The 144,179-nt window shown below is 39.7% G+C and overlaps 3 protein-coding genes across 3 annotated transcripts; 2 read left to right on the top strand and 1 right to left on the bottom strand.

The window, feature by feature from the left end:
* The first annotated feature begins 51,743 nt into the window (after window positions 1-51,743).
* Window positions 51,744-71,851, top strand: agbl5 (AGBL carboxypeptidase 5). Its single transcript, XM_042503510.1, is given in 18 exon segments — window positions 51,744-51,984; window positions 53,553-53,848; window positions 53,953-54,124; window positions 54,716-54,882; window positions 55,003-55,180; window positions 55,313-55,491; window positions 58,326-58,863; window positions 59,603-59,772; window positions 60,072-60,207; window positions 61,226-61,443; window positions 61,526-61,731; window positions 63,193-63,219; window positions 63,222-63,368; window positions 68,104-68,252; window positions 68,384-68,433; window positions 69,346-69,539; window positions 70,326-70,459; window positions 70,952-71,851. Coding segments are annotated over 17 exon segments (2,898 nt in total). The 5' UTR covers window positions 51,744-51,984; window positions 53,553-53,633; the 3' UTR covers window positions 70,970-71,851.
* A 3,640-nt stretch (window positions 71,852-75,491) lies between these two features.
* On the top strand, window positions 75,492-95,559 carry selenoi (selenoprotein I). Its single transcript, XM_042504047.1, is given in 10 exon segments — window positions 75,492-75,661; window positions 81,324-81,392; window positions 81,838-81,946; window positions 83,384-83,458; window positions 86,659-86,921; window positions 87,802-87,910; window positions 87,991-88,060; window positions 92,284-92,461; window positions 92,592-92,771; window positions 94,683-95,559. Coding segments are annotated over 10 exon segments (1,218 nt in total). The 5' UTR covers window positions 75,492-75,604; the 3' UTR covers window positions 94,791-95,559.
* A 15,480-nt stretch (window positions 95,560-111,039) lies between these two features.
* On the bottom strand, window positions 111,040-127,808 carry LOC121955085 (hormonally up-regulated neu tumor-associated kinase homolog). Its single transcript, XM_042502874.1, has 11 exons — window positions 127,590-127,808; window positions 123,739-123,861; window positions 123,350-123,519; window positions 119,590-119,645; window positions 118,230-118,368; window positions 117,861-117,988; window positions 115,744-115,879; window positions 114,285-114,462; window positions 114,068-114,151; window positions 112,017-112,314; window positions 111,040-111,939 (listed from the first exon to the last, which is right to left on the bottom strand). Exons 1-11 carry the CDS (start codon window positions 127,806-127,808, stop codon window positions 111,161-111,163), a joined length of 2,310 nt encoding a protein of 769 aa, XP_042358808.1. The 3' UTR covers window positions 111,040-111,160.
* Window positions 127,809-144,179: the final 16,371 nt, after the last annotated feature.

Raw genomic sequence — 144,179 nt, 5'->3', positions numbered from 1 at the left:
ACTTCAACTTCAGAAGTTAGCGTCATTGCTGCTGTAAAAGTTGACTCAATTTAAAAAGACAAGTCGAAGTAATTTTGTAATCATTCCAGACAAATACACTTGTCTAGTTATATAAATTCAGTTGTACTATGCTGCTCATGACTTGAATTGATCCTAGTTGATTTTTTTTTTGTTTTGCCTGCCAGCTAAGTGCATGTACACTGAAAATATTTCCCAAACTTTAAAAAAGCAAAACTACGGATGTCGAAATTCAACAGAAACAAACCAAGTTTCCCCGCTAAAGAGTCAACACTGGCAAATACAACTTCATCTGAGAGTTTAATGAGTTGAATTACATTGTGCTGTAAATAGTCTTTCTCCGTAGGGCACTGCATTGGCCTGCGGACGGTTCCTGGCATGTCTGTGAAGTGTGGCGGTGCCCTGTGGGGACGGGAACGCACACACGTACACACACACACACACACCAGCCCCACCAGCATCCCCCCTCGCAACAGCTGCCGTGCTGCAGGAGGCAGCCGTACCCCTCGCTGATCAAATCTTGTCCGTCACATTTCCCCTAATTAACGGGCATCTGCTTCCCCCATTTTCCCTACATGGCTACGCACTTTCCCTCTGTAGTTCCAATCATCTGATCGTTATGACCTTTAACCCCTGCGAGCTCGCCTGCCTCAGAGCATGCCTGCGCTCGCCCGCCTGGCTGCTCACACCTCTCGCCCTCCTTCCTGCTTACCTGCCTGCCACATACCAGCTGGGGAGACGCGAGGGCACGCAAACAAACAAACCAATGAGGCGGCGTTCATCTGTTCACATTACCGTCTTTTACAGTGGTTGTTTTTCCTGCCAAACTTCTGGTAGAATTCACTCATTTTCAGAATAAAAATCCCACAAAGCCAAAAAAAAAAAAAAAAAAACCCTGAAACTTGTGACAACTTTGTTTTTATTTCTGGAATGGTCCAAACAAAACTTCACTCGTCCTAGAATCCAATTTTTTTCCCCCCAAGTGATTTGGCTCTAAAGAAAACTTATCTCATTTTGGTATGGAGAATTTGCCTTACAGTACTGCAATGATTTTTATTTCACTAATGACATAATTAAAGTGTGGTAAAAGCCTGGATTAACACCAGTCACTCAGACCCCACAGCCCGCCGCCACTGACAGGAAATCTCTCTTTGTCGGAGGGTTTATGTGTTATGGTAGGGACAGAGGGTGATGATGATGGTGTGTGTGTGTGTGTGTGTGTGTGTGTGTGTGTGTGCGCGCGCATTCCGTCATTCACAACACAGAGGCACCTGAGCAGGCACCAGCTGGCAATGTGAGAGGTGCGCTCTAATTTAAAATGCATCTCATTAGAAGCAACCCATAGCCTGTCACTATACTCTTTCTCTGTATAAAGACACACAGTGGAATTAATGATTTTCTCAAGAAATAGCTGTTGAAATGTTTCTCTCAATAAATATGTAACATAGGAGAGAATCACACTTAATAGCTACTTTTTTGGGAGGGAAGAAAATGTTTAAATATATATTTGTTTTAACCAATGGGAGGTTTATGTAGATTTTTCTGTTGAAGTTTGACCTTGAATTATGTGCATTTCCATTGAGCAGAGATTGAAGGCTTTTGTTTGTTTGTTGCTATTGTTTAAAACCCATTTCCCATTTGCAGGGAGAAATATACTTAAGAGAAGTGTTTATTCATTTGTAGAGATGGCTCCACTGCCAAGGAGAGGAGACTTGATGGAAGCTCAGATTCATTAAAACTTAATTAATATGCATCATTATGTAAATGAGGGTGCAGTTAATGAGTTTTTAAAAGAAGCATTCCTTAATTAGTTCACTTTTAATGGCATCATCATTTATCTTTTTCTTCTTTGAAGCAGAATGATGCACTAGATGCAGGCAGTTCTAAAATGCTAATCTACGTTTTATCATCTTATTTTTCTGATTTCCATGTGATAGCGACGACATCTCGAATCTTGTCGCTAATGAGGGACGTTTACACGTTTTAATGTCAGTTATTTCAATTCAAAACACTGTAAAAATTTTCTTGGGGGAAAAAAGGGGGAGGATTGCAAACAAACACAGAATGCTTATCACAAAAAAAAAAGATAATTAAAAATGTATCGACCAGGAGAAGTTAAATCCAGACCCTTAGGCTACTCACAAATGCAGTCTTTTTTTCCCCATCGTTTTGGGGGGAAAAGATTCTCAACAGTTCCATATCCCAGAGAACAACACTGGCAGGGTGTCAGAAGACTTGACAAAACCTGGAGACTTCTGACAGCGTCGCACTTCTGGATAATTGGTCCCCAGCACTTCCTGTAAAAAGCAGGCGAACTTCCTCCTTTACAGAGGTCCCGATAAAACTTTCTTCACAGTGTTGCACCTCAACCAACACCGCGTTTTCTCAATCATTGTTATGCATGCCACGCTGCAGTTCAAACCATAAACTGTGTACAGGAAGCGTTTTTTTTTTCTTTTTCTTTTTTTTCTTCATTTGTTGTTGTTTTCAGTTTTCACTCAGCATCAAATCCTGAGAACATGTGAGAGTAAGGTTGTCAGGTGAGAGTTTGAGACTCTTAAATGTCTCTTTTTCAAAGAGAATTCTGTGTGTGGAGTGATCTGTCCAAACATATACACATATATATATATACACAAATGTATATATACACCCAAAAAAAAGTATATATATCAACACACAAACACACACACACACACACACACACAAAATTGCAAGATGTTATCTAATGTTTTTAAACTTGTCATGAGCTTTTTTCACCCTCTACAAATCTTGGCAGTAATTATCATATATATTTGGGGAGACACATTCCACCCGAGATTCAAATTATATTGACAAAATATGTAAAAAATAAATAAATTATTTTTTGCTGTGACAGGCGTCGCCATCCGAAATGATCATTAGCAAATGTAGACTAATCATAAATAAACTAAACAAATCAGCATTATTATTACTACAAGTTATATTAATGCAGTGCAGCTCTGCATGTGGTTTATCTAAGTGCTGTACCCAGCAGCCCAATCAGTGTCAACCACTGTAGGTCAGTGATACTCAACTTACGGCCAGCGGGCCAAATCTGGCCCCTGATAGGGTGCCGGGTGGCCCCCCAACCCTTTCAAATAAAGTGAATTACACTGGGAACTGTTTTTGCAGTTTTAGTATACATAAGGTACCAGAGTGCATAAAACAGTGCCAAAATAGAGCTTGTATATTTAAAAAAAGAAGTGCCAGTTGAGGATCCTCTGCGCCCCCCGACAGGGCTCCTGGCTGAGCTTTTAATGTCCTAAAATGCTAGAAATGTTCTCAAATCTCAGGTATATCCTGAAATCTTAGGAATGTCCTTAAATCCTGTCCTAAAATCTTAGAATTTCCTTAAATCTCAGAAACATCCTAAAATCCTGGAAATATCCTTAAATCCTAAAAATGTCCTGAAAACCTTGGAAAGTCCTAAAATCCTCAGCATCCTCAGATTCTGGAAACATGTATGGGGCTGCTGCTGCAAAAGTGGCCCCCAATCAAAGCAAGTTGAGTAACTCTGCTGTCATGTCTCTCTATTTGATTATTTTTGATCACTGTTGATTGTCATAGTCTTAATTTTGTCAATTTATCAATACATATCGCCTCTTAATATTTGGTTTCAGTACTCACTTTCTTCAGTATCAATACAGTCCATTCCTCTTTCTCTCACCTCATCTTTTCTTGACCTCATCGCCCGTCTCCTCTCACAGTGCTCTCTCCTTGTCACTCGTCTTATTTTCTATAGTTGCATAACGATTTTGTGGCACAGTTTTGTTTAATCTTCTTCTTGTACTTTATTGCTTTGTGTATGTGTGCACTACTACAGATTATGTTTTCGTTTATGTATTCGTTTATCTTGTTTATTTATTAATTTATCTTAAATCCAACTTGTATGCCCTCAGTTTATATTGATATTTTTCAAGGTATGTTGAAGTAAGACATTCAAGCATATTGACAACATTACAATCATCAAAATGCTCTGAAACAGTCAGTTTAGCTGTTCAGTTTCTAAGAAATTGTGTGGCAGAAGGTGTATTAAGGTGCAGCGAGTGACGTCTAAGGCTCAACATGGTTTGTCAGTTCTATAGCTCAACCTTTGTCTCCCTTCAAGCCTTCGCTCGCTAGTCACTCCAAGGTCACTGCTGGAAAACAAAGGTGGCGCGCTTTTGTCATCAGGGCATCTACACTGTGTAGTTTTCTGTTTTTAATTTTTACAATGTATTTTTAATAGGAAAGCTTTTCCTTTTAAGTTATGATTTGTCAGCCTCTTTGCGCTCTATTTTTCCTAGCTCCTAAAATTATATTACCTCTAATTTTACTGTTTTATTTTAACGCACCTTGTGAAGCACTTTGTAACCTTGTTTAGATAAGTGCTATACAAAGTTATTATTATTATTACTTTATTTTTTATTATTTTATTTTTTTTAATATTTTTTATTGCTATTATTATATTGTTGTTTGAAAATGGTCCCCCCCCCCCGCCCAGTGTAAAATAGTTGGTTACGTCCCTGCTAAAAAACACATAATATGAACTGTTTGACCAGCATCTACTTTACACACACACACACACACACACACACACACACACACACACACACACACACACTCACACACCTCCAACCTTTCACATCTTCTCCTCTGATGAACATTTTGGTTGTTCCGCCTCAGAAGGAATCAGTTGCATCATTTCTCTGAGGGGCATCAGCACTGGGCGCTACAAGCCTTTTGCATTAACAATAAATTTATCATGCATGAGTGTGGTCCCCTCCTGCGGATTGATAAGTGGATGTGAATAGGAAAAATGCAGGATATTGGCTTGTGGGTAAAATGACACAGGCAGCCTCAACGTCCGAACGTGGACTCAGATTTTATGCCCAAATTCATGTTTGGGTGTTTGACTGTGGTGGCAACGTACATTTGTCTATCCATCTGCATCGAATTCCTAACAATAATATAAACGTCTGATTACAAGACGTTACTTTCTTTATGTAAGTTGCTCCAACAGCAGCTAAAATCCCCGTACTTAACATACTGTTATTATTATGATCATTATTATTATTATGATTATTATTATTTTCTCTGCTAGTGTTGTTGTTGAAGTGCCTTTGTTTTGCTATTATTATCCCTCTGCTTCCCCTTATAGATGAAATACAGCAGTTTCTCTCATTATTTAGATGTGCATTCCAGTGGAATCAATTCTCATAGACACATATAAATTATTGTTTAACGAGAAGCTGTATCCTATAAATTATTCAAAGCACCTGGGATTACAATACGAGATCAAATGATAGGAAAGAAAGAGCACTCTGCTGGAGGCAGCCCGCACACGAGCCATCACATTCCCAGTTTGATGTTCCACACAATCTGCTTATGCAGGAATAATTGGGGAGTAACAGACACCATGTGTACAGATGCACCGGCCCCGCTTTTGTGCGCCATATTTGGAGAGAGGTAATTGGGCCGCTGGACATGGTCAGCAATGTCACGGCGACTCGTGTACACGTTTGTCCTCTGCAAAGTTACAGAGTGCGCTCCTGAATAACAAGAAAAAAATAATAATCAGCTTGTTTATTCTCTCTGGCAGCAATTCTGAAAAAAAGGAAAGTTAGGGAGGAGCTACTTGTTTACAACTAGCACACCGAGCAAACTGTAATAATTTTTTTCATGGCCACTTTCCCCGTCTGGGTGAATTTAAACCGCAGGTTTCAGTAGGTAAGAATACGGAAACAGTAGAATTTATTGGTGTGTTACGGTGCCCTGATGTGTTGTAAAAAGGACACTCCAGTAGATAAGGAGAAAGCCATTGTGTGGCGTGTGACTGATGGAGAAAGGGGATTTAAATTGAGTCCTCAGTCATAAAATAAATAATGTGTATGTCACCAAAGTGGGGAGCAGATAGAAAGAGAAAAGAGAAAGATGACAATGATCTGCTCTCACAGGAACCCGGGGCGTTGTAGGCCGCGAGACGGAGGGCATTGTGGGACTGTTAGAAACATGAGGGATGCAGGTGCACTGAGGGATGAATGTGGTTTTGCTGAGTGTGTGTGGATGAGAGGGGGGCACATAATTGCCCCCACAGATGGGTGAAGTGTAAAGAGGCGGGTGCGGTGAAGAGGCGGAGGGGGTGGGGGGAGTGTGTGCCATGGGTGCATGAACTCCTGCATGTGCATCTATTTTGCTTTGCAGAAACCTCAAGCAAATGAGTTACATCCAGTGTGAAATGGGAAGAGAAAAAAATGAAATATTAAAACTTCAGCAGGAGGAAAAAGTTGAAGCGAGGATAAGACAGAGTGTGTCCAAAACAAGCATAAAAGCTGTGAATTACTCTTTCTACAAAGTGCAGTGAGTTTAACAGGTGCTGCAATACCCACAACAGGACTACTTTTTCTTTCCTCATGAATCTCACCTCTCAGAAAAAAAAGAAAACTCAAGGAGGAAGTGGGATTAAGATGAAGGAAGGACGGGCCATGGGGAAGGAGAGAGTGAGAAGATAGAGGGAGCGAGAGAGTGGGAGGGAAACAGGAAGAGGGAGATCATAGCGAGGGAAGAGAAAAAGACAGAAAGATCATAAGAGATGGGTATGCATTTGCACACGAGAGAGAGAGAGGGAAGGGGGGGGGGGGGAGGAGACCGTAGGGGACTGTCCCCATTCCTGCACCCCACGCTGAGAGCTCCTCTCCACGACCGTGCCACTTCCGATCAGCCACGCAGACGAGCCTCAGCCCCCATGACAGAGCTGCAGAGACTGGCGGTGCCAGCTAAAGGCTGGATCCCAGCTGAATATACTGACGGGAGAGCGAGAAGTTTGGAGGCTCTCAGTAGGCATGTTCCTCCCTCTCTTATTCATTTCAATTACAAGGGGCTTGTATTCCTGCAGGGCAAGGCCGTGTCGTGTGATCCACTGTAATGCAGCGAGGGCGACACGGAGAAGACACTCTGATGCACCGTTATCTGCATATTATATGGGGCTGGTTACATTAGTGGCTAGAGCACGGCGGGGCAGGAAGTCGCTCTGCGGGCTGAAAGATGTAAACAACATAAACACCAGATTACAAAAAAAAAGAGGATTGTTTAAAGCTTCATTTATGCTGAGCTGCAATCGATGCACCTTGTTCTGGATTCAAGTGCTGCCCGGTACAAGCACTTGAAGTATTTGGGATTCCAAAACATTTTGATTTAATCATGTCGTGGTTGCAAACACTTGAGATGTAAATGCTTGCCCCTTATGCGAATTTTGCTGCTTGAAAATGATAAATAATGAAATGTATTTATAAAGCACCTTTCATACATGAGATGCAGCTCAAAGGGCTTCACACACAGAGAGAGAAAGAGAGAGAGAGAGAGAGAGAAATGCTTACAGGCTTAAAGAGGTAAAAAGCAATAAAATATACAGAGTAATTATGAGAATCAAAAGGCGAGATAAAAGATACAAAAATACTACAATAGGGATGTCCGGATCGGACCAGAAGGATCAGTATCGGCCAATCAAGACATTTTTTAAATTGATGGGACGGGATATTCTGAGTGCCCGCCCCACCCCAACCTTTGTTTACGTCCGCCGTCACACCGGTGTCGTAAACAGAGAGCACAGTTTGCAGCAGATATTCTGGTTATTTTGTAATGCTGCAGATTTTTTTCATGTCTAACTTAAGCTTTTACAACACTTATAGTAGAATTTAAATTTTTGTTGCTCATTTTTAGTGAACTAGTTTTACTATAATGCTGTAATAACAAGAACTGTGACTGATGTTTTGGGTTTGTTTGTGACTTGGAATGTTAATGATACGCTATAACAGGACGTGGAGTGGAAATGTGATTATATTACTCACTTATAGTGTTTTGTACTTTTATAACAATGCCACACTGGGTGGCTATTTCTAAATACATTTTAGGTTGTTCACTTTATTTAAAAAAATATATACTGTGCTAAGTAGAATTGTGATATAAGCCATAAAAAAATATTTTTAGTTTGTTTACTTTGTAATTTAGTAAAAATAAAATAAAAAAACCCTTAAGGAACCGTTTGGATGCATACATGTTTTCTGGCGATGCATTGCAGAGCTATTAAACTTTTAAGCGTATACACTGGATTGATTTTAATAACTGAAGTAGTTAAAGTTGGCATTGTGCAGCCATATTATACAAGTAAATACAAGTATCGGATTGGGACTCGGTATTGTATGTAAAAATGGCGTAAGGGTGAAAAGCAGTCTATAAGGTTTTTGATCAAAGAGAAGGCCGGAGTAAAAAGGTGCATTTGAGTTGTTTCTTAAAAACAGTCACATAATCTGATTGTCATATGCAGCAGTAGTGTGTTCCATAGTTTTGGAGCACTAAAGGCTGCTTCAGACACTTTTTTGTGAGTCCTTGGGGCGGTTTATAGTGCACAGTCTGATGATCGTAGCGCACTATTTAGAGTGAAAGTCTGCTGTGAGGGTGACATATTATTTAGAGCTTTAAAAACCAAAAGAACTTAAAAATCAATCTTATATAATGCAGGAACTCTGTAGGCAATATGTTCTCTTCTCTTGATGATGCTATAGCTGCTGCATTTTGTACCAGCTGAAGTTTCCTAATTGATGTCTTTGGGGCGTTGCAGTAGCCTATTCGTGAGAAAATAAAAACATGGGTGAGTTTGTCTGCATCCTGAATTGACAGATAACTCTTGAGATAACACACTTTCACACATCAGAGCTGAGCATTGTTTCACCTCTATTGTTCAAGTGCAAAAAATAAGAAAGAAAGAAAGAAAGAATCTCTGTCTTTACGGCTGATTAATCTCCAGCTCGGAAAAAAATATATATATTTAGAATTTCTTCTACCTTTACTTCCTATAATCTTCAGTTCAATTGCAGAGGAATCTGGCTGTTTTGTAGTACGACTTCCTTTGCAGTGCAGTCTCTTTGTGCAGGCAGAGAATGTGTTTTATTTGTATTTATGCATATGAATAGCATACGCTGAATGCCAATGATTAGATGGCTTAAGTTCCCCTTCAGAGTTCATATCCTCCATAAAACTGTCCAATTATCTGTTCATGAGCTGAGAGGAGGATATGTATGTCTGAAAGCATGCCCAACAGTGCCACCTAGCCCTTGAGAGCAGCGAGGGGGGGAAACAGATTTTTAATATCTTCCTCTGTTTTCTGCATTTTATTTTTTATGATCCGTGAACACGGCCGCTGTGAAGTCAGCATTATTGTGTGTTTTTCATTCAAAGTTTTTCACATCTTACACCTGGCAGTTGTTTTGGAAAATATGCACAATTCGAGTCATTACATTTTTTTTTTTTTAATGATTGGCCTCATACTAATAATTTCCTTTCCGTACAAAACAGGAAAACCACAGCACTCTATTGTGAAAATTCAAGTGAAATTCCAACACGGCATATAATATGCATACCTTGTCAGTGGTGCAATATAATACCTCACTGTGAGCGAGTGAGTAATTTTTCGCTGTGTGAGTCGGAGTCTGAGCAGGGGAGTTATTCTCTGCCTGATAACTGCCAAAATAACAGCAGATAATTAGGCCCTTTAGAGCGCTGGGTGTCTCTTAACAAAGGCACCTGCGTTTCCTGTGGTGTTTGCCGTGCACCCCGAGTGATTGTCATTTTTAATCTAGCACTCCCGCTGAGACTTCTTCGGCAGCAGCCTAGTCTGTAGGGTGCCGGGGGTACCTGCATGGGAAAGCGTGCATGTGCATGCTCGTGTGTATCCGGTTAGCCAAGCATGTGTCGGCGCATGCACATGAAAGCAGACATGTGTAAAGAAAACACCCTAGTGTGTTTTTTTGCATGTGTGCAAAGGCGTTTGTGTATATGCAATGGGCGTTTTTTTAAATCTTGCATTCTCCTCACAGCTACGCCTGTAATTGCCACAAGTTAAAATGCTTGACATTAAAATTGACATCACACCAGAGGTTAATGTTATCAGTCTTTCTCCCCAAACAGTCAGGTTTGTGTATTCATAAATGTTGTTTATACTCGGGGACTTTGGCTGCAAATGTTTGCAAATGTACAGGAATGATTTTCAGTTCATCTGAATGAAATAATTTGTTCTGAGCAAGAAACAGACCCCCCCCCCCCCCCTCCTCCTCCTCCTCTCTCTCTTTTTTCTCTCTCTCTCTTCTCTCTGTCTCTCTCTCTCACATATTCATATATTCAGATAGCTTTGTTAGCGTGTACAAAAATATGTTATTGCCAAAGCAGTTCACAAAACAACAAAAAACATTTTAGACATATTACATACATTCATTTATTACATATATTTTATGTTTATTATGTTTACAGGTCCATCTATCGCTCTCTATGTATGTAGGTTTGTATGTACCCTATTTATCTATCTATCTATCTATCGGATCTATCTATCTATCCATCTGTCTATCTACCTATCTATCTATCTATCTATCTATCTATCTATGTCTGTCTGTCTGTCTAGCTGTCTGTCTTTATTTACACACACACACACACACACACACACACACACACACACACACACACACATAGATAGAGAGACAGACAGACTAACAACAATATATCAACATATTAATTAACAATTAACACAGTGTATTAATTCAGTATTAATTCAAAATCCGTACTAAAGTACATAAAGTAAAGTAAGAGTAATGAGTGAAAAAGCGGCGTGAGCTGTGAGGAGATGAAGTCCAGCTGTTTCGTGTTGTGTCGGTTGTCTCTCAGGCTGTGAAATGCACTGACATATCTTGCTTTCTTCTATTGCGTTGATACTATTTTCTCCCAGTAAATGTTGCGTTTTAATCCGGTCAGAGAGCATATAGAAAGTGTTGGAGTTTACGTGTAATTTTCGTGAAGAACTTTGTTTTAATATCTTCATGTGCTCGACATCGTAGCAGAAAATGTTGCTCTCGCTCTCTCGCCCTCTCTCTCCCAATAAAGAAACAAACAGAGAGCCAAATAAACCCATTGCAATTCCTCTCCAGTGCAGCCATCCACATCCTGGACTGTGCCAGGTTGGGGAAATCATTGGAATTGTTTACCCCCCATACACCCACCACCCCCCCCCCCAATACCACCCCACACACACACCTCCCATCTTCACCCCCCCCCTCCTCCTCCTTCTTCTTCTCCTCTACAAAATGAGATGCCCGTGTCTGATCGCCTGAGCCAATTTGCAGACCCATGTGGCACCCTTCCCTTCAGACCTGGGCATTGTGCCTCCCGCTCCCTGGCAAAGAGGCGAGGAATTATTTTTATCCCCCAAACACGCGGATATGCACCGATGATTTCAAATGCCTGCCTCGCACATTGTCAGGGATGATTTTGGCCAGGTGCCAAACCTATTATATTGATCTCTCTTTCTCTGTATTTCAATAGCCACAGACAATGCAGATTTACTGCAGAACATATTAGGGAAATAAAAATCAGTCTCAGGCACTAAACTCGCTCAAACTGATGGTATGCATGTGAGTGTGTGCGTGTATCTGCGAGGCGATTTTGTAACAATACTCTCAGGTTTGGGTCTATCTCCATGGCAGCCAGTGTTTTCGCTCCTAATACGCAGCTCCTTCTAAATAAATGTCTAATTACATTCTGACATATTCTCATCATGTCATTGAGTATCATAACATTTGAGCCATTATATTTTTTTCCCACCTCAGCTTATTGCTTTGGCATCTAGATCTTTCTCCTTGGAGTGCATTGCTGGCATGTCGGCTCTGGCTTTGGTTGGAAAAGACGAGACCTCCGATGTTTGCTGAGGTACACACGGGAATATTCAAATGTTGAAACTGGCAGGGAACGGGGCTGTCAGCTAATGAGCGTGTCTATGAGAAAATGATTTGGTTGTTTCCTGAGAGGGAAATCACAGAGAATGGCTAAATGGGAGCTCTCCGAAGAGACTCTGCCGAGGTTCGTTGTGCGGCGATGAGACCACGTCGGGAGGCCGGCGGGTTGGATGAACACTGTCTGTCTGCCTCGGTGCCAATGTCATTAGTGCCGAGGACTGAGAACGACCACCATGTCCCTTTTGATTGCCATTAGAGCCTGGAGCCAAACAAAGAACCACACAAAAAGGCCATGAATAGACTTGGAGTGGAGGTCATGCCAGCCGCAGAGAGGCTTCAATAACAGAGCTTTTGGTCGCCTTTAACCCAGCAATTTTCAGCCTGTTTGGCACCGTTGAACACTTTACCAGACAAAACATACTGTATCAATCACGCACAGTAAATGGATTGATCACAGAACAGTTCATATAAAACCCTCGTGGCTGATCCTATAAAAGAGAGAATATCAAATGTAAACAAAGCTCTGTGTGATCTCAACTTTAGTTCAGTCCTACAGGGATAATGGTTTTTTTTGATGCCGCCTTAACCTTTGAGCTGCATCTCAATTAACATGTTAAAGGTACCCTGCAGATTTGTGAACGCTGGTGGAGCTGCAGAGCGATGTTGTGACGCCATGTTGTTAATATCTCTTGCTCTACCCGCACACTTTTATTATATAATAACTAAGGATGTTTTCTACTGTCTTTGATTAGAGCTTCTTCAGTTGTGTTTATCATAAGCTTTCAGGGGCTTTAAAATTTACACACAGCTCGCACACATTTAAAGGGATGGTTCAGATTTTTTGAAGTGGGGTTTTATGAGGTACTTATCCATAGTCAGTGTATTATAAATAGATATCAGTCGGTACACCCCAGTTTGGAGAAGCAAGTGCCAACATGGAAGCTAAGAAATCTATTGCTGTGGATGGGGGCCGCAGCTAAAACCTTAAAAAACTAAATTGGTTTAAGTGTACGCCATATTTAGAGTATTTTTACTGCTTTACCTTGATGTCAGACAGCCCGTTCTGGCAGGGAGGCCGCGTCAGTTCCCTTTCTCAGCTCTCTGTCAAAGCCACCAGACTCCATTGACAAAAACAGTAATTTTAGCTCGCTGAAAATAGAAGCTGCTGGTGTGCTGCTGCTTCAGTCAGTTAGTTAGTTTGTGTTATTGTGTGCCGTTGGTTGAATCCAAACTAAACCTTTAAATGCTGAAGTTACTCAATAACATTAACAACGAGCTAATCAGGTCAGCAGTAGAACAGCAGCTCCTGTATTCAGCGATGTTAAATCCCTGCTTTTCTTAATGGAGTCTGGCTTTGAAGAGAGTGATATAACACGTTCATTTTCTTAATTTTCTTTTAAAAATTGCTGTTTACAGGCATGGTAAAACAGTAAAAATCAGTGTGCTGTATTTTATCTACGATATTGAAGGGTGTCAGCAACGAAACATATTTTAGCCACCTAAAAAAACCTGAAACTCCAAATCCAAATTTATTTTTAAAGCACATTTAAAAACAACTATTGATGAAAGTGCTGTATAATCCAAAAAAAGGAACAAACATTTCAAAACTAAATAACTAACAATAAAAACCCAGGGAAAAAAAACACAAGACAGTATAAACAATGCAGTAATAAAACAGACTCCATATAAGTTTAAATGTATACTATATTTAGAATATTTTCACTGCTTTAATTTAATGTCTGATGGTGATTTTTAACTGGAAATTGAAGATCAAGAAGATTGCTCTGATCAAAACCAGACTGCAGTCAGAAAAAACAGGGATTTAATGTGACTTTGGCATTTAAAAGAGTTAGTTTGGATTCACCAAAGTCACACAATAACACAAACTAAGTAACTGATTGAAGCAGCAGTAGAACAGCAGCTCCCGTGTTCAGCAAGCTAAAATTACTGTTTTTGTCAATGGAGTCTGGTAGCTTTGACAAGAGCATAGATGGGAAACTGAAGCCGTTAACAGCTTCCTGTTGGGAAAGGGCTGTCTGACGGAAAGCTTTAAAAATACTTGCTAATAAGCATCTAATATAGATTTTTTTTAAGGTGGCTAAAATATGTTTCGTTGCTGACCCCCGTCTATAGCAGTACTTTGTTAACCTTCCTGTTGGTACTCCTGTTTGCTGCTCCAAACTGGGCACGTGCTGACTGGCATCTGTATGTAAAACACTGACTATAAATATGAAACGCATACAAACACTCATGTCAAACGATCTGAAGTATCCCTTTGAAAGCATGCTGTGCACAAGAAAATATAACATTTTAAGCACCATATCAGCATCAGTTGCCAGCCACTCTGTTTGCATCCCACTGACCTGACTGACACACCAGCCACGCTCGGTCAGCCGCGACCTTAAACAGTTGTCTACATTATTGCCATTTGTTTCACTTAATTTGCTGTGTAAATTTACTGCTGCTGTGAAATAAATGGTAAAAAAAAAAGCCCTCAATGAGCTACAAGTTGAAAGCTTCAGCGAACTCTAACGGAGTGATAAAGTCCTTCCTGTAGGCAGAACTGTGCATTTTATTACAGGAATGGCAGCAGGCATGTTACATAAATGCAGCATTTTTAACTTTGATATTTCAGATATTCAGTTTTGTTTTCTTGCCACCATGCTTGCTTCCTTCCTCAACTTAAAGGGACAGTTCAAATCAAAATCACATACTTTTCCTCTTAACTATAGTGCTGTTCATCAATCTAGTATGTTTTTGTGGGAATTGTTGGGGATATCAGAGATGCCTGCCTTCTCTCCAATATAATGGAAGAAGATTGCACTCTACGTGTGCCAAAAAACGCCAAAAAAATCAAATAAAAATATAATTTCAAACCCACTATCGATAGAAATCATGACCGGTTACTTAAGATAATCCACAGACCTTGTTGTGAGCAGTTTAATGTAGGAACTATTTTCTTTCTTCTGAACTACACCTGCCAACCATCAGCCTATCACCATGCAAAAAGAAGCGTGCAGCTACTCATGGTCGAGAGGCTCGCGCTCGGGACAGCTTAAGATATGGACATTAATGGCGTCCTCCTCAGCTGAGCTAGCAGAGGACGCATGCTTCCCTCTGCGTGGTGATACAGTTGGCAGGTGTAGTTTGATAAAAAGAAAATAGTTCCTACAAGACACTGCTCACAACGAGGTCTGTGGATTATCTTGAGTAACCGGGTCATGAATTCTGGAGAGAAAAATTTCTTCTTTTTTTTTTGGGACTTTGAGCACAAGCCGAATGCCATCTAGATCCTTTAGAATAGACTAGAAATACTTTATTAATCCCCGAGGGGAATTGTTTTGTTACAGCAGCAAATAAGAGAGCAGCAGCAGAATAAAATATTTGTTAAAAAGGCAAAATAATGCAAATATATTTACAAAGGAAGGCACTTAACATAGAATAAAATGGAATAAAATAAAATAACAATAATAATAATAATAAAAAAGATATGTGCAGTATGTACAGAGAACAAACAGAATCAAACAAACAAAAAAGACAGATTAAAAAGAGCGATAAAAGAAAAATGTGCAAATAAGTGTGCAAAAAGTGAAGATGGATGTGCAAACATAGTAATGTGTTGTACATGTTATTTGGAGAGAAGGCAGACATCTCGACAGCCGACACTCGATAACACACCAAAACAATCTAGATTGATAAATAGCACTACAGGTAAGAGGACAAATATGTGATTTTGGTTTTGGGGTAAACTGTCTTTTTGAATCAACTCAGTGACCGTTTTATTAGATGCACCTGTACTGAGGTCATTATAAGTGATGGTGTTGTACTGGACTATATTATAGTGAGAGATGTTTCAAATATTTGACCCTCATTATGTGTGTAATCGGGAATAAAAAATAAAAAGATTAAATATAATGGAGTCTTGTGCACCGCAGCTAGCTATGACATCAGTATAAACTGAACTTACATATTTCTGATAATGTAAACATAAACCAAACACTATATTTGTGCTACAGTCAAAAAGTAAACCCAGCATAGATGTGGGGTTTTCTACATTTTATAGCTCAAGTAAAAACAGCTGTCTTTCGTTTCTTTTCTTCTTTCGTTGCTTTTTTAAATGTGATTTATCGTGCGCCCTCTCTGTAGTATTTCACCGTGTGAGTGACCCGAGATGCAGCTAGATTAGCGAGGTCGTCTCCATCTCGTCGCAACAATGTTTCAAATGTAAGACATTTGCAGACCCGGCATAAAGAAACGGTTAATGAGGGTTTTCACTGACCTCTGAGCATCTTTGACAAGAGTAACACCTCATTGTTTGGCCTTGAGTTTTCACTCGCTTGTTTGGATGAGACATCCTGTGGTAATTGAGGTCAAAATGTCTCTGAGTCCTACAATGCTCTGATTTCATGTTGATGTTTGTCTCTCATAAGAGATGACCAGGTGCAATAAAAGCCTTTTAAAGTGCAAATATAATCTGGAAAAGGTTGTTTTTGCTTGTGCCCTGGCACTGCCCAGGCATTTCCATTTTGATGATACTGTACATAACTAGTGTGTAAAGTGGACACAAGGATACATCTAACCAAAGCCAGAACTTTTCTGAGACACTTCAATGACAAGAAGAAGAAGGAGAAGGAGTTTTATTACTATATTAGAAATAACAGAAATAACTTAAAGGAGCAATGTGTAAGATTTCGAAACTGAATCACTTCTCTGACAGATTTCCTGTGTTCATTGTTCCGGAGGTTTTTACCGTGAGCCGAATCATCTGCAGAGATCTTTACTTCTACAAAACAAACAGACAAGCTGATTTTAACCACTAAAACAGTTAATAAAGCAGTTTCACCTTATACATGAGTGTTTCACCTACACTGTTTGGCATGTTGTAGATGGACTGCAGTCAGCACCTGCTAATGTGTGCTCTGATTTCTTAATAGCCCTTTTTACACAGAGAACGCACTATAGGACCACTACAGAGTCCCTAATTTATGCCGCCCTTGCATTTATACACAGAACCAAACAACAGCCACATCATGACGCTCTAGTGTGACTTTAGACAGCATGCTGGCTTTGCTGAAGCAAAAACACAACAGTGTTGGTGTCTAGTGTAACATGTTTCATAGGCGTCAGCAGCACTTTCTTAACAGTAACAATAATTTACCGTCCCTGTTATATGGCAGCTAATGTCAACCTGCCTGCGGGGTATGGAGCTTCCGGACCTAATTGTCTCCACAATTTGTGGATATTTTCGACTGCTGTTCTCCTTTTTTGAATGTGCTGTTAACTGCTACTAGCTACTTTTTAAATCACCTGCGGTGGGTTGCATGCATAACACAACGTCAAAACGTCGCACCCATCCTGTCCATAGCTCCCTCCTGCCAGCTGTCCCTTTACAAAGACATTGTTTTGGCACTGTCATTAACTCTATTGCCAGCGTTCAGGCCTTTAACAGGCAGTGTAAAAGGGGTAAATGTGTGCTTGCTTTTTCAAAATTATCGACAGAGGTCACTTCCTCTACAAAATAAATTTATCAGGTGACTTAAACCAATAAAACACTGAATAATGCAGTATCACGTTCAAAATTATTTTTTGCTTTTCATGGAGGGGCTTCTAACTAATGGTCAACGCAAATAGCAAAAACACAATCATTCTTATTGTATAGTATATTCCATTTCTGCCGATATAGCGCCCCAAATCCAACACTCTTGACCTTGAAAAAACTTGAAGTACCTACAACTATGTCAAGAGGCATCAAAGTAGTCGTGCCAGACCCATCACACTGCGCTATATAACATTTAGAGATAATTACATATCTGAGGATTGTCAAGCATGCAGCCCATTGCAGCTGGATACATTGATTTTTGCACAATATTTGTGTTTGTGTGTGATTCCTTGCATCTGTGCGGGATTTCTCCGCCGATCCCATAAGACTCCTCTGGCTGGCGTCCCATCAGAACTCGTCTCTTGAATGAGAGACGGCTCGATGGTGCTCAGATGGAGAGAGTTATTGTCAGAGGAGCTGCATGTGACTAATCAGGACTGGGCTCGGCTCCCTGCCTCCCCCAAACCATATTCTGCTGATTCAAAAGGCCACAGACGGAGGCTCCGTGGTAATGGAAAAGCATGATGGGGGCCATCAGAGAAAAGTCAAGAAATATTGTGGCTTGATATTGCTTTGGTTGATGTCCAACACGATATGCGGTAATATATCAGCCGGGGCTGTTGAAAGCCATTATGGGATTCATTATATGATGTAGATAAACAATTGATTGATCCACCCCGGTGTCAATAATCAGCCAAAAAAGCAAGTTACGGATCAAACACGGGGGTTATATCTCACCAGCGGACTGTGTGTGCCTTCTGCCATATGCCGCCCATCTCTATCTTTCTCTCGCTCCCTTTTTTATCGCTTCCTTTTCTCTCTCTGGTCATTCTCTGCCTTGCTCCGTGCCTCCACACACATAAAATGGAGGGCAGCGGTGAGGTTCCAATTCAGAACTCATTTGTGGTGCTGCCGGCCCCCTACCCGCTCAGCAGTTGCCGAGGGGACCCAGGGGAGCCCTATCACAGCTCTATATGCAAATGTCCTTGCACCTGGACAACAGCGTGGGCATGCTGGGACTGGGAGCTTATTTATGCAAATCTCAGGGAGACAGTCGCAGCACAACACAGAGCCGGCCACAGACACTGGTGGCCGTATCTCCCCGGCAGCACAACTAGTTGGAAAACGTGGAAAACATGAAAGATGTGGAGCAAGAGGCAAAAGAGGGGAGGAGACAGGGGTAGGGCTGTCGGTGAATAAAATGTATGGATGCTGCAGATGGGATTTGGTGGGCATTTTCGCCCCTGACATTCAGAATTAGAAGTCTGCATGAATGTCTAAGATGTGACTGTACAGGTATGTAACAATTAATCATGAAAAAGCTTGATTTTTCTTTTTTTCTTGTGCATAACACACAAGACCACACACACACGCTCTGCAAAGGTGTTTGTTTACCGCCACAACACCACTGACAAGAGGCAATAACGCTGAATGTGTTAAAGCGCTCCGCGGCGGAAAAGGAGAACAAAACCAATCTTTGTGTCTCAGCTGGCCCTGCCTCCCGACTGGGCCGCACCACTGTGTGAGACATCACACAGGAAAACGCTCCCTCTCCACACACGACGGGCTGCATTAATGTGCAAATGTATGCAAGGAAATTTTCAGAAAAGCCGAAATTACTGAGCCAAATGAGGTAGCTGCACTCAAATTGTTGGGATTATGAATAATTACGGCACGTTTGCTGGAACTTTCCTCGATTTCCTCTGAAACAATGACTTCAGTGCGGCTAATTGAGGAAAAATCCAAACGTGGTGTGAAGTTATTGTTAGCCGGTGGCTGGGGGTGGGAGCTACCTGTGCCCAGTTTCTTATGCTGTCACAACACCAGCTTGATTTATGTCATCATTTTTGATTTCAATACTTACTCTCCTGTCATTTTAAACTCTGCCCCTCCCTCCTGACCTATAGTAACCCCTGTCCTCATTCCCCATCACCTGACTGAGCCGCCTCACCTGTTCTCACTTCCCCCACCAACCCTGCAGCATATAAAAGCATTTCCACCTATTTCCTACCGTTTTCCCTCATATGTTCCTCACTATATGTTCATATGCCTGCATGAACTTTGGGCCACGTTCAGATTGCAAGCAAATGTGGTCCAAATGTGATATTATTGCTCTTATGTAACAGTAGGCGGGTCGTCATTACCGATTTTCGCAAAACGTAGGCAATATTTTCGAAATGCCGATAAAACACAGTTGCAAGATGACTGCGTTTCCATTAAATGATGTTATGGGACTTCGCCTCTCATGATAACATTCCAGTAACCATGGCGATGGATGATCAAAACAACAGCAGGTTTACTTCTATCGCAGTCACCGCACTAGCCGACATTTTTTCCAGGCAAAGGTGATGTTGGCGTGTTATGCGACCAATAATGGAAAGCGAAGCCTCTTCGGCCGGAGATATACTTGCTGTGACCTACGTGTACGCGTGATAGCCTCCGTGCATCCCCTGCAACGGTTTGGCGTGTCGGCTCTGCGCATCCTAAAAAAATAACACGACGTGGACACCAAATGTAGCGCATATATACACAGCGGGGGCAGTGCAGAGGCAGAGCGGATCTCAGCATTAACATAGTAGTATCCTCGAGTGTTGCCATGTCTGCTGTGTACATCTCACTTATCCGGTAGTTGTATACTGCCTGAGCTCTCTCATGTGCCTTCTAGAGGTATCCTCCAATAACATGCTAGTTTTTTTTTTTTTTTTGTTTGTTTTTTTTTTAAATTGACGTGTTTCTATTAGGCATATATTATATAACAGTTTCACTGGAAACGTGGAGAAAATTGTCGAGTCCACCCAGGTGTCATATTTACATTACTGCCAATTAGAGCTGGGGCTGATAAATCCCTGAGAGTACTGCAGTCTCTTTGTACACTGGCTTTTCCTTTTTGAGCCCCTTATTTTTGACTTGGTCCCCTTCAACATGCCAGTGTCAGGGTGTATCTTAGCTGGTCTTTTAATGTCTCGTTTTTATGCTTTACTTATAGTGTATAATGACCTAATTTTCAATGCCTACTTGTGGTAACTCTATCTTCTATCTGTTCTTTTTGTGTTTTATATGGTTTGCTTTGGATTTGCATATTTGGATTTTGTATTTTTGTTCCATGTTGTTTGTCTGTAACATTTGTTCCCGCCTGTCTTGGCCGGGACATTCTTGAAAAAGAGATTTTTAATCTCAAGAGGTTTTTCTGGTTAAATAAAGGTTAAATATAAATAAATTAATAAATAAAATAAATGTATTGGAAATACATAAAACTTGTATTTTCAGTGATATAAGTCAGTAAGTTCTTGTACTTGATCACACTGGCTCCCTGGGCCTTGGGTCGGGATTGTCTGTAGCCATTAGCGCCGAGCTAAAAGAGGGATTTTGAACCCTGCAGCTCCACTGTGAGGACTTGACTCCTGCAGTGCTGATGTGTAAAGTCACTGGGACTAAGCGAGCTGTTAATGGTTGGAAAATCTCCAAACTGTGTGGGTGGGCAGCCTGTTAAACCATACTGTCTCGTTTTCTTTTTATATCATGGATGTATATGGAGAGCTGGACACAGCGTTGGAGGCGGGGCCCCGTTGCGCTCAGTGGTGCATAACGCCAACAAAATCTCGATCCCTGTTAACTTGAATTGGGATAAAATGATTTAATCGTGTAGTTCTTCAGAAATGTTATCAGATAGAATGAACCAGATTTCAATCGTGACACAAGTCATTATAGGTCCACTGATTTACAGACATGTCTCTCAGAATAAAAGTCTATCGGCAGAGTCTTTGGGGCCCATTGGCATCACGTGACGGGCTGTAGGTGGCAATTCTGTGTATGGCCATTATGAAAAATTGACTTTAACTCTTTGAAACCTGAGCAAATTGGTTTAATTTCTTTCAAAAATGTGGGAGAAGTCAAGGCATGGCCCAAAAAAAATAGCAAGAAATAACTAAGAAATAAGGGGGAAAAAATCCCTCAAGAAAATGACCCAAAAAAAGTGCAGAAAAATAAAACAAAATGTATAATTGTTATCCTGTAGTATAGTTTTAAACATGTAATTATAATGATTAGAAATATTTTTTCTGGACATTTTTCCCTAGTTTTTGATAATTTTCTAATAATTCTCCCTCTGTTTTAAAACAAATTTTTAGATCATTTTCTTCGTCACCTTTTACTAATTTCTTGCAGTTTGTGGGACATCTTTCGCCAAGTTGGTCGGTGCGTTTTCCTCGTGTTTTTAGAAGAAACCAAATCAATTTGCTTGGGTCATAGCTTGTGAGAAGCATGTGAACGCAGCACAAGAAAAGATTTTATAGTGTGAAAGCCCATCGCTGTTTCTGGGGTCTGATTTAACGGTATGTGTAATACCGAACATGTGACCTGTGGGTGCTGAGATGCAGTTTTTTAATGTATTTGTGACAACTGAGCTAACTAAACAGAATCTGCACGCTGTATTTAAATCTCAGAGTAATTTGTAATTGTGTAATATTTTGATCTAACAGAGATCTTCAGGCGTCAGGCATTTTCAAATCATCAAGCAGAGCAAGCAAGACACTGAGCTGTGTAATGCAATACTAATGTAGCTGAATACTTTTTTTTGAGTAATTATTGAAGTAATACCTCTACAAAAAGTAACCTGAACGCACTCAATATTTAAAGTTACTCAGCCAGTATTGCAAAAAATAACCCCAGTGAACTAATTTCTATAATCTTCTGGTTCAAGGCCAACTAAAAAGTATGCAATGCTCCTTTAATCTGGGGGCTTGACAGGTTAGACCAGGTAAGAGCGGGATGTTTTGATTTTAATTAGGCCAGTGTCTGATGTGCTGAGCCTTAAACAGCAGTGGTCATGGAGGAGGAAGAGGGTCTCGTAGTGCTGTAATCCGTCCCGAGAATGATGCACCAGCCTGGGGGCTGACTGGCAGCTTTGATGCTCTGATCACCAGGATGCTGCCTCTCACCTTCTGGTTCAAAAACCAGGAGAGCGGAGTTAAAAAAAAAAGAAAGACGAGAGAGACAAGGTGGTTAAGAATGATGGCTTACGATTCTTTGTGGTTTGATTGAGAGCAGCAACAAACTCAGATATGGCGTAAGGTGCTTTAAAAAATGTAGATGAGTCCATCATGAAACGCAGATGAAAGGAGTCTTTGGTGATGTGGACCAAGTAAGAAAAATGTCAGAGAAGAAAATGACTTAAAGAAGGAGGTAGAAAAGGAAGGGGAGGGGATGAAGGAGGGCGAGGACGGCTGTTGTTATTGTGTTTGATGTAGTGCTTGACAAGAGAGAGAGTTTAGAAATCCTTGTGTAGAACGAGGCAGAGGAAGAGAGGGTTCATTTAAATGCATGCTCACTCAGGGCCCATACGGAGTGGGTGTCTGCTGAGAATTCATCATGGCCTTGCTGATAAAGCCTCAGCCCCTTAGCGAGGGGAGAGGAGAGACAGATCACTCTCTTGAGGTGAGATTGCCTCGTGGATGGACACTTGTTATGTAGAAATACACAACGCTGACGGATATTACCGCCGCACTTTCGGACTGGTTTGTCATCCCTGCATCCTCCATCCATCCGTCCATCCATCCCGGTTGAATATGAAGTGCTCTCCGGGGACTGAGAAGCTGCAGGCTGCATCAGTGATTAAAGCTTTACAACAATTAAGAAGGAAAGTTTTCAGAGGGAGAAATTCATCCATCTTTTTCTTAACACAGCACCCAGGTAGTGATTTGTTACAATTACAAAGGATGGGTTTAAACTTAATTAGACATTAGCAGATGGTTAAAACCTGTTTACCCAAGGATAAGTGCTGCAAGGAGCATTTTGAATATATGCCTACCAATTTAATGCTGCATGCCTTAAACCTACATTAATTGATTATTTGATTGACATATTATTCTCTTATAAAAATAATAAGTGGGCAAAGGTGTTAGCAGAAAGGTAACACATTCAACAGGCAGAGAAACATTATAATAGGAGGGTTTTCATCACAGATTTGCTCAAAAATTACAATAAAACTACAATTAAACACAATTTCGAGATGACTGCGTTTCCCTTGAGTGACGTCCTGCGATTTCTCCCCTGCGATAACATTCCAAGAAGCATGGCGATTGATTTTCAAATATTAGCAGGTTTATTTCTATTGCAGCCACCACACTAACCGTCATTATTGCCAAATGAAACACGTAGGCTTGTTTTGCGAGCGATAATGGAAAGGCGAGCCTGTTATACGTTGGAGCGGCCACATATGAGAGATTTCTCTCAGGTGACAGTCCACGATTTCACAGAGGAAGAGTGGATTCAAATCTTCTGAATGATCGCTCAACTTTTGGAGAGTTATGTGATGCAGCAACACCTCGTGTAGCGCCTGCTGCATCATGAGGGAGCCAGTCTTTACTGAAAAGCGCATGGCCATAGCTATTTATTAATTTTTATAAACTGCTGCAAACGTTTCCCAATGTTGTACATTATGTGATTCACAAATGCGAAAAAAGTGTTTTGATTGCAGTTTTGTGGAAGATGGCTTTTTCAAATCGCCTGAAATACCACCTCATTGGAGCATAAAAACGTTTTTGCAATGAATGGGAGTTTTTTTGGAAATTGACGTGTTTCCATCAGGTATATTTTATAATCGCAATTTAACAGCTTTAACAAGTGTGAAAAAACTGAATATTTTTGCAGGTAAAGGTAGTCACTGTGATCCTTTCACATCAGTAATTATTGTTATCTGTTGTTACAGGTAGCATATTGATTAGATCAGCTTTAAACAAATCAGACCATTTGCAACATCTGACTTGACAATATGTTTATTGGCATATTGTTGTGTGCTAACAGTTTGCTGAAAGCTGTTGCTTTATTGCCCAAAACAGATGTTTTCCAGCTCAGTAAGGGCTACTAATATACAATAAATAAAGATGACAAAAAAAGCTAAGCTGTCTCAATACAGTACTATTGTTGATTGTAATGATGCCAAGGTATTACAATTTATTTAATCTCATTCCGATTTTTACAGATGTACACAGACACATGGAGTTATCTGTTCTCACAGATGTTATTTTAACATTCACGTGGATCAACATAATTTAATGACACATCATTCAGCTTTGAGGAGCAATTAGCATAGATCTGCAAACACAGACAGGAGAACAATGGCCTGAGGTGGTAAGTGCTGTGTGTGTGTGTGTGTGTGTGTGTGTGTGTGTGTGTGTGTGTGTGTGTGTGTGTGTGTGTGTGTGTCTGCATGCGTGCATGTGCATGAGCAATAAGAATCCAGGACACCAGAGACAGGTGTGTTTCCATGACTTAGGAATCAGCCAGCAGCCTCTCTCTATCATTATTTGTATTTTTTCTCGTATTCCTGTCCTAAACTGTTTGGCGTTGACGTCTATGGCCAAGAACTTCATTTTAGGGTTTGTATGAGGGACACTCATCTGTGGTGGTTGCAGCCACACCCATCCATAACCTGTTGTGTTTGCTTTAGTTTGTGCCTGGGTTTTAATTATATTTACTAGGTGTATTAATGTGCACATAATTCATTGTCAATATATGTAATGTTTGACAGAAAACGCCTCGCGGTACACTTTAAAAAAGTCGATTTTACTTAAAACAATCCTGGACACCACTTGCCTCGAAAAAGGGAAGTAAATGTAATTATTAATTTTGTTTTGTTTACCTAAAAGTAAATGTTAAGTGTATTTTTAATGTATCTTTATGTAATAACTTAAAAATGACATGTAAGATTACTTTGTTCTTTCTAAGTGTTAGCAGCGTCAGAAAACCAAGTTAGTCTGACTTAATGATGAAGTTATGAGATCTGCGAGTTCTGTTTTGCTAACATATTTAAGATTATACAAATATGAGTTTTCTGCTAGCAGAATTCAGATATATGGCACAGTAAACTTACCGAAGTTAGTAAAATGTAGAAAGATTGATTTAATAAAACTTGTCAGATTTAAGGTGCAGCAACTTAACAAAATTAAGACCAGTAGTTAAATTTACTTCATTTTCAAGGCAGTCGGTTTCCTACATTTAACAAAAAATTAAAATCAACTTGACAGATTTTACAGCAGAATACAGATATATATATCGCAGTAAACTTACTAAAGTTGCTAAAACTTTAATTAAACTAAATTAATTGAATTTATCAGTTTGTTGCAAAAACTTAACAAAATTAAGTAAACATAACTAAATTTTTAGTGAACTTAAGCGTTGGATATAAAGTAAACATGAATTAAGACCAATAGTTATATTTGCTTACATTTCTTAAGGCAGTCGGTTTCCTAGATTATTTGAAATTAAAATCGACTTGTCAGATTTTGCGGTGTATAATATACCAATGACACAGTGGTTATATAATGCAGGTGCAGGTGAGGCTGTTTTTAAGCTGAATCAGCAGGCACGTTGTGTTTTTCCTTGTTTGCTTGTTCGGGCAATTAGCCTCTGAACCTCCATCATGTCCTTGGACAGAGCTGTCCTACCTACGTGCATCTGCAGAGGAGTCCTGCTGCTCATCAACCAAAACAATCCTCTCCATTTCTGTTTCTCTTTGTTACACTCACACTAAAATAAGTCCAAACTAATCCAAACACAATCTTCCATCTGCTTCCACTCCAATCTCCTGAAAAGTTACTGATTTTTATGCTTTTTTTAAATCTCTAATGTGATAGACGGGCAAACTTTTTTTGGAGTGCAGGGGGATTTGGGGGGCTGGCATGGCGGCGGCGTTGGTGGCGGCGGCGGTGGTGGTGAAGTAGGCAGCAATTAGCGTGGTGCTAATGAACTCCCTCTCATTATCAGTGAATCAACAGGCCTGTGCTAATTACGGTTAGCAGGACAGACTCCTCTCTCCCACTGCGACGGGCTTCAAGGTCCCTCCGGAGCTGCAACACACCGGATGGTCTGCCAGCAGCCACAGGTGCAAAGCACTCGCTGCCAATGTTAAAAACAGAACAGAACACATGCACAAACATGAGGTCTGACAAAACGCACAGATCCAGAGACCAGCGCGCTCTCTGTCATGTTGTGGTCATCTCTTGCAGCCTTTTTTTTAGCACATTTTTTAGAAATTAAAGTGCTGTTAGCCCTTTATCACCACATGGTAAGCACACGAGAGAGGTATGATTGAGACACTTGTGGGGCTGTTACAGGAACTCACCTGGACTTTGTTAGCTGCAAGTGTTTTTTAATGTCCATTGCTCTTTTGGTCCTAAAACATAATTTCAGTTTATTACAACTCTAGGCGTATTTTCATAGTTTTGGCAGTTATTCTAATTGCAATATTACCTTTTTCTTGTAATAAGAACTCACACAGAGGTCTTAAAGCTGCATGATTCAATATTTTTAAATTATTATTGGATTAAATGAGGCCAGTCGTGCGAAGAAAATGTTGGCATTGTATGTCTCTGCAACCACGAGCACCGATATGTTACAGTTGTACACTTCATACGTTTCAAAAGTGACACAGAGTATGAGCTGACGTTACAATAGTCCCGATATCATCCCGATGATAATCAAATTATGCTTACTTAAAATAATCTTGGAAACTGACTGCCTTGAAAAAGGAAAGTAAAAATTACTATTAATTTTGATTTATGTTTATTTTGTATGTAATTGGTAAGTTTGCTTAAAATTTAGCTTTATTTGCTTAAATTCATAAGTTGTTGCAACTTAAATATGACAAGTATAATTACCTTGTTCTCTTAAGTGTTAACAGCTTCAGTAAATCAAGTTAGTCTGACTTAATTTGATCATGACAAAGAGGATTTCACCGATGATGAAGTTATGAGATCTGCGAGTTCTGTTTTGTTAACATGTTTAGGAATATACAAATATGATTGTCTAGTTTGCAACCAGCACAATACAGATATATGGCACAGTAAACTTGGTTTACTGAAGTTGCTAAAATGTAGAAAGACTGATTTTGTTAAACTTGTCAATTTTAATTTGTATTAACTTCCAAAAAATTAAGTAATTTTAACAAGATTTTAACTTAACTTGAAAATTATGTTGAAAGTAGGGGTTGACAGATTAACCTGGCCGATATTTGGCATTTTGCCGATTATCTGTATCTGTGTTTTATTTTAATGATCACTGATAAAATTAATTTCTGATAAAGCATACGCATTACACTCAACCAACACCAGGGAAGGCAGTCCGCAATACACGCAAAGAAAGTGTCAGCATGTGAGGAACTTTCACTTTGTAAAACCTCAGGGAGCTACTCTTATTTATTCATTTTTAATTTAAATTATCACCCAACTTAATAAAAACAGTTGCAGGGAACTTGCTGTACGTATATGATGTTAAAAGTTTCAGTTTTGTAACTTGCTAAAATCATTAAACAAAGTTTTGTGTTGGAGTTTGTTATATTCCAAATCCTACATTTGTCCGAAATATTTTCATTATTATCATAAATGCATACTGATCCAAACATTGGATATCGCTCTTCCTAAGTACTAATAATCAGTATCTGTATTTGCCCTGAAAAACCAATATCGATGGACCGGTAATTTAAAGTAAACATGAATTAAGTAAAGTCAACCTGTCACATTTGACATTGTAGTTTTGGTTTTACAAGTGTAACTTTACTGCACCAACCAGCAGACAGGAAAAGCCAGAGACTAGCCTTTGAACATAGTGGAGTGTCAAACATCTGCAGAGCCAGAAACTTCCTTCACGGGAGACAAGTCTCCAAAATTAAGCTTTATGTCTGCTGGATGATCCATCGTTTGTTGCCCCATAACATCCATAACTGATACTGTCAGTTAATGTCAATACCCCAAAGCAAGCATAAGTATCAGTTAATACCGCTTTAAACAAATTCCACGTTAGCCCAAAGGTGAACAGAAAAAAATCTGGCATCCTCCTTGAAGGTCCTGCTCTGAGCTGTTTATGTTTTAACTGCCATATTACGGCAAAATGTGTCATCTGTCTTCCTACAACCTCCCAACATTCCCCTGCTCCGCAAACAAGTGTTTTACAATAGACACAGCCAGATCCATTAATCAAATGCCACTTGTGAGCCGGCAGTGGCCCTCGCCTATCAAACACTCTAAATACTTATTGAAACTCCATTGATAAAGGCACTAAAGGCTTTTTTCCGTGAGTCACTGAGGCGCGCAAACACCAAAAAGATTCTCGGTGTCAGCCCACAGCAGGAGCCATAAGAAGGGACCTGGGCATGTAAAACAGACCCCTCCTTCCCTTTCCATCCATAACTTAAGCAGAGATCAGTGGCTAACACTCTTAATCCCAAGGGGGTGCTTTCTGAGCTGTAATTTAAAAATAGCGTTTTAATAACACACCACTGCTACAGTACATTAATCTCAGAATTAATTATCTCCCCCACCCCCAGCCTATTTGCTTGAAAGAGGCTCTTTGCTGCATTTCTTGTGTTTTAGTTCTATTTATTCCAAGAGTGAGCGGATAAAGAGATGCATGTGGAGCGTCTTGTGTTGGTAATTATGCAGTTGCTAGTATATTACCAGGATGTATATGAAAACCAGCGAATAAATTAGAGCTGCAGGGTGTCATAAATGGTCAGTAAGGTGTGATGCTCTTAAGTGGCAAGTGAGCGTTGCAATGTAAACAAGAAACAATTCAATTAGGGGGCGCATTAAATAAAAATGAGAGCGTAATCTAAAGATATTGTAGCAAACAGCTGTGGCGTGGAGAATAAACTTGGAGTTACATTTTTATGCAAGAAAATGTTTTTAATCAAACGTCACTCGCAGCGATAGGAAATCAATTCCGAGGAGAAATTAAAGAGCATAACGTGACTGCGAGCCAGGCCTAAAGGCAGCGCAAATATTCAAAAACAATATTAAACTGCGATAAATAAAATATGAAGCCTTCTTTGGCAATATAGCATTCGGGCGTCGGGGGACGTGGGCACTTAATGCAAGTTAATGAAACACAAGAATCATGTTTAAAGGCGCGGCAATCACTGAGCATTTGTCGAAAGGTGATGATGGTGTTGCCGAGCCCCTCTGGCAGGAGTTGCGGGCTGACAAGAGATCAAGTTGAACACTGTCGGGGATTATAAGTATATTAGCTGGGGATGTTCATAAAAATGATGTTAAAAAAATCCTCCTTGTTCTCTCGCTCCCCCCTCGCTTCCTATTTCCCCTGATTGACTGACTGACCTCTATTGTCATAGCTCCACAGCTGACAGTGATCTCCACACATACATCACTTCGTATGTTCTCGGCTGAGTGGCGGCGACGTGCGTGAACTCGGCATGAGGCAGGTGCCCCCGGGTCTGTGTATCGCAGATAACCTTTACAAGGAGGTGCAGTTCACGCCTCCCGGCCCCCGCACCTCCCCGCTATCACATCAAAGGATCTGGATGTGGTTAAATTCAGACACAGGAGAGACGGTCGGGGCTCGGCATGCATGATTGATGTCGAGTTTGTAACATTAGGTATCATAAGGTGTAATATAGGAGATAGCGTGAAGTGTAAGATTGCATTTGAGCGTGTTGGAGGAAATGGGAGAGTGTTTGACAGCTCTGGGTGTTTTATGCTTTCCTGCTGGTCCTTTTTCTGTTCTGCATATCTGACCAAAGCTATAAAAACAAAGACCTGCTATTAGTTTGTGTTATGCAATGTGTTAACTCTGCTTTATCACTGTATGTCTTTGTTTTTTTTCTGCCTTTAAATAATACAGTGTGTAAGATTTAGGGAGATTTAGTGTCAGCTAGTGGTTGCAATTGCAGATTGTAACCAGCTGTAAACTTTTTCTGGTTAGAATTCCTCCGGGGATCATTGTTCAGAGGGTTTTTTTTTTTTACTGTGAGACGAAATATTCGTAGAGGTCTCCTCCACTCAAAAACAGACCAGGTTATTAAAAAAAACAAAAACCAGTAAAAACACAGAATAAAACAGTTTGTTTCTCATATGCTGTTTGGCATGTCTGAAACAGGCCACTTGCCAAGGACCTGCTAATGTATGCTCACTTGTTTTATGCCTGCACAGAACACCTTGAGGGAGTTTTTTTTAAATTTGGCACTAATGTCACTCGGACTTAATCATGAACTTCTAAATTTTTGGGGGTCAAAGTCACTGTGGCCTTGCATCTGTCTCATTTTTGTGAACACGATATCTCAAAAACACCTTGATGCAAAATTCTTCAAATTTGGCACAAACGTCCACTTGGACTAAACAATGAACGGATTAGAATAGGGTGGTGAAAGCGCAAAGGTCAAGGTTCCGTTGACCCTGTCTGTCTCATTTTGTGAATGCGTTGTGAGTGCCTTGACTCAATTTTTTGGGTCAAAGTTGGCAGAAACGTCCAATTTAACACAAAGGTCATTTGTGACCTTGTTGGTCCCATTCTCGTGAATGCATAACCCAAGAACACCCTTGGGGAATTTTGAGTTAGGCACAAACGTCCACTTGGACTCAGCAATGAAGTGATTAGATTTGGTGGTTACAGGTCAAAAGTCAAGATCCCTGTGACCTCACAAAACATTTGTTTGTCCATAAATCAAGAATTCATATGACAATTTTGACAAAATTTCACACAAATGTCTAATAGAATAATATGATGAAGTGATGACTGATTTTATATCCAAAGGTTAACGGCCAACTTTACTGAGACATCATAATGCTCTGATAACTGAACGTCATAACTCAGGAACTGAAGGGGAGACAAAAATTCCTTCAGTTTTCATTGTTCAGTAGGTTTTTCCCAGGAGACAAATTATCCACAGAGGTCTCTTTACAAATGGACCAGGTGATTTAAAGCGATAAAAACACTGGGGAAAAAAGTTTCATGTAAAAATAATTTGTTATTTTAACGCTGTTTGTTCAACTGTAGAAACATGCAGTGCAACATAGTGATATCTGTGGATGAGGACTTGGGTTTTATATATATCCATATATTTCATTACTCTATAAGACCTTAATTGAAACCATAACAAATTGACACAAAAACACAATTCTTATTGTCAGATGATTAGACACTAATGAAAGCATAAGCATTATAATATATTTCTTTTCTACAGGTCCTATATGCTGGACACACACACACACACTGACACACAGACAGAGTGAATCCCTTCCAGACTTTCATGTTTCAATTAAGGTTTGATTGAGTAATGAAATATACAAGTCTTGCAACCAAACCATGACAAAATGACATACATTTCTGTTGTTTGTGACATGACTCTCCTCAGATTTCTGTGCCTCCTACATGACATCCTATTAATTTTGTTTATATCGAGGCAGGTGGTTGTCAGTAAAAGTCATTTCGTCAATCAATTTTTTTTTCGGACTGACTATTTTTCAAATGAAAAAATAAGTTGCTAATTTTGTCAGTGCTCTTTCTAGACACTGCAGGTTTAATTGCTAATTGTTAACTGGGAATGAATGCATTTGCATATTAATTAGTTAGCCCATTTGCATTTTTAATTTGCTGCCTTCAAAGGGGGTGAGATAAAAGGTCGCACAATTCTGAATAATTTAAATAATTTATGCTCCATTGGTGAAAAGAAGCTGAACAGAAGTGTTCTGCGGATATTAACCCCTGAGAGCTTTTACCGAATAAAGCACTCCAAAAATTGTTTTAACAAATCTAATTAAACGGAAAAAGGTCTGAACACACAACCACCCAGAGCACTAGGAGCTAGAGTGTGTCCTCGGGAACAAAAAACGCTCAGGAGAGAGTGATGGAGGGTGCATGGATATGGAGGACGAGACTTCCAGCCCTCCATCCGGATATGAAGGCCTCTCGTAGTCTTTTCATCATTCAGATTGATCAAATACCCCTACAGGAATGCTGATGGAGTCAGGGCTTGGTAATAGTAATTCTCTCTGAAGTTAAGCTGCTCTTTGCAACGTGTCGTACTCCATAAGCAATCAAAGAGATGCATGTACTGTGGTGGATCCTTGAAAGTTAGCCGAGACTAATTTCGACTGCGCGTCCAAGTTGTCATTTTAATGAATGGACACCACTGGCACGAGTAGATTCATCAGATCATCACAAGGAAGTTGCAGCAAACACTATTTGTGCCTTGTGGTTTTGTGTAAAGGGATAGTTTGGATTTTTTTTTTTTTTTTGTGGGTTGTATGAGGTACTTAGGTATCCATAGTCATATTGTGGTAGATGTTTGTCGGCACGCCCCCAGTTTGGAGAAGCAGGCTCGAGTCCGACACGGTAGCTCAGCAATGTACTGCTGTGAATTGGGGTCGGAAAAAAAAGGTATTTTAGCCACCTAAAAAAGAAGTCCTACCTAAAAATGCCCCTACCAGTTTAAGTGTATACTGTCTTTTTTAATATTTTCACTTCTCTACATTAATGTAAGACTACAATTTCCAACAGGAAAATGAATTTGTTATATTTCTCTTCAACACCAGACTCCATTGAGAAAAACAGTGATTTAACATTGCTGAACACAAGTGCTGCTGGTCTACTGCTGCCTCTGTCAGTTAGTTTGTTCGTATAATTGTGTGACTTTGGTGTTTAAAAGGGTTCGTTTGAATTCACCAAAGTCACACAATAACACAAACAAGATAAATGATCGAAGCAGCAGAACACCAGCAGCTCCTGTGTTCAGTCAGCTAAAGTTACTGTTTTTGTCTGTGGAGTCTGGTGTCTACAGTTGTAGCTGCCTCGGTTATTCTTTTTGTGTTGTTTGATTTTGGCATATAAAGATAATAGTTTGGAGATGATCTCTAGTTTACCTGGTAGAACGTGCGCCCCATATAGGCTGTGGCTCTTGCAGTTGACCAGCATTGATTACAGCCTGCAGCCCTTTGTCCTGCTGTCGACCCCACTCTTCTTCCCAATTTTTCTGTCCGTTTTAAGTTGTACTATTATCATTTCATTTTTTTTATTTATAAGGACAACACACATTAATCAACATTTCAGTAAATGTGCTATTGTTAACCAGCTGGCTAATTTTCAACTGTAGTCCATTGGCAAGATGTTCTGAAACCTTTAAAATGATAAAATTCACAGCAGGACACCATACAAACAGCAACAGCTACAACAACAAACAGGAACTCCCCAGACAGATCACGAGCCACGCAAAGCAACAAGAAACAGCAGAACATCAGTACAAAACAACAGCCCAGCATCAACATATAGCACTACAGCACAAATAGCCACAGACGCAGCATGAAGCAGCGACACACAGTTAAGCATAACATGCAGACATGCAGAGCAGCAGCCGAAACAAGAAGCAGCAACAGACAGAAGCAGAGATAAACTACAAGAGTCAGAGCATAGACCTCAATAAAATGTTAAGAGATGCAGTTAGGGGTTAACAATATGTTCGTATGCACTTAAACACAGGCACCATGCGACACAAAGTTAGACAACTTTCAATGAAATAGATATTTCATACATATCCATGCAAAGCTGTCTGCCTGGCAACTGGTAGATATAAGACATACAGCAAGTACACTGTAATACAATCTGATATTGATTTTTTTAAGGTGGGACTTCCTTTAAGTGGCCAAAATGCATTTTCAGGGATCTCTTTGACAATGACATATACAACATGACGTTACTAATGTTAAATATCTCTATAATCTTGCATGTGAGAGAGAGATACTTTTATTCACGTGTTTTGCCCAGATGCTAATATTCGCCATCGTGCTGCTCCAACAAGAGCTCCTAATTGATCGTATCCTTTTCAGAAGTTTTGTAATCCAGCCATGAACTGCAATGTTTTTTGTAGACTTAGTAAAGCAAATCCATAGTGATTGTGATTATTTAGCTGTTTTTCAATTCAAAATGAGAGTCATGGTGCCCAGTAGCTCAGTTGGTAGAGACCAGCAGCTCCTAAGTTCAGTGATGTTAAATCTCTGTTTTTCTCAATGGAGTCTGACTTGGGAGAGAGCGATGCAACAGATTCATTTTTTAGCTGGAAATTATTGTCTGGCATTAAGGTTAAGCAATGAAAATACTCTCAACACAGCACACACTTAAACTGATATTGATTTTTTTTGGTGAGACTTTTCCTAAGTGGCTAAAATATGTTTTGCTGCGTCCCTCATCCACATTAGTATGTCGCTTAGCTCCAAACTGGAGGCGTGCCAACTGTCACCTACTGTATGTAATAAACTGTCTATGGACCCATACAACCTAACTTCCAAAAATCTGAACTATTCCTTTAACTTTCTTCACCTCTACTTAAGTGTCCATTTAGAAAAAAACCCCAAAAAAACGTCTTTCCATTTTTGGGAGCAAGGAGCTGATATTTCCTCTCCCTCTTCTTCAACCAGGTCCCAACTGCATTGTGAGACTGTCTCCTCGCCTTTGTCCCAGTGATCTTAATTACAGGCCCTGGGCCCTGAGCAGAGAAGCCCATTTAAATCAGAACACATCCAGCTTCCATTATGGGCTTGGCATTTGGTCTTTGTGCCCATGCTCTTAAATTATATGCTGCCAATCCTAGTGGGCACGGGCAAGATGAGGAGCGGAGGATGGGTGAGAGATGAGGTGAAAGGGGGATGAGAGAAAGGAGAGAGGGGGCTGAGAGGAACAGCGGAGGGGGGCCACAGGCTACACTTGTCGACAGAGAGCGCCCCCCCTTCTCTCTCTTCTTCTTCTGCCCTCTTTATCACTAGATAACTTATGTAAAGTAGCAGATGAAACCCATTCCCATTCACGTCGGCCTGATTGTCAGAATAAGCTTGCATTCCTTTGAAAAGTGATTGACCGCCTGAAAGGGTACAAATTAGGGGCCTGTTCGTCTTTTCTTCTCCGGTCGTGGGGTTTATTTGCGGCAGATTCACCCAGGCCCAAAATTAAGTGAACTCAGGCAGGGATGAATGGGAGAGCTCTGATTGAATAATTGATTTCTTTTGTGCGGCCTGTGTTTAAGAGGGATAACTAGACATCCTTTGGAGTGTAATGATTGTAATTACTGCGATGACTGGTCATGTCAAATATGACACAGGAAAGGACTGTTATTAACCTTTATTCTCCACATAGAAAAAAAAAAACTAACCCAATATCCTCTTGTCTCTCCCGTCTGCATATGGGTTTCACCTCTGGTGGAGGCATGGCTGGCGTAGGTTGAATGCATGGATGAACTCATTCCCTGTCTCCTACTCCTGGCCCATGAAAGGTAGACGGGTAATTGACTGTGCAGTCGGAGTCACTGGTGTGTCAATGACTCAGGCGGCTAGTGAGCCTTGGGGTAACTCGCGGAGTACAATGGCTGCAGAATTTAAGTGTAAAAGATAGGAGTTATAGCCGTGTTCATGATATCTGTCACATTCCCATATGCCTTGACCTCTCAAGCAGTGCGGCCCGAATTGGGCTTTAATGCACTTGAAGCATTTGAGGGTGTCAGTGAAACAGACATTCATCATGTAGTGATCGGACACAGTCTGCTGAAGTTACTGGACATGCTGTCCATATGAATCACAGATACAACCGCTGATCTGCTGAGCCCAAACCGAGGTCTGAAGGCCCGGCTTTAGAGGAGCAGCACGTGACATCCAGAGCTTCTCTGAAGCCCCGTTCAGAGCTGCACACAGTGGGTCCTCAATGCACCTTGAGATCCAATCGCTCAGACCACATTTGGTGGTGGACTGGTCCAGCCCATTTTCACTACGAACGTGTTAATAACGTCCGCTCTGTCATGTGCGTGATGCCAAAAGCCACCTTCTGCGTCCAACTAGAACGCAGCTTGATGGTGGCAGATGAGGACGCACTTTGAAAGAACCGGTGGTGTTGATATTATATGCTGGTGGACGGCCGGACAGCACCGGGCACGTCCACATGCAACAAGCCAGACGGAACTGAAACGCTGAAGGACAGCGTCAGGTAGTAACGCTGCCTGTAACGTAATGTAATACAAGGTGCGTGAGTGCACTTACAGGGGAGGCAGGTGGGTCCCACAAACAATTGTGGTTGTAGTGGTTTGCTGCTCATATTAGTTGTCTGAATGTCACATACTGCTCCTTTAAAAGCTGCATTTGCTGCTAACTATTCATACCTCCAAGAAAGGCTACCCAGGTAGCAGGGAACGTTCCCACAACATTGGCTAACGTTACCGTAACAAGGTGAATCCTTCAGTTGTTGACACATTTCACAAGACATTTCATTGTGAAATATTTGCAGGAACGTGTTGTTGACAATGCAGGAGCTTGTACGGCTTATGATTGTGGAAATACAGTACTCATAGCAGCAGGCAGCCCTGCAGAAACGTCTCAGCAACAGCACTGCCAGTGTGAACATCACAAGTGTGCAAAACGCAGCATTTCGGCGAGGTTGCCATCACACGCTGCTCACGCATGCAGTGTGTCCCAGGTGTATTGTAAAGGGTAAAGGAGCGCTGCAGCTTTGGGTGATAATTCTCTGTGGGCTTGTCATTACAGTCGACCCCTTTCACATTTCACCCATTACAGACGTAAAAAAAAATGGAATAGTGCAGCTTTAAATTGAGATTCTCCATTGGAAAAACTAAAGAGAAAAAACATCTGATTGTAAAGAAAGTCCAGCTCAGGTTGAAGTTGTACTTAAAAACAGGTCTGTCCTGGTACAGCAGAGAGTCAAGGCTACAGTTATAATGTCAAACCGAAACTGATCCTTGAGCTGCTCCATAGGCGCTGAATAATTGAACAACGGCCAACTGTGACGGCCCCCGTGGTGATTTTACTGGGACGTGTAGACATTTTATGATTCACAGCTGTGAGGCCTACAGTCAAATAAAACTCATTTGGATGTAAAATCTCAAACATTCTACGAGCCCACGGAGTCGCTAATTCAGTGTCGGCGGACCTCCTCCTCAAAGTGTCGTGAAATCATCAATTCAAGACTCGATGTGATTTCCATTTTAGGCAGGCAGCTGTGTGTAGATGTTGACTGTCCAGAATAATTTGGATAGCACAAATCAAAGTCTCATAAAGGGTCTCCCTTTAAGTGCACTTGACAATAGCTGTTGTATGCTTAACAAATGTTGTTTCCATATTTTGCCAGCTGTTACAGAGACGAGAACTGGCAACAGCCATCTCCAAATCTTATCTAACACCTTCAAGTTCCTTTTTGCCCTTTTCTTCCTCCATTTCCAGCGAAATGTCTACAGCTGTGTGTCCCAGTCACCTCTCCAGCTCCAGGCAAAACTTTTAGAGACATTAGAGTTCCTAACTTGTCGCCGTAAGCCCCGGGCCTCGTTGCCCTTCAGTTGAACCTCTCGAGTCAGTGCTGCCAGCCTTGCCAGCTGTGGAGACAACTGAAAAAACTTCATTTGCAACTTCATTTGAAGCCTTTAATTAGGTACCACAAGCACTTGTACAGGGATAGTGTGACCAGTGAGCATCAGACAGATGGCACCAGGGAAACAGTAATACGTTTTCCATATGACCCAACTGAAGCACTGATATCCAGCTCAAATTGGTCATTAAATTAAAGAATTGAATTATAGCGTAGTATTATTTTTTAGCGTGATACTCAACTTACGGACCGCAGGCCAAATCTGGCCCCTTATAGGGTGCCAGGTGGCCCCCAGCCATTTTCTAACTTTCTAAAAAATGAAGTGATTCACAGTGGGAATTGTTTTTGTACTTTTAGTATACATGAGATACCAGAGTGCATAAAACAGCATAAAAATAGAGCCTGTTTATCAAAAAAGGTGCCCATGGAGCATCCCCGCGCACTGTGACAGAGGTCCTGGCAAAGTCCTACAAACATACTAAAATCCTGGAAACATCCTGAAAATCTAGAAAAGTTCTGAGGTCCTAGAAATAGTCCAAATTGCTGACACATTTCAGACACCCTAATCTCAAAAATGTCCTAAAATTGAAGAAATTTATTAAAGTAAAAAAATATCTCTTGCCTGACCAGTCCATCGTCCTGTCCTAATGTCCTAATTTTCTGAAATTCTCATGAAATCCGAAAAAATGTCCTAAAATCCCGGAAATGTTCCAAAGTCGCAGAAATGTCCTAACATCTGGGAAATGTGCTATAATCCCATAAATCTTGTAAAATCCTTCAAATGTCCTAAAATCCTAGACATCTGACCCAAGATATGTCCTAAAATCCCTATAAACCTCAGAAAATCCGAGAAATACCCAAAATCCAAGACATGGCTCTTAACACAAAAAACATACAAATAGCATACATTCATAAAGTAAGGTTGTGTGTGTGTGTGTGTGTGTGTGTGTGTGTGTGTGTGTGTGTGTGTGTGTGTGTGTGTGTGTGTAATCACAACTGTCGAACTGATGGCCATAAAACACATTCAGTTTCACTTTGGTGATCATTTGGCATATTATCTAGCTTTTTCGTCGTGTCAGAATTTTAAATAAATACCTGCAAAACAAACAGCATCCACAGCATTTAGTGCTAATTAGCAAAGTTTGCTACGCTAACCAGATGGTGACCAGATTATACCTGCATGTTAGCATCGCCGCTGTAAGCATGTTGACACTCTGACATTAGCATTTAGCTCAAAGCGCCACAGATCTGCCTCACAGAGCAGCTAGCGTGGCTGTTTGCTCCTTTTTGACAACATTATTTGGATGCACCTCTGCACCGTTCACTGATTCCTCCCTCAGTCTGTGTCTCAATTAGTCGGAGGAGTATTTAGGACCCTCCTGCTGAGAAATCGTTGCATCTCTGTTGCTTTTACCGTGTCCTCAGGACCTGAGAGTCTTTCATGTGAGATCCTGGAGATAACATTGACTGTGCGTGTTACGCTTAAACTGTTTTCAAGCAGCTATGTGTACTGGTTTTTCTGCAAACCAGTGGCCACAAGATAATGCTACGTGCTTGTTTTAGGCATTTGCATCTATTACAACCAACATGAATGTAAGCCGACCTTTTTTATTTCATTATTTCTGTTTAATAAAAATAATCACAAAGGTGAGATTCAATGAAAGACAATTAACTTAAAGAAAGAATCTGAAATTTAAATGTAAATATCATAAATAACAAGCAAAAAAGTTGAGTTTTTTTCCCTTGCGAGTCCACAAATAAAGACACACATTTAGTCTGGAGTTGGTTGCGACTGTGCCATCCTGCTATTTGTGTTCCTTAATGACTTTCTAATTCCTCATCAGTGGGTAGCTAGCCTCCACAGCAGGCAGACAGAGAGCAGTGGCAGGGTGCCATCCAGGAACAGGTGGTCCTCCGTGTTGTGCTTATGGTGTCCGTAGGCCTCAGTTACATCCTTTTGGTGGCTTTTAAATCGGGAGCATTTCGGCAGGTTCAGTACTTCGCCCTGAGCTTAATGTTTCCTGCTTACACGCCTGACTTCAGCTGCAGATTGATTTGAGACTGCTGCTAACTTTGTTTTTTAAGCAGAGGTGGAGTAAAATTGGGGGGTTCTGGGGCTCCAACTCTGAATGTTTTTGGTTAATACCTTCAACTTTGTGTCATTCAGATAATAATATGTGCACATGCTGTTTATCCTTCCATCTACTCCCCTAAAAAATCTAATATAATCGTTGAATAAATGTTCTTCTGTTTGATTTTGATGCCCACATTTACAGGGGGGGTTTTGTAGCCACCCGTCGCTGTGTTTCCAGCATTTTTTAAGAAAGGAAAACTGTTGTTTTTTACAGAGACCTTGGATCGTTTCCTGCTGGGATAACAGTTTGAAAAGTGTTTTTTTTCCCACTGGGACTTTTGCTGCCTTTTGCCTTTGTTTAATTCTATTATTTTTACAATATTTTCCATGTTTATTCTATGAAATGTATTTACAAGAAACGCTTTTTGCTTCTGCTTTGCCTTGTTTGTAAAAGCACTTTGTAAGCTTTTTTTTTTTAAAGAGCTGGATAAATAAAGTATACCATATTATTATTATTGTTCTATATATCTGACGCAGTAGTACCACATAAAGCACTTATTTATTACTTATACATCACTGCTTTTACTGTAGGGATGTTTGCACTAAACCAGATATTTTAAGCCAAAACATGATCTTTTCCAAACCATAACAGTGTTTTTTGTGCCTAAACCTAACCACATGTTAACCATAGCACTGTTGAAACATAAGGTTTGCAAAATAACATGCAAATGTAATGTGTTGTTTGCAGAAATGTACCGACATTGTTTCTTGCGATTGTGTTGCAGCCCAGATATTTATTTATTACAAACCTGATAATAAGGTGTTTATTGTTTGAACCAGCTTCAAAAATGTTACCACTTCAGCAATTAAAAGTAATTTAAGCACCATACGCGCTCTGATAATCAGCAAAGTCATATGGACACAAAAAAAGTCCTGACAGCTGGAATCCGTCTCCAGCTGCAGTGTACCTTTCCTTCAAGGAAAAACTGACACCGACACACATCCCCGTGAGCCCGTCCGCCATGACACGTCTCCTCCACCATGCTGGTCAGATCACTCAGAGCAACATAACAGTACACATCTACCGGGCCTCGTCTGATCTCACCCGGGAAGGAGACAACACTTTCATATCAATACGCTGTCATCTCACAATGTGGCATCTTCTCCCTTTGAAGGCACAGTAGCATTGTTGCAGTTTCTCAGATGTGAAACTCCGGCTTTTATCATCCTGTTTTGGGAAAGGAGGAGAGGAGTGGGAGATGAAGGAAGCAATTTCTTTTTAACTTGGACCCACCAAAGTGGAAAGAAACGGCGTGTTGACAGGTGTGTGAAAGGAGTGCTGCTGGGTCAACTGGAGAACTTCAGAGACCAGTTTAGAAGGCTTCATGAAGTCGAAGAGGGGGAGGAACGGCGCTCACTGGCAGCGGAGCAAGTATCAACACGACAGCCCTTTTTACACAGAGATCACGAAATAGGGCCGCAACGAAGTCCCTTCTTTATGCCGCTTTTGTATTTTTACGCAGAACCAAACAACGGCAGCATAATTCTGCTACAGTGGGTGATTTTAGACATCATGCCGGCATCGTGGAAGCAAACGAGGCATTACAGCATGACGTTTAACGCAACAGCATCTGCCTGTGATATATAACATGCACGTTGGCTGCCCTTTATAAACAATAACAATGACATAACATGCCAATCATTTGTTATGGCGCCTGATCTCGTCCTCTGCTCAAAGGGTAAAGAGCTGCTGGACCTCATTATCTCATTATGTGGACATTTAAAGTCTTCTTTTTTCAGTTAGCCAAATTTTGCGCCTAATTAATTTCCCCCACTTTTTCACAGTAAATATAAAATGATTCAGGAATTGTTTTGTACTTTTAGGACAATAAGCTGACAGAGTGCATAAAACAGCATAAAAATAGTGCTTGTTTATTGAAAAGTATTAGTACTCCCCAATAGAGGTCCTATCTAAGCCCCTAATTTCCTAAAATGCTCAAAACGTCCTGAAAATCGAGAAACTTCTTAATCAGAAATGTCCCAAAACCCTAGAAATGTCCTAAAATCTTAGAAACGTCCTAAAGTCCTACAAACGTCTTAAAATGTTAGAAATGTCCTAAAATCCTAGAGATGTCTTAAAATCTTAGAAACGTCTTTAAATCTTATTAACATCCTAAAATCCTAGAAATGTTTAAAATCCTAGAAATGCCCTAGTACCCTGGAAACATGCCAAAATCCTAGAAAGGTGCTAAAATCTGTGAAATGTCCTCAAATCCCAGAAACTCCCTAAAAACCTCGAAATGTCCTTGAAATCCTTGAAACATGTATGGTGCTGCTGCGACTGGTCGCTGGCCTCTTGTCATTTTGCAGAGGTGACCTCCGAGCAAAGCAAGCTGAGTTGCCCTGACATAGACACAGTTTCGGCGGTGTTGCTACCTCCCTTACCGGCTCAAAGGCGACAACTCTGTCTCCCCATTAAGTATATTGGAGATATTGTCCACAGCTTGATATCCCTGCCTTTTGTACCAGCTGTGTGAAAGGGCCTTATGAGTCAGGAGCACTGAATTTCTATGGATGCCTGCACATGCTTTTACCGTAGATTATAGTTCCTTCAGATCTCGCCACATAATGAAAGGCCCTCTAACGTGCCACCAAAGACAGCTTAAGACAGAAGCCGGAGAGATTTGCTCCTTGTCCTGAATTACCAGCCAGCTGTAAACTACAAGTCCCATTCCACAGCAGGAGGATCACTCCTCCCATTAGCCTTGGCGTAGTGCCGACTGCAAATGTGAGATCCGTGGTCGTCAGGAGGCCCAGTTGGGACAGGACCCTCTGTCACTCACGGCGACACATGTCATAAACTCATTGTCTTGCCATCAATCCGGGGACCTAACCACCTCCACAGCAGATGGAGGCCCAGCAGGAAGACAAGGGGCCATGCCCTGAGCCTCTGCCCCACACAGAGTGCACGCGGCAGGAGTAAGAGGGGCCACAGCTATCGGGGAGCCCCGTACCCGAGACCGGACCTCCTGTGGATACACCTCTGGATGAAGTCCTAATGTTGTCCGTGATTAATTAGAGATACATGTAAATACGCCTTCTCTGCTGTGTAAGAAAATCAGTTGCTTTTGATGCAGCCTATTGGAAAACTATTTAAAAGTTTGTCCCTTTATTCAGCTTCTCCTTTGTGTCAGCAATTACTCTGCATCAATCAGTGAACACATGAAAGTCTAAAGCCACAGTGAGCAGCTTCCCCCCCGAATTTAGGAAATAATGGCGATAAACATGGTCTGCGAGGGATAAAGACGTCTTCCCTCCCCTGAATGGGGACATGTAATGATATTCATAAAGAGATCACCTACTGGGGACACAGGAAAAACTGTTCCTAAGCAACAACATACACGCTCCTACAAGCTACATCTTGGGAAATTTTGACCGGATTGGGATGCAAACAACAGAAAACCCTTAACTAGGCCATGTTATGAGTCTGCTCCCTATGGCTGAGTATCTGGGTGTCTCGTCTGGCACAATCCCCCCCACCCCCCAAACTAATGATACATCCTGCATTTCAACAAAAGACAATAAAGACAACAGAGGCAAGTTTGTTAACCGAACCTGAATTGTTGTCTCTGTTCAAAATGAAAGATTACAAGCCATATATTCAACCCATCAAGAGTAAAGGTCTTTTTTTTTTTTTTTTTTTACAGAAAAAGCCTCTTTTAAAGGGTAACGTCAGTATATTCAAACCTGGATTATATTTTCCCATGTTTTTGTGCATAAATGACTAATGAACAATCATTTTTGAAAGGGGTCCAGTATTGAGCGAGACGTAACTGGCTGCGTTGCCAGCAATCGTGCATCATCAATTTACGTCCACACTGACAGCCTCTGATTGTTATTAACTGATATAAGCTGCAGTGTAACCACTAGGGGCATGTTTACACCATCAAATTCTGTTCAATTTCTGTTAAAAGTTGTTAAAAGGGTTTTTTTTTTGCCACTGACAGACTCAGATTGTTACTCAAAGTTTCTGACAACTTACAGAAAGGATCCCTTCAAAGTTGGACCTTTTTGTTCAACCCAGTCTCATTCGAAGGTTGTCAAATACCACTGCTTGGTCAGTGATTTTTTGCATCAGATACAACTATTTTTAAAATGAATCCAATATTTAGAGATACAATCTGCAATATAACTACTCCGGGCACGCTCACACCATCAATTTACGTTCACCAAAAGGTGCTTTTTGCCACTGACAGGTTCAGATTATTATTATTATTATTAGTGTCTAACAGCTTAGAGAAATGATCCCTACAGAGACAGACCTTTTTCTTAAAGAGTGAGATCTTTTTGTTTAACCAGAAACATCCTCGTAATCATTATCGACATACTCACCAGACTCCATTCGAATAAACAGTCATTTTAGTGTATAGAGAGGCAGCATATTTTAACACCTAGCTGGATGAATTAAGGATTTATTTCAACCAAACCAGAGTTGATGATTGCTGGAACAGTAATAAGATGAACCAAGATGGCTTTTTTTGAGTTTTTATTTGTTTCTGTGGACTTTGAATGAAGTGTGATGTGTGATGATAATATTAGTTTATTTAAGTGGAGTTTGGTGGGTTTGATGATACTGATTTCAAGGCTGTTTGTGGTTGAAGAAACAGGATCTTACTCTTTTACAAAAAGCTATGTAGGAATCCCTTCTGTAAAGTTGTCAGAGTATTAGAACAACAATCTGAGCCTGTCAGTCGCAAAAACAAGAACTTTTAGGAGAATTAAGTAAAAGGTAGTTTAATTGACGGTGCTCAGTTGCCCGCAATACTGAATCAAGTTCAAAAATTGTCTTTCCCATTCGGCACTTATGGGGAAAAAAAGGATTCCAGGTTATAAAATACTGAAGTTACCCTTTAAGCTCTTTAAAAAATTGATCAAGACTCTCCGACAACTTCCTGTACAATGGATGCACACTTTAAAGGTCAAAACCTGGTCAACCAAACTAATTCCTGCTCTCCCTCCAGCACTCAAAACCCATTTCACATTATCAGTTGATGAGGAAACTCTGATGGCCCAGGTGCATTAAAGAAGTCTTATGTCCATTTAATTTAATTAATCGGGGACTCCTGTCCTCAAATTTGCATCGTGGGATTACTGAATGTCAGTCTGGGGAAGAGAAAAATTATAAAACCAAAGAAGAAAGTGGGAACGTAGTCAAAACCCTGTGAAAATATTAAAGTATTTATAAGGTAATGACGCATTCTGTTATATTTTCTTCAGAGGATATTAAAACATGTTATAGAGACGACTGAATGATGTAGATCACGGATACTCAACTTGCTTTTCTTGGGGGCCACTTTGGCAAAATGACCGGAGGCCAGTGGCCAGTCCCAGCAGCTACTTACATGTTTCTAGGATTTTAGGATATTTGTAGAATTTAAGAACGTTTCTAGGGTTTTTGGACATTTCTAGGATTTTAGGATGTTTTTAGGATTTCGGGAGGTTTCTAGGATTTAAGGACGTTTCTTGGAGTTAGGACATTTCTAGGATTTTAGGACTTTTCTGGGATTTTAGGAAATTTCTTGGATTTAAGAACTTTTTTAGGATTTGTGGATGTTTCTAGGATCTTAGGACATTTGTGGGGTTTAAGGATGTTTTTATGTTTTTTGGGCATTTCTAGGACTTTAGCACGATTCTAGGCTTTTAGGACATCTGTACAATTTAAGGATGTTTAGGGCATATCTAGGACTTTAGGACATTAAGGTCTTAGCTAGGACTTCAGTTAGAGGTGTGGGGGATCCTCCACTGGCACTTTTTTTGATAAACAAGCTCTATTTTGATGCTGTTTTATGCACTCAGTAACCTTATGTATACTAAAAGTACAAAAGCATTTCAGAGTTTGAATCACCTAATCTTTATTGTAAAATTAAACAATGGCTGGGGGGCCAGCCGTCATCCTATCGGGGGCCAGATTTGGCTTGCGAGCCGTAAGTTGAGTATCACTGATTTAGAGACATTTTAACGCACCATCTTGCTGTCTTCACCGCATCGTGTATTTAATGGCGTTAGATTGAGCGTTACTTTTGTGGTACTCAAATCTTAAGCGTACTTGCTGTTACCCTCTTCATCTGAAAAGGCCTCAAAACAATTACCGTTCAATAATGAGTGATGTTTGTTTCTCCCTGTCATTAATTACAGTTAATCAAAGACAGCAGATGACTTAAAAGCGCCACTCTGCAAAGAGCTCCCAGAGGTCAACTGACAAAACATTATCCCCTGGGTACAGCACTTCCAGGAAAATGATCAAACAACAGCACGAAATAGAAAAAAAAACATGTTTATAAGGGACAGCGTGATAGATCATCCTCACAAATGCATCCCAAAATTATTAATCAGCACCTCACTGCTATTATCTGCTCTGCAAATCAACACATTAAGGTGAAAAATGCAAGCGTTCAAAATCCTGATTTTCTTTCCGTGAAGACTCGACCATTTATAAAAAGATTAGGGAAGGTAAAGATGCTCCCTTAACTCTAATATGCATCAGCGTCTGCTGTCACCAAGTGACGAGGCTTTGAACGGTCTGTTTGTGTATCCAATCCTTTGCTACAGTGGAGGAGGAGGCCAGCAGAAAGGCTTCAATGCCCTCTTGTGGTGAAACAAATCACATCCATCCAGCTCTGTCAGACAGGAGGCCTTTAGTGAATCTAAGCATGAATACTCTGTGTTAACACGTCTGTCATATAGAGCCATGAAAAAAGAAGTGTGTGCAGCTGGAGGAGTTTCTGTTCTTAATTTTGAGCTTTACCTGGTGGGTTGAATTTTGATTTCAGAGCCGCGGGGGCCAGGCGGCAGGTCGGACAGCGGACAGACTCTGAGAGGGAACCGACAATAAGGTAGGTCACCACGTATCAATATCTTTACATCGAACAGTTTTGACATAAAGAGTGGGACAGAGCATGGGCGGATTATGAGACAATGGGCCCCTGGGCACAGATATGCAAAGGGCCCCACCACCTCTCTGGCAAAAGAGCAACACACAGACTTTACAGTTGTTTACTCTTATTACATTTTAAATGTTGGAATGAGTCTTGTGTCATTATTACTTGGTCCACGCTTGTTTTTAGGATAAACACAAATCTGTGCTTCTTAATTGACTTTCACTCCTCCTTTAACAAACTCACTCACATCCAAGTTTCGGCTTTTAGTTTCACATTTAGAGTCTTAGAACGATCTCTCTCCTTCTCTGCCTCGCTGTTTCCAATCGCTTCTTCTCGAATCCAAATCCAAGAATCCAAAGCGAGTCTTTAGACTTTTCTAGTGACCACGATATCCTTTTTTAAAGTCCTGTTGTGTAAGTCGTTCTTGACTTACGCAGACTGAGATTTCTGAGATGCTTGTGTTTGCTTGAAGAAAAAAGCAGAATGTCCAGATGTGATTCAAAAGTAAAAATACTTGTTTATTTGTTATTTGCTTCACACTTCTTGCAAAAAGAAAACTGAAGTGTAAACTAAGTTGTATTGGCTGATTTACTAAATTAAACAAAGATGCAAAAATAAAAGGCGAGCGAGATGAAACGTCAAGCTGCACAGAGTCTAAAGACGGCGCTTTCCAGTCAGCCACACCACCACGAAGCAGCACTTTTTATTTATCAAATCTGAGAGCTGCAGAGTTTACGCAGACTCAGAACCATGATTAAATACCACACATAGTAAAAAATATAAATGTAAATATATTTATGAATAAGAATAAACATACACTGAGGAAGTGGCTCCTACAGTTTGCACGTAATCAATGCCATCCACCATCATGGTACCACTGTGCACTTCTGTTTTGCACGCCCTTCACTGACTGACTGACTCTTCCTTGATCTCAATGGTTCGGCTTAAAACTAGCAAGCAGGTCCGGGAATCCTCAACGTAACCAGTTTAAGAACCAGTTCTTCTTAGGTGGAAACATGAGTCAGCACGTTTACATGATGTTAGAAAAAGTCAAATTGTGTTAGTCTGACCGAACCTGGACATTTAAAATACACGTAAACATGTTAATCTGACTGAAATTGGACTAAATCGAATTTCTCAAAGTCAGACTAACACACCCAGATAATGCAGATTTAGGACATTTCTAGGATTTTAGGATGTTGGTATAATTTTAGGAGGTTTTTAGGATTTTAGGACATTTCTCAGATGTAGGACAGTTGTAGGAGACTCAGATTTTAGGACATTTCTTGGATTTAGGACATTTCAAGGATTTTAGATGTATTTATTTGCAAACTGAGCGGGAGAAAGTGCACATTTCTCTCCAGAATTCCCACCAGGAGTCTGATTTTAGACTCCACCAGGCCAACTCTGACACAGGGAACAAAACATAACTTTCAGAAAGCAGTACAGTAGGTTGCAATAAAATATTAAAACTGTTTTCTCCTTCAGCAAGAAACACGGACGAGAAGCATCCGCACCCAAAGATATGAGGTTGTCTAGAAAAATGCCTACATTCGCTCCAGTTTTACTTTGTCATTTCCTTTGCTGTGTGTACTCAGCAGTGGAGATGCTGCTGCCGTGTGGCTGCAGCAACTTGCAACAGAATGTAATGACTTGAAACACAAGAGACAGAACAACTGCACAGTGTAACAGCAGCGTGCATTTGTACAAAGGCTGGCAGCTTACTTTTACCAACAGTCGTAGTCCAAGGACTTTGTGATCAATATTTAAAGCCGGTCAAGCTCCAAAACAGGGGTGTCCAAACTTTTTTTTTAAATGGGGGCCAGATTAGATAATGTGAAAAAACCTGGGGGCCAGCGGCTTTTTGCATCATGTGGGTTATTTTATTTAAAAAATCACATACAAATGAGACATCTTTTTCATCTCGCAGCGCTCCAGAAAGTTGTTGCCCTTACTGTTAACTTTATGCTTGTTTGTTTGTTTGTTTTCCGTCTGTTTATGAAACACAACAGTGCATGTCTTCAAACTGTGTGATAGTCCTGCCAACTTCAGGTGAACGTTAAAAAAATGATCATCCTTGAGTAACCAGTATTGTGCGTTGGGCCACATGTAGTATATTTTGAAAGACAAGTCATGGGCTGTTTTAAATCTGTCCAGGGGCCACAATTGGCCCCCGGGCCAGACTTTGGATATGCCTGCTCTAGAACAATATACGGCAAAATTTTCTCTTATTTTTGCTGGTAACATAATTTGTTCTGATATTGTTAATACCCATTGATTTTTGGGATTTACCAATGCTTTTATTCATTTTTGCTCTTCTTTTAATGAAGAGCATTTTTTATGATTTATGGTCCAAGATAAGAGAAACAAAACTCACGTTAGTTGCGCTGCACTGTTTTAATTTATTACTTAATTCGGGGAATGAACGCACATGAATTGAGTCCTGGCACTGTTTTTAAATTACTTACTTTTTTATGATGTTTAATAGCATCAGTTTGGTAACAAATTCACCATCAACTTACAGTAAACCATGATTCTGTATTGTTTACAGCTTGTTTCCACTGCCCTCATGTGGCCAGTCATTGAGCTGTAAGGTCATGCATTTATGGGCCACAGAGCGTGCAGATACTCATATTGCTCTGATCAATTTATTCATTTCAGAATTTAACACTTCCCACCATGTGTGATCGCATTAACAAACAAAATTATATGTCAGTCAAATGTGTGTAAATACTGCAAATGTCACATCTGCTTCAGTTTATTTTAAAAGCAACTGATGAGATATGTATATATGTCATAAAATACAGATTTAAGTCCATTTTTCAAACAGTTTGAGACAGATTTTAAGTAACTGCTTTAACATCGGGCCTGGAAAGATTATTTTTCTTGAGATAATTTAGCCCTACAGACAGTACGACAGCCAAGAGAGGCTTTTTTCCTACATGCTTAACATGTTCATTTTGAAGAACACAATCATGTTAAATGTTAAATTATTCAACATTTTAAATACTTCTTAAACACCACTTTAAGTGGACCACCTTAAAACCACAGCAATGCAAATAAATAAAGAAAAATATAGTACATAATAAAACAACAGCCCAATTGGCATCCCGCAAAACAAACTAATACAACATGATATTTTTAAAGTACAAACCGCCAAAAAATAAAAAGGTGCAATGTTTCACCCACCAGGAAATACAGGTGCCAAGTAGCCCACAGCATGTTTCTATTTACTGATTAGATGTGTGATGTTGCGACCAGATAATAACAGAAAGTGGATAATTCGGCAAGGACTACTGTTTTTATCATTGCACTGTGCTTTCTGTGGTGGTTTCAGAATAAAAAGAAGATAAAGCAGGCATCAGTTTGTCTGTTTTTGCAACTGTGCTCCAAAAAGTGTGCAAGATATCCATCCATCATAGATTTAGGTATTGCAGTGGCACAAAATCAGAGGGTAACACTCTGATTGATTAATATAACTGACTTTAGACATATGTGATATGTTATACTGTTGACTTTGAAAGTTCACATCAAATGTGTGTTATTATGTGAAATCAGATTTCTATTTCTGGAGCTGAAGCAGGAGATATAATGACAGTAGGTGCTGTGATAAAATCTCTGTTCAATCTCGAAACCTTTACAATATGAAGATGTACAACACATAGGCACTGTATTATACAGAGTTATAACATTTTGTTCAATTTTTCAGTAAATAGTGAATTTGGTTTCTTTGCAAAATTCCTTTGACTGAGTTCTGCTGGAGGCAAAGTGAGGAATGCTTTTCAGATTTGGCTTTTTAGGATTTAAGTCCACTCTCTTGAACTCTGTCTGTGACAGTGGTGGAAATTACATTTAGTCATTTGTGTACAAACTGAGGAAACTGTTTTTTGAGTATTTTTTCTTCCATGCCCCGTAATACTTTTACTCCACTTTATGTCAGAGGTATATGTACTTTTTACTTCATTACATATTTTTTTCTGACAGCTTTAGTTACAAATGAAGATTTTGCATTAAAAAACAAAAAAAAAAGTTTTGTTAAAAATAATCAACCTTTATGTTTACAACCTTACAGTTCATTTAATCTCAGCTGAAATTGTTAGTGAATTTATCAATAAGCCAATTGATGGAGAATTAATTGACAATTATTTCCAACTTCCACCACAAGCAATGGGCAGGATTTCTTTTCAAATTTGACTTTTTCTGGAGTTTAATTCGTTCTCCCAAACTCTGTCTCTGTGACAGTGGTGGATGAATGTACATTTACTCAAGGACTGTGTACAAATTTGTGGTACTTGTCCTTTACTTATTTTATTTTCATGCCCCTTTATACTTCTACTTCACTACTTGTAAGATGGATATATTGTACTTTTTACTTAACTACATACATTTATTTGCAAGCTGTAGTTATTAGTTGGGGCCTACTTTACAAATACAGATTTAGACGATGCATAAAAACATAAGAGTAACATACATAAGAGTTTTTAAACTATGTAAAATATGATGTTTTGTTATCAAAAGTTTATAAAAGTACAGCTAAAAATATTGGTAGCTATTCAGAAAAAATCATTTGCCTTTTTTTTAATACAGCCTATTTTTTATTTTTATTTTAGATTTATTTATTTTAGATTTTTCTGCATTGAATCCTTTTACTATCATTACCTTAACTACCTTTTCCTTTTATACTCACATTTATTTACTTACACTTACATTATTTTTTACAATTAATATTTAAAGTACCTTTTCCTGTTTATACTTGCATTTACCTACTTAGACTTACTTAGTATAATGTTTTTAGTGCATGCTTTTACTTGTAACAGTGTATTTTCTCAGTGTGGTAGCTTTTTATTACTTTTACTTGTAACAGAGTATTTTCTCAGTGTGGTAGCCTATTACTACTTTTACTTGTAACAGAGTATTTTCTCAGTGTGGTAGCATATTATTAGTTTTACTCGAGCAAAGGGACTGAGCATGTCTTCTATGTAAATGATGGAGTAAGAGAGTTGAGTTTTGTTTCATTATCGTTTGATTGTATTCATTTATTTTACAGTTGTGATGCGTTTTATCCCTTTTTAATTTCTTTTTAATAAGGTTAGTGTATTTTGCACTCCGGGGCCACCGTACACAGCACTAATAGCGTCATAATAATTGTTGTCACTTAGTGTAGCCTAAAATTAGCCTTATGCGTGAATGTAACTGTGGCTCCCACCGTCTTTTACTGCTACTACGTGTGAATTACTTGTACATATAGTTTCATTAATACAACGTTTGCCATGTATCAGATTTTAAATAACGTCAGCACTGACAGCATCTTTTCACTGTGACGATAAGCGAAATTTCCAGACAGCGTTGATTTCTCCGGAGGACCCTGAACGCAGCACGAGATCAGCGGACTGAAGGCTGAGAAGGACGATGAAAACAAAAATGGACATCAAACGAAAATAGCCAGTAAGACTCAAAATCCATCATCTCACACAAAGGCATCTTTGCAGCCGAAATGTATTAGCAAAGAGAAAACCGTGTGTTAGCTAAAAACAACGGTGTCGTTTGAAACAACGGCTGCTTGTTCGCTAGCTAAGTTAGCCTCGGTAGCTTAGAAGAAACGTACGCTAACGTTATTACCTTCATGTAACATTACCGGTTCGACACCGGCCGCTGAGACTCGCGTATTTGTTAGTATTGGCGAGCATCTTGCTCATTTAAACGGTGTTAAGAGAAAGCGTTTCGTTAATCGACTTGCAGCCGTTACTCCACACCCCCCTTTAACACTCCGGTCAGCTGCTGTTGCTCTGGTGCTGAAATCAAACAGCAGCCATTGTGTTACCGTACAGGACACAGCTGCACGCATGTTGTCGGTAAAAACAGCACTGCAGCCGTTAATCTGCGACATGAGTACAGTGAGTACAGTCATCCTGCTAACATCGGGCTGTAACTGACTGTAGAGAATATTGTTTATAGTTTGGCTCTGGTTGTATTTTCATTAGTGGCCTCAGGTTGTCGCTGTTATGCATATAAGCACGTTATTACCGTACATCTTCATCTAAATGTTGTCTCTCATCGCATCTTATTCTGCTTTTTTTTGGGACATATTTTTATTGAACTTTTTGCAAAGCAGGGAAGACGAGAAAAGCAAAATACATAACAATAATGCGAACAGTAAACAAAATACTGACAATTAAACCTGACAAGATAAGACAGAAACAAACACAGAAGAAGATGATAAAAAACAGACAAAAATGAATAGATTAAAATAGAATAAAAACAAAGAAATACATATATTTAGGGCGTCTAGAAGGTTCATGGAAGACAGCATTTTGATATCATGACAAGCTGTGGCCCCACATCCTATCGTTGGCACTTAAAAACTACATTAAGTCTTTTTCTGCTTTAATAATCTTTTTTAAAAAAAAAAAAAAAAAAAATAGGAAATTCACAGTATACTATGTCAAAAAATGTCATATTATAACATAACAAAAATGTTGAAAAAGTAATTTTTCATATGGCATGAAAAACCCATAGTATATTATGTCAAAATATGCCGTATAGCATGCCAGAAAAAGGAAAAAAATTAATCATTTCAGATGTCATATGTGTTTTAAAAATGTCATAATTTAGCATGAAGGAATTTAGCTGTTTCAGATGTCAAAAATGTCATACTTAATGGAAAATGTCATAACATAGCTTGTTGAAAAAAGTTGAAAAATTATTTGTTTCAAATGTCTAAAAAAGTCATCGTATAACATGTCACAAAAAAACATTGAAAAAGTCATCGTTTCAGATGTATGTCAAAGATGTTCTAGTATAGCATGTAGAAAAATATATTGAAAAAGTTATTGTTTTCAATGGGAAAAATGATAGTATTTAAAAAAGTAATACTATTTGAAAAAGTCTTATTGTATATATAGGTATAGTTGATTTTTTTTTCATTACATCTTGATTATTGGGACTGCAAAATGTGCAAAGTATCTGAAGGCTGTCTTTCTAAGATTAGTGAAATGTAATTTATTTTATTACAGGCTGTTAAAGTCAGACCTCTGACTGAGACTTCACGAAGAACCCGAGGGGAGCAAAGAAGCGAGAGTCCAGAGTCCAGAACCATGGAGGCTCGCTTTGGTAACATTGTGTTCAGCTCCAAGTTTGACTCGGGGAACCTGGCACGAGTGGAGAAGGTGGAGAAGGGCAGCTCCAGCCCTCCTACCGATGTCGCTCCCAGTGGGAGTGCCCTCTCGGGGTCAAACCTCTCACCTGACTACGAGTTCAACGTGTGGACGCAGCCAGACTGCAGCGGCACAGAGCATGAGAATGGAAACAGGTAAAAGGCGTTCAGTTCTTTGTAGGTAAATGTTTTTACAGCTCTTACAATGAGATACTTTCTGCATCTCAAATCATGCTTTTTTGTGTTTGTGTGTGTTTCAGATCATGGTTTTACTTCAGTGTACGAGGTGCCGCACCTGGGAAGATCCTGAAAATCAATGTGATGAACATGAACAACCAGAGGAAGCTCTACAGCCAGGGCATGGCTCCTCTCGTACGCACTTTACCTGGAAAGAACCGGTGGGAAAGGATCCGCGACAGACCCACATGTGAGGTACGTACACGTCAGGCAGAGGGTCGGGCATCAGGAGCCAGAAGACCTTTTTACACAGAGATCACGCTATAGAGACGCTATTAAGTGCCGTCTTTATTTCTGGTTTAGCTTTACAAGGTCTCACTCATCAGTGAGTCCCCGCCTCAGGTATGTACTGTGCTTCGTGGCTGTTCTGCGTCCCGTGTAAACCCAGCGTTAGAAGCTTCCAAATCGTATCGTTTTCCCATTGCGCAGAGATCTATGTTCACTGTTCTTCCTTGAGTAAGTCAAAAACTACAAGCAATTGTTTTCAAAATCTCCCGTGGTGGGTTGCACGCACAACACAACGTCAAAACGTCACACTATTTGTCCCATCCTGCCAGCTGTCCCTTTTATACAGATGTCTTCTGTTACTACCTCCGGATCAAAGGCGAGACCACTCTGTCCCCGTCATGCTATCATACCTTTCATACAAAACGGCAAGGTGAAATAACGGAGTGATGTTCCCGCCCTGAACAGGCAGTGTAAAACTTGATTGTGTTGCACAGCGATTTCAGTCTGACTTCCTGACAGCTAATTCGTCTCTTCCTCGTCTCTCCTGTCGCTCTCCAGATCGTAGATAACCAGTTCATCCTCTCATTCACTCACCGGCTGTTGGAGACGCGAGGGGCGACCACCTTCTTCTCCTTCTGCTTCCCGTTCTCTTACAGTGAATGTCAGGAGATGCTGCAGCAGTTTGACAAGAGCTACCCCAACGCTGCTCAGCTCAGTCCGAACAGGTAAAACACACACACAGACGCCTCAGACACACATAACACATGTCGTTTGAAACTTTTTGTTCGTGAAATTATTAATTGTTACGACTTCTGACTCACCAATCTGCTTCCTCTCTCTGCCAGCACACCAGGCAGTATTTATTATCACAGGGAGTTGCTGTGCCACTCTCTGGATGGCAATAGAGTGGACCTGCTCACTGTGACCAACTGTAACGGGATGCAGGAGGAGAGAGAACCTCGTCTGCCCAAGCTGTTTCCCGACACCAACACTCCGAGGCCGCACCGCTTCTCCAGCAAAAGGGTATCACTCAATCACACATAAATCAGTATCCTCTTTCGTAACATGACACCTTTAATGGCTTTTAAAGACAAAAGTCCGAGGCTGGATTCACTGAATAATGTCAATATGGTGTGTGTCTGCGTGTGTTTGCAGGTGTTTTTTCTCAGCAGTCGAGTGCACCCCGGGGAGACTCCCTCATCCTTCGTGTTCAACGGTTTCCTTAATTTCATCCTGAGAAGAGACGACCCTCGAGCTCACGCGCTTCGTAACATGTTTGTGTTTAAGCTCATTCCCATGCTCAACCCAGACGGAGTCGTTCGTGGACACTACAGGTAAGAACTGCACACACACACACATGCACCATCCTAAAGCACCAACAGTTTTTGACTCAGTGATCAGTATTGTTTACAGTGTTTGCATTGATTGATTCTTGTTGCTTGTAAATGTTTAGCATGTTATTGTATGTGAAAGAGTTTTCTCTTTCCTCAGTCAGGGTCCGTGTCCACCAAAGCGTTTCTTTTCTGAGACCTTTCTGAGGCTTTTTTTTTTTTAGTAGTCGCAATGGGAACACCACATATTTTACTACACTGCAAATGTCAGCAGCATGAGGAGGTGCTGAGTGTTTATTCTGCAGCAGGTGCTGCACATTTGTCATTTTTTTCTGGTTGGAGAGAGTTGAAAAATGTTTAATGTATAAAACGCTGCGTCGTGAAATCACATTAAAGGAGGGGTGGGACTAATAGCAAAAAGACCAACAGTCACATTAACATGTACAAACTCACTGAACAACAACAATGGAGGAGAAATATGTTACTATACTGTATACATACTACCTCTCATGAACTGACATAGACCGGTGGGTCTGTCCTCTCTCCCCATGTGCTTCACCTTCCCCTTCATCTACAGAAAGTACTCGACCTTGTATTGACATCTTTATTGTGCAGACATTACGTATCAAAGCCACCAGACGCAACCAAAGCGCCCCAGCAGAAAAAAATAACCTATAAACTGCTCTCAAGTGCTCCTAGCTGAACATTTCCTGAGGAGCATTTTCAGCTGAAAAAAACCTACAGTTCAGTTACAGTTTCAGCAGTTAGCAGGTGTGGAGTGTTTTTTTCTTGTAACAGAGGAAATTAGGGATTGGGTTTACGTGCACTTTAGTAACCTGGTTGCTGTTATAATCAGATTTCTTCCCTTTATGCAGCTTTATTGTGAAAGCATTACTTCTGAATGGTTTAAGCATGAAGTGATGATGTGGATTTTTTGTGTGTATGAGAGAGAACAGGTTGCACACTGTTTTTCTGTACAGTATTTCAGGATTTTAGTATTAAATCCTCAGCTGTGAAAAATAACTTATTCAGACATCATATAGACAATAGTTATTTTTAGTTTTATTCTGAAATTATTTTGAGTATAAGAATGTATAGCTATATATATATATATATATGTATATATATATATATATATATATATATATATATACATATATATATATACATACTATATCCTGCAATTCTGCAGCAATACGTCTGTGTCTGAAGTCTGTGTGTCTCTATGTCATCCACATTTACATGTAAAAAGCTGATAAGAAACCCTTTTATCTGTATACATGACCATAAAATCAGCTTTTTCAAGGAGAAATTGAGCTGAAGAAATCAGGTTTCTCTGGTTTTCTCATTCATGTAAATGTAACATGTAAGAAACCTGGTTACTCCAGAAAGACGACTGTAACCCGGTTACTTAAGTGCATGTAAACACAGGATCAGGTTATAGGAGCCAGGTCAGATGTCATGTGTTGACCCTTTTAGCCAAACAGGTTAAACCTCTAACTGTGTCTCAGACAGTGATATGTGAGGGATAATATTATATAGCATATTATAATGTGTATTTTTACCATCATGTCTTTATCTAAAAAAAAATCGTTGTTGAAAAAAAATGTGAAAATGGTGCTTAAAGGTATACTATTTGCTTGGTGTTTTGCTTAACTATATGTGCTCTCTGTCCTCCATTTCCTTAGCTTCCTTTAAGATGCATGCTGCTTATGGTCTACTTTTTTTTTTTCTAAAGTTCGAAACTCATGTGTGCTGTTATAGGCATGGGGGCTACACGTCCAGAAGCAAATTAATAAGAAAATACAGGCAGAGGACAGAGTCTCTGCAGATAAAAGCACCACCACACCCTTCTAGTGGGTCATTAGTGATGATTGAAAGGGATCACTTTGAGTATATTTACATTGTTTTTTAGGAAAATCCTTTGAAGGAGCAGTGTGTAGGATGTAGTGGCATCTAGTGGTGAGGATGCAGAGAGCAACCAGTGGAAATTTTGTTGTTATGTTCACCAGAAAATTAAAGAATGAAAAAGTGTGCATATTACCCTCAGTCAACACAAAGGAAGGCAATCATCAATTCATACAAAGCAAATGTCAGCATTATATTTAATTTATAAAACCTCAGGAAGCTATTATTATTCATTATTTTTTAATTTCATTAAATTAAAATTTTAACTAAAATTTATTTTTTAAAAAAGAAGGGAACTTGCTGTATATGATGCTAAAGGCATTTAAACAAAGTTGTGTCTTGGAGTTTGTTATTTTAAATTCAAAATTTTGACAAATATTTTTATTTTTTAATGTAAATGCATATCTGTTTCAAATATCAGTTATGGACTCACTAAGTACTAATGATCGCTATCGGACCTGAGAAATCAGTATCGGTTGACTGCTAGTCTTTTTCTCTCCAGAACAACCAGACCAGGCAATATAAATCTGAATAAAGCAGTTTAACGTTAAAAAAATGAGTTTTTCTCCTAAGTTGAGAAGCTGCTTACTATGGTGGCTGACGATGTTTGATTGGTATTCGATTTGTCCATTCTGGGCTTCTGTAGAAACATGGGGGGTGCAACATGGCAATCTCCATGTAGATATTAACAACTCATTCCAACGTAACAAAACACAGTAATTCTTATTTTCAGGTGATTAAACACTAAAGAACACATACTTATTATATTATATTCCATTTCTGCTCATATAAACCTCTCAATCCTACACACTGGATCTTTAAAACGTACCGAATGCAGCACAATGTGACCTGGATTTCAAACTGCTGTCACAGTGGATGAATGTTTATTCGGCTGTTTTTAGTAACAGTGACTCGTTTCTGTTTTTCAGGACTGACTCCAGGGGTGTAAACTTGAACAGACAGTACCTGAACCCCAGCCCTGAGCTGCACCCCTCCATCTATGCAGCCAAAACACTTTTACTTTACCACCACACACACAACCGCCTGCACAGCACACAGTCCAGCATTCACTGTAACAGCCCCACACACACACAGACCCCGCCCCTCAGCATCAAACCCGACAACCAGCATCCGTCTCCTCCCTTCACCGCCCTCGAAGTCAGCTTGAACCAACGAAACGCGGAGAAGGACGCAAATCCCGCGCTGCCAGAAGTTCCCATGGTGATGGAGGAAAACGCCTGGGTCACCACGGAGACGGAGACGGGGAAGGGAGACCGGAACAGCTCGTCGAGCTCTTCGGAGACTGTAGCTCCTGTTACTGTGGAGGTAACAGAACCGGAGGTGGAGGAACAAGAGTCAATTCCACCACAGGAGGGAGGTGTGGCTTATTATGTGGACTTACATGGCCACGCCTCTAAACGGGGATGCTTTATGTACGGAAATAGCCTTCCTGACGAGAGCCAGCAGGTGAGCGTCCTCTCTTTGGAGTGTTTTTGTAAAATCGGAAACTAATATTCAGATAGATTGTGTTTTCTAGTAATTAGTTTCATTTTATTAAAGGGTAAGTTTGGTAATTTTCAATCTGGACGCTATTTTCCTATGTTTTAGTGTCTAAGTCATTAATGGAGACAATTTGTCGTCCAATATTGAGTGAGAGCGCTGCAGCCAGCAGCAGCGATACAGGCCGCAATGTAACCACTCTGAGCATATACACCTTCAGTTTACATCCTTTGCCACTGACAGGCTCACATTGTTATTAAAAGTTTCTGATAACATCATAGAAAGGATCTCTTCACAGATAGACCTTTTTTATAGAGTAAGATTGTTTAATTTGACCAGAAGCAGCCCCCAAAATCACTATCGCCCAAAACACTAGACTTCATTTAAATACATAATATTTTTAGTGTGTATAGAGCCAATATATTTCCACATGTAACAGGATGAATTAAGGGTTTATTTCACCCACTCTGAGCCTGTCAGTGCCAAAAACAAGCACATGAAGTGATGGTGTCCTGAGTGGTTAATTTGCAGCCTTTTTTTCAATACTGACCAATAAGTGACAAAAATAAGGTTGAAAAACACAAAACTTACCCTTCGGGTTTTTTGTTTTTAAATGCTGTCTTTGACATGTTTATTCATCCCTGCACAGCAGCTGTAGCAGATAGATACTTTCTGTTACATAAATCTAAGTTTCTTCTCTCTGCAGGTGGAGAATATGTTGTATCCCAGACTGATCGCTGTCAACTCTGCCCACTTTGATTTCCTGGGCTGTAACTTCTCCGAGAAAAACATGTACGCTCGAGACAAGAGGGACGGTCAGTCTAAAGAAGGCAGCGGGCGGGTGGCCATTCACAAGGCAATAGGGCTGCTTCACAGGTCAGATTTCAACCAATTCACAACACTGATGTTCAGTGGAGTCTGCTCCGATAAAACTCAACATTTCAGTTCTTTTATTCAGTTTTGGAGGGTAAAAAGTAAGATTTCTCAAATGGAAAATAATTTTAAACACATGGTGCTTTTACTCATATTTAACATTTTAATAATTTACCATGTGCTGTCAGGTCTTTCTTAATCATGATCTTGTATATAAGTGACCAGATTTGACTCTTACATTCAAATTTTAAGCTGTAAAATGTATATTTTTTAACCTGTTTCTGTTGTTGGGTCCCCACCAGCTACACTCTGGAATGTAACTACAACACTGGAAAAACCATGAACACCATCCCGCCTGCTTGTCATGACAACGGACGGGCGACCCCACCTCCCCCTCCATCATTCCCTCCAAAATACACTCCAGAAATATTTGAACAGGTTGGAAAACAAGAGTGGTTTCTGCACAAGCATTCCTCCCCTTTCAGAGAGGAATGTGGTTCTGTGTTACACAGTTGCAGGTTTTGGAGTTAATAAACAACTTTTCAACACAGTGCACACCGATCTCTGGCTCCATCCTGAAACGCCCTGTGCCCCTACTACGTAGCTCTCACCCCGTAGTTTTTCGTGTCCACATCGAGGTGTAGGGTGTCCGGCTTCTTGTTGGAATAGTGGGGTAGGATGAAGTGTTAGGGCTACCTGGCTCCCCAAACTGAACACTTAAAACTGAGTGTTATCAGAAATCACTGGCACGATGGCTGTATGAGCACAAAATATACCCACCAATATATTTTCTCCATTAATACATTTTAACGATTAAAACATGTTAAGATTTTTGAGATTTTAAAATTACAATAACCATTCTTTTATGATGATTGCATGACAGTCCCACATTGTGACGTTTCCATGTTACATTCCCCCACTATGATGGCATAGGATGCCCGAAACTTAACTAAAATCCAGCAGCAAAGTAGTGCAATAATAATAATAATAATGATAATTATAATAATAATAGCTTGGATTTATATAGCGCCTTTCACAAGACCCAAGGACGCTATTTTATGACTGTCTATTTCTGTTAATTGATAGCATGAAACTGAAGTTGCGAACAAATCGTGAGTGTTGTTGCTTTCGTTTCGTCTCCATAGTTACGTCTGTTTACGTAAACACCATCGATGACAACAATACTGGTTCTATATCAGGGTCTTTATTAGGGATTTTCCCATTTCATAACCACTAATCTTTGTTACTCTCTTCTGAGGGACACTTGGTAATGAGGGGAAGGGGCAGAGATAACAAATCTGATTGGGCAGTTGACTCTGTGTCATCAGTGGATATTTCCACGCTACGTGCACGTTAATGTTCTTGATATTATTTCACTGCAAAACTTATCTATGAACCAAATTGAACTGGAAAGATGAGGCACTTGTGAAGTAAACTCTTGGATGTTGTGCATCAGGTGGGGCGCGCCGTGGCGATCTCGGCCCTGGACATGGCGGAGTGTAACCCCTGGCCACGCCTGGTGCTGTCTGAGCACAGCTGCCTGATGAACCTTCGAGCCTGGATCCTCAAGCACGTCCGCAACACCAAAGGCCTCAACGCACACGTCAACGCTCACCCTCCACCTAGAATACACCACAATGGCAGCAAGGCGTCACCGCCAAAGAACTTCAACAAGTGAGTATAACTCACCTTTTTATTAAACCCGTTGTTTCTTTGTCACGTGTAACATTTCGGTTTCTGTGTTTGCATCGATCAGCAGCTGTCTGTCTGGCTCGTCGTCGGAGAACACCCTCAGCCGAATTCGCTGCAACAGCCACAGTAGCAGCAGCCAGACGCCCTCCCCGAAGATGCACAACTCCCCGAGCTTTACTTTCGGCTGCCCCCCACCCCGAACTCACACGCAGCACAACGGCACGCACAGCAACGGACGTGGAGGCAACAAGACACTCGGGCCAGTCAGGGGTAAGATGATCTCTCCACCATCTGCTTGTGTTGCTGGCTGACATTTTCCGTCGCCTCTCCCTGGGTGAACCCAGGTCAACGCTTTTCTCTGTTTCTCTCACATATTCTGTCGTCTAGATTCTCTCTATCTTGCTTTCATCCTCGTTTTTTCTGCTGTTGGAGTTCAGAGAGGCTAACATGTGGTTGATGTGTCAGTGTCTGTGTGATGAAGAGCTTCAGGTTTATTGTGATGGTGACGTACATTTGGTTTCAGGTTCGGGGTTTGCTGGATTTTAGAGTCACTAGCACATGGATTAATGTCCTGGATGTCTGTGGCCTGGAACATCAGCATGGCCCCTGCATGACCTTAGCATGACCTTAGCATGACCCCACCTGCTGCTGCTGTCTGTGCATACATTTTCTCACCATTGAAGTTTAGTCCCACCACAGTGAAATCACATGAGCCCCGTTCAAATGCACTAAAACCACATTCATTTTGGTGAAAGACTTGTTGAAACATCCTGGCACAACTTGGCCCTGACACACCAGTCTGAAAGTAAGCGTCCATCACCCTCTTTTTTTTTGCGATGCGTACAACACTAATTGGAACTAGATGTCGCTTGTTGACTGTTTTCAGCCAATTCAGTGTGTTGAATCTGCATCAGAAATGGCAAATATTTAGAATTTAAAATATAACAAAGTCCAACAAAAAACGTAGTTTAAATGCCTTTAGCAAATGTTTAATCAAAACTGAAATGTTCAACATTATATACAGCAAGTACCCTGCAACTTTTTTTTCAATAGTCTAGAGTAGTTTATAGTACAGTATACTATAGAAAATTAAAAAATAAATCAATCAAAATGGCTCCCTGAGGTTTTACAAAGTCAGAGTTCCTCCCATGCTGACACTTTTTTACACTTTTTAATTAATCAATTTTATCTGCGTTTATTAAAATAAAATATTGATACAGATAATTGGCAAAATGCGAAATATCGGTCCCGGTAATCAGCCAGGCCGATAATCTGTCGACCCCTACCATTTACCCCCAGTGTACAAAAGTGAAGCCAAAATATTCCAGATATGGCCGCTGCCACCTTATCCTGATGACGTACAGTAATTCGGAGCCAGTCTGCACAGTAGCAATCTCCGCTTTGTCATGTTTCTGCCGTCCAACCAAATGCGAGCAGACAGCCCCCTGCAGCGCATGGACATGTCCAAGAGCTCACTCTAGTGCGCAGACATGTCCCACAGCCGGCTGCAGCGCTTGTACTTTGTTTTAATTGTAGTAATTATTGCGGACGTGTCCCACAGCCCATCATTCAGATTCTGATTTACATTTTGTCAATTGACTCACGAAGAGCATTTGAACATCCTCTATTTTGTGTCCGTGCGCGGCTCATGTGAGGACACTTTTGCGTGTGCACCCACTCCCCGCATGTCTCTGAGTTGGTGCGTGTGTGTATGTGTCTCCCTCTCTGTAGACCCTAAGCCTCAGGAGAAGAGACGCCCCCCCACCACCGCTCCATCCTACGGTCTCCCAGCAACAGCCACGCACCCTCCCGCCCCCCACTCTCACCCCCTTCCTCCTCCTCCTCCTCGTCTTCCTCTGTGTGCGCGGCGGGCTCCTGTCCCCTCCCGGCCTCCGTCAGTATGACAGGTCTGTACTCCCTGCAGTCCCCCAGCCTCTCCACCTTGCTCCCCTCCCTGCAGGCTCTGCCCCGCCCCGTGCTGCTCTCCAAACTGAGCCCCCCTGCTCCTTCAGGGTCTCCCGCCGCCTGCCAACACTCCAGCGGGGCCCACCCAGGACTCAATCTGACCCAACCTGTGAGAGCCGTTCGTGTGTGTGTGTGTGTGTGTGTGTGTGTGTGTGTGTGTGTGTGTGTGTGTGTGTGTGTGTGTGTGTGTGTGGACTACGTGAGTGTGTGCTCTTTAAATGGCTTGGAGTACCAGATAAGCGGTGTTTTAAGATTTCCTCACAGAAACTTTCACCTACCTCGTACTCCACGTACTCTCTGTGTGTGTGTGTGTGTGTGTGTGTGTGTGTGTGTCTGTGTCTGTTTGTGTGTGTGTGTGTGTGTGTGTGTGTTTGAAACATCACTGGTGCTAGCTAAATTTTTGTCAGATATTATTTTTCCTTGCATACTTATCTGTGTAACAACGTGTATCTACAGTATTAGCACCTTAGGAAGCACTTGAGAGTGCAAAACGTTCCTTCAAAAATCAATTGTGACTGAAATGTGTCAAAAAATGTTTTTCGTTATATTACCAACCATCAGTCAACCATCGCCTATTACACTGTTGGTATTACCTGGCTTAGTTCTTGTGGCTGTCCTGCAGAGCGGTTAGTGTGTGTGTGTGTGTGTGTTTAGTAAAGAGAGAAAGCTGCTTGGCTACGTAATGTATATTCTCCCTCCAGGACTCGCAGGATATACTTTTATATTTATGGAAGCTCAAAACATCAGAGTCACACATTTCTTGTGTTACTCTGGAATATAATTGCAGTTAATAACGGAAATATACTAATGCATAGCATTACATTGAAGACGTTTGTAAAGAAATAATAAGCTATGAAGAATACCATGGTACTGTGCTGACATTTAAGAAATAGCCAGGCCTGTTGATGAAATGATTTTTTCTTTTCTTGCAGTTACTGTTTTAATCGGACCTATTCGTGATCAGCAGCAGTGAGAATTATAGACTTTCACTTTTGCCATGCTGCACTTACATTTTTGAATTATTTATTGATTTTTATTTAATTTTTCAAATGTATCTAATGTTATTATTTTCTTTTTTTTTTAAGAAATAGTGTTTGCAGAATAGGACTGAACACAGTGTCTTCTGTTTCTGTCAAATCCTTTAAAGCACCTTTATCTTTTTTTTTCAATGTTTTTCCCTCTTTACTGTTTATATGTGAAACAGTGTAAGCAGGGCTGATCAGACTGTCCACTCAGAGTCATATTCGGACTTATTTCAGCCTCTAGTGACACAAAATAGCATTTGAAAGGATTGTAGTTTTTCTTTTTAAATATAAGTCAGTGATACATTCTTAGTTGTGAACCTGTATCATTCCAGTGTCAGTCGGGTGTCGGTCTTGACATTATGATATTCACAGTGTAGCATACTGCCAGAAACCTCATGTGGAGGGTTTTTTTTAGGATACACAAAATTTAATTATTGAGCTATTCAAAAGCAATATCATATCTTTGTTTAGTCTGTGTTCAAGCAGTTTGAGTCAAAGTTGCGTTTAGAATTTTCTAATACGATTCCATTATTGATTTTGGTGTAAATAAGGTTTTTTAATTTATTACGTTCCATCAAAATGGTGAAGAAAACAACAGTTATCATTTATTCGGGCACATTTGTGTGTTTTAGTGTAAAGTGAACCTGGCAGGTGTTTAGTCAACGGTTAAAGTTAATATTATTTGTGGTTAGCAGAGGTGAGAATGATTTTGTTGTCCTGGTCTGTACACACGCTTCATAGAACAATTGTGGGATTCTTGTATTTTATGTGTTACTTAGTTTTTTTTTATGTACTGTCATCCGAGTACTTGATGATGGTCTGTGTTTTAGGACCGTCCATTTTAGATGCACTGAAGACGCAGAGGCAGCGTGTGAGACATGGAGACATTTTATGAGCAGATGAACCAGATCGTGAATGGATTGCATTGAAGTAGCTTTGACTCGCTGCAGCTATCGTCTGTTCCAGTGCTGTGTGGTGTAGTAGTTCTGGTGTGCCTTGCTTTGGTGTCTGTGGTAGGCAGTAGGTTTTGGAGGCTCTGCTCCTTCGTTTCAATGCTCCTGGATTATATCGTGGTCTGGTAAGTCACCGATACTGCCTCCTCATCTGCTTTTTCTTCGAAATGGAGAAAATTGCTCCTGGAAGTTGCAATTAAGAGGGAGAAAGAGTAGTAATTTATTTATAAGTTAGTGGCTTTTTTAGTATCTAGGCCTAAAACACTGTACGGTTTTACAATTTACAGTATATATAACTGCAAATAATGTTGGACATTAGCATATGTAGGACTTTTGTTGACCTTTGGAAAAATATCAAACTAAAACTGATGCCAGAGATTCTCTTCAGCACTGTCTTCTCTTACGTGTCGATGACACCACGTCTGCGATGCTGTCTCGCCATGTTCTCCAGGCGACTCTTTATCCCACCGGGAGCGTTTCAGAAGCGAAGCGTCCTGCTGGCCGATACTGTAGACTTGCTGAGATTGTGCTTCTTTTTCATTCATTTTTGTGATTCTACCGTGGCTGACTAAGCTACGTATATAAATGCTTTCCTTTTCTTTCTCTTTAAATTATGTTTATTGATGTTTTTACCCACTTTGTATTGCTGTAGCCTACAGTCCAGCCATGACAGAAGTAGGTCAAAGAATTTTGGTCATGTTACAGTCAAAAAAACATTATCATCTTGATAATTATACAGATCAATATTTAAAAAATCCAGTTAAGCGTGAAATAGATTGAAGATTTGTGGCTGTTTTAGTGAAAAGCATATTCATCTTAATAATTATACAGATGAATAATTAATAATTCAATTATGAATGAAATATATAGGAGATTTTAACTGTGTTTTTATTAAAAATGCAGTGCTGTTAATATCTACTTTCTATTTCATGTACAGTGGCTGTTATCAGGAGCATTTATTCTCCTGCTGGACAGAAAGCGAGCTGCTGAAGGGAGAAGGAGCAGAAACTGTTGATGTAACGTTAGTTAAGAGAAACATGATCCCGAGTCCGTTCAAGGCGATTTCTTTTGAAAATTGACCGGATGCACCGCCGCTTGACTTCCTGCCTGATACGATCTGCTCTGTGCAGCTTGACGCGGCCGCTGTCTGCCTTCATCAAAAATAGACTGGGTGTGTATTTTCCACGCAGCAGAGTGGCGAGTCGCTGCTTAGACGCTGCGAGGCGTGCCCAGTGGAATCACAAGCATTATGTAAAACGTCCGTGATCGGCTCCGGAGGCCGTGTTGTGGCCATAATGCGACGCTGACGGACCCGGTGGAATTTAGGGGTTACATAGATAGAATATGTGCCTGCTCAAAGGGGGCTTTCACATCAGGGACCTGGGCCCGGATCTGAGTACACCCCAAGGTCCACTTCATTGATTAATGTGAACAGTGTATCATACACACTTATCTGTGCCTGAGTCCACTTGAAAAGGTGGTCTCCAGTACAGATCATGTGTCCTCCAGTATGATACACATTAAGGGTGAATACTGACTGTACCAAAACCTTGACTAAAACACAAAACAAAGTTTTTTTAAGGTTATGCAACCGTCTCAATTTAATACTCAATGAAAATGCAGCCACCCGCGGACAAACCGATTCAGCTTAGCAGCTGCCTTCAAGCTGTAATCGGAGAGCTTCACGTCAAATAGCAGTGGCTCCTCCACCAGGTGGGGGACTGGCGAGGAGCAGCGAGGTAAATGTCTGCTCCTGGCAGGTCCCTGGGACAGGAGTGTCTGTCAAAATGTCACGTAGAGATGGCGTAAGTGTACTCAGATACAATACAACATTACCAGTGTGAAAGCTGAACCACGGTGGCTGAGAGGGCGGGCAGTCGTACTCGAGGACTTTACAAATCCTTCAAATATATTAAGAAAACGCCCTTAGAGAGCAAATAAATTACAAGGAGTGTAATTCAAATCTCTGCAAATTTGATGGTCATAATTCACTCTGGGGACATAAAAAAGTCTCACTAAATGCTCCTTTATTATCACTAAGATGCTTTTTATGTGTTATCAACACAACAGGAGGACTGTCCCTTTACATCAGCGCCCTGGAAACTGTAGAAAACTGTAGTTTCATTCTGCTTTCTCACTGTGAACTCCCTGTTTCCCAGTTGCTTTAGTCCTAAAGCTCATATCCAGAACGACAAAAAAAGAAAAAGCTTTTGGTGGGAACTCACTGTATGCATAGTCACATTCTCACTAGGTCTCTCCGCTTTAAACTCCTTAATGAGAATTGTGCCGTTTCCTTCACTGTGGTGCTAACCTTCTATACCAGACGACGGGATGGTCGTTCAGTGTTTGTCCGTGTATCAGAGTATCACCTTCTTGAATGTGCTGCTGTCTTTTACCGCCTCTCTGTTTAACCTCTGGAATAAAAACTATCCCTTCGTGAAGCAACTTCTGTGTGTGGGTCCTCTACTGTCTGTTGACTCTTTGTGTGTGTGTTATCTTTATTTTTCTACTTCAGTACTCTCCTATAAGATAATCAGTCAAACACTGGTGTTCTGTGTGTGAGACAGAAAAGGATCTGTTGTTAGGTACATGAAGAACACGTTTGTGTTATTTGTTTTTATGTATAAATCAGTTTCCGTTGTTAGTTTTCTCCTGTCTTCTCTGCTTCTTGTATTTATGTCCCTCCGTCTGGTCAACAGGCCTCAGCTGCCCAGACTTTCAGGCTGGACCCAGTGGACCTAGTTCAGCCGGGTGGTCCAGAACGTCTTTCCCCACGCGTGCTGGGCGTGTGGGGAGAGGGTGTCGAACTCTCACAATCACTCATCACCCCCCAGAGGCCCGCACAGAGGTTAGCTGGCTCACTCACAGACACCAAATTCTCCTCATTTCTCGTATCATCATTGCTTTTTCTAAAATATGTCCTATAAAAAACATCCGCTTTGTTATAACGTCTCACTGTAATGTCTTCATTTGTCACAGACTAAAGACTTGGGGCCTGAACACATCCTGTCCTCCATCAAATTTAGCAAGTGAGTCTTTTGGAGTATTTAAATCACACCGGGGGCATTTTAAATCAAAGAAGAACTCAAAGGGACTGAAATCCAAATGGAAAAAAGGCACAAAAGAGAAATAAATATGATTAATCGTAAATCGCTTTAATATTACACACACTCGTATCGCTCTCTGTGCACAAAATGCGATTTTTAAAATCAAATGTTGAAAAATATTATACATTAATGTTATTTTCTACTTTCATTGAGTTATTTTTTAACCAACATCAGTCCTAATAATAAATATAAAATAACAAGTAATTTTCTGAATTTTAACCCTTCAAATGCCAGGTTTTTATCATGATTTTAAATGAAAAAAATATATATACATGTCCATAGAAGTTTTTTTTTTGATGATGATCAAAGCCTGGGTCAGTGTTTGCAGCAACATCGATTGTGACAGTGCACTTAGTTAAATAGCATGTATTTACTCCATATGCCAAATAAAATAATGTCATCAGGTACAAAATTGTAAAAATGACACATTTCAAGGCAAAAGCCCCAGATGACACCCAAAAATAACACAATGCATGTTTTTATGCTTTGATGGCTGTGGGATCAAAAAGTTTGAATGGGTTTCAATGGCAAACCTTTTGCACTTAGTATTAATGTAACAAAGTTGTTCACAAAGTGTATTATAGAGTTATTTTAGGAGCTGAGCTGGAAATCCCAAGATTAAAACAAAAGCACACTATCTTGTCAAAATTTCTGTCATATGCATGAACACAGCTGAAATGGAATCAAAAATGAATGAAAAGTGCGTAAAATGCGCCAAACAGTCCCGAATGTGTAAAAAGATTTAACAGCTGCGTTGTCACCTTAAACATTGTGTATAATCTCTGATTTACTGATGATCTGTGAGGACTGTTAACCTCTCTGTTGTCCGCTCAGGTGTGAGCTGCAGCCTCACATGAGCCGCATCCCCATCAGGAGGGCGGGGTCGACTGAAGCCCCTCCTACACACGACAGTAAGACGTCACCTACCAGCATTAACCCCGTGTCTTCTGGAGATAAAGAGGAATCAGCCACCATGAAGGTCTGGAAGCTGCTTAGACCTGGACTGCATCGCCACCTGTCACTGTCAGGCATGTATACCAGCACGTACACACGTACGTGTGGCTGAAATGCTGTCGCTCTGACAGCATTTTAAAAGTCTCGAGAAGCCACAGTTTCAATGATTTGATCTCCGTTCAGATCAGTGGAGGATAAATGAGAAGTTAGCTGCCTGTTTACTGTACATCTCTGGTGCGCCTGCACTGTGGGCCCCATAAAGCAGAAAATCCAGATTTCATGTCATCAAGCTTTTTGGCTCCATGCAATGCTGAGCCATTTTTGTAGGAATGAGCATGGCTCCACCTCCAACACTGTATCAGTTCTCTCCATACATCCACGCTTCCTGCCCGCTTATGTTCTGGCTGGTTTGTGTAAAATGCAGCTCTTTCGGTGCACTGGTTGCCGTAGACGCACAACACCGAAACTCCAGTGAACTTAAAACTGAGAGCTTTCCCTCACTACAGTAAGCTTTATCAGCGTTCTTTAAACTCATCTGTCGATGGCTTGGCAGTCGTTTATATGAAATTTCAAAATTTGGCAGGCACTTTTTTTTTAACATACTTTATGAATCCCGGAGGCTACAAATCCACGTTCCATACTTTGTCCAGATGGGGACTTGAACCAGGATCCATGAGGTCCTAAGCCAAGTCCCTGTGGACTGAGCTACCGCTGTCATTCACATCCCCCTCAGAATGACTCGTTATCACTGTGGTGCACTTTTTGTTATCTTCAGGACCAAATTTGTCCAAATACCAAAACAAGATTTATGTCATTCTGCACAAATCCACAGTTAACATCTCTTTTATTTCACGCTGCAGGTGTACCAGGGAAAGAGGGTGCCATGCAGCTGGCCTCTAAAGCGTTAATGAAGAAGAGCCCAGACAGGAGTCTCCACTTCAAAGGAAATACCATCATAGAGGCTGCACAGGAGAAGGATGAAACAACTGAACAGGTGAAAACTGCCTGTCAAATAACATTTAAGGGATAGTTCAGATTTTTTGAAGTGGAGTTATAATAATAATAATAGGAGTTATATTGCACTTGTTTAGGTACTCAAAGATGCTTTACGTGAAATGCAAAAAGAAAACAAATACAAACACAAAAAAGAGACAAAACTCTGAAGACGCTTCCATGAACAGAACAGACAAAAACACAAAAACAGAATAAAGATAAAAGGGTAGAGGTTACGGCGGTTCAGTTTTGGGGAGGCGGTGGGAGACGGGCTTTTTTGAAAAGATGGGTTTTGGGTTTATTTTGAAATGTGTGGAGTGAGTGTGAGTTGCGGATGTTCAGAGGGAGAGAAACGAGGCGCTGAACATAAATGACTGAAATTCCTCAAACGTGACCGGTGTGTGTGTGTGTGTGTGTGTGTGTGTGTGTGTGTGTGTGTGTGTGTGTGTGTGTGTGTGTGTGTGTGTGTGTGTGTGTGTGTGTGTCTTCGCAGGTGGACAGGCTCCGGTGATGCCGCTGCCTGAGACAGTGAACATGTGTGAGACAGTGACGCTGTGTGGAGAAGCTTAGCAACTGCACAGACGAGGAGACTCGCGTCTGTTTTCTCTAAATGTGAGCCCAACTTACTGAATCGTGTTTAAAACCTTTAGACTCGGGAAACGGGACGGGGCATCGTCATCACGGGAGGTTTGTTTGGGGCATCTTAACGTGCAATACAACAATTTTAACATTAAACAGAGCGCGCGTGGTGTTTTCATCCATGCACGCTCAGCATAGTCAGACCGTGGAGCTGCCCAGTGCGACCAGTGAGCAGCTTTACTGGAGCAGCTGGAGGTTTAGTGCCTTGCTCGGTGAAACCGCAGCTGTAGCTGAGGTCGGGGAGAGGTACAAACTTTCCCTAAACGTTTTCCGACTTATCAAGAATCCGCAGACTTGAAATATTTAACTTTTCATCTACCGTCGTCGTACTTCACATATCCGTTTCTTTAGTCGTTGCCTTCTGCTGTCCCCTCCCACAATGCACTCTGACCAACACTGTAATGCACTGGTGAGTATTGTTCCGGTCAGCCTCTGGCGCTGAAAGGGTTGATTTTTATTCCGACTGACAAGCACAGCAGCACCTTTATTATCTTTCCATTGTGACTTTAGAAACAAACGTGTGAGTGACGTGTGTATTTAATGCAGTTATTCCAACAGTTGTTTGTGTTTTGCGTGTAAAAGGTATTCACCCCCCGTGGACATTTTGTCACGGTTTGTTTTTTTTAAAAAGATGTAAGCATGATTTCTGACAAAAGCAAAGAAACTGAAGTGTAAAATACTAATGAGCTAAGTTACACCAGTTAGATTAAGGGACTGTTCATTATTTATCAGAGGGGGGTGGCTGGGGTGTGACTTTTTTTTTTTTTTTTTTTTACTGTTCCCAAATTTAGATAATTTTCCTTGAGCCTCCCTGAGTGATTTGGTGAAAATGCATGACCATATTTTAGTTGATAAATTTAATTGTTTTTTTTTTTTTTTTACCCTTTTTTTGTTTATAAAGTTAAAAGTTGAAGACGAAATCCTGGAATTGAAAAAAAGACCAAAAACAAGACTCATGGGAGAGCACAGGCAGCCTCCTTCGCAACTACTGTCCCCGGTGTCGTTGACATCCAGAATTTCTGTATTCTGTGTATTTCTTTAATGTAAAATCCCCTTTCTCGTAAAATTACGAGTTCGTTCTCCTAAAATTGAGACTTTATTTTTTACATAAAAATTCTGACTTAATTCTTGTAATATTACAAGTTTATTCTCATGAAACTGTTTTTTCTTGTAAAAGTACAACTTCATTCTCATAAACTGTAACTTTTTTTCATAATATTACGACTTTATTCTCGTAATATCATGACTTTATTCTGGTAATTTACCTTTTTTTTCTTTAACATGGCCCTAATCCTCCGCCGTAGAGAAGGGCCCTCATGAAATGAAGTCCGGCGGCGTCTGCATCTGCTGCAGCCCAGAACTGTGACTTTAGACATTTATTTTCCACATGCACTTAAAGCTAATTATAAAAGGTAATGTATGCAAAGTCATAGAACGTGTTCAAGTCCAAAGGGTGGGTTAATACTTTTACACACACTCTGTACATTAAGTGTTTTGAATATATTTTCCCCGTCACATTCCTTTGGAGCTTCTGGCTCCACAGCACACCAGTATAAGAGCCTGTACTTTATAACTATATATATTCATATCATATAAATATTTTGTGTAAGCAAACAGTTACAGGAGTTGTCTTTTTAAATGTAATAAGCATATCTTAAACCCAGTGACATATGGACTGATTTTTACCAAATTACTTATACTGTGACTCATATTATACTGTGTTGGAACTTGAATCAAACTTGAAGTAAAAATAAATGAACTTAAAAAAAATACCATGTTTTTACTTACATTTTGCAGTATAATTACTGAGAATATATCTAGTGTGCATGCAAAATAACACAAGGAATCAAATAATGCAAATGCCATTCACACATTTTTATTACAAAAAACACGACTGTGCAATGTTACAAAGAAATTCATTTTTTGGGGACTGGACGTGGGGAATGTTTTTTCCTTGGTGGCGGCATTGAGTCCCATCTCACCTGTGGGGAGAAAAAGATTTTAAGCAGGTTTATAGGTGTTTAACTTTGAAAGAATAGGTGTATATATATCGTAGCAAACACATTTCAGTCACCTCTCCAATCATATTGGGGGACTCTACTCCTGCTTCTTGGGGTTATTAACAGCAACGTAGTGATACAACACAACCAGCAGGAACAAGGACACGCCAAGCATGTTGGCAAATATGGCCAGCTGCACGTCCGTCACCATTCTGCAAAGATAAAGACAAATATTAGTGCATGTGTAGGAAAGCTGCTTAGTCTTGCAAAAAATAAAAAATAAATAAAATGATGTTAGAAGGTTTCAGTCAAAAGCATCTCAGGATCATATCAGTGTTTTGCACCCTTTAGTCAATTTACTATGAGGTCATATTTAATTTGCATTATCTCTGTCCATTTCCCAAAGTAACACACACGTTTTTTTATATCTAAATGCATTTTTTAAGATCTTCCAGGTACTTTTTTTTTTACATCCATTTAAGTGAAATCAAGTTTTACACCTTAAATATTCACAATAACAGTAAGAACGATGTTCCTGGTTACACAATTAATGTATTCGTTTTTATTGTGTTATGCAACAAAAAGCTTCCTGGAAATAGGAAAACATGCATTCAAAATTACATGAAAACTACAAAAAAAAAAAAATCTTTATAAGATACTTAGGGGTGAGATTATATATGATTTAATGTAAAGTTAGGGTAAAGCATGCAACAACTGGTTTAGACCTATACACTCCAAAACAGTTTGTATTAACTATTCTCTCTGGCACCCTTAAATTTAATTACCTCAGTTCTGACACGAAAAATATATTCATAAACAACCCTACTGATTTATCATTAATGTTGGCAACCTGTCTGTGTCATAATATATATTGTATACATAGTTTGCACCTTACTGTTTGCATTTTTTGTTATATTTCCGCACGTTATTGTGACCTAAATAGTGTATTTTGAACCTTTCTGTGAGTTAGTTCTTATATTTAAAGCTGTTATCTAGTTTAAATTTAGCTTTAAATTTGCTATATGTGGCATTTTATATTTGCAATGCAGCGCTTTTCTGCTTTGCTATGTTATACCTTATTGCATGTTTTGTATCTGTAATCTAACTTTTTAATTCAGCTGTTGCACAGCAGTATCCGTCTGGATATATGAAGCTTCATCTATGATAGCTAATGCTGTAGGCTAATAGCTGCGCAGACGCTTGGTAGTCACTGGATTATATTTATCAATAATCCGATAATTATCGTCATATTTGGAATAATCGTCACATTATCAGGGGTGACATGGTTGTAAATTAATTTGTCAAATAAAGCTAAGATTCAATTTAGACCATCAGTCTGCGTAACGTTGACCACAGCTAACGTTAGCTAGCTAATAGGAGCATCACCGGCTGGATTAACACCGGTAACGCTACAAATAAAGCTTAAAAAAAAACAAAAAAATACTTTAACATACTGAGATGTAAATAAACTACTGTTATACTTACATTGCACCTTAAATTTGGCTTTTAGTCTGAGTTTGAGCGATAGTTCAGCTGCTCTGCATCAAACCAGCAGGTCTCTCTGCTTCCGGTTGTACAGGAAAGACACGTCACTGCTAAGAGCGTCGAAATACGTCACTGACGTCACTGCCACCAATAAAAAAAATATAAAAAATAATTTAAAAATATAAAATAAAATTTGTTAATTTATTCTTAACATCTGCTTTATTTTTATATTAAAAAAACAATAAACAGATTATATTATTAATATATTAATAATATTAATATATTTACTATACTTATTATTACTAACTACATGTATATGTATATATATATTAGTTTTTTTTTAAATGTATACTTTGTTGATACCCCTATGTATATATGCAAATAGTGTAAATAATTTGCCCTGCTTTTTTGTTTTGTTTTGTTTTGTTTTTCTTTCGTTTGTATTTCTTTTTTGTTTTACATTACTGAATTAGTTAATATGCTTAAGCCATGTATGAAATAAATGGGGGGGGGGGGGGGGGGAAAACAAAAAATCTGACGTCAGTGATCAGTGAATTAGTGAAAATAAACGAAATTAAAAATTAAAATAAATTGAAAAATAAATTAGAAATTAGTTTTTAAAAAAATAAATTAAAAATTAACGAAAATAAAACATAAATACGAAATTCATACAACTATTATTTGTATTTATATTCTCTGGTGACACTTCTCTGGGTGTCCAGAGGCAGCGCTGCCACCTCAAAGTTCTCCACATCCTCCGCTGAAACAACAAACAACACTATATATATTTTTAATTTTTTTCCTTTTTTCGTTACCCTCCAGGCCAGAGGGGGCGGCAGCGAGCTCCGGTCAGCGGGGTGTTTGTAGGAGTGGCCTCCCTCTTCGGCATCACCTCACCCGGCGTGAACGACAGCGTCCAGGCTGGATGGTACTCGGACTCGGCAGCTAACGTTGGGGATTTGCTTTCCAAAACAAAAAAAAAACAAGAGGTTAATCTCGCCGTGGAGCCGGACTGCAGCACCATGGCTCTCTACGAATACGTCACTCAGGACCAGCTCGCGGGCTTCGACAAGTACAAGGTACGTTTGGTGTTAGCGTGCTAGCTGCTAACGTTAGCCACGAGCCGACTGTGTGTTTAGCTGTCACGATCCGCAGGAGCTCCAAGTTAGCCGGAGTACAGTTAGCTGCTGCTCAGATGCTGCTTAGAAAATAAAAGCGAGGTTCAGTGTGGCCGTGTTTCTGCGTGTAGTCAGGGACTGTTCTTTATTTATCAGAGAAGCAGAGGCGAGGCCAGTTTTTGTTTACTTTCCCCGAAACTACAAATGTTGTTCTTTAAGTGTCCGTTAGCAGCATGGGAAAAATGCATGACACTCCCTCCACCCCCAAAATAAAATAATAAAGCCTGTGGTGTTTTATTTTAACTGTCTTAAACTCAGAGCAGCGTCACTTTTCTGATGCTGAATTCAGACACTGTTTACAGGTAATTAAACCTTTATACACTCATAAGTTGGTGCTATTTCTATTAAAAACATTAGAAAAAATGCCAATAATTAACATGACAAGTAATGTTTTACAAACTATCAGATGTTATGAGATCTAGAAAATTAGGGACAAAAGGCTAATTGTTATAATAACATATATAAAATGATATTTCAAAGTTATTATAATTTTTCTAGAACTTTTCCAGGTCGTGTCCTTATTAATTTGATAATAATAATGATATTTCTACTAATAAGAATATTAATATGAATTACATTACATTTATTTCGTTCTAATTTCCCTGTGCTTTTTTACAATTTTTTGCAATGTTTTGAGTCATTTCTTACTTTGTTGCCTTATACCATGTTTACAATAGATATCAATCCAATTTACCCAGCCTTTAAAGGGTTAATAGTTTAACATTAAGTTAAAGATTATTCACTCGTGTTGAGCATGCATGTTAGTTTTTGCAAATTGTTTATTTTTGGCCAAATTTGAGATGAGATGTAGTATAAAGTGCTTTAGGTGATTAAGCTTAGATGTGTTTTTTGTTTCTTTGGGTTTTCTTCGACAAAAGTGTTATTAGATAAAGTTTCTGGCTGTGATATTGGTGACTTTTATAGAAAATATGCCTTCTGCAGGTTTGGAAGGTAATCAAAGGTAATCTGCCTAATGCCAAATTTAAACCCAAAAGTCCTTCTCCAGGGCCTACAAAATATTTGACAAATAAAGATATAGAATAAATGATTTGATGAAATATGACTGTGTTTGTTTTTGTTGACAGAAGTATTTCTGACACCTAATGCGTCCGAGGACTGTTGGAAATTAGAAAATCTAACGCTAATTTTCCAGCTTTGATATTTGTTAATTTTGGCAATCAGCAGTAAAATAAATACAAAATACAGACATTTAAAGCAGTATGTCCCTCCATTAAGCCAAACATAAGTCCCTCGCTTCAAAAATATATATATACCCTCCCTCCTCTCATGAATAACAGACAGTCCCTTGAGTAACAACAGTATGATGTGTTCGGGTTTATTTTGATGGTATTTGTTTGCTGCTTTGACCATGATGTTGTTTTTTATGGCGCTGTCCTCACTAACCTCTGATTTCCTCAGTGTTTTTACGCGGTGCATGGACACTCATCTCTAAATACAATGTTGACAATCAGAAATCTGGTAAATAATAACATTTTCACGTCACTTTGCAGTGAGTGTTGGGACAAAATGATCAAGAATAGTAGTTTTGTTTTGAAAGCGACACCCGGAAGTGTCGTTTTTTTGTCGTGTTGAGCTTGACGTTGGTGCAAGTGTGCTAATAGTTAGCTGCTGTGCATTCAGCTGTGTTTGGCTTTGAAATCAGGGTTTACTTTGTGTTTTTTATACATGTTAGAGATCTTCTGTCTTTCTTCTTTTGTGCATAAAAGGTCTTTTCTTTTGACAATATTGAGACCACGAAACAGAAAGTAAAGCAAGTAGCTGCTGTGATGGATAAGTCAGGGGAATCACTCTGATTGAAGATGGGAAACTGCAGCAATAATCGATGAGTGAAAAGTGAAATCATTTCTCTAAGCCACCACAGAACGGTGCTGTGAAGGTTCAGAGCAGTAGCCTGTTTGCTGCGTGACGCTCAAACATGTTGGTGTATGTTAATGTCCGTGAAGTTGAGTGTGGCAGCAGATACAAAGAGCCTGTTGTCCTTCCTGTCACTGCTTTTGGAGGAATGTAGAAAACAGGAGCGGCAGTCGTTAAAGGCGAATCTTTGTTTAAATTTTGTTATGAGGGCGATGTAATTTGACACGGGCATATTTGCTGTTTGTAATGGTGATTTTTATTTTTTTTTTAACCATTAATTAATTAATTTTAACCTTTTATATCTAATCTCTTTAGTCTTTTATTATAAATCTGTATCCTTAATTATGTTTTATATTTTATTGCTCTGTTGTATGAAGTGTGCTATACAAATAAAGGCGCTGCGTGTTTTAGTTTATGTTCACACTGAAGTTTACAGAAAAGCTGTTTGAGTGATTCTGGTCTAAAGCTTTGTGCCAGGTGTTAAAGGGAAACTTAGGGTTTTTTTCAGTGTATACCCTATTTTCCCATGTTTTTATGACTAATGTAGACAGTAATTTTTTAAATCTGTCCAGTATTAAGTGAAAGGGCTGCAGCCAGCAGCAGCAAAACCGACTGCAATATAACCCCTGTGCACCGTCAATGTACATCAACAAAAAGTGTTTGTTTTTGCCACTGACAGGCTCAGATTGTTAATCTGTGTCTGACAATTTTTGGAAAGGATCTCTGCAAACATAGACCTTTTTTTAAGATTAAGATCATTTTTGTTAAATCAGAAACAGAACCCACCAGACCCCATTAAAATTAAGAGTAATTTAAGTGTGTATATGGAGCCAGCATATATTAACATCTAAGTGGGTGAATTAAGGGTTAACCTAAACCAGACCAGAGATGGTGATTGTGGAAATAGTTAAGAGAAGAACCAGGACAGTTTTTACGAGTATTATTTGTCAACTTTGAATGAAGTTTGGTGGGTGTGGCAGTAAGGATTTTGGGGATATTTAAAATAACAATCTGGGCCTGTCTGTGGCAAAAACAAGCACTTTTGAGTTAACGGTGTGCAGTTGCCCCGAGTGTTCACATTGCAGTCTTTTTTTGCTGCTGCCGTCTTCAGTATTATCCTCGATACTGGACTATTTTCAAAAATGGTTGTCACCATGATTCACTAAAGGCCTTTTAACACAGAGATTACGGAGATACAGCCTCCACAAAGTCTCCTCTTCATGCCTACTTTGCAATTTTCCACAGAAACAAACAACAGCGGCATCATGCCCGAGGATGAAAATTAAGTTTTTTGTCCAAACTCCAAAATCTACCTGCCACTTCATAGATGACACTTGCTTTTTTTGGCTGCTGAATTTAGCAAATCTAACCGCATATTTTAGCAGCATCTGGCTGGTGGCTGCGGCTTATTTCCAGCCCTGATCATGCTGCTCCAGGGTGTAATTATTAAATTGGTTTCTGCAGAGTTGTGACGGGCGTGACTTTTAAACAACAGTGTCGGCCTCTCGTGTGACATAAAACATACGCTTTCTAAACAACAACAACAGCATAACATGGTAACAACAATCATCACTGTTGCTATTATATGGGGGCTGATCCCATCATCTGTTTGGAGGTTAAGAAGCTCCCGAATTTCATTGTTTTTCCAATTTGTGGAATTTACGGACGCTGTTCTTCCTCTTTGAGTTAACTGCTGACTGCTGCTAGCTGATTTAGAAATCTCCCGTGGTGGGTTGCATTCATAACATGCTGCCAAAACTCTGTCCCCCAATTTCACATTCGTACTTTATATACAGAAAAACGAGGCGACATAATGATGCAATATTCCCTCCCTGAACAGGCTTGATAGTTTAAAAGTGACCTTACACACCAAAACAGAAAAAGAGGGTCAGTGGTTTCGGTAAAAAATACAGAAGTTACCTTTTAAGACTGTGCAGATTAGTTGTTTATGATACAGTATCCGTTATGCACAACTGCCAAGAACAGCAATTTTCATACACTGAGAATATCATTTCATCGTTTTCCTCCAGTTTTCCCCTTTTTTCCCTGAATGACACAAGCGCAGCTCCTTCAGGCTCTCGGTAATTCTGTCTCCTTTGATTACCGTGTGTGAAACTGCTCCCCCGAGCTGTTTATCAGACAAGAGCTTTTTCCAATAATTGCTTTTTAAGTGTCTCTCTCTCTCTCTGTGTTGGCCGCTGTGCCTCGAGCATCGGCGGCTGGAGGAGAGCTGAAGATGACAAATTTCAGCGGATGAATTCTTTGGCGCAGTGTTTGTGTTATAAAGGTGCACGCTGACAAAATGCTTTCATGCTGTCAACCTTCTTCCTGCCTCTCACATCTTTTGTCGCAGTAAACGGAAAGCGTCGTGTTTGCACAAGATGACAGCGTGGATCGTGGTTAGAGTGTGTGTGGTGATGATTAATCACATTCGTTATCTTTTCGATTTGAGGAACATCGTTTTGACATGACACTTTAGCCACAGTGGGCTTTTCAGTGAAGTGTTTAAGTGTTGTCAGTAGGCCTGTAGTCTGTAGTTACTAATTTGGAAAAATCTCGATAATAAATGAGATGATTTAGATTGTGTGTGGGAGTGTGAGTCTGCGTCCTCGGCTCGCTGTTGTAACTGCTTCAGTAAATCTGCAGCAGCAAACGTGTGTGTGTGTGTGTGTGTGGTGGTTCGTTTGAACTTCGGAAAGTCTGCTGCACTTGTGACAACACTGCAGTTCAAAATCAATTATTAAACCACTTGTAGTCACCTGAAAAAGCAGATCCTGGTCCCCTTCCAAGTGAACTAAGAGTGATAGTGAGATTCAATAATTCAGAACTTTGTGCCACCCCGTCCTCAAGGTCTGCGTCTATGGGGGACTCCTGTGTTGTGAGGGGTTCAGGAAGTGACCAACGCCTTGTGAGGGCCTTTTTGCAGGCAGAGATTAGGATACCAAACATATATTTATCAGAGCCCTTCGCCTGAAACATGTCTTAAGAAAAATGTGGAAGTTCGGGCGAGTTAATATTGAGTATGTTTTTAACGCTTCGGGAAATCCTGTCCAGAAAGGTCTAATCTGGACACTCCCAGAAAACATGCCAGTGACTGGCTTCCTGAAACCCACACTGTCTCCAACATTTAGCATCCCCTCCAGTAAAATGTGACCTCTGCTTCAGCATGATAAAAAAAACAGATAGAGCATTTCCACCCAAACTCACGCTACATATGTGAGTTACTGCATTTCCATTTGAATTTACACACGTCCAGCCAGTCCTCATTTGATATTAAAAGTTACCCTCTCTTTCCCATTTTTCTTTTGTGTGTTCTGTGGAGGGAGGTTTCATTATCTTAGGGCCTTTATAAAGTTAACTGTAAAACTGAACATAATACAAAATACTTAAAAAGCAGCTTTACAGGCATCTTACACTGTATCCGCAGCAGCGAGGTTACATTACACGGTCACATGCACACATTTCCATCATGTCTGGATAAAGTATCAGAGACCGGGATCAAGTTTGTGTTGACCTGCATGATGACAGGCCACCAAAATGACCCAGTAAACAAGGTGACGTGAGGCCACGTTGCCTTTTTAAATAGCTCGTAGAGAGATTAGTGAGATAACTCGACTGTGATAAAATGTCACTAAAGAGCTGTTTGTGTTTGTTCATCCTGACCGGTTTGGTTTGTGTGTCTCTGCAGTACAGCGCAGTGGACTCCAATCCCCTGTCTGTCTACGTCATGCACCCCTTCTGGAACTTTGTGGTGAAGGTAAGAAAGACCAGTTGAGCCGCGTACGTGTGTGTGTGTATGTTTGCGTGTGTGTGTGTGTGTGTGTGCATCATTAATGAGGTTTCCAGCCGTCTGCTGTGATACAGAAACAGACAGCCTAATCCACCACCTCCTCCTGCTCTGTCTGTCACAACACATCAGTCTCTGTGAGGACTTGTCCTGCTCTGAAAAACTTAATTGTCCACAGATGTGGAAATTTACCTTCAGTTTCACCATAAAATACATAAATGCGACCTGATATGTTTTACAAAATTCACATCCCTGTGCTCAAAGCATCTCTGGCCCAGTTATGTAACTGTCCGTAAAATGTGACAACAGTAATTACTGTTATTTAATCAGTGCTCTGATGAGGAGACTTTGTTTATATGACGAGTTAATGAACTGTTTCTGTCTTTATTGTCTCTGTTCATCTTTGTCTCAACAGTTTCTACCGACGTGGTTGGCTCCAAACCTCATTACATTTACAGGCTTTATGTTCCTTGTGTTGAATTTCCTCATGTTGGCCTTCTACGACTTTGACTTCACTGCCTCTGGTACGTCCTCTACACTATTTTTATTGCCTAATTTCTGTTTGAGTAGTGCATGAGGGAGTGTTGTTGAGTTTATTTCGCCCTGAATGAGACTCACCCCACCTCCTGAAGGTAGAAATAACTAGAGGCATACACGATGGCAAGTTTGTTTATTAAAGTCAAAGTCCATCACTTACTGACACGAGTGCTCATGGAGGCTCAAGGTAATTACTAACCCTTTACACCCCTACTCACACACACACACACACACACACAGATACTGCTGTAAACATGTACAACAAGATCTGTAAAGAATCTCGCTCTGTCGCTCTGTATCTCATTTAAAGACTTGATGTTTTCATAAACAAGCACAGACCACCAGAGACCGCTGCATGTCCCACTAACGTCTCTATTGTTGTTTATTATTTGTCTCCATCGTTTCTTTCCCACCCGTACAATATGAAATGCCCAAAGATGCCGTAAAAAAATGCTTTTATTTGGTTGGGAACCAACGTTTCAGGTTCCGAACAGTTAATTTTTACTCCACATGATCCCAGTTATGTGTGCGAACCAGAACAGAAGTGGCTCCATGTTGCTGGAGAGAAAATAATTGATTTGTTGGTGTTTTCCTTTCGATTTTAGATGAGATTGTTTTTAACCAGCCTCTCAGGAAATTTGTGCAAAGTGAAAGTTAATCTGTTTAAGGGCGATTCAAACCAAGAACGACAACAACAACCATGATGACAACGCTGTCAGCATCCGCACAGATGAACGATGACTTCATGCAAACTGTCGTAAAGCCCTCTCTGTGTGCTCCAGCTGTCTGCAGCTTAAGAAAATCAATATATTGATCACTGCTGTACGTCACGTGTCCTGATCTCTTTAAATATTAATAATATTAATAATAAACACTAACCGCTGATTATGAGGATGAGCCCAGTTGTCTCAGATGTCTTACGTCTTAGCGTCTTTATAAATTAAGATCACGCGGGGGTGCGTCGTTCTTTTGAACCCTGATGACGAATCTGATTCGATTTCTATTGTTTCTGTCTTTCATCAAATTGAAAGTGATCTAAACGATATAATTCACCACTGTTGTTGTTATAGTCGTGATACAGCCATCCATTACAGTATTTATTTTAACAATATAACTCCACTAACATCTGTACTATTCCTCCATTCTACCTTTTATACATACATTTTGTGTTCTTTATGTTCTATTTTTCTATATTTATATTTTTAAATTGCTTTTATATTTTTATCTTATGTCTTACACTATTTAAGTTCAACGTTTTATTCTTCCTTTATGTTAACTGTTTTGCACCAAAACTCAGAGTCAAATTCCTTGTATATGTAAATGTACTTAAAACTGGATTCTGGTTCTGATTGTTGCAGTTCTCGGTTTTCTTGTTTTGTTTTGTTTTTTTTAGATTATAATTTTGCTTCATATTTGTGTCTCAGCTGCAGGACATGAACACGTGCCTAGTTGGGTCTGGGTTGCTGCAGGGATCTTCAACTTCTTGGCCTACACGCTCGGTGAGTCCTGACCCCTGCAGCCTGCGTGTGTTGTTCTTCTTTGACTCTTCGGAGGTGCAGGGGCAAATTTTTCCTAAATGTATTCTGTACGGTGACTCTAAAAAACCCGTCACACTCCATACATAACCAGTGCGAGGGCGTGTGCAGGATAAAATCACACGCGTTCTGCTAAAATCTACTGCGTGTGATATCCTGGAGGTTTAAATATGTTTAATTCTGTTTCGCCACATTTCCTTTGATAAATAACTGACTGTGTTATGAGCGATATACAACCCGCATTTTGCATCAGGAAGCAACTATTGCCAAAATAAACAAATGCCCACAGATTCTTAAAGGCTTAAAATGCATTGAATTCATTCATCTAAAAATAAGGCCTTAATTGGTATTAAATTAACTTGAATTAATCTTTCAAAAGTGTTAAAAATGCTTAGTCATGTAAAGCAGGATTTTTTTATTCGTTTTATTCTGACATTGCAATAGTTGATAACTGTTGATATCTGTTTTTTGTTAAATAAATAATTTTCTTACACTTTTCATGATGAGAATCCAAGCAGTGGAATCTCACGTGTGATTTCAAAACATAAAATCACTTAAAAATTGTCCAGAAATAACAAATATTTCCCATTTCTGTTAGTAAACCAAATAGATGTCTATGATAATATATGCTCATTATCTTCCATGTGTGCCGCTCTAAAAAAGGAGTTTTTTCAACATCTGATGTAAATTATCTTACTTTTTTAAGTTTTATGTTATAATAAACATTGGGCAAAATAAATTATAAATGAATTTTGGTTATGAGAAAACTGGTCTTAATTCAGAATGGCATTAAAAAAGTCTTAAATCTACCTTACCTTAAGCAGCAGGAACCCTGATATCGGTTTGACAAGAAAATAAAATCAGCCATGTTTTTAGCATGCAGCCTGAAGTCACGTTAGACAAAATATCGAGAACAAAGAATACTTTTCAAGACATTTGAGCTTTTACTAAAAGTTTTAAGATAGTTTGCCAGACGTGTCTTATATCTTTGATATGCCAGTTTTCTTTGTCTCTTGTCTGTCTGTCTACTTTTTGAGGATCATCTTTGTACATTTTGAAACTATTCCAGACGCCTGGTTTTTTCGCCATCGTGCTCAAACTTTCCTAATGACAAACCTCGCTGAGTTTAAATGTCTGAGAATAATTAGTGTTGATGCTTCATGAATTCTACTTCAGCTGTTAAACTGCTCATTCAGTGACCACATGCTTTTTTTCTTGTTTGTTTTATTCATTTTTGTGTTGTTTTTTTTTAAATTAAGTGATCTGATAACAGTGTGGTTGCTAAACAACAACTTATGTTTGAGTGCCTTTGAGCAAAAAATGACAAACCGGTAATGTGGAATATGAAAGCATAACATTCGCAGCATCCTGAAACGCCCCGGGTGACTCATAACTGTAACAAATACGCGACCGAATCAGGCTGAAAGAAAACGCCGCAGCTTAGGACAAAAAGAAAGATACTGGAGTGACTGTTGATTAAAAAGAAACAGTCCGGACTCTATTTAAATAAAGATTGATTTTAGAACTGTTAAACAAATTTAATTCAAAATAAACTCACAAGAGCCGAACGGTTCACGTGTCCACTTTTCCAGCAGCCTGGTTGATAAGCTGATGATGAAGCTGAAATGATCGTTGATTTAAATGGAGTTAACTGTGTGTGGCAATCATGATTTCAGGGCTGATTCTGGTTAAACATAAAGAGGCTCACTTTTTAACCCTTTGAAACCTGGAGTGACATCACTTTTCTTGTGCTGCTTTCAGACGCCTTTCACAAGAATATAACCCTTAAAACCTGAGAAAATTGTTGCAATTTCTTTTAAAAACATGGGAAAGTAAAGCAACGAGAAACCGGTGATCGCAGGAAATCAGTAGAATTAGATTTTTTTTTATAGAGAAATTTTATAGAGAGAGAAAAATGTCTAGGGAAAAAAGCTAGGGAAAACTTTATTTATAATGACCATAATTACATATTTAAAATTATGTTGCCAACTTGTAATTTTAAGCACTTTTTGCAGATCATTTTCTCGTTTTCTCACTTTTTATTTATCTGTTTGTCTATCTTTCTATTTATTTATTAATCTCATTTTCAGGTATTTTTCATGTACTTTTCACTATTTTTTTATTTGGTTAATTCTTGGGTGGTTTTGAAAGACATCATACCAATTTGATCAGGTTTCAAGGGGTTAACAAAAAGGTCTGTCTTTTTAGGGATCTTTTTTAATGTTGTCAGACACTTATAAAGAGATTCAGAGAAAAACAAGAACTTTCAGTCCATGGAAATGCACCATGTGAACATGCCATTAGTGGTTACATTGCAGCCTGTGTTGCCGGCTGCATAAATACTGGATCAGTTTTTTAAAATAATATTGTTTTCATTAGTCTCTTAGTCATAAAAACATGGAAAAATAGAGTCCAGGTTAAAATATACAATAGATTTCTATTAAAGAGATAGTAATTTGCAAGATACCATTAAGAGTGTGCCACACCCCGCTTACTCTCATCCCAGTCCTCGAGGCAAGATTAGTCGTTATAACAAGTAATATTAATTAATTAATTAATACCAGGGAGGTGAAACAGTGCACGCGATAAATGCTCGGACATGTGTTGTAAATTCTCAAAAATTAGGAGCTCCTGAATAATACCTCTCGCTAGAAAACACACTTTGAGTTTCGTTTCCGTGTGACATTTCCATTTGTAGCGCTGCTTCGCAAATAATTTATCAAATCTTCAGTGCTCAAAATAAATATAATAGAAGCACCAGAGGGGTGAAACGAATTTGATCTTTCATACTCGCTGAAAGTGCCAGAGACACACAGATACCATCAGATTTTCCCCGGGCCGTTTGGTCGCCAAATAAATAGATTTATTTTACTGTCAGATTCCTCTTCTGTTTGTGTGGAACATGAACTCTGTGAACCAGACTCACCAAAGTCACTTTAAAATCCTGCAGACCATTTTGTGAACCATTAAAATACAAATATGTTCCTTGTGGCGTCTCTCATGAGCGCGTGTTCGCAGATGACTTCAATGTGTGGATGCAAGTAGATGAGATGCTGTGACAGTGAATTCAGAAAATGTGAGACGTGAAAAAGTTTGTATATTTATGTTCTCATAAGTTTGTTCTGTGTATGATGAGTCGTCTTTTTTGTTTTTGTCTTGTTTAGATGGTGTTGACGGTAAACAGGCTCGTCGCACCAACTCCTCCACGCCACTAGGGGAGCTCTTTGACCACGGCCTGGACAGTTGGGCCTGCATCTTCTTCGTGGCCACCGTCTACTCCATATTTGGGCGTGGGGAAAGCGGTGTGGGCGTGGCCACACTGTACTACATCCTGTGGGTGGTGCTGTTCTCATTCATTCTGTCCCACTGGGAGAAATACAACACCGGCATCTTGTTCCTGCCATGGGGGTACGACATCAGCCAAGTGGTAAGCACACACACACACACACACACACACACACACACACACACACACACACACACACACACAGAGGTTAGCGAGGGGTTACTTACTTAACATACCAATCTTGTAATGACTGTATTGCTGAATCCAACTGTCCATCCTTGTGGATTTTAGTCGTATGTACTGTGATATGTTGGCTTTCATCTAGGGCGACGCGTCGACGTAATCGACATAATCGATTATGTAAATACGTAGATTTTCCAGCGTGAGCGTGCTTGTCGGGAGCATCTCAGCTACAGCACATCTAGAGAAACGGTGGCTTGCTGTTTTTTTTTTTACACACAACGTGCGCGTTTGACAGTGAAATGATATATTAATGATACTGTCACAGAGATGAGGAAATACGAAGATGTTTTACTCCAACTTCCCTGCCTCCCTTTCAAAACAAAAGCCGTCTGACTGTGTCTCTGTGGACAGAATCCCATCAGTTGCTGATACAATGCATTTTATTTTGAAACATTTACAGAACCAGTCAGTCAGCTGTGCAGGAGCTTGTATAACTTCATAAATGAGTTTGTCGTAGTGGAATTTGTGCTTATTAATATGAAAATACAGCAGGCAGCGATGCAGCAGCAGCACGATTTAAATTCAAAGTACAGGCTTTTATTGTGACAGAACAAAATGAACGCACTGAACACGACTCCAAATGAACGCACCATAATTAAACCTGTTAAGTCCAGTGATGTCTGCACCCCGAGCGGACTCTCTTGAAGTCCACAGAAGGTCCGCTCGAGGCCCGTTGTGGACTGGACTGGACAGCCCTCAGCAGTTGCAGACTTCCCGTGAACAAATCTGAAGTCCAGAGATTTGGATTCAGCCTGAGTCTCGTCTCATCTCCTTCCAGACCATATCTCTGGTTTATTTGGTCACTGCTGTGGTCGGCGTGGAAACGTGGTACCAGCCAGTCCTGTGGCACTTCCTCTACAGAGACCTTTTCACCTTTATGATCGTCGGTGAGCTGCGATTGGTTACTCTGAAAACATTATTTCTCTGGTTTCTGCAGCTACAATAATTCATGTCTTTTGATTTTCAGCTTGTTCCTTCACTGTGACCTTACCCATGAGCCTCTACAACGTCCTGAAGTAAGTCAACTTTTTATTCGGGTTTTATTCATATTTGCCAGCCAGTAGCCTCCCGTTTTTCATTGCCCTCTCCAGGTTTCTTCCCGGTGTCTCATTTCTCCTGATTAATGACACAAAAAAGCCAGCAGTCATAATTCTGAGAATTATGAGGTTTATTTCTGTGTAACATGTACACCGCCTTTAAATTGGAGCATTCATAGTATAGCATGTCAGTTTTTTTATTTTAAAAAACATAAGTATAGTTTGTCATAAAAAAATCTAAATTTATATCTTTAAATTTTTCTAAAAATTGTCATAACGAAGCATGTCACAAAAAAGAAAATGTTGAAGTATAGCATGCCATAAAAAGGCTATAAAGATGCCATAGTATAGCATGTTATAAAAATGTTGCAAAAATGTCATGGTATACCTCGTCATAAAAATATTCTAAAATTTGTAAGTAAAGATATCTAACCATAAAATGACTTTAGTTAAAATTAAAGTCACCTATTAGAATATTAGTTGAGTAAAAGTATTAAAATACCTGATATTTACTGAACTTAAGAATTGAAATTATTTATTTTTCTAATTAAAAGTACGCATAAAAGGTAGTAATGAAAAAAGGCAAGTGGTCAAACTTCTGAGAATTATGACGTTAATTTCTTTGTAACATATACATCACCTTTAAACTGGAGCATTCATTGTACTTAAAGAAAAACAAGGTCCCCTTCACAACTTAATACTTCACGTATTTCAACTAGCTCTGTCATGAAAGGTTTTTAAACATTTTCACAGCATAGCATGTCAAAAAACAACAAAAAGAAAACATCACAGTACAGTTTTCCTAATATAGCATGTCACTAAAATTTTCTAAAAATTGTTATAGTAAAGCATATCACAAAAAAATATCAAAATAAAAAAAGTATAGCATGCCATAAAAATGTTGCATGTTATAAAAAAGTCCCAAAAACAGTATCTTATAAAAATATTCTAGATTTTTATAATTAAGTAAGATGTCACCAGAGCATGACTTTGGTTACTGTACTTAAGTATCAAAAGTAATTTTTATATTAAATGTAATTAAGTATTCAAATTAAAAGTACAATTAAAAGGTAGTCAATCAAACTTCTTAGGATTATGATATGATAAAATACTTGGCAGGCGAAAAATTTGACCTCAATAAGGACTCAGCTATGAAGTCTTCCCCTCCTCTAGAGGACCGGCCACTATCAGTGACCACAGCAGATGTGAGAAAAGTCCTGCTGAGAGTGAATATAAACGAGTCCGCAGGCCCCAACAACGTTCCTGGACGTGTACTAAAAACTTGTACTGATCACTTTGTTAATGTTATAACTGTCATTTTTAACATCTCACTCTCACAAGAGACTGTTCCCTCCTGCCTCAAGACAGCTACCATCATCCCTGTACCTAAAAAGTCTGCTGTGTCTAGTCTTAATGACTAATGCCCTATGGCTCTTACTCCCATCCTGATGAAGTGCTTTGAGAAACTGGTTCTCTAGCACATCAAAGACAACATCCCTGCCAGCCTGGACCCTCACCAGTATGCTTTCAAAGCCAAAAGATCCACAGGAGATGCCATATCTACTGCTCTTCGTTCACCTGGAGCATCAGGATGCTGTTTGTCGACTTCAGCACAATCTTTCCCATGAAGCTCATCGGAAAAAATTATACTCTGGGCTTTAGTACAACACTCTGCAACTGGATACTGGACTTCCTCGCATGCAGACCCCAGACAGTCCGGATTGGCAGTCTGACCTCCTCTACATTAGTGCTCAACACCGGAGCCCCCCAGGGCTGTGTGCTCGGCCCCCTCCTGTTCACACTGTACACCCGTGACTGCACTCCCAGACATCAGGAGAACGCTATTGTGAAGTATGCAGACGACACCACCATCATCGGCCGTATTACAAACAACGATGAGAGTTCATGAGAGTTCAGAGGAAATCAACAATCCTGCAGAGTGGTGCACAGAGAACAACCTACTGCTCAACATCAGCAAAACCAAGGAGCTGATTGTTGATTTTAGAAAGAAGAAGGCAAAGACACACACTCCTGTCTACATCAGTGGAGCTGAGGTGGAGCAGGTGAACAGCTATAGGTTCCTTTGAATTACTATCCCTGAGAACCTGTCTTAGACATCACACATCACCACCCAGGTTAAAGAAACACAGAAAAGGCTCTACTTCCAACGGAAACTTAGAAAGGCTAAATTATAGAGCAAGATCCTGGTTAACTTCTACAGAGGAGCAATAGAAAGCAGACTGACTGGAAACATCACAAACTGGGATGGCTCACACACGGCCCAGGACAGGAAGCTCTACAGCGGGTGATTAAAACTGCAGAGGACATCACAGGTTCCCATCTACAGAGCATCAGTGACCTCGGTGAAGTGAGGTCTCTGCTCAGAGCCCAAAGGATACTGAAAGACAGCAGCCACCCCAGCCTCAGTCTGTTCACCCTGCTGACATCTGGATAAACATGCAGAAGTATCTGCTGCTGAACCACCAGACTACAGAGCAGCTTCTTTCCCTTTCTTTTTCCAGGTCCTCCTTTGACGGCAAGAAGATGTAGCAGGATTTAGGATCAACTTCAGTTTCATTTCTTCTTAAACCACTTTGAAGAAAAATAACAATAAATCTACCTTGTACCTTGTACCTTGTATCTTGTTTACTTCTTTGTAACGTGTATGCCACCTTTAAATTGGAGCGTTCGTTGCATTGAAAGAAAAACAAGGTTTTCTTCACAACTTAAAGGGCCAATTTCAACCAGCTGTGTCATGAAAAGTTTCTAAAAATTGTCGTAGTATAGCTTGTCACAAAAATATTGTCAAAGTATATTATACAACAGTTGGTTCCAACTAAGCAATTTGACTGGAAGATAATCACAGCCGTGTTGATATACAAGCACAAAATCACTCCCTCTCATAGGATATTGCTTAAGCATGTTATAAAAATGTTTATTAAAAAAAGCATAGTATAGCATGTCTTTAAAAAAAAGTTTCTAAAAATATGTTACCAGAAAATGACTTTGGTCAAAGTTAAACTCACCTATTAGAATATTACTTGAGTAAAATGTCTTAAAATACTGAATTTTATTGTATTTTACTCATTTCTTTGTAAATGTACACCACCTTTACACATGAGCGTCCATTATACTTTAAGAAAAACAGCTTAATATTTCACCAGTTTTAACCAGCTTTGTCATGAAACGTTTTTAAAAATTGTCATAGTATAGCTTGTCATGAATATGTTTTAAATTTTGTCCTATTAAAGCACTACATTAAAATTAAAAAAAAAAAGATTATAGTTAAGCATGTCACAAAAAATATAAAAATGTCAAACTATAGCATTCCATGAAAAGGTCATAAAAAATGTTATATAATAGCATGTTGTAAAAATGTTCCAAAAACGTTATAATATAGCATGTCATAAAATATTCTAAAAATATGTTACCAGAAAATGACTTTGGTTAAAGTTAAACTTAACTATTAAAATAGTACTTGAGTAAATGTCTTAAAATACCTGATATTACTGTATTTTACTCATTTCTTTGTAAATGTACACCACCTTTACACATGAGCGTCCATTATACTTTAAGAAAAACAGCTTAATATTTCACCAGTTTTAACCAGCTTTGTCATGAAACGTTTTTAAAAATTGTCATAGTATAGCTTGTCATAAAAATGTTTTAAATTTTGTCCTAATAAAGTGGGATATAAAGATTTTCTAAAATTATTATAGTTAAGTATGTAAAAATTTTTTCTAAAATTTGTTACCAGAAAATGACTTTGGTCGAAGTTAAACTCACCTATTAGAATAGTACTTGAGTAAATGTCTTAAAATACCTGATATTTACTGTACTTAAGTATCAAAAGTGTTTTTTTTAATGATATATAATTACATACTTAAAAGTACAAGTAAAAAGTAGTAATGAAAAAAGCAAGCAGTCTGAATTCAGAGAATTATGACATTTATTCTGTAACACTGTATGTAAACAGCCCTTAAATCATGGCGTTCATTGCACTATAAGAAAAACACGGTCTTCTTACATCTTAAAGGGACACTTAGCTGGTTTCAACCAGCTGTTTCTTCGTGGGAGGATCCCTAGATCCTCGCTTTGATTTAAAAATCCTCCCCTATTTTGGAGAATTCAAGGTTGGCAGGGATGCTTTTTTTAAAATACTGTTGTATTATTGATAAGTGCGACGGCGCTCTGAACTCTTCACCCTGTGTGGTTTTGCAGAGCTCACGCAGTAACACTCTGAAGCACAGCAGCCTGTACGAAGCCTTCCTGCCCTTCCTCTCGCCCGTCCTCCTCTTCATCCTGTCCACCATTTGGGTGGTCTTCTCTCCATCCAACATCCTCGAGCTGCAGCCCAGGATCTTCTACCTCATGGTGGGGACAGCTTTCGCGAATGTCACGGTGAGTGTCTGCTAATACACACACACATTTACCGCCACCTTTGTTCTTTTGCTTCTGACAACACAATACACGAAAGTCTGAATACGCGCGTTGATGTACGTTTATTCACGTCTGAGTGATTATCTTGCAGTGTACGCTGATTGTGTGTCAGATGAGTAACACACGTTGCCAGGCGCTGAGCTGGCTGTTGCTACCCATGACGCCCGTGGTGTTGTTGGCGGTTTCTGGGGTGGTGGCCAATGAAACCCTGCTGCTGTGTCTGTGGACCGCCGCTGTCATGTTGGCACACATACATTACGGCGTTTCAGTGGTAAGGCTGCACACACACACACATTCTCTGTTAGAATGAGAAAAAAGTCACGTCAGCAAATGTAACGTTTTCTGCTTTTTAAAGTACGTAAACATCAGTTATTTTTTAACATTTTGAGAACATTAGATAACAAATTATAACTGTTATTTTATGCCTGGCTACGACATAATGGAGACATTAGGTTTTCGGGTGGTACGTCCTTCTGAGTTTTGCTATTTAGGACATCATGCTATACAATGACGGTTTTATACATTTTTTGGGTGACATACTAAGATAAGACTTTTATTTGACCACATACTATGACTTTTTATGCTGCTTTGGAAAACATATTATGCTAAGACTATTTTTGTGCTAATTTGGACAACATAGTACACTATGACTTGGTTTTTTTTTGACCAACATATTATACTATGATGGTTTTATGCAATTTTGGATGTCATACTGTTGTATGACTTTTTTATGAGTTTTTGAACGACATAGCAAAATTTAATATTTTATGCTATTTTAGACAACTATAATATGACTTTCAAGCAATTTTGAACAACATACTATATTATGACATACGATACAGTGCTTTTTTATGCTGTTTTGGACAACAAAGTTGACTTTCACGCAAATTTGCATGACATGATTTGATAAAACAATTTTAAAAGACATGGTGTACTACGATTTCTTAAAGCTGTTTTGGACAACATACTGTAATATGACCTTTTTATGATATTGTGACTGACAGTAAACTTTGGCTTTTTAATGCTGTTTTGGACGACATACTACACTATGACGTTTTGGTGGCATTTTGGAGGACATGCTGTACTATGACATTTTAATGCTATTTTGGACGACATCCTATAGTATGTCGTTTTGGTGATATTTTGGACCATTTTGCACAATTTGGTCGACATTCTATACCGTGACGTTTTTGTGAGATTTTGGAGGACATGCTGTACTGTGACATTTTGGACGAATTTTGTTGACGTGCTATACTATGACTTTTTTATGCTATTTTGGACAACATACGATAGTATGACATTTTAGTGAGATTTTGGTTGAGGAATTTTTTTTTTTTCTTTATGTGTTTTTCAGCCCGTTTTTGGACGTTTTTTTCGACATGCTATATTACAGTGTTTTTGGCGGTTTTTGCAACATTCTATGCTGTGACGTATCTCAACGTGCTATTTTATGTGGTTTTCAGCTGTTGCTTGGACATATTTTGACATTTTCGCCATGCTATATTGTGGCATTTTCGTGTGTGTTTTTCCAACATGCTATACTACGGTGTTATTGGCAGTTTTTGTAACATTCTATGCTGTGACGTCTCTCTGCATGCTATTTTATTTGTTTTTTGACCTTTTTTTAAGTCATATTTTGACATTTTTCAACATATTATAGTATGACATTTTCTGTCTATTTTTGACGACTACCACATTTTCGTGCTATTTTGGAGGACATGCTATAGTATGATTTCTTCCTGCTATTTTAGATGACATGCTATACTGAGACATTTTTGGACAACACGCTGTGACGTTTTGATGAAATTTTGGTCGACATACGAAACTATTGAGGGTTTTTTGCACCATTTTGTACGACATACTTCACACTGACTTTTTCACTCAGTTTTAAAGGATGTATTATACTATGATTTTTTAATGACATTTTGGAAGACAAACTTTAGTCTGACTTTTTAATTATATTTGATGATAATTACTATGACTGTTTTCTGTCATTTTTGACGACTTTTTTTGTGATACTAAAAATTTCAGTAGCATAGTTAGCATTTAAAAACGTTTTTTCTATAGTACAGCACATCAATATTTATTTCTGATAAAAGATATAGTAAAGCGTAACATTTATAGGACTTGCTGTACTTGAACCATTTTTTTAAGTGAAACCAATGGTATTTTCCACTGCTAGGTACAACAGCTCAGCAACCACTTTAACATCTTGGCCTTCTCGCTGAAGAAGCCCAACAGTGACTGACAGGAGGAGGAACGAATCGGCTTGAAAGAAGCGGAGGTTTAGGCTCCTCCGCTTATCGACACTTCACTCTCATCACCACGGAAACCACATCCCCACCCCTCCATCCATGAGGACACTGCAAGTGGAATGGACGATAGCCCTCTTCTACACTGTCTCCAACACACACACACACACACACACACACACACACACACACACACTCATATTCCTAACCACCCAACCAACTAACCTCTGGTCCCTGCGATGGGGCGGGCACAGGGGCTCTGGCTTCCGTCATTGGTGATTGGCTAACTTGGTTGAGCCAATGAGGTGCAATTGTTTCCTACGGAAATGTGCTTCAGTCATGAGGACAGGAGCCCTGCAAACACACAGATACATGTACATACATCGCTCTGCTTTCGTGCAGATAATTTATATCTCATGGCAGGTATTTAAAACACAAACACAGCCACAAACACACAGTTACACTCAAATAGTATTATGAATGTATAATATGCCTTTGGGAAACGCCATTTAAGTTTTATTATATGAACAGGAATGCCTCGAATAGTGATGTTTCAAATTTGACCAAACCTCTAGATAGTGGCCGCACATCCACAGCTGTGTCCAGCGTTTAAAGGTTGTCAGTTCTTTTCTTTTTTTTTTAATCATGGGATGTTTTTCAGTTGTAAATCCCAGTGATATATGTTAATAGCTATATATATACTGTATGTGTTAAAGGGGTTTGGGGCATTTTGTTTTCAAACTGAAAAGAAAGATTAAAAAAAGATGATTACTCCTGTAAAACATTGTATAAATTTCCCTCTAATTAATTCCACAGTCTGCTCTGTGATGACTGATATCATGAGTGAACAGAGTTGTGTTTTGACTAACCAGGGCGGGAACTGACCAGGGTCACCTCGGACCTTTTGAACTCTACTAACCTTCCACTTGGACCTCTGACAGAGCACTGGCTCTCCCTACCCTCTGAGGTGTTGTGTCTTCATGCTGATTCGTTCTGGGTTTTTTTCTTGTTTTGTTTTTTTACTTCTTTTGTTTTTATATACATGTAGTATACTGTTAATCTGCTGCCATGGCAATGCTTTGTGGTTTAGTGGCGCAGAGCTTGAATGAAGAGTGCGTTCAAAAAACCGTTAACGGAGCGGACTCACTCTGAGGAAACAAGCCGTCGCACAGGACACCGCAAACGCCGCAACACCGCCTGGCCTCACAGAGGTATTATCACACCTTTTCTACTGTCTGTCAGAGAACTTGTGGATTGTTTTTCTTTTTCAGTCTGTTAAACACTGTTTGTCTGTGTGATCAAAAAAATGTATAAATGGTGAAAGTGCATATTGAGTCGTGGCTGCAGACTGGACTTCTTATCCGATTGGTTTTCACTGCCGACAGGGCTTACCGATCATCTGTGTCCCCTCTCACTGCAAAAAAACTGTCAATTTTTCATGTTACGACAGCGTTTATGTGTCTGTAGTTGGGAGGAAATACCTTTGTCTGGTTGAAAAGTGACTGGTCTTGTCCATCTGCAAGGACTTTCCAAGATCTCCAGTATCTGTTGACATAGGATAGAAAAAATATTATATTTCATGTCTCATTTAGAATTATCAGTTAAAAAAAAGACGTAAATGAAGGAAGTCAACTGTGGTTTGGGAGAATCAAAACTGGGAGTTCTGTCTATTTGTGAAGTGAAGTCACAGTATTAATCATCTCATTTACAGCTAAAGGGTGATGATACTTTAAAAGGTACACTGTGGTTGAAAAAAAAATGTACTTAAGGCTTCATTTTACATCTGAAGTACAGAACTTTTGTTTTCATTGTTTAGCTACAGTGAACATTTAGACCACAGACACAACCCTCATGACTGTGATATCAATCTAAAACTCTACTGCCTTCATACCCCAGCACCAACTGGACAAAGCTAAATCAAAGTCAAAAGCACACAGATATTTGTATTTTGATTGGCCCCACAGCTGTGACTTTGGAGATGTAGATTGTAGTGATGTGAGAACAACTGTGACTGAGGTTACACCACCAAAAACCTGGTGGGAACGTGCACTGTCTGGTTATATGCAGATCCATCTGTACAAGTCTGTTGATGTTTAGCTGCACACCGTGTGTCTGTGTGGATATCTGTGTAAATACATACTGGGATTTTTTTCGTTTCCGTTTTATGAACTACAAATGGGATTGTTATCCAATAGGCCGATTTCTGCAAACCGCTGTTCCGGTAGCTGTTTCTCGATCTGGCAGAGTTTTTATTTTGTTCGAATTCTGCACTTAATTGTATAGCACGATGGGACATGTTATGGTATACAGTGGTGAACAAAACATTTAAAAAACGGCCAGGAACTCCATAAAGTAGCATGTGGAAAAAATGACCAAAGGAGCAACGCTATGCTATGGTGAAAAACACACATGTCCAAAAGTAAGCTGAAATCACTTAGTATGGCATGTAAAGGCATGTTATAACAGACCTCTACATGCTATTCTAAGTGGTTTTCAGCTGTTTTTGGGACGTGTCAAATTTCGACATTTTTGCCATACTATAGCCTTGCTTCTTTGGTCATTTTTTCGACATGCTATTTTATTGGATTTCTGGACATTTTGGGGTGTTTTTTCACTACTGTATGCTATAACATACCTCTACATGTTATGCTAAGTGGTTTTCAGCAATTTTTGGGACGTGTCAAATTTCGACATTTTTGCTATACTATAGCCTTGCTTCTTTGGTCATTTTTTTCGACATGCTATTTTATTGGGTTTCTGGCTGTTTTTGGATGTTTTTTTCACCACTGTATAATATAACATGCTTCTACATGCTATGCTAAGTGGTTTTCAGCTGTTTTTGGGACGTGTCAAATTTCGACATTTTTGCCATACTATAGCCTTGCTTCTTTGGTCATTTTTTCGACATGCTATTTTATGTGGTTTCTGGACATTTTTGGAAGTTTTTTCTCACAACTATATATTATAACAGGCCTCTAAATACTATTCTAAGTGGTTTTCAGCTGTTTTTGGGACGTTCAAATTTCGACATTTTTGCCATACTATAGCCTTGCATCTTTGGTCATTTTTTCGACATGCTATTTTATTGGATTTCTGGACATTTTGGGTGTTTTTTCACTACTGTATGCTATAACATACCTCTACATGTTATGCTAAGTGGTTTTCAGCAATTTTTGGGACGTGTCAAATTTTCGACATTTTTGCTATACTATAGCCTTGCTTCTTTGGTCATTTTTTCGACATGCTATTTTATTGGGTTTCTGGCTGTTTTTGGATGTTTTTTTCACCACTGTATAATATAACATGCTTCTACATGCTATGCTAAGTGGTTTTCAGCTGTTTTTGGGACGTGTCAAATTTCGACATTTTTGCCATACTATAGCCTTGCTTCTTTGGTCATTTTTTCAAACATGCTTTTTTATTGGGTTTCTGGCTGTTTTTGGATATTTTTTTTCACCACTGTATATTATAACAGACTTCTACATGCTATGCTAAGTGGTTTTCAGCTGTTTTTGGGATGTGTCAAATTTCACCATTTTTGCCATACTATAGCCTTGCTTCTTTGGTCATTTTTTTCGACATGCTATTTTATTGGGTTTCTGGACGTTTTTGGATGTTTTTTTCAATACTGTATATTATAACAGGCCTCTAAATGCTATTCTAAGTGGTTTTCATCTGTTTTTGGGATGTGTCAAATTTCGACATTTTTGCCATACTATAGCCTTGCGTCTTTGGTCATTTTTTCGACATGCTATTTTATTGGGTTTCTGGCTGTTTTTGGATATTTTTTTCACCACTGTATATTATAACAGACTTCTACATGCTATTCTAAGTGGTTTTCAGCTGTTTTTGGGACGTGTCAAATTTCGCCATTTTCACCATACTATAGCCTTGCTTCTTGGTCATTTTTTCAACATGCTATTTTATTGGGTTTCTGGATGTTTTTGGATGTTTTTTTCACCACTGTATAATATAACATGCCTCTACATACTACACTTAGTGGTTTTCAGCTGTTTTTGGGACGTGTCAAATTTTGACATTTTTGCCATACTATAGCCTTGCTTCTTTGGTCATTTTTTCGACATGCTATTTTATTGGGTTTCTGGCTGTTTTTGGATATTTTTTTTCACCACTGTATATTATAACAGACTTCTACATGCTATGCTAAGTGGTTTTCAGCTGTTTTTGGGATGTGTCAAATTTCGCCATTTTTGCCATACTATAGCCTTGCTTCTTTGGTCATTTTTTCGACATGCTATTTTATGTGGTTTCTGGACGTTTTTGGAAGTTTTTTCACAACTGTATATTATAACATGCCTCTAAATGCTATTCTAAGTGGTTTTCAGCTGTTTTTGGGACGTGTCAAATTTCGACATTTTTGCCATACTATAGCCTTGCTTCTTTGGTCATTTTTTCAACATGCTTTTTTATTGGGTTTCTGGCTGTTTTTGGATGTTTTTTTCACCACTGGATAATATAACATGCCTCTACATACTACACTTAGTGGTTTTCAGCTGTTTTTGGGACGTGTCAAATTTCGAAAATTTTTTGCCATACTATAGCCTTGCTTCTTTGGTCATTTTTTCGACATGCTATTTTATTGGGTTTCTGGCTGTTTTTTTGGATGTTTTTTTCACCACTGTATAATATAACATGCTTCTACATGCTATGCTAAGTGGTTTTCAGCTGTGTTTTGGGATGTGTCAAATTTCGACATTTTTGCCATACTATAGCCTTGCTTCTTTGGTCATTTTTTCAACATGCTTTTTTTTATTGGGTTTCTGGCTGTTTTTGGATGTTTTTTTCACCACTGGATATTATAACATGCCTCTGAATGCTATGCTAAGTGGTTTTCAGCTGTTTTTGGGACGTGTCAAATTTCGCGTATTTTTGCCATACTATAGCCTTGCTTCTTTGGTCATTTTTTTTTGACATGCTATATTTTATTGGGTTTCTGGCTGTTTTTGGATATTTTTTTCACCACTGTATATTATAACAGACTTCTACATGCTATGCTAAGTGGTTTTCAGCTGTTTTTGGGACGTGTCAAATTTCGCCATTTTTGCCATACTATAGCCTTGCTTCTTTGGTCATTTTTTCGACATGCTATTTTATGGGGTTTCTGGACGTTTTTGGATGTTTTTTTCAATACTGTATATTATAACAGGCCTCTAAATGCTATTCTAAGTGGTTTTTCATCTGTTTTTTGGGACGTGTCAAATTTCGACATTTTTGCCATACTATAGCCTTGCTTCTTTGGTCATTTTTTCGACATGCTATTTTATGGGTTTCTGGCTGTTTTTGGATGTTTTTTTCACCACTGTATATTATAACAGACCTCTACATGCTATGCTAAGTGGTTTTCAGCTGTTTTTTTTGGGACGTGTCAAATTTCGCCATTTTTGCCATGAGAATGCAATAAAGGAGCAGAACGTTCAAATTTAAGAATTCATCAAAGCAAAGCAAAGACATTAACAAAGGGGCTTCTTTGCTTCTTTGGTCATTTTTTTCAACATACTATTTTATTGGGTTTCTGGCTGTTTTTGGAGGTTTTTTTTCACCACTGTATAATATAACATGCTTCTACATGCTATGCTAAGTGGTTTTCAGCTGTTTTTGGGACGTGTCAAATTTCGACATTTTTGTAGTTTCTGGACATCCAAAAACAGCCAGAAACCCAAAAAAGTAGCATGTCGAAAAAATGACCAAAGAAGCAAGGCTATAGTATGGCAAAAATGGCGAAATTTTGACACGTCCCAAAAACAGCTGCAAACCTTAGCACTCACGTCCCAAAAACAGCTGAAAACCACTTAGCATAGCATGTAGAAGCATGTTATATTATACAGTGGTGAAAAAAACATCCAAAAACAGCCAGAAACCCAATAAAATAGCATGTCGAAAAAATGACCAAAGAAGCAAGGCTATAGTATGGCAAAAATGTCGAAATTTGACACTTCCCAAAAACAGCTGAAAACCACTTAGAATAGTATTAAAAGGCCTTTTATAACATACAGTGGTGAAAAAAAACATCCAAAAACAGCCAGAAACTCAATAAAATAGCATGTCGAAAAAATGACCAAAGAAGCAAGGCTATAGTATGGCAAAAATGTCAAAATTTGACACGTCCCAAAAACAGCTGAAAACCACTTAGAATAGTATTAAAAGGCCTTTTTATAACATACAGTGGTGAAAAAAACATCCAAAAACAGCCAGAAACCCCATAAAATAGCATGTCGAAAAAATGACCAAAGAAGCAAGGCTATAGTATGGCAAAAAATGTCAAAATTTGACACGTCCCAAAAACAGTTGAAAAACACTTAGAATAGCATTTAGAGGCCTGTTATAATATACAGTATTGAAAAAAACATCCAAAAACGTCCAGAAACCACATAAAATAGCATGTCGAAAAAATGACCAAAGAAGCAAGGCTATAGTATGGCAAAAATGGCGAAAATTTGACACGTCCCAAAAACAGCTGAAAACCACTTAGAAATAGTATTAAAAGGCCTTTTATAATATACAGTTGTGAAAAAAAAACTTCCAAAAACGTCCAGAAACCCCATAAAATAGCATGTCGAAAAAAAATGACCAAAGAAGCAAGGCTATAGTATGGCAAAAATGTCGAAATTTGACACGTCCCAAAAACAGCTGAAAACCACTTAGCATAGCATGAAGAGGTCTGTTATAATATACAGTGGTGAAAAAAAACATCCCAAAACAGCCAGAAACCCAATAAAATAGCATGTCGAAAAAATGACCAAAGAAGCAAGGCTATAGTATGGCAAAAATGGCAAAATTTGACACGTCCCAAAAACAGCTGAAAACCACTTAGAATAGTATTTAAAAGGCCTTTTATAACATACAGTGGTGAAAAAAACATCCAAAAACAGCCAGAAACTCAATAAAATAGCATGTTGAAAAAAATGACCAAAGAAGCAAGGCTATAGTATGGCAAAAATGTCAAAATTTGACACATCCCAAAAACAGCTGAAAACCACTTAGAATAGCATATTAGAGGCATGTTATAGTATACAGTGTGAAAAAACTTCCAAAAACGTCCAGAAACCCATAAAATAGCATGTCGAAAAAATGACCAAAGAAGCAAGGCTATAGTATGCAAAAATGTCGAAATTTTGACACGTCCCAAAAACAGCTGAAAACCACTTAGAATAGCATGTAGAAGGCCTGTTATAATATACAGTGGTGAAAAAAACATCCAAAAACAGTCCAGAAACCCAATAAAATAGCATGTCGAAAAAATGACCAAAGAAGCAAGGCTATAGTATGGCAAAAATGTCAAAATTTGACACGTCCCAAAAAAATCAGCTGAAACCACTTAGAATAGTATTAAAAGGCCTTTTATAATATACAGTTGTGAAAAAACTTCCAAAAACGTCCAGAAACCACATATAAAATAGCATGTCGAAAAAATGACCAAAGAAGCAAGGCTATAGTATGGCAAAAATGTCAAAATTTGACACGTCCCAAAAACAGCTGAAAACCACTTAGAATAGCATTTAGAGGCCTTTTATAATATACAGTTGTGAAAAAACTTCCAAAAACGTCCAGAAACCCATAAAATAGCATGTTGAAAAAATGACCAAAGAAGCAAGGCTATAGTATGGCAAAAATGTCAAAATTTGACACGTCCCAAAAAACAGCTGAAAACCACTTAGAATAGTATTAAAAAGGCCTTTTATAACATACAGTGGTGAAAAAAACATCCAAAAACAGCCAGAAACCCAATAAAATAGCATGTCGAAAAAAATGACCAAAGAAGCAAGGCTATAGTATGGAAAAAATGTCAAAATTTGACACATCCCAAAAACAGCTGAAAACCACTTAGATAGCATTTAGAGGCTGTTATAGTAACATACAGTGGTGAAAAAAACTTCCAAAAAACGTCCAGAAACCACATAAAATAGCATGTCGAAAAAATGACCAAAGAAGCAAGGCTATAGTATGGCAAAAATGTCGAAATTTGACACGTCCCAAAAACAGCTGAAAACCACTTAGAATAGTATTAAAAGGCCTTTTATAATATACAGTGGTGAAAAAAACATCCAAAAACAGCCAGAAACCCAATAAAATAGCATGTCGAAAAAATGACCAAAGAAGCAAGGCTATAGTATGGCAAAAATGTCAAAATTTGACACGTCCCAAAAACAGTTGAAAACCACTTAGAATAGCATTTAGAGGCCTATTATAATATACAGTACTGAAAAAAACATCCAAAAACGTCCAGAAACCACATAAAATAGCATGTTGAAAAAATGACCAAAGAAGCAAGGCTATAGTATGGCAAAAATGTCGAAATTTGACACGTCCCAAAAACAGCTGAAAACCACTTAGCATAGCATGTAGAATCATGTTATATGATACAGTGGTGAAAAAAACTTCCAAAAACAGCCAGAAACCCAATAAAATAGCATGTCGAAAAAATCATTTTTACAATGATTTTTGACATTAATGATTTGTTATGTTATTTTTTTCACATTTTTATTACATCCTCTTCTATGATTTTCACACTATACTATACTTTGACTTTTTCAGCTTTTATGATCTGTTATACTATGAAGGTTGTTTTTCGTTTTTTAATTTTTTTACATTTTCGTGAGATGCTATATAATGATGTTTTTCAAATATATTTATTGACATACTTAACTATGACTTTTTCCAGTTTTTTGAGATACAATAAAATTATTTTATTATTCTTCACAACATACTATACTAGGAGGTTTCTCACATTATTCTGATTTACATTACTATGACTTTTTTTAAGGTTTACTATACTATGAAATATTTTTCACAATTTTCACGACATTGTGTACTGTGACGATTTTCACATCACATTATATCATAACTTAAATATATCATGACCTACTACGCTATTTTCTTCAACATTTTTATGACATCTTAAAGTATAATATGTCCTCAAAAATGTGAAAAATGCAAAAGTACAATAAATCAAAAAAATCATATTATAGTAAGTTGTGAAATTGTGGAAGTCATAGAATAAACCCTATACAATGATTTTTCACATTTTTAATGACATAGTATACTACGACTTTTTAAGTCTTTTTCCATGTTGAGTAAACAAAAATGTCCTTTCATTTCCACTTGAGAAAAGCACAGAGCAGCTTTGGGCATGATATACTTTGTACTTAGTATCTCCCTTTAGTCCTACTAAAGATTTACCTCCCATTTAAGCTCATGTATTTATGCCCTAAATACAGCAGGAATATACCACAAAGTTTCTGATATTTTAGAAGACTGTTATATCTTGAGCAATATTTTATCTTTACAAGTAAAGCCTTACCATTTGCAGAGAGGGTGCAATGGAAAAAATGTGTCAAGAACTATGCAGAAGTATTATGAGCCACAAGAGTTATGTATTTCAAGAAATTAAGCAATGAAGCATACCCTTAATAGTAAAACAACGTGCACTACACAGAGCCCTCAGCAGATGGAGATGCAGAACAACATATGTTGTCGCCTGCATGGCTTTTTGCTGGTGGTTGCAACAGTTGAGGACAAAGAGCAAGAATGATGACAGTGTTTTTTCTGCACACGTTTCCCTCTAAAATGAGTTTCGCAGGTAAAACAACACATGGCATTTTTATGGTCTTTTCACAGTGCAAACAACATGTGCTGAACTTAACACCTCTGACTCATACAGCTCTGCTTTCTGTTGCAGACTTCATTAGTAATTGATTGTCTCGTCACCTGCGAGATTGTCTGGCTGCAAAAAACTTTTGTTTTTTTTTATCTTTGCACTCGCGGGAACTCTTAAAACCCCCCGGGGAGCACATTCAAGAAGTTTGGGATGGGATAATGACTCAACTTTCAGAGAGGAATTACAAATCCTCAACTAATCTTTGAGAGAAACTGCCAGAAAACTTCAGAGGAAGAAAGCTGTACGGCTTGTATATCATTGAGTCAGTTATGTCTGAAAGCCAAGGCCCAGCATGTCCGTCATGGATTGTGTAGGTGCCGAGTTTTGCCTGTCAAAACAGCTGGCAGCTGATCACGACAACCGCTTATCTTGACAGGATCTCTTTCATCCAGAAATATGACTCTCATGGAGCAATGATTCATCCAAACAATATGCTGTGAGCGAGCCAGAGGTTCACTCGTGCGTTAAATATTCCAACAAACTGTTTTCCTCGACCTAAGATCATCACACGTCAGACTTTATTACGACTTTTTCCCCATTTTTTCTGAGAAACTACTATGAAGTTTTTTTTGCACATTTATGACATGCTAAACTATGTTTTTTTTCCCATTATGACATATTATACTGTCATTTTTCACATTTTTTATGACATGATAAACTATGATTTTTAAAGATATACCAAATTTTTCCACATTTTTTGACATGCTATACTATAAAATTATTTATATATTACATTTTTTTTACATTCTGTGCTATGATTTTTAATGACATACTGAGGGATTACTTTTTTAAAATTTATTATGACATACTATAGTATGATTTTCATTTTTTACATACTATACAATGACTTCATTTAGATTTTTAATTTCATGCTATACATTCTCTTCAAATTTCCTAAGACATATTATTCTACGATTTTTTCACACTGTTATGACTTTTTGAAGGAAAATGACATTTTAAGTAGATTTTACGGCATACTTGAGTCGGACTTTTCCATGCCATGATATTGGACAGCATTTTTTTGACTGACTTTGTTGGATGCTTTCTGGATATTGTAAAAGAGCAAACTAATAGACGCCTCTATTATCTGATAACCTCATTTCTTTTTGAGCGTCAACCTGCTGAAGGTTAAGCTCCCAAGTGTTGGGTTAAGGGCGGCTCCATGAGCTGAGGTTAAAGTGACACAGTGTCCCTCCGGTCAGAGTGTATTTTAGCGAATTAGCTGGTGTTGATCCTGAACTGACAGTTAATCAGAGGTGGCATCAATTAAACAGTGTTCGGCTCCGGTTGCTGCTCTGCGGCGCTGGACGTTTTGTGCGCCGCTGACCCCCGTGACTCATACACACACGCTGTCATGGCCAGCAGCCGGAGCCTCGTTAACCACCGCAGCACCCCGGACCCCCCCCCCCCCCCCGCGAGGTGACACTCAATTATGGATGACCATCATTAGAAACCGGACACGCCGGAACCCAGGCTCGCCCAGACTGACACACACACACACACACACACACACACACACACACACACACACACACACACGTACCCCCCCCCCCCCCCGCGAGGTGACACTCAATTATGGATGACCATCATTAGAAACCGGACACGCCGGAACCCAGGCTCGCCCAGACTGACACACACACACACACACACACACACACACACACACACACACACACACACACACACACACACACACACACACACACACACACAAACACTTGTGATGGGCACGGCGATTATTCTCAGAGACACCCAAGACTATTGAAGTGCTAATGGAGTAACACCATCCATTTCATTCCATAACCGCTGCTCCTGTAACCCCTGTGGCCTCCAGGTGACCACCAGTATGCCTTTTCTACATCGGTATCATAATTAGCCAATTAAATTAGTGTCAAGTTATGATATTACTCCAAAGTAATTATATTTCAAAAATTTGTCCGTTTTTTTTTTGTGTCAGAAAGCTAAATTTCTCGTATAATAACAATATAATATTCTTTCCCATTGTATCTGGAAGTTGACGTCGGGGTCAGCTGCATATTCGCTCTTTTGTCTCTGCTCCTAATCCTGCGTTTGTTCTATGAAAAAGCAAACACAAAGGACGCGTCTCTCATCGGTCATTAACAGAGGGATTAAGCTGCAATACATCAAATGATGACACAGACGGTCATGCATCCACAGCGGTGCACGCAGCCACATCCAACAAAGGTTTCAGCTTTCAGACCTGAATCTGTGTTTGTCTGTCCACATCGCTGTCGTCTCTTTACACTTTAACTCAGCTATGATGGCCTGATGGCTCTGGAGATGACAAATATCTCAAAAACGAGTCGACTAGTTCAACTTGTTTAGTCGAAATGACTCGGATAGTGGACAGCAAGTGCACATCCATCGACTGGACTGAAGACCACGTGGATTTTGATATAAGACCAAGAGGCTTCTGTAATAAGTAACCAGCTTGTCCCTAAAATGTCAAACATCAGAGTAGACATGTCCAGGCACGTCGAAAAACAAACTAGATTAAACACAGAGATGCATGACTAACTGCCAGTGAGCACAACTGTCCGTCTCTATAGCATCTTATCTACGGGAGCATGACAGAGGCTGAAACTTTAATACAACTTTTTCTACATTTTGAATTACCAGCCGAGAGTGGAGGACATGGAACTGAGTGCGCGTGGAGGGAGGACGTGATAGTCAAAGACCACGCGGAGAGGCGGAGAGGCAGAACAGTTAAGATAAAGCATTATTAAAGCTGCGTCCTGAGAGACTCATGAAGTCAACCCTGCACTTCTTATATTCCTCATAAACAAGGACGTATAAATAAAACTAGATACAGTTAAAGGAGTTAGAGGCCAATGAATGTTGCTCAGTGGCGAATGAAAAATGTCAGTTCTGCTGTTTAATGTTGCAAACTCAAAGCACAATCAAGCACAAGATTATAAATCCAAATACTGGCTCATAAGCTGTGGGTTTACTTTCACTCTGCTCTGGTTTTGTGACGGCTGTCAGGAGCTCACTTTTGTCAAATGCATCACCGATAACCTGCCTTGATCTCATGCAGCACGTTTTAAGCCGCCGTTTGATGTTACAGGCGCACGCCCTTCTGACGGAACAATGTTCAATGTAGCGTGCATGTAAACACCAGTCGCCATGGATACATCTTTATGTGCAACATGCATTATTGATCTATTTTCCTTAGGCTACTTAGTTTGTGCAATTTATACGCACCATTCAGATTCAGTCTGGCTGAGCTCAGGGAGGAACTGGCTGCTTGTTTAGACTCTCCAGGATACACAAGATCTTTTTTCTCCATTTGGGCCCCAAATATTACACTAAAATAACCTTAATAGGTTTCTGAATAACTGTTTTTAGATCGAGTGTATTTCTTTAGGCTTACTGAACTTGGCAAGTTGGCCGTTAAGCAGCCGTCCTTGTTTAGTGTAATGCCATTGTTCAGCGTGAATGTGTGTGTTTGTCTGATACAGTATCAGAGCTTACTGGTTCATATCAGCGTTAAGTAGCCAGAGAGGTAACTGGAGTGGGGGATGTATCCACCTCAGTGGGTTCAATCTGTCCTCATTGGGCACACGCTGAACATGCGCCATGCCCAGCAAACACACACACGCACACACACTCGCAAACAGAGTATCAGGTAACAACGCCTCAATTATTCAGCAGCTACGAAGAGCGCCGCCAAGCAGCAACCAGATTCCTCCACATCTCTGCAGCACACCTGAATATTAATGATCCAGAGACAGTGAGAGAAGAGCGACAGAGGACGTACGAGCGAGGGTGAAAAGGCTTGTCACAGATTTGGAGGAAGGATAGTTTAAATTTTGTGGTATGAATTAGATTTGCAGTTGTGTAACAAATCATATAGAGAGCTCATCTACCGCTCTCACAAATGTGTAGTAGTTAATTGGATTAAAGCTAAAATGGTCAAGTAAAAGATGTGTTGATGTTGGTTGGTTCATCAATATAAAAACTGTTGTGTAAATGTTATTTAAAAGAGTCAAAATTGTTTCCACGTTTTGGCTGCTGCCACAATTTGAGTAGAGCTATTCTGGTCCTTGTCCACCACAAAACACTTCACATGTAAGCGGAGACTTTATCAGTTTACCGAACGGCTGAGGAAGCACAGACAAAACAGAAGTAGTTTCAGTCTAGTGAGGAGCAAACCACAGACGTATTCCTAATCAACGAACAGATACCCAGCTAAAGCTTAAAGGAAATTATTTTGTTTAACCAAAACTTTCAGCAGGTTATAGATACTACGATTTCAGCAGTGATTAAATGATTACTTCTTATTTCACTGCACTACCTCAGGTGGCCAAAGTGACCTGCCCCAGCTTTGGCCCAAACTCAGCACGCCAGAAGAAATAAGTCGGGTCAAATCCAGTTGCTCGACTCAGGTAAGTCTCAGGATGAATGACGCCCAAAAATAAGGCCTGATTCTGGCTGATGACACAGCAATCACTGAGCCAGTATCCAAAAAAACCTGGCCGGGCATTGGTTCAAATCGACATGCTAGAAGAAACAGTTGGGCCGTATGCGGTTGCCCAACTCAGGTGAGACTCTGGATGAGTGACGCCCCAAAATGAGGCGAAATAAACACCAATGATCACCAGATCATTGTCAAAAATGGCCTGACACAGCATCGGTGCACTCGGCCCTCCGCAACAAATAAGTCCATCAATATGATGAATGACGCCTTAGCATCTGCTGACACTGCCATCACCGGGCAGCTATAAACAAGATCCTGGCCCAGCATTGGCCCAAACTCAGCACGCCGGGTTGTGGTTATCAGAAATCAGTCGAGAGGGGCGCCTGGTGGCTCGGTGCCTCGGCCCTTTGCTGCATGTCATCCCCTCTCTCTCTCTAAAAAAAAAAAAAACGGAGAATCCGGGTGTGACTCGGTTGAGACTTGGGTAGAATAACGGCGAAGAATTGGGCCTGTTTCTACCTGGCATTACCACGATGGTCTGGGATAACCGCAAATAAGCCATAAAAATCATCAGTGCAGGACGTTTTGGTGACAGTGTGATGAGGCTCTATAACTTCACCGTTTTACGAAGAGTTGGTTAAAAAATTGTGCGACATCCATCGTTTTGCCTTATAGAAGGACACGTTGAGTTCTGGCTTATTAATAAACCGATAACTTTGCCAAAAACTTGCCATGAAGACACATAACAAGACTGAGGTGGAATTGCGACTTTTTACTTTGACTGTCAATGTTAGTACAAAAATGTATTTAAGAGCAGTGAATACATGTCTGTGTGCATTCTGCACTTCACATTGTGATGATGGAGATTAACATGAAATTCCAGAGGAAAATTATTAACATGAGCTAAACCAAAGCCCAGCCACAAAAGGCCAAATTAAAATTAATCTTTAACCAGAGTTAGAATTTTTGGCACTGCAGTGTATAAAGGATGCGTACTGTTTGTTTGTTTGTTTGGGAGGGAGTCCTCTTGGTGGGTAAGGCATGAATTGAACAGTGGGAAATAATAGTTTTAGCATCTTTTTGTAGCTGCCGTTTACACAACACACACCCCGACAATGTCTATGCACAGTTTTAAACTGCTGCCGTATCTTTACATCCACCCCTTATAAATTAGTTCAGCTCGCAGTAATATTTCATCCCCCAAATGACTATTTGTATATCAAATATTCACCTCATGTTACATTCAATTCATAAAGAAAACTTGTTTTTCTCGCATGCCTCCACAATGAAGGAAGAATCCAAAAAACTGAGAAAATTCTTGATGAATTTACGTCATAGGAAGCAAAGTTTAACATCAGCAAAACTACGTCAAAACATCTGTTTACAAACGTTCACACGCCTCCTGCAGGATAATAATAAGTCTCATTCATCAGTTGTGTGCTTTGTGCTTCACAAACGGCCGTTTACATCAGGGAAATTAACTAAAAGTTAAACGTATCTCTGCTCTCATTAAAGCCAGACTCCACTGACAAAAACAGTCATTCAAGCTTGTTGAACACAGGAGCTGCTGGTCCACCGCTGTTTCAAGCAGTTTGTGTTATTGTGTGTTTTTAAGCTGTTAAAACCCTTAAAAACACAGATGGTTGATAGTTTTACTAATATTAAATGCTGCCCCACATGACTTAAATTTATCAAGAATTTTCTCTGTTTTTTGGATTCTTCATTCGCCTTGAGGCGTGAGAAAAAAGTTTTCTTTAAAAAATCAGTATACCTTAATGTTGCCCTTTCTCTGTCAAGCCCAGTATGTCTTAAAGGTCCAGTGTGTAGGATTTACGGGTATATATTGGCAGAAATGGAATATGATATAAAAAAGTGTATTTTATTTAGTGTAGAAAAAGAAGAAAAAAGAATCACGGTGTGATCGGAGAAGCACAGATTAGAGGGTGCAGTGATGAGAAACACTGATTTGTAGCAAAAAGCTGCGTTATTCAGTGGTTTTATCAGTTTAATCACCTGGTTCATTTGTTTTGGAGGGAGAGACACCGAAGTGGATAGTTCGGCTGCTGTTAAAAACCTCCTGAACAATGAACACTAAATAAACTCTAACCAGGAGAAGTTTTATTTGGTCATTTGCAGCTCTCATTGCTAGATGCCACTAAATCCCCCTAAATCCACATGCTGGACCTTTAATTGTTAATCTGCTTTATAAATTCGTCACTGACCTTAACGCTATCCTCTTTTTTCACTGCACCTTTTTCTGACCGCTATCTCTGCCTCTCTATCGTGTCCTATCAGTAGTCCATGCTGTGCAGCTGGTTCTTCCTGTCTGTCTTTCCCTGCAGGGCTGCAGGAAGCAGCGGCAGGTTCAGGTCCGCGACCCGGCGCTGCAGAGATGAACGCAACTGAACTGAGTTCCTCTTTGCCCCGTTCAGCCCTCCCCCTGCCGTCCCTCTCTCTCCTGCTCCTCCTCCTCCTGCTGCTGAAGACAGATCCCGTCTCTTGCCCCTCTCCTGCCTGAGACTTTTCATGACCAAAGTGTGTTGTCTCTGCGAGGGGAAGGCGGGAGGTTTTGACCCATTCACCAGGAGTCCTGGGGGTCCGGGTCGGGTCAACCCAACCCATGTCATCTTCCTGCTTCGCCCATCTTTTAACCCGACGTTGCGCAGGCGGGGCAGCGGGGCAGAGGGGGACGTCTGTGTCGTCTCTATGGTACCCAGGTGGTCTCGGTCCGAGGAGTGTGTGTCGGCCTCCAGGAGCATCCTGGGAGAGATGCCGGTCTTATCTGACGAATAAAATGTCTGCAGCTTCTCCAGGCGCTCGTTGATGCTCAGGTGATGCGAGTGGTCGTCCGGGTGGCGGTTGTCATGGAAGCAGTCTGACCCGGGGTCCGCCGCCCCGTCTGACTGAGTCGTCCTGAGCAGGTGTGCGTGTCGGATCGGCCTCGACGTGCTGCTGTCTCTGATTGGCTCGGGGGGTAAGGGGACTTGGCAAGGAGCGGAGTCACAGAGCTGAGATGCGGAGCTTTTAGGAGGAGAAAGATGGACGAGTTCCCTGTCTCCGAACACAGACACTGGAACACACAGATACAGTACGTCACACGCTGCACTGGGGACGTGTGCAGCTGCTGTTTCGGCGGTAAAACCTTACCTTCAGGAAACAGTGTCTCTCTGGTGTCCAAGGTGATGGCGATCTCCTCATCAGTGGCCCCGTCCTCTGTAGACAGACGGGCCGGGGAGGGGGAGGGAGGGCGAGGGGGTATTGAGGGGGAGGCAGAGTGAGGGAGCTGAGGTAGAGACGGTGAAGGTGGACGGTTCTCTGTGTCCTCTCTGTGGTCCCTCCTGTGAATGTCCTCAGGCTTCTTCCTGTTGCTCTGACACTCAGCTGTCTGTTGGGCTCTCAGTGGTCTGCTGGACTGTTTCGAGCTTTTCTCATTGGTCTGTTCACTCTGAAAACAAGCAGTGATTATTTCTCACGAGACCCAAAAATGTTCTCAAAGGGGCACCACATATATACACCGAGCAGAGAGCACTGACAGCACACCTCACACTAACGAAGTCCACCACAAACAACAGAGTCCTGACTCTCAAAACCAGGAATCTCACGCTATCAAACATGACTTAAAGGTGCATTTTGTAAGATCTGGACACAATATTATGTTTTTTGTTTTATTTTTTGAAAAACTGAACCAACTCTATCAACAGAGTGTGAAGAAGTAAAACCTTTGACGTTATGTCCAAGACGCCACTGTACTGTACTGCAAAGATATCCTCTGCTGAGCAGTGAGGGACGAGTTATCCCTTCTGTAATGATGTTTCCTGGCCTGAGAGGCGACAGTGAGTCTTGTGGCCTCCAGTGTGCCGCAGGAGAGGATGAAGAAGTTGAGCCGGCTGCCGTCCATGGATACAGCGTACAAATACAGTCTGAGTTAGTGTGTCAGAAACACAGTGATGGCAGAAGCTCCAAGAAAACAAATATTATTGCCATCACAAGCAGCTCGCGGAGAGAAGCAACGTTCCACGGCAAAGAAAAGGAGCGATGTAAGACGAAGCAAAACTAGAGTAAACATTGATGTGACTTTTGAACACTGGAGAGTACAAAGATGCAGTTTGATGCTGAACTCACAACACCACACTTCTGGACCTTTATATACATCCTCCGATTCCTGTAAATACTGACTTTTACAACAATTGTGTATAAATCCGCAGTTTAAAATAGTCCCCAAGAAATGCACCATTTCCTCCTGTCTGAGCAACTTTAGCTGGTCTACAGTGCTCAACACGATTTAGGCCCCAGTTATTTAGCTGAGATTCTGACACACGACACTCAAAATCCAATCACTTCTTAAAACCAGTTCTTATAGACCTGCTTTTAAGTGATGTCATCTTTTAAATTGTCTCTTAATTTTATTTTTAAATTTACGTTTTAACGTGTCAATCCTGCTCATTATTATCATTATTATTATAAGTGTTATGTGTTTACTGCATTTATTTTATTATTGTATTTTTCTAACCTGTTCTTACCTTTCATCTCCTGTCTAATCTCCTTTGTTTTACATTGTTGTCCAGCTTCTATTGTTAGAATCCCTGTGGGGTTTATTACATACGATACGATACGATACGATATGATACGATACGATACGGTACGATACGATGCGATACGATGCAATACGATGCAATACAATACACTTTACAATATCGCCTCTTATCTGCTTTGTTTGTCAAAGGATTTTGTAAATTCTGTTTTTAAAGGTGCTATATAAATAAGGCAGGCTCTTGCTCGCTGCTTTGAAATTCTCTGTCTTGCTAGGACCTTATCTGTTTTTAAATCATTCCATAAAACATATTTTTATGGGACAGCTTTTCCTTTTAATGCCTGATTTGTACTATTGTGATGTGACACTATTGTGTTTTATTTACTTTTGTTCTGTTTTTACACTGTGCACAGTAGGACAGGAGCAAAACAATGTTTTCATTGTAACTGTATTTTTTGTTTTGTTTTGATCCACGTTGTGAAGCAGATAGATAAGTGCTATACAAATGAAGTTAGTATTAGTATTATGAGAAAGTACTGAGTGATCGACTAAATCATTGTTGGCTTGATTTACTTCAGGATTTCTTGTCATTTAATGCTATCTTTTAAACATTCCTAAACGATCTCTGCATTTGTGTTCACAAAGTACTTTAAGCAGTTAAAACTACCTGTTGCTGAGTTTTTGAGTCGGTGTTGTTCCTCTCTCTCCACGTGTTCTTGCTGGGAAGACTCCACTCGTTGCTCTCCAGTTTCTGCCAAAATCAATTATTTTTAGCTGTTAAAACTTCATTGCAGAACATGAGAAAAGTTGCATTTCTTTCATTTCTTTTTTCAGGTACCGTTAGACCGACCCACTCATGTGTGTCTATGTGTGTGTTTCCTAACCTTGCTGCCTTTGGCTCCCTTCTGGCTCCTGCTGAGCTTGTTGAGCAGCAGGTGATAGGAGGCCATGATGGCAGAGGGTCGGTTGATGGTGAGCGTGTGTATGATTTCAGAGAGCGAGTATCCCAGCGTCTCCGTCATGTATGTCAGCACAGACGAGTTAAGATCCTCCGGACACAACCTGGGGAAGACCGAGAGAGTTGGATGGACAAACAGTTACAAGAAGAGTGACGCAGAGAGAAATGTCGGGAATAACTGAGGATTTATTGGTGAGAAAAAGTAAAACTAGTAACTTCAACTGTGAGCAGAACGAAGCTGGAGCAGTTTCTGCTTCACTCATGTGGATTTGAGAAAATGTATTATTTCCAGAGGAGCCATACATGATTGCATTTCCACACTGCGTAAAGTGATAAAAGCCTTTTAGTCATGCTATAATACACAAAGCTTTTTCTCTGCTGACCACAAAAATGCTCGTTTTGTTACAAAACCCACAGTGATTTCCCGCTTGTTTTTTTCCCACGTTGTAATGTTTGCAGCAGAATTTTCCCTGAGAAGAGTCTTTGCTCTCATGGTACAAAGACAAATACTCACAAATACAGCGAAACACATGGATACTCCGCTTGCTGTGCTTAGAGACAACTTTTGCAAAATGTCATTCCCAGCAGCCCCATGCACGTTTCTAGGTTTTTAGGATATTTCAAAGATTTTAGGAAGTTTAGGACATCTCTAGGAATTGAGCATGTTTCTGGGATTTTAGGATTTTTCTAGAATTTCAGGACATTGCTAGGATTTGGGTTGTTTTCAAGGATTTTAGCATGTTTCTAAGAGTTTATTTTTTCAAGAAGATAATTGGCATACATCACCCATTTTTATTATGTTTAGATATATTTAGGATCTATATTTTGCAGAAAAGACGAGGCTGGGATATGACTGTTGATTTTTTTTTTTTTTTCAAAATCTTGATCTTGATTTATCTCATCTCATCCTGGCAGAAGCATTAGTTTCACATGATGTGTTCAACAACCATCTGAAGTTTGGAAATACTACAATAATTTCTCTTTTTACAGTTTCTAGTTGTGGTAAATGATGTGATTTGGGCTTTTTTTCCCCTTTCAAACTTGCCGTGTTTTAGGACTCATATGGTAATTAAAATAAATAAAACCACTGAAGTTGTATGTCTCTTCCCTGAGCCAAAAAAAAAAAAAAAAAAAAAGTCTCTCCCTGGGGCTTAAAAAAATTATCTGACATGTCTCCCCCTTTTCTCACCACCCCCTCCACCATGAACAGCCCCTTAGAATATATATAATATAATGTTTTACTACAATAAAATTGGTACATTCTGCTAAATCTATTATTAAAAGTATGTAAAATTATAACATCCGTATACAGTTTAATATGGTTGTGTTGCTTCAGAGTGAGTTTGCAGTCAGTGTGTCAGTGTAGTGACACAGTAGATCTCTACCTGTTTTTGTAAGAGAGTGTGTGCAGCGGTTTCTTGGCATATCCCTCGTTGATCCATCTCTCCTCCATTGCAGCTCTGACACTGGGCCTCTTCGCCGGGTCTGGCTCCAGGAGAGACAACACAAACGCCACCGCGCCTGGAGGAGGAGCAGAAGAAGAGTCGATTTAAAGCGATTTAAAAGGGGGCAAACTAAAAAAACAAAAAAAGCCACTGTTGCACAACTACTCCACTCTGCCAGACTGATGTCACTCATCGAGACTTCGCTGAAAACGTATCACAGGTGACAGCGTGGAGAGAGGCAGGATTTCCCCTCAGGAGAGCCGAGCCGCCCTGTGACAGCCAAGCGGGGCTGATAGTTTGACTCACGACGAGGATTTCTGATAAGCTGCACAGTGCGGACGAGCAGGTGGATTCAGACAGGACGGCTCCATTCAATCTGCTTCTATCAATTGTATCACTGGAGTCACCAGAGTTTGTTTATAAGTGAATAAAATGCTGTTTTTGTTTGATTTTAATTACAAACATGTGAAATAATCGTTTCTGAAGACACTTATAGGTCAGTTTACAAAAGAGTTGCATCACCTTTGGGCTGCTAATCCTGCACAAATAACACAAAAAGATACTTTGTAATTCTTAAAGCACCCACAATGTTTGAAATACACTCTTAATTAAGCTGCCAAGCAAATAGCTTCTCAATGTTATTTGCACATATTTAAATTAGGTCAAATCCATACAAATGGTGCAAAAGCAACCCTTTTCTTGGCATATGAGCCTTATTTTGAAAACAGTGCAAATCACAAAAAATAGCACCAATCACCACAAACAGAGCAGTGAAATTATGGGCGTCTTTAGAGAGTTGTTGGTAACTGAAGCACACTGAAAGACTAAGATATCAATTAGCAAATGCAGTTTCGCTCTGTCACCTTGCCTGAAGGTTTTAGAAATGCCTCTGCACCTCATGAGTCAGGACCTGCAGCTTGCAGTTTGAAAACTTCTTGCTATCTCTTGTGCTACAGACTGTGTTCTTGGTGCAAAAGCATGATTAATTATTTGCCACATGGGATATTCCAATTAGATACAAAAAAGGGCAAATAGCACTCAGCTGCAAATCTGTATGGGCATGTTTGTGCTGTAATATTTGTTGTAAATTGGACCTTGTTTGCATGTGATGTGTAAATAGTAGCATTATCATCAGCTGCTATCCATTCTTTGTCAATTTATTTGTAATAAAAGTCCTTAAAACACTGCTGAAGTCAACATAAAAACATTTTAGTTAAAAAAAAAATAGCAACTATTACCAAAAGGTGGGAGCAAATGAATTATGTGCCTGTCTGACAAAAATTGCTGTGGCAGAAGAAAAAGAAGATTGGACCGACAAAAGAAGCAGTTTGGGTAACATCGGGAAGGAGGACAACGTCTGAAAGTTCATGTCGATGTCTAAGATGCTCGTCTGCGGCAGCGATACAGCCTCTAATGTGATCTTGTCACAGCTTCAGAGTTTAGAGCCGTGCTGGTTTTCCCCACAGTAACAGGAGCTATGTTTGTTTGTGGTGACATGGCGCCATGACAGAGTGTAATGGAGTGATGAAGTGTGAGAAAGAGACCAAAATAAAGCGGAGAGAAACAGAGACACTGAGGCCGCTGTGTGCAGAACAAGCAGAGGAAGGAAGAAATAAGTGAAACAGTTTTTCCTTTAATTATCTGTCTCATGACATATCTGTTTTTTGTTTCATATCTAGGAGACGACGCTTACGTCCTTCAAAGAAACAGTTCACCCAAAATTAAATTTACAAATTTTTAGCATGTTGGGCTGCATTTCATGTATGGAAGGTGATATACAAATAAAGTTTATTATTATTATTATTATATTTTTCCTCTTAGCTGTAGTGTATTTGTCAATCTAGACCTCAATCACAAACACTCTGCAACTCACACCAAAACAATCTAAAATTGATAAAAAGCACCACAGGTAAGAGGAAAAATATGTGTTTTTTATTTAGGGGTGAACTACTTTCCGTGAGCCTTTAACTATAAGTTCCAGAGGCAAATTTTGCTCTTTAACCATCTTGTGCAAACACAAAGACACTTGAAAAAGCCCCTCGGTGAAATGTGGTTACCTTTGCTGATGTCGCTGGGGATGCTGCTGATCTCTCCGTTGACCATCTTCTGGTGCAACTGCTTGATGTTGAAAGGCTCAACAGTGAAGGGAAGAGTCCCTGTCAGCATGGCAAACATACTCACACCTCTACACACACGCATGCACATACGCACGCACGCACGCGCACACACACACACACACACACACACACACACACACACAAACATGCAAGCAAAATGTGAAGAGAAACATTTACAAGTTGCATAGACAGTAATGCATCATGTAATTTGTTTTAAACCATAAATAACAACACAAAAACGCCTTTTGCACACTCAGCTGTGATGGCAGGACATCAGGCGTCCTCGCACACTGAGACTTCAGCACTTACACGGACCAGACGTCCACTTTGGGTCCATACTTTCTGTGCGCGAGCAGCTCAGGGGCGGCGTAGGCAGGACTTCCACACTGGGTGTTGAGGAGCTCCAGAGACAAAGATTCAGCCTTCAGAGTGTTACTCAGGCCAAAGTCTGTGTGAGACATCAGCATTTAACAGAGGACATTCGCAGACGCACCAGATAGCTACGACAGCTTCGATCATGCTGAACACTTTGCATCAATATCATAAAGTGTAGAAATTATGAACATAGCCACCGTGACAAACCCACTGCTTTGTGAAATCATTTTGTAAAGCCTTGAATTTGGCGTTTTTGGCCATCGTCATCTTGGATTTTTGGAAAAAAAGAAAAAAGGGACTATACTTGGCCAAAAGGGTGGAGCTAACACCAAATCCAGTTGTTGCTTGGTTAGCCTGGTGAATTTACAGCTATGGTTACAGCTATGGCCTCAGACTCAAAGGAGTGAGAAACACAGAAAAAAATCAAAATCACATTACCGAACGCTGAGGAGGACTTTTTTAGGAAACCAAAATGTTACGATTAACTTTTCAACTGAGAAACACACAGAAATAATGTTGTATATGTTCTGTTCTGTTCACCTGGAGCCAAATTATCCGCAGAGGTCTCTTCCTCTCCAAAACAAGCAAACCAGTGATTTAAACCAGTAAAAACACTAAATAAATCAGTTTTGTGGCAAAAATCAGTGTTTCTCAAACACTGTTTGGCATGTCAGAAGTGGGTCATTAGCTGAGCAGCTGCTGAAAACACTGAATAAAGCTGTTTCACATCAAAAAAATCTGTGTTTTTGTGAAACTGCTCGGCACAGATGGGCTGCTAACTGTGGTGGTGGCCACAAAAATTTGAATGTCCCAATCTACAGCCAGTGTTTGGTCTGTCTATGCTGGGCTACTGTAGAAACATGGCGGTGCCACACAGAGGACTCGAGGAGGCCCTGCTCCCTATGTAGATATAAACAAAAACGTGACCATTCTTATTTTTTACATGATTTTAAACTAAAGAAACATACATAATGTGTTATACTCCATTCTACCAATATATCCCCCTAAATCTTACACACTAGACCTTAAGATGAGTGACTTAAACAAAAATTCACCCCACGAACACTAATAACCAAAACCATTTCTGTACCAAGCCGTAAACATGTTTATTTGGGCTGTAAAGTTGGGCATTTTAACATCGGGGTCTATGGGGATTTCCTTGTGTTTGGAGCAGCCTCTAGTGGCCATTAGAGGAAGTTATAAAAATGCAGTTATAAGCATTTTTGCATTGGCTTCATTTCGATCGGCACACTGTCAGTGAGATGTCACTGTAAGAAAGAAAGAGTATACTTACCTACAATCTTTATGTTGTTGTGTTCGTCCAGCAGGAAGTTTTCAATCTTTAAATCTCTGCAGAAGAGAAGAAGAAAGAGAGCATGTTGGTCACAAAGACTGTGGTTCACTGCAGTATTTTCATGAGCTCTAATCCTACAGGAATTTCTAGAGCGACTGTTTCCTTCCTTTCCAGATGAGTGTGTTGGAGCACTTAAATTGACAGACACTATGGTGGTTGTCCAATTTAAGGAGTCCTGCAGCGTGTGTTTGGCCTTAGTAAGCATTTTCTATGTATTTATGGACAACCAGATGAGACTGGACCCACAGAAGTGAAGGAAAACCTGAGCTAAATTTGGGTTTGTGCAAAGCTCAGGCTGAACAGTTAGTGGTAATTTGGGGGACCAGTTTGTTTTGGACTCCTAAAAACCTGCACCCGTCATGCTGTTCAACTCAAGCCAAACTGAAAGTTTCAGATTAAAAAAGTGAAGCTCTTTACTCTGCTTCTCCGCCACTCTATCTCTCAGGGATCATACGCATTTTTACCAATAAATTTCCATGACTTTTCCATGTCTTTGATGCAAATTTTCAAGACTACACATTGAAATGACCATTGATACTCCCCATTGTTTTCTTTTTCATTACTGTATAATAGTTTCTTTATATTATTCAAAGAAATAATGAAATCTGAACAGGATTAGAACTGAACATTTAAATATAACTAAGGGACTGTTCATTATTTATAGAAGGGCAGGAGGTGGTGCAAAAAGAGGGAGACATGTCAAATATTTTTTCAAGCACTGGGAAGGTTTTTTATAATTTTTTTTTTGGCTTTCGGGGAGGGGGTTTCAACTTTCAACTTTGATTTAAAAAGAAAACATGCCTGCGGGTTTAGAAAGCATGTTTTCTTTAAAACATTTGGCTTTTTTTCAATTTGGTGATTTTCAAAGAGGTAGACAATTTCCTTTCATAAATTTTTTTGGCAGTTTTTAGGGAAAAAAATTTGGTGGTTGTCAGGGGTGTAAATCACTGGTTTTATCAGGATACAATACTATATCGATACAATTTCGATTCAATTCGACTTAGGGGCCAGTGATCGGTATGAGCCGATATTATCGGTTACAGGAGAAGCTGCCACCCCTTTCTTTGCTTTTGGCCAGAAAAGATAAAAACAACATACACATAATTGTTAATATACAATAATTGTTAATTCTGTTTGAAAATGCTTTCTGTAAAAAAATGCTTTCATTTTAATCAAAACCATGATTTTTTTCCCAAAAACTTCAGGTCAGTCTGACATGAAGAAAAACTTCTCCCAACATCCTCAAAACGTGGACTAAAAACAAGATCTTTTCACTAAAGTCTAAAACTCAATAACAACTGTCAAGGATCACAGACAAAACAACTGTCGGTCAACTGTCACACTCCCCCCATATTTACAACATGCTAATGTTTTTAGCATAACTCTACGGCATTTTATATTGGAGAAATTAGCTTAGCGATTAGCGGACTTTTCCTCTACTCAGAACTTAACAAGTTTACTGTTATTTATGCTTTCTCTGACTCTCCGCCGGTTTAAGTCCCCGCACCTCCCGACAGAACAAATGATTTTCAGTCTACATGAACGTTTTTTCAGTCAACATCGCTAAACCGGAGCAGCTAACGTGACGTTAGCAAGACGTGAGTAAAAGTCGCCCGGCAGGTACTTCCTGTTTCCTCACTATGGCTTTTGTTTACATATCACGTGCGCCTTCTGTTGCCTCGCAGTTTCTCCGAAAACAAAACATTTCCACACTGATGATTTATTCCTGAGTACATAATAGTAATATATCCTCATCATCTTTCTCTCGGCTGCCGCCATCATCTGCCGGACGCTGTGTGATGTCACACAGACTTTCAAAATAAGGGCGCGCCTGAAAGAGGACGATATGCATCGACGTTTACACTTATCGACGGATTGGATTTTTTTTGCTGAATGTTTTTAATAAAAAATGTTTACTTCTTTTTTTTTTGCAATTTTTGAATAAAAACATTTTTTGGCATTTTATGTTTCTATAAACATTTTTGGTGATTTTTAAGAAAACTTTCTGGATGTTTTTTTTATTCTTTTGGCAATTTTTAAAGAAAAATATTTAGGTGAATTTAAAATCAACAAAATTGCACCATTAATCATAGGCAGAAACTGTTAAAACAGAAATTATCGTTAGACTTTCAATTTCCCACCGGTCCATGGACATATCACGTGTTACTATAGGAGTTTTGTGAAACAGATTTCCTCGTCTTTTCCAAAACTTGTAGGGTATATTTAGTTTTCCAAATCTTTTCCAGGCCTGGAAATTGCTATTTGCAAATTCCATGACTTTTCCATATTCACCTGGGAAAGTTGCCTCACTCCCTTAAAAGCACCCCAGTGCCACCACCAACCACGCCGCCTGCTCCCAAACTACAGGGCTAAATGAAAATCTGCGGTCAGGCAGAGAGAGATCCCCTATAAACTCTACGCTGGGAATCAGCCATGCTCCTTTCATCTGCCTTCATCTAACCAACAGACACTCGGGGTCCCAAAAATCCAGGGAACGCCGCTCACACAACCCAAATTAAGTTCAAAGACAGACGCAGGAAGAAAAGAGGGAAAAAGGGCAAGAAAGAGCGAGAGCAGACATTGTCATAAAGGAGAAAATGTATGCGGTAAACCTACTGGATGTGGGTGGTAGGAGGTGCATTTAAGTGCAAATTTTCCATTTATTTCCAGTTTAATCATCTCTGTGTGGGACTGTGGTGGAGAGTGTGAGCGTGCGGGAGTGTGTGCATGTGTGCGAGCATGTGTATGTGTGTGTGTGACAGAGAGAGGTGCGATTGAAGGGTTCAGAGCGCCATCGTTGAGGGACTTCATTAGAGAGGAAGTCCATGATGTTGTGATGATGTGTGAATCATGGCGCCGGCGCAGGATGATGAGGTCATTGCCTGGTAATCACATTCCCACCTTCAGAGGAGCCAAGGTCTTAAACCAAAGCCCAGCGCTGTGCATATCCTGCGTGTGTGTGTGTGTGAGTGAGTATTGGGTCTCTAACACGTACACACACTAAAATGCCTTTAAAATAACACTCTCAGCTCCCACGCTGCACTCTGCCATGCATTGCCTTGTCTTCTGTAGACTGTTAATGCCCTGCAAACTACCCCGTGTGTGTGTGCATGAGTGTGATAAAAGCGTGTATATGTGAGTGTCAATCTAAATAGTCTGACTTTAACATCCACCATGCAACAAGCAGCTACTGTTTGCAGGTAAAGTTCATTACCATTACCATGCAAGCGACACTAGCAACACATCCAAATTTATTTATGCGGGTCTGCCTGTTAGTCGCCATTAGATATAGTATATAAATAACAATGCAAGCATTCACACTTAGCACCCCTGCAGTCAGAAAGTAAAAAAATATTTCTTGCATATGCATCATATTTTTCTGATTCGCAGACTCCAAAACACCACAGATATAATGTTTTTGTCTACAGTTTGGTGCAGTAACCGGTACAAATTGGTTAGGATCAATATACGTGTATCAGTTATTTCTGAATTGTTTAAGAGGTACGTTTTTCAAAAGTTCTCGGCACACAAACAGAAGAGTGAGGACTCTGTATACAGTTTAGAAAATAATAGTAATATATAACAATCACAAAGGAGACTGCATGAATAAAAGCAGATGGAAGACTTCCTGAGACTCTGCAGAAACTAACTCAGTCTGAGGGCAGACGTCTGTAGCACATGTACGAGTGTGCGGTATCACCTGTGTACGATGCCGTGTTTGTGCAGGTGTTCCACTGCAGAGAGGATCTGACGAGTGTAGCGCCGCACCTCCCTCTCCTCCAGCCTCTTCCTCTCACAGATCCTGTCCATCAGGTCTCCTCCGGCACACAGCTCCATGGCCATGTAGTAGCTGTTCTCCGTCTCCAGAGTCTGACACACACAGTTATTCACATGCGTATTAACTGGACCATGCTTAGTCGACAACAGCTGATATATATCCTCAAAATCACATTTCGCAATCAACATAATCAACACTTTATGGGGCGAAATTAAAGCAGGTGGAATGCTGTAAGACTCCATCATTACTTTTTTTGGACTGTATATGTAATGAAAGCATGAATGTGAATATGTGTGTTTTTATTTTTCTACCTCCAGCAGGACGACGATGTGAGGATGTCGGATCATCTGATGAATTCGAGGTTCTCTCTTCATGTTCTTCAGCACGTATGAGTCCTGCCGGGCTTTCTTCTTGTCAATCACTTTTATGGCCACCTGATAAAAAACATACAGACATGTACATCCATGAAAATGTCTGCTTTATTTTGTTTTTTAACCTTAATTTATTAGAAGGAAACGTTTTTGCTCCTTTAAAAAGTTTGCACCCAAATTGAGTGTTCACATGTACAGCTGTGCTACTGACAGATGTTCCAGTCATTGTGGCTTCAGAGCCTTGCTCAAAGGAACTTAAACAGCACTTGTTGATAAACTAGAGTGAATCGCTCTTCCACCTACATTTGAACCATTGGTACTTCAGTCACAAGACCTTATTTAGCCTCAAAAATGGACCCTTAATTTCTATCACTCCATACAATACAAAACCCCTAACCTTTTTATTAAAGATGGCAAGCAAAAGACAGGAACAGGGGAGAAAAATAAGCTTAAAACAAATCAGTGTAGAAAAATAAACAATAAGCAAATCCTCCCTGGGTAAAAAAAAAACAAAAAACTTTTAAATCTCACTGCACTGTCAAATTGTAATTTTTATTGCACTCAGCATTGGGAGTTTAGAGTCTTTAACTTTGGCAACTATTTTGCAATTCTTTGTAACTAATGATAATGATATTGATGATAGGGAAAAAGCACTGTCTTACACAGGAAACTGTATTTTTAAAATGTATTTGTATTTAAACTGATCAGCTTTCTCAGATGACTGTAGTTTGCGATTAACTTTTTAAGAAAAACACTTTGTTGTGAAAAACAGTAAATTGTTCGTAAGATCTAAAAGCTACGGTAATTTCCATTTTTATCTTTTATTGTGTCTTGTATTTTGTGGAATTTTTTTACTTAAATCTAAAATAAGATCCATTTTTTTCAAAAGCGTCTAAGGTCCACTGCGTTTGTATATTTGCAGACTTCACCTCCACAGGTAACGAGGGTTAAGAGGAGCAAACACCCACGGAGATGAGTTTGGTCATTACTATGGCAACAAGGTCAGGTACACATGAGCCAGGGTCACGGACTCAGTGACTGGTGAAAGAACATTAAACACAAACACACATGCACACAAACACACGCACGAACGCACGCACGCACGCACGCACGCACACACGCACACACACACACACAAACAATAAATATGCTACATTTCTATGTTTCATTATATATAATTTCAACGTCTCTAAAATGCCATAATCTATACGAGCTGGCTGTCATCAGGAGGTGGAGCGGATGTGTGTCACCTCGCCATGACTCCTACAAAACTGCAGACCACTGTTCAAGACCAATGAACAACAAAACCCATTGTGATTCAGTAAGTCTTTGCTGTGTTTCCAGTGGCTTTTTAGGCAGAAAATGCAGGTGTTTTGTGGCAACCTGTTGCTGTTCCTAGCTGTTTATTAGGCCAACACGTGAGTGTTTTGTAGCGACTTGTTGTTGTGCTTCTGTTGGCTTTTTAGGTAGCAAACGTGGCTATTTTGTAGTGACCTGTCACTGTGTTTCCAGCAGTTTTTTTAAGCACCATAGTGAGTGTTTTGTAGCAATCCGTTGCTCTGTTTCCCGTAACTTTTTAGGCCGGGTGTTTTGTAGCAACCTATTTGGTTAGTAGGTTGGTATACTTTTTAGGCACCAAACCTGGGTGTTTTGTAGTGGCACATCATTGAGCTTCCAGTGTTTTTAAGCACCATAGTAGGTGTTTAGAAGCGCTGCGCTTCCATCAGCTTTTTAGGCACTAAATGTGGGCATTTTCTACTAAACCTTGATTTTTTTTCGAGCGGGGATAGTGACACGAAAAACAGCTGTTCTTACTGAGACATTGCTGCTTATCGAGCGGGGACTGTCCCTCTAACATCAGGTATTTTAAGTCAAAACATGATCTTACTCTCTAACCATAATCAAGTGTTTTTTTATTTCTAAAACTAACCAGTGTTGCTGGAATTTTAAGTTTCAACTTAGCTGCCACATAACATACAAATGCAAGTAGGGCTGGTCGATATGGAATAAAGTCTTATCACCATACGTTTTTTTTATATCAGTTGATATCGATATATATCACGATATACATCAAATCACTATTTCTGTCGAGCTTAAAGGTTCCCTTTTACTCCTCAGTGAGATATTAAGATATCATAAGTAGGGATGCATGATAATTACAGAGACCAGTAATTTTCGGCCTGATTATGGGACTCATAACGTCATACCGATAATTCTGATGACAACATTTTTGGCCGATAAATAGAACCGATAATTATGAGCATAAATTGCTTTGATTTCTCCCGTGTTGCCATGGTTTCGCTCTGCCAGCAGGCTGCTACACACTACTACAGCTCGGTTATGCTAAAAGAATAAACTGATATTTGATGCTTTATTCCTTCCAACAACAAGCAGAACAAGCTGTGCTGCTTCCTGACATTTTGGGGAATGTTCCACTCTATAGTTCAACTATAATACACATCTATAATAAAACTATAATATATATCGGTTTATTGGTATCAGTTGAAATAATCACCATCGTGCATCACTTATCATAAGGTTAATTGTGGTTTAAATATTTTTTTTCTGTCAGACATTGAACATGACAAACTGGCGGACCTATTCAACTAAAATTCAAAGAGGTCCAGTTACTAAAATTTCCTCCCAGCAAAGGTCTGAACCACATTTGGTGGTTTGTTTTTTGTCCTCATCGTTCACTGACACAGTTTCATTTGGCCATGGTGTGTTGGAGTGTAATAAACCCTTGATTTATTATTATTTGTTAAACTTTGCACCATTATATAAAAATTAAAAGTTCCACCTTAAACAAACTTCAGGTAAATTTAAGCACATTGTGCTGATAATAGGCCAACCTCTCCTGACTGCAGGACTCTGACTTCAACATCCATCAAACTTCTGTGCTGTTAATCATCTTATTCAGGAATTAAAAAAACAGTAGTAGGTCTACTTCTCTAATAGCTGCCAACAGCTTGCCAACATTCCCAGTTAGAGAAATGGTGAAATTAAGGTCATGTGCTTGTGGCCCCAGGCCCCCAAAACATTACATCTGCCCCTGGTAATAATAATGAGAGCTCAGCGTGAGCGGCTGGATGAGATGGAGCGATGTGTCCTGCTGTTTCTAAATAATTCATCCAAAGTCTGTTTAAACCTGAAACTAACACAAAGTAGTCTGTAGAAGTCTAAAGAGTCACTTTCCATCTCTGCAGATTTGGCTGTTCCAGCGCTGTGGCTGTCAAACACTCAGCTGTTCTAGAGTCAAAGTTGTTCACTGCATTTGGTTGACCATGGCGCTATTCATATTATCATTGGCTGTTCATGTTGTCTGTCAAAACATGGCTGGAATGCGTTCTATCGACATTTTATCGACTATGTTTCATATTTCAATCGAGGAAAAGTTAATTTGCGATTCATATAGTTATCGTTTTATCGCCCAGCCCCAAATGTAAGGTATACATAGCTTGCAGAAATGTGAAATGCAAGTTTTTTTTAATGGCAACTGGGCTGCTTTATATATGCTGAGCAAAAGTTGTGTTCCTGTAAGATCCCTTTAAGAGTCATGCTTGTGAAATAAATTACAGATGTGCCTGACTGTGTTTTTGTACATAAAACAGGAATAATAATAGGGCACTGCCTCCTTCAAACACAAGTGAATTTAATCATCAGGTACAAGTTGTAAACGTGTAATCATAATCTTGTATGTGTGTGATCTTTCTCTTGTCACCCCTCCAGTGTGAGGCGTGTCTCTCCACGTCTCCTCACTCTTATTCTCAGCTCGGGGGGAAAACACCGACCTTTTCCCCCGTGCCGATGTGCAGCCCCTCCATCACTTTGGCAAACGATCCCTTGTTGATCATTTTCCCCACCAGATAGGATCCCACGCGTTTGGAGTGGGGGAAGCTCCGCAGCAGCTCCCTGGGGACTTTCAGAGAGGGCAGCCGCTCCCGGCCGGGCCCCGAGGCTTCCCACTGGGACCCGCCGCGCTCTCCTTCACCACCTCCCTCTGCCACCATGTCCTCCGGAGCTGGCTTCAGTGCTGCAGCTGGCATCCCGGACAGGGCCAGGGCCCCATGTGGCCGCTGCTCACACACACACAATCAAATCAAAAAACAGGAGAAAACACATACTAACACACACACACACACACACACAGGGTGAAAGACGGAGGGAGACTGTTGCCAGAAATAAAATCCTTCGTCAGGAGCAGGTGTGTGTCTTCAGATGCAGATTCGTTATCCTTCCACTCTCAGGTAATTATATCCTTTAGTCCAGACTCCTCTTCTGTCAATTTCACAAACGCAGGTGCCTCAAAGCGTCTCTCCTTCAGTCCAACATTGGTGTCTCCCTGCTTTTCTCGCTCCGTCTCTCTCTGCCGGTTAGTGGATGATTAACTGTTGTGTTCTTAGGTCAGCTCCAGTGATGAGGAGGACATTCTACACCGTAATTACCCCCCCTCCCTTCGCACTCACTAAGGTACACACACACACACACACACACACACACTCACAGAGTTACACAGTAACTCCTCAAACTGTCTTACTCTACCTCCTTGGGTCCCGCTCTGAAATCTTATTTTCTAGTTCTGTCCATTTCCTACACAATCTGGTCACTTTCTCCACCATGAGGACATTAGGACAGGTGGACAGGTGGACAGGTGGACAGGTGGACGAGTGGACAGGTCAGGGTTGTTATGATGCCCTGAGGAATTGCACCTGAGGACTTTGGGGCCATTTACATGGCAACGGTTCTTGTGTGAAACTTTAAACTTTCAAACAATCTGCACAGTTTCAAGATTAGTGTCACGAATTCAGTGTCTGACCAAACGTCTCCCCTTTCTTCCCCTTTATGATGCTGAGAAATAACCAGAAAAGTGTTTTTGTAGATGATGTTACAGCAAAGTTGACTTTTGACCTTTTGGATATGAAATATCAAAGTGATCTTTAATAAACAAAATCTAATCAGTTCAGGGAGTCCAAGAGGACATTTGTGTCAAATTAGGAGGGAGGAAATAACCTCAAGGCAGCTGCAGAGATATCCAACCAAATCAACAGAAAAAACACAGATATAATGAATTTGCACATTATATGTAGTGAAAAATTGGAACGTGCAGTGGCGTGTGACTCAGGTTGTGACTGAGAGTGCCAGCAACATGATAAAAGCATCTAACCTCCTCCCTGGCACTGAGGAAGAGGATAGTCAGGTGACCGTAGGTGCCAGCAGCGCTGAACATGAGGAAGAGGAGGATGAGGGACCACCTGCGCTCTCAAACACGTTAAAATCAAAATATGAGGCAGATGTTTTCGTTTTCTTTTTCTGGAGCGAGCGCTGAGCGATTTGAGTGGAGCGGGGGGAAATCTGAGTGAAGGGTGGAGCAATAATAAGCGGAGCGGCCGGAGTCGCCTCTGAGCGGGCGTAACGTACAGCTCGGTGCACGAGGGACGGGAATTCTCATCGCTCCACTCTGATCACATGCTTTTGTAGCAAATACATTCAAAATCTTTACATTTCAACACAGCCGAGGTTTATTTTATGTTTTGTTTAAGCACAAACGCCACTTGGTCATAATTAGGAAAATATTGTATTTTGGCTAAAAAATACACAGTTTTGAGGGCACAATCTTCACAAGGAAAACACCAATGAGTCCCTGAAAAACACCCAAATTTGAGGCCTAAAAAGCAGCTGGAATCACAATAACAAACGTTTTTGTTGGTCAAAGACTAGTCCTTGGTGTCATCTCCTACACCTCCCAAAGTCAGCTCATATAAAGAACATTTTAACTTTACATGTAATTTTTTGATATGATAAGTGTAAATGATTCAAATGTAACATATTCATGTCTTGGAAAAACATTCAATAGCAACATTTTCTTCTAGCGACTGGGCTGAGGTTACCTGTTATGGCCTCTGTGGGTTTATATGCACAAAGAAATGATCTGATTATTGAAATTTAAAACTGGATTTATAAGGGTTTTAAAGATGATTTTATGCTGGAGAGAGGGATCAGAGCCACAGAGGCATGTGTTATTCTGGCGCTGGTGATCAATGGAAAGCAGCGGTGAGGTTTTGTGCTGATGAGTGACGGGCAGCATTGAAGTATGTCTGCTTTTCTGCTACTGTGTGTATTAAAGTGCGTGCACGAGTGTATGTGTGTGCACGTCAGGGTCAGATTGCAGTGTTGCTGCTCGATTCTTCCTCTCTCAGCTGATGAAAGGAGGGATAGAGCCTTATATCCGCCATGTAACCCAATACACTCACACACTCTCAAACACACACACAAAACCTTACGCAACCTTTAACTGTAGTAGCCAAGTGAAGCTTCTCCAGTTGCGCTATTTGGTTTTAAATATGTTGATACTGTATAATGTGATTTGGCATTCAGAGCGCACACACACAGTTGCAGCAGCCATGACAGTTTTTTGCTCTTTTGTATGCACCCAGGCGCCGTTAAACTCGGTGTAATCGCAATCAAAACACTTTGTCGACCACTTTCCTCCCTTTAGGTGACCGTGCCAGCCTTTTAAAAACTCTTTATGAGATACAATCATTGACCAGCTCAGGTCCAAACTGTCTGCGCCATAACGAAAAGAGACACATAAATATAAAACGCACCCATTCTGGTGTCAACAGTTTTTCCAGAATATTCAGAGACGAGCCGCAGAACACAGGAGCAGCGCGCCATTAGTGGTTTCACATCAGTAGAATCCAAAATGCTGTAAAAACATTCAACCAAACCCCTTCAAGAAAATCAGTCATTTTCCTGCACAAATCAGATCTCACATCTTAATCTCTCTTTTCTTCTTTTGTGTGTGTGTGTGTGTGTGTGTGTGTGTGTGTGTGTGTGTGTGTGTGTGCGCTCGTATGCCAGGAGCCCTACACTTCATAAACGGGTCTTAAGGTCCTGGCGTGTGTGTAGGAGGAGGTGTTAACACACCCTCCCTAATGCTGACGAAGGGTGTCAAGCTGTATCTGGCTCTGTATTGGGCGGAAACAGAGGAGGACAGAAAGAACGGAAGAAAGTGTGACAGAGAGAAAGAGGAAGCAATGCGCCGCATCCGTGCCAGAAAAAGTGTCAGACACAAGTGGAATGTAACCAAGTACATTTACTCACATTCTTTACTTCAATATGAATTTGAGGTACTTACACTTTACTTAAGTCTACTTACTAACTTACTTGATATACTTTTACTCCACAACATTTCAGAGGGAAATTTTTATCTTTTTTTATCACCACATCTACAGCCTAAGTTACTAGTTACCTTACAAATTCAGATTTTTGCACATTTAATGGTGACAGACGTATCCAAATTTGCACTGAAGGTGACTTTATGATGATTTTATGCCTAGTTTTTATAACTACGATTTCTGTCTTGTTATTTTATTAAATTACTGCTGTGTGTTACTGATTCGTTTTACTTTGGGTACATTGCTGCTTGTTTTTAGTTGTCCACCAGTACCCCTGACATGTGCGCAGGTGCGAGGGTCAGTTCATTGTTGCTTGTAGGTTTAATTTTTAGTTATGTCTTGTAAGGTGTCTCTGAAAGGAGCCTATAAATAAAATACATTATTATTATCTTTATTATTATTATTATTATTATTATTATTATTATTATTATTATTACCATGAAAAAAACATAAGAAAAGCTCATAAAATATGGCATTTTGTTATAAAATATACTACCCAAAACTTAATCGAGTTTGATTAAAAATTAATTGGCAGCTACTTTTGATAAACGGGGGTTCACTGCTGAAAAGAAAAAACGAATCTGTCTACGCAGTAGAAACACCAGAAAAAACAAGGAAAAGGCTCTAAAACAAGTTTTTACTTGTGTAACAGAGTACTTTCAAAGTGTGTTATTAGTGCTTTTACAGAGGTAATGGATCTGAATACTTCCTAAATCACTGGCGAAGGATGAAGGACAGGAAGTGAGTGAACAACTATAAAGAAAGGATGAGTGAGAAGGAGAGAAACCGAGCTTCACTACTGAAAAACAAATGTGAATTAATAAGACCTCAAGAGGCTTTTTATATAACCTCGGCACTGCCATGCTTAAATGTTTTGCAGAGGCTTTTCTGTGTGTGTGTGTGTGTGTGTTTGTGTGTGTGTCAATGTGTGTTTTCATGGTTCAGAAAAGGTCATTCTCACTGCCAGAGACCGCAGTCTATTTGTGTGTGCTTTTATGGATATGCACATATTTGTAAACTGCTTCTAAAAGCGATGTATGTTTTTGAGATTGTCTTTGCATCTACACACGTGCATATATAAACATCATTTACATGCCTTGCAGTATAATTATGAGTGTACACAAGTCCTGCGTGTGTGTGTGTGTGTGTGTGTGTATTTTGCGTTGGCGTGGAGGAATGCTGGCTTGCCTGTAGGACTTGGCGACCTTCTCGGCGGTCACATTAAATGAGAAGAGAAACCCCCTTCTGCTTCCTGCCTGTAATAAATGGATCCCCAGCAACCATTAAGGCATATTTTAACACCAAATAACTCCCCGAAACCACACTAGAACAGACACAGTCAACCCCCACCCTCTCACCATCGCTCTCACTCTCTCTGTCTTCTGCTCTGTTTCTTACATTTCTCTGTCAATCCTTTTATACCCAAAAAAAAAGTAAAAGAAAAAAAGGAAGACGCTAAATGTTAAAATAAGATCTTTTTGGTACCACGACAGTATTCTACTTTGCAGCCTGTTATAGTGTTTCATGAGGTATACTGTAACTCTTAACAGTCTCCTTTTCTTTCCCCTTCTTCAAATGTTTTAACACTGCGGACCATTTGTTCTGTTTAACTGTGGCTGCTTACTGAACAAAAGACAAACACAGACAGACCTGTCAGTAGTCTCACATAGACTCTGTGTACTGCCGATTGCTGAATGGTGGTGTAAGCGTACTGCAGCAGTTACCTCTATTAACAATGACTTCAGTTATGAAATAACATGTTAAAGTAGTGGACATATGATACGATATGAAAAGATATGATATGATATGAAAAGATCCATTACCATACCATACCATACGGTATGATAAGGTACGACACGGTACAATACGGTGCGATGCGATACCATACAGCAAGATATGTTATGATGCAATAAGAAAAGATACAATATGATATAAAAAAATATGATTAAGAAATATGAAATATGAAAATATACAACACAACAGGACACGATACAGTGCAATATGGTATGGTGTGGGACAATAGGATAGAACTTGGTACAGTACGATACAGAGCAATGCTGTTCGATGCTGTACGATGCTGTACGATGCTGTACGATAATGTACGATGTGATACCGTACGATACGACACCATACGGCAAGATATGGTACAATGCAATATGAAAAGATACAACATGATATAAAAGATACAATATGACTTCAAACGATACAATGCGATACGATACGATACAATGCGGTGCAGTGCGATGCAACATGAAAAGATTCGAAAAGATGTGATTCAATACATTATAATAGAATATAATACAATGCGGTACTGTGTGGCACGATACAATGAAATATGGTACAGTACAATACAGTATGATACAGTACGATACAAAATGAAAAAGATACAATACGATACAATACGATTCAATGCGATATGGTATGATACGCAGTGGCAGCGTTTGCCATAGGCGATATAGGCGACCGCCTCAGGATGGTGTCAAAATTGCACCCAGAAAAAAAAGTGTATGTAATCTATTACAATCTAAGCAGTGCACTATGAATCAGTCAAGTGGATTTCAGGGGCCTTTTCACACAGCCACTGGAGTATAACGAAGAGTATTTCTTCTACAACTACTACTAGTATTTCTACCACTGTACCACTGAGAGGAGTGTATGTAGAGGCGGAGAAAATTAAGAAAAGAAAACCAACCACAGATCCACTACAGAGCTACGTCACATTAATTCTAAGAAGCCGGTGACCACAACAAACAATCACAGACGTTTCATCGAGTTACATTGTGATTCGTTCAAGCTCTATTCAGTAAAGATGAGTATTGGGTGAAGGTTAATTATAAAGTTCTCATGATGTGTTAAATGTTATCTTGTAAAATGTACTTTTAGGGTGACAAACTTGAATATGTAAGCTATTTGAGGGGGAAATTTGCAAATGTTCTAAAAGCCACATAAAATAGATATTAAAGAGGGAATTATGATATAAAAAGGCATTTTGCTAAATTTTTTTTTAAAAAGATAATTTTGATGTGAAAGGTTATTTTAAAGGTTGTTTCATAAATGTGGATCACTGAATTTGTGCTCATTTAAAGGCGATGTAATGAAGGGCTTAATTACCGTTCAGTTATTCTTCATCGTGTAGATTTATTTACAAAAAAGAGGAAAAGGTCATTTGGGGCGAGGCTCAACTAGGGCATCAAATGTACTCGAACTGCCACTGATGATACCATAAAACAGATTCTGGTTTAGCAACAGGACAGACTAATGTATAAAGGTATAATGTATTTTTCAGCCTGTAACATTTAACTGGGGAGACTCTGAATCGCCTTTTGGACGGCGCAAATTGTTATTCTTCGTTTAGAGCATACTAAGGGTCAGTAAAATGGTTACCGTAATCTTCACACAAATTTGGTGTTGATTGTATAATTTAGTATCAAGTTTCACAGACAGGCAGCTGAGCCAGGCTGTACTACAATACAGCCTGATACTGAATCAGATTTGAAAAACCAACAACTTGACATGACATAAAAGGAGTATTAAGGAGAAAAATACAGCAAATTTAAGGTGTAATTGCACCAAAAGTAACCACAAAATGAAATTAATGCTTTTTAATTGTTACCATATCTTCTCTACCATAATTGAACCCTCTTTCACCACAATTAGTCAGAAGTAATGATTATTTCTATCTATTAACAAATGTTCAGAGAAGTTGTTGCATGCTATTTTTGTGTTGTTAACTAGGTTATCCTGCTTCCAGTAAACTGCCTTTGATCACTTTCAAAAAGCAGTTGGAACGACTTTTTCTATGTATCTTAAGTTAATTTAACTGCATTTCTCTGCTGTAGTTCATCTTCTTCCAGTGTGAAGTAACTGATAGCTTGGAGGAAATTCCTAAAAAAGTGCTGGTCTGCTGCAAATCTGAGGTCTTTCAAATCAAAGCTGAAGACATTTATCAAACTGCATTAATTCATTTCATCAAATGAACTGCAACTTTTATTCTAGTATTTTACCTGTCTTAGTATATTTCAGGTTGTTTTCATCTTTTATTGTTGTTGTTATTATTTTCAAGCTATTTAATGACAATTTTAATTGCATTTATATGTGTTTCTTTTGCACTTTAGATGTTTTATGTTAAGCATGTTGAGTTGCCTTATTGTCAAAATGTTCAATATTAATAAACTTGCATTGTCTATTCTTTAAACGTTCCCCAACACTGATGACATGCTTGTTTGATACAGTACATGGAGGACATTGTCCAGCCCAGACAGACATCATTATCAGGGTCCACCTCTGCTGTCCCTGTCTGCCCTCCAGTGGACGTAACACACTGATGCAAGGACGCTGCTCTCAGGGTTTCTGCAGCTTAAGGTAAAGTAGATTTAAGAATTAAAAAAAAAACAGTCTGAATTAAGTTTAAGATCAGTTTTCAAAAACCGAAACTGAAGGACAATTTTGTTTTACCCAAATGGTTGTCACATAATTGTTTTTTTTTGTCCAGTTAAAAAGTTAGATTATCTACATCAAATGTTGAAAAAACAACCTTTTTTTAGTGGTTCACATGGAAGAAAGTTAACTTATTATGTTATATTATCATAACGGTATCTATTTGGTTTACCAAGAGAAGTGGGAAACATCTGGCATTTCTGGACAGTTTTCTGGGCATTTTTTTTGTGTGTTTCTCACTCTGCATGTGAGATTTCACTGCCTGGATTCCCATCATGAGGAATTTAGAGAGGAATTTATTAAATTATTTAAAGAAAACAATAGATGTTTCCAATTATTTTGAGATTTTACTGTGCAACATGAGAGAAACACGATTCATAAAATCCTACTTCCCATGTCTGAGCATTTTTAGGACGTTTGAAAGATATATCTAAGTCAGTTTGATACCAATTAAGGCCTTACTTTTAGATTAATGAATTTAATTCCTTTAAGACTTTTTAAGAATCCCCATGAAGCCTCACTGCTCTGAAATCTAACAACTCAACGAAAGGAAAGAAATAATCTGCAGATAAATAGAAAAAGGTCATGAATTAAGTCGAGGGAAGCAAATTCAGAAAAGGTTTGGTAAATGTCCCACATCATAACGTCTTCTTTCCTGTGGTGGACAGTAACATGTACATGTACTTAAGTACTGTACTTAATTAAGTTCACTTTCTGAGTATCTGTACTTTACTTGAGTGTTATTTTTTGGAAACATATAACTTTGATTGCATTTGAAAGACAAATATTGTACTTTTAACTCCACTTCATTTCTGTGAAGGCTCTTTTAAACATTACATTTGTATTAAAGTCCACAGATGTTTTTTTTTTTTTTCTTCTATTCTAAAATGAAAAAGTCCATAAATCCACACTAAATTATTTGTACTGGTAACAGAAGTTTACTTTTAAACTTTAAACTTAAAAACTGTCTAAAAGTTATCTGTGGTCGTGAATTAATATCAACTTAACTACATTAAACACAAGAATCAAGTGCTGAGTCAACATGATCATAATCATCACCAACACACAGCTGAAATTCATATATCAGTGAATCAATACGAGACCACAACAATATGAGCCTACAGTGCAAAGTGACTGCTGAATATATTGTGAGACCAAAGCGACACAGACAACAACAAACGTCACCATCATCCACATCATATCCAAAACAGTCTCCCCCTCTGACCTGAAGGACGACAAATGGCGTTAGGAACAAAAGAGTACCTGAATCTGTTGCTTCTCGTGGAGGGAAATCTGAACCAGGAACCAGAAGGCAGTAACTGAGACTGTGAGTGAGGATGAGCACCGACTGACAGGATGGCCTTTGCCTTTTGCAGAACATGGCTGTGGTACAGGTCTGCGAGGCTGCTTTGCTGGACACAATTTTGGAGAGCGCAGCTGATATTATTCATGAAAGATTTTTCTCTCCGGTCGAGTTCCTGTTGAGCAGTTAGAGAGCTGCAGGTGTGTAACTGGGATGTTAAGATGGGTCATTTTTTAGTTTTTATTTATTATTTTATTTTGAAGTAGTTGCATCTACAGCAATCTCTACTGTTTGTGAGACAAGACCAGAGGATGAGAAGACTTTTGTTTTAAAGATTATTTTTTTTAGGCGTTTTTGCCTTTATTAGATAGGACAGATCAGCAGCGTGAAAGGGGGAGAGAGAGGGGATGACATGCAGCAAAGGGCCACAAGCTGGACTCGAACCCGCAACCACTGCGGCACAGACAGTGCCATTATACATGGGGTGCCTGCTTAATCCACTAAACCACCGGACACCCCAGAAGACTTCTGTTTTGAGCTAACCGTTAATGAAGACAAACAGACAAACAAAAACTGCAGTTAAATTTAAAAAAAGAAAATGACAGTTGAGGTCGTTTTTTTGTTACTATGGGCATATTTAACAAACTTTTCATTCTACAGCTTTCACAAGCCGTCAGTCATTAAGATCTGTAAATGTATTTTGACCATATGTTTGCAAATGTTAAAAAAGTACACTGATTACTTGGGTATTTTTTAAAAGAAAGTACTCAAATACTTTAACTCAAGTAATAATTTTCACTTGTATTGGAGTAATATTTGACCAGGAGTATCTATACTTTAACTCAAGTAAGAGTTGTGTACTACTGCTTCTTTCCAGACAGTTCAACTTGAAAGAAAACCCACAATAAACAGAAATTCACTATTTAGCAAAGTGTCAAGTCTTTACGAGGCCTCGCTCTCACCACCTGCACACGTGACCCACAGTCGAGTCGAAATAATTAACTGAAGTCAACAATGCAGCACGAGGAAGAGTGAGTCACTTCATCACAACGTTACTGAGCGGAGAAAATAACGGATGGATGTAGGAGAATAACAAGTTTGAGAAAACAGCTGATAACAAAGAGCACTCCCAAAGGTCAGAGCAGAGAAAACGAGGCACTGATGTGCTTTTAATTAACTGATATTAAAACAACAACATTTCTAGGATTTTAGGACTTTTGTAGAATTTTTGGATGTTTCTATGGCATTTCAACAATTTTAGGATGTTTCTGGGATTTTATGACATTTCTAGGATTTTAGGACTTCTCTAGGATTTTGGATGTTTCTAAGATTTTAGGACATTTCGAGAATCTTAGGATGTTCCTGGGATTTGGGGACATTTCTACCATTTTAGGACATTTCTAGCATTAAAGGACATTTCTATGATTTTAGAAAGTTTCTAGGATTTTAGGACAATTCTATAATTTTAGAACATTTCTAGGGGGTTTTTTTCCCCCCAGTGTGAATCATTATTTTTATTGTGAACTATAAAATGTTGGAAGGCCACCCATCCTCCTATCAGGGGCCAGATTTGGCTCGTGGACCCTAAGTTGGGTACCACTGCTCTACACAAAGGTCTAAATTATACAGAAAACACACCAGAACACACTGCTGTGCAAACTATCAAGTCCGTCCGAGGCCTCGCTCTCACCACCTGCACACGTAACCCACAGCCGAGTGAAACAAGTGTGCGAAACACTCTGACAAAGGTCAGAGCGGAGAAAAAGAAGCGCTCATGTGCTTTTAATTATCTGATATTAAAAATTATGTGTCTGATTTTTCTCTCCAGGATTGGACGTCGTCGTGATGATGTCACTGTCTGCTCTGGCATCATCAGTCATGTCATTAGGAGGGGGGGGGGGTCGCTGGCTGTCAGTCTCTGATGACTTCATCCGTGGCCGCAGCCTTCTTTGACGTGTCATCGTCTGTCAGTGACACCCGCCATCACTTCGGCGTGTCATCATCAGTCAGTGCAGCACAGCGTGCTTAGCGTGTCATCAGTCAGCGCCTGCATGTTGCTGTGGTTTCACCCTCTCGTGTCGTGCGGTCGGAGCCTCACTGATGCTGATTGGAAATAGTTCTCTTTGGTTTCTAAACAGACAAACAACTGCGCTGCTCTCTAAGACTTTAAGCTGCGTCTTCCACATCACATGCAGGGAGAGCAGAGCACAGACCAAACCGCCGCTGCCCACAACCAGATCAGGTTGCTTCAGCGCTGAATTCAGGCAGGACTGGTGCTGGATTACGTCTCTAAACAGTTAGGGGAAGTTTGCTTTCTGAAAACATCACGTGCCAAGAAAAACTGAAATGAAGAAAGGCTAAAAAATAAAAAAAAATTACATAGCACTATTCGCTTGCTTTGATTTAAGGCTGTCTTAAATTCTTAACTCATGTCTAGACGCAGTGTGGAGATATCTGAGTGTTGACGTATCGAATAAACTTGTCCGAAGAATCACTTTTCCAACATTTCAAATGCAAAAGAGCTGTTGAGACAGAGGAGAAACTGAATACTGTAATTAAGTCATTAGCCGCCTCGCTCAGCTAAGAATGTATGACCTGACCCCAAAAACAATAACACAAATTAAGTTTTCTTTAATGCAATAATTATTCAGGTATAGTTTTTGTACATTTTGTCTCCTACACAAGAGTTTAAATCAACTGCCAGCAGAGAATGCTTTTGTCTGTTTATGAAAAACCACAAATATGTACGTTTCCGTGTTTCACTGTCTCATGTAAACGTTTCTGAAATGAAGAAGTAAATAAGCTGGTTTTGTCGTTGCGAGGTGAGGGGGATGGTGGATCGCGTCACATCTTGGCGAGACGCCTGCCGACCTGCAAACTGCTGTTCAACACCAACAAACAACAAAACTGGTTGTTTTTTTGTGAATCATCACTTGTTTCCAGCAGCTTTTTAGGCACAAAATGTGAGTTTTTATGGCTCTTTTTCAGACACAAAAAGAGGATGTTTTTTTTTACTTTACATCGCTGCATTTCCAGCTGAGATTATGCCATTTAAACCGAGTATTTTAAACCAAAACATGATCTTTTGCTAACCATAACGTGTTTTTTTATGCCTAAAACTAACCGTAGGTTAACCACAGTGTTGCTGAAATGCCAGCAACATTTTGCCAACATTTTTTCTGGCGACCAGGTTTACTAAAATGCTTCTTCAAAATATTTTCCAAACTGTCAGAAATGTAATTTAGTATGTATTTTTGAATTTTATTTATTTTTGGCACATACTGATTGCCCTTAATTCAACTGTTTGCGTTTGTTTTGTTTTTTTTTGCCATGAAACTGTTTCATTTAAGTAAATTGTCTCTAAAGAATATCAAAATCAGCCTTAAGAGAGACTGTGATTTGTTAATGAAGTACATAAACTCCTTTTCAGATGTTTAAAATCAGATGTTAAAAAGTCCCACAGCAATGCAAAGATAACCTAAATCGTCACCACAGGTCTTTCCATCCAATATATGTAAAATGCAAATTTCTCACTCGTGATACAATATTTACTTACTGTGCGACAATATATTGATAAATACTTTATATTTCAATACAACTCGTGCGTGTTACAATTACTGTGTGCAGTCATCGATCATAGACAGTGGGCTCAGTGCCAGGCAGACTTTGTTTTGTGACGCAGGTGAAATCGAGAATGAGGTTCATGTTTTTGTTTCACTGTCCTGTCGACAAAGACATAAAGAAAGTACTTTTAAGTAAAACTATATCCATTTATGTTGATTTATTTTGGTTTGGTGACCATGAAAAATTTCAGATATGTTTTTTTTTGCTTGGTCAGGGAAAAAAACGTAGTACGGAGTATTTTGTTTGGGACTGAGCAGTAACATAACATGTTTTTGGGTTGTTCAGTGCACACTGTTGTAATCGTGTCTTGTAAACACACGAAGGGTTGGGCATGTGTTTGTGTGCATGACATCTAAATAAAGAAATCAATCAGTTACACAGTATTTGTATAAGTGTAAGGTGTATACAGTGTGAATAAAGTTTTTATGTTGTTTTCATTCTATCTTACTTGTATTTTTTATCATGTTCTTCATCTTGTTTAGTTCTTATTTCTCATTCACTGACTTTTCCTTTTTACCTTAATGGCTTTTGTCTCTTGAGCTGCTGTGAAAACGAAATTTCCCCCAGTGTGAGATCAATAAAGTTTATTTTATTTAAAATATGTCCATTTTATCTCGCTAAGTTTGTTGGTGTTGAGTTCTTGACAAAAAAGTTGACTTTTTCACTGGCTGTAAAGTCCTTTTGTACTGCCTGAAAGTTCACAGCGTGCAGAGTATTGTGTGTGTGTGTGTGTGTGTGTGTGTGTGTGTGTGTGTGTGTGCGTGCGTGCGTGTGTGTGTATTGTTGTACACACACACACGCACACGATACACAATACATATCCATAAAAAATGTCTTTCCCAAAGCTTCAGTCCATCACACGCTGCTAATCCCACACAATCCTGACCAAGCCTGAAATGGGAGTTTGTGTCACGGGTGGTTTAGAGGTTTTCTACTGTCAACAAAACACTGGCGAGAGAACGAAAGACAGACAGACAGAGAGAGAGACACACACATACACACCGAGAGGTTTGAGAAAAATACAGAAAGAAAGGGATGAAAACGAGCCCACCCCTTCAAGCTGAGAGGCTGAAAACAGAGCGCTGTAACACCAAAAAAGTGCACTCCCACTGCCGCTAATGTGGACCGTGTGTGTCTGTGCCTGAGTGTCCATGTGTGGTTGTGCACGCGTGTGTGAGTCCATGCATGTGTACGTGCAGATGTGCATGTGTGTGTGTGCTGGAGTGGCCTGCTGCGCCGCTCCCAAATTGAAATGTGAAAGAAACGTGTTGGAAGGTGATGACAAGAGTGAAGTGAACCAGTCGTTTCCTGAAGGCGCAGGCCAGATGTGTCGCACACAGAGCCTCAGAAATCTGCAGCACATTTCTCTTTAATAACCAGGATATTTAACCAGGGGAGGCGGGATGACTGTGGGGAGGAACTGAGGGTGAGTGTGTGTGTGTGTTTTTTGTGTGTGTGTGTGCTTACCTGTGTGCGCAAACGTGTGTGTTGGATGTTTGTGTTTGCTGGGGTAATGTGTGCGAGTGTGTGTGCGTTTTCGGGGGCCTGTTGGGATGTGTGGTTTATTACTTTAATTGGACTTTTTTTTTCAGACTGCAGCGCTGCAGAAAAGTGAAGGAAGGAGAGGAGGAGCGAGACGGCAGAGAGAAAGAAGCCTGACAGACTGATGGCCACACCTCCGATCACAACCAAAGACACACACACACACACACACACACACACACACACACACACACACTGGGTCTATTCCATACTGTACTCAGCTACTGACCACAATGCCCGCCACTTCCTCCAGGAGCGAGCCCTGGCGCCTAGAATAACAAAGAAAATATTCAGCTCCATACTGTCTGATGTCTTAATATTTCCAACCCCTCTGTTCTCATATACGCATGATTCATGGATTATAACTTAGAAATACAATCAGATCCTTTTCCACTGATCCTTCTGCTGGTTAAATAAAGCGTTCTGAGAAAGAAACTGCAGGAGGAAATAATGCAGATTGTGCCAGGGCCTGTGTACTGTGAGCACAGATTTATACAGCATTTCAGTGGGCAGACAGTAAAATCACTGCATGGGCTGACTTTAAGTGGGAAGAGACTGTACTGAAAACTGAATTTAAAGTCTGAAAAGCACAAATTGACATTTTATTTGGTGTTTTGTTTTCATTGTATCCTTTAATAACTGCATCAGCCGCATGATGGACAGCTGGGATTTAAAAATTTAAAAACCTGCAGAGAGCAGGGATTAATCAAACAACACATGTTGATACAAGATCAAGGCTGGAAGCCAGGGGCAAACGGCGGGCTCTGCTCAAATTTTAAAAGATACGCACCTCTAAAGTGCACAATTAACATCATGCATCACTGTTGTTTGATCTGCAGCAGGGCTGTAACCATGGAGACAACACTGGGGGGACCAAATCTGTGGGAGCACCTCGTGTATTTCTGCTCTATGCGCCTCTTGTTTTTGCCAAAGCACTCGAAGCACCTCGAGTTAAAAAACATTCAGTTCAGAGTAGAAAGCACCTGACGTCATTGGTGTTTTTTTCCTGTTGTCTGATCAGATGAATTGAGAGGCTGGCCTCCAAGTACACTGTAAAATCTGAAAAGTTGATCTTAAAATAATCTTGGAAACCCACTGCCTTTATAAAAGTAAACATAACTACAAATCTTTATTTAGTCTTATTTATATCTTAGTTTTAGGTTTACTTCAAATTTAGTCAAACTTTAAAAAAGACAAGTGAAATCACCTCATTCTGTCTGTTAGAAACTTCAGGAAACCAAGACTCAACTTGATCATGTCAAAAAGGATTTCGCCAACGAGTTAGTTGATCTGTGAATTTGGTTTTCTTAACATGTTTAAGAAAACACAAACTTGATTGACGTTGATCGGCGTCAAAATGATATCCGGTGCTAGTTGGACGTATCGCACTGCAGACTGCACTTACACATTGCTTTTCTAATCTTATGAACACACAAAGCGCTTTAACACTACAAGTCACATTCACACATTTGCACACTGGTGGCCGAGGCTACCGTACAAGGTGCCACCTGCTGCTCCGTCACCGTTCACACGCACTCACACTCTGATGGTGCAGCATCAGGAGCAATTTGGAGTTCAGTATTTAGCCAAAGGATATTTCGACATGTTGACTGGAGGGCCCCAGGACCAAACCACCAACTTTCCGATTAGAGGATGACCCGCTCTACCTCTGAGCCACAGCCACGTGTGAACAAACTACAGCCACGAGTACTTTCTAATGTTTTACAAACCGTAGTACGGCCTGACAACTGACAGCAGACTGTCAAAAACCCTCGACTCATCCTAAAATAAACCTTAAACTAACCATCAACCGAAGCTCCTGGATCAGCTGCTGGTACTTTCTGTCATTTGTTCTCTTTCAGAGGCCCTCATGTGCCCACATGGATCTGTCTCTCTGTGTCCAACATACTATTGGATCTGATGAAAGCAGCAGAGAGCAGTAACTCTGCCGTTTAGTGGAGTAAAATTACTTTTTCTCACTGGAGTCTGGTGTTTTTGATATAAGCGGATAAAATCTCCATCAGTATGGGCTGTCTGACGGCAAGATAAAGCGGTGAAAACATTGTAGGCTAAATAAAGCGTAGGCCTATTGATTTTTTAGGTGGCTTAAAAGGAATCATTGAGCAGTTTGCTCAGCACTGTTGATTATGTGTACGTGACTCAGCGTTTTTTTACCTCAAAGTTATTGTAAATAAACAGCTGTGATTCTGCCTATATCACAGACTGTGAATAATATAGGTTTGTTGCAGCTAGCTGAGAGAGGGCATATCTCCACCTGCCGTGGTGGAGTCAGACAT

Source organism: Plectropomus leopardus, chromosome 16, assembly GCF_008729295.1.
Source record: "Plectropomus leopardus isolate mb chromosome 16, YSFRI_Pleo_2.0, whole genome shotgun sequence".
NCBI lineage: Eukaryota > Metazoa > Chordata > Actinopteri > Perciformes > Serranidae > Plectropomus > Plectropomus leopardus.
Note: the sequence above shows the minus strand (reverse complement) of the source record. Positions and strands in the feature narration are given on the sequence as shown.

Coding starts and splice junctions, on each gene's coding strand:
- LOC121955085 (XM_042502874.1), bottom strand. CDS start 127,808: ATGGTGGCAGAGGGAGGTGGTGAAGGAGAGCGCGGCGGGTCCCAGTGG. Junction 115,880..117,860: donor CCCCAGCGACATCAGCAAAG/GTAACCACATTT, acceptor CTCCTCCTCCAG/GCGCGGTGGCGTTTGTGTTG. Junction 114,463..115,743: donor ACACTCTCTTACAAAAACAG/GTAGAGATCTAC, acceptor GGTCTTCCCCAG/GTTGTGTCCGGAGGATCTTA.